The sequence below is a fragment of the Ambystoma mexicanum genome, chromosome 6p (genome assembly GCF_040938575.1).
Source record: "Ambystoma mexicanum isolate Mex_15411 chromosome 6p, UKY_AmexF1_1, whole genome shotgun sequence".
NCBI classification, from domain to species: domain Eukaryota; kingdom Metazoa; phylum Chordata; class Amphibia; order Caudata; family Ambystomatidae; genus Ambystoma; species Ambystoma mexicanum.
The window spans coordinates 102,602,218-102,746,396 of record NC_090935.1 but is presented as its reverse complement, the minus strand read 5'-3'; the positions used below and the strand labels follow the sequence as shown (position 1 = coordinate 102,746,396).

Sequence of the window (144,179 nt, the reverse complement as noted above, 5' to 3'; positions counted from 1 at the left end):
GCAGCAGCAGAGACAGGACAACACCCGACTGCTCGGAATCACTAGTGTACTTGCAAGGGGCCAGAGCGCCCCCCAGCCAAATGTAAGAGCAGAGCTCCTCCTCTCCGCTGTTATATGGGGAGTGGGCCTGGTGCAATCACCATCAGCTGCCGACAGATAAAAGGGGCCAACAGGACTCAGGGACCCGCTAAGTCATCAGCTAGGTGGGAAATCACGGCTGTGCCAAAACTGGCCAACAACCCCCCTCCCGGGCTTCACGTCCTCTCCACGCACATCATCGGGCACCAGGCAGCAGCGCCTCATGAGTCATCCCGCTGCAGATGGAATATTCAAATGCAAGTCCTCAGGCCAAGCTGCCCCGCGATAAGGGACACAACTTGCAAGCTACTCAATCCAGCCGGAAAGGTTTCCAAAAGGTGTCAAACTGCCGTCTGGTCTGGCAGCCTCCCACAGGCAATATAGCACGAGCTGCAAAGGTGGCAACAAAACCAATTATGTTGTGATATGGACAGTGATTCATGCCTCGGAATGGAGCTCTCGACTAGGCAGCCATTTTGCTTGGCTGCTCTCCAGCTGCCCCCTCAGTTTATTGTTGACATCCCTACACATTGTTTAGTGTTAGTTGTGAGGGCTAGTATAGGATTAGGACACAGACAGACTTTTAAGTTGGACTTTACTGACTTAGGGCCTCATCACGAGTTGGGCGGTAACCAGGCGCATATACCGTTGAGTGGTATATGTGTTAACGCCATGAGTTGTGGCATAAACAACGCCCCATCACGAGTCGGAGGGCATGCGCACACGGGCCAGGCATTAACACTAATACTGTTCGGCGGTAATAGTGGCTGGAAATCCAAAACCCAGCGAACATTGCATTACAATCGGCAGCAAACGCTAATAGCGCTGTGGTAAATGTGTCACCGTCCGGAACGGCAAACAAAGCGGTGGCCATTTTGGAAATCACAATCCACCTAAAATCGGAGACCCTGAAAGCAATCCACTCCAAAAAATTCCTGAAAATGTCCGAGGAGCGTGTGAGGGGCAAGTCTGCCCTGGATAGGCTTTGCAAGCCCAAGTTCTCTGACTGTGAACTGACAATACTAGTAGAGGAGGTGATTTCCCACTAGGATGAACTATATGGACCCCAACTGAAGAAAACAGGGCCACAGCGTCATAACCGGATCTGGGCAGACATCAGTGAGAAGATCACTGCGGCGGACACTGTCCTCAGGGATGGCGAGGACAACCGCAAGAGATTTAATGACCTGCGGTTCCATGTCCGGGGCCTCATGGCACAACACAGGAGTGAGAGCATGGCGACTGGGGGAGGTCTAGCACCATCAGAGCTGGCACCATGGGACGAGCTATGCACCATCATCATCAACATGGCCTCCATCGAGGGAGTGGGAGGAGCGGAGGCAGACACTGGCACCCAGGAGGCTGAAGGTAAGTCAATCCCCTTGCAAATTGCATAGTGAAGAGGCCACCACTCCATCCCAAGTGTGAATACCCAACAGCCAGGCACTGTGAGTGGGTGCAGTGCGTGTGAGCGACCACAGTCACCCACGACAGCACCCATGTGCCAGTACAACTAGGGGACCATTGTGAGCAAGATGTCGTGGGCAGGGCAGCCAATGGACCCATGCAAGCACCATGCTACACAAATCCATGGCGGGGGAACAGCATTGCCCCATTGCCAGTTGGGCGTGTGTAGTACCATCCCCCCTCACTGACTGCGGCATGCCAGCTGTGCATATGCATCATATGCATGAAATGGCTAGGCCAACAATTCCAAACTGTGTCCCCCCTCAAGTAGCAGGCTCCAGTAATACCACCCCATTGCAAAATCCGAACAGGCAAGGCCCAAGCATGAGTGAAACTGCCCTTGTACAACCCCACTCCTGTAAGTACTGAAATGCATGAAAAAATATTGAGGGGCTCCGTCCTTATGCCATACCTTATGTTCCCCACAGTCATGCAGGCATCATCACAGGCCAACATGGATGACGAGGAAGCAGACCCATCCCAATGTGTGCCCAGCAGTGCCTCCACCAGCAACACCACACTGCGAAGGGCCCATCAGTACACGCCACGGTGAAGGACCCACCCCACTGCAACAGTGTCACACCACCTCACCGCACCCAAGCCACCAGGGCCTCACCACCTCAGCGCACCCAAGCCACCATGGCCTCACCACCTCAGCGCTCCAAAGCCACCAGAGCATCACCACCTCAGCGCATCCAAGCCACTAGGTCTGCTTCACCAAGCCTGTCTCCAGCCACGGGGACTTACCAGGGTTTGGAAGTGGCCACGAGTGCAACCACCCCAGAGGAGGGTGCGTCATCCGGTGAACAGCAACAGGCTGGATCTGCCCTCACACCGATACACAGTCCTGTGCAGCAAATGGTCACTCCCGAAGGGACCCTGACCATGTGTAGATGCAAAGCCACAGTCCACAGGTCTGTGCACGCCGCTGCGCATGCACACAAGTGGCGGATGAGGACACACCATCATATGGGTGATCAGCTGGTAGCCCCTTCATCCACAGCAGCCCCACCAGGCATCCCAGCACCTCCAGCGACAGTAGCACAACAACACCGCGCAGCCATGCCTGGCACAGCAGCCCCACAACACCGCGCCTCACTTCCCAGCACAGCAGCCCCAAACGGGAAAAAGGAACAGGTCCCACCAGCACCATCATGGCACGCTTGGATGTGATAGATGCACGCCAGAGGAGGATCGAGGGCATGGCCAGAGCACACAACTGCCACATCAAGGCCATCAGCAGTGCTAGAGGGGCGTCCAAGTCCATGGTGTGTGACAATGCATGCACACTTAACGTCATGGAGGCACACACTGCAGCCCGCACGGGGCTTGGACAGCAAGTCTGGAAATTGTGCGAAGGGCGATCTGCACATGCAAAACAGATGCATGAGTCGGACAATCTTGTCCGCCAGCAGCTTCAATTGCTGCATCAGTGCCATCCACCTCCACCACCCACAGAGAGGGGTCCCTACATGGGTTACACAGGTGGATGTCACTCACCTGATGCCAGTGCACGTGGGAAGCATCCACGTCCCTGTTAGATGAACAATGCACTGTTGTCCTGAGGGCCGGGCACGAGCCCAGGCCCCAGCCACATGCTCATCATCACTCTCATCCACTGGGGGTTGCCCGTCTGCATCAGGGGGTAGTGGCACATTCCTTTGGCAGCAGATGTTGTGCAGCATAGCATAAGTGAGGACAATCTTGCCAACTTTTTCGGGTGCATACATTTGTGCCCCTCAAGTATGGTCCAGGTACCTGAATCATGCCTTCAATAGTCCAAATGTCTGTTCTATACAGATGCGTGTCCTAATGTGGGCATGGTTGTATGCTTGCTCTTCCAGTGTTTGGGGATTCTGCACAGGAGTCCTCACCAGGTGAGCTGCGGGTATCCTGAGTCACCTGAATGGGATGAAATTAGTACAGGAGGCCTACGTCCCCTCAATGGGTGTGCAAGGACAAAGCATCAATACACTATGCACTGTGGTCCTCCTTGTGTGCAACAGGGACATGCATCCATCATGTGTCAAGCCAGGCATCATCTGACCCGTACATGCACCCTGTGTGGTTGAGTGGGCTGCCCTGTGGTGGCTAACAGTAGGCTGCACATGGGATGACTGAAGTCGTGCTAGTGATGCTGCACTATGTGATTGGGTTTGTGTGTGCCTCTCCTGCTCATCAAGTACCATCATGGAACCACTTCTACTTGGAATAAGGTGTAGTCCTGTTCCATGGGTTTGCTCTGCAATGGGCGACCCTTGTAGCCCACTTTCCACCTGCACCGCTCCCTGGGTGTGATTGGTACATTCAGACTCTCAGGATGAGGCTATCATGACTGGCAGTTCAGGGTGAGCGGTCATTTGTATTTGGACGTGGCTGTCTCAGTGGATGGTGGAGACTTAGCAACATGGCCACAGTTTTCGTTTTGGTGCTCATGCATGTAAATGTGCAGTCATGGGTCACTCTCTCAGGGATGTTCATGTCTGGGTTTGTGCATGATCATCTACAGTAGTTAAGGGGGTGGGGAGTGGATTCTTCTCACTTTGCATTCATGTGTGGTGCCCTGGGCGGAGTAGCTCTTGGATGTCGGGGTGTAATGCTGCACAGACAAGGTGCATTGTGGTTGTTGTGGTTCCATGTGCTATGGTGATTTGAGCAGTGTGTGGCCATCACCTTGTGTGTGCCGCCCCTACATGATACTGGTGCTGTGATGGTGCTGCCCCTGGCTCATGTTGGCATGCAAGGCTTCCTGTGGCTTTGCCCCCCTTCATTTCTTGTGCTTTGGCATGCATTTCTGCCAGGGTTTGTACTCACCCACTATCCATGTGTGTTGTCCTCTGCCTCTCCATGTAGGCTGGCAGTGTGCTGCTGCGCAGCACCATGTGGTCATGGGTGGATCCAGGGTAGCATGCACAGCAGTGGCTGATGGTGAGGTCTGGGCTACAGGCCATCTGGACATTCAATGAATGGAAATGTTTCCTAATCCGGTATGCTTCCTCATGGTCCTGGGGTGCAACCAGTGCAACATGTGTGCAGTCTAGGGCTGCAATCCCAATGGGCACTTGTGCAATTGCACAGCATTGTGCCTGGGTGGTGAGCAATGCCATATGTTGGTTCATGTGGTGCAGCTGGGGCTGGTCTCCTCCTCCTCCTCCTCAGCCCCCCACCCCCTGTGCTCCCGGTGCCATGGGCTGGTTGTCCAGCCTCTTTAGCTCCAGGCGCAGCATGTAGAAATCCATGTCAAAGCTCTGTGCTCCAAATGGAATCATGGTGTTGGGAAGTGTGTTTGGGGTTTGGGTGGGTCTTTTGTAGCCCTTTACTGTGCATTGTTTGCACCTGTGGCTTTATTACTCTCACCTGGGTTCATTTACCTCCAGCAGGTGGCCGGGTGTATTTCCAGCACTATTAGTACCGTTTTCCCGGTGCTATTAGCGCTGGTACTGTATTTATTATAAGTATGTGATATCGCTGTGTGTTGTCTGCGATATTGCAGCCGGCGCTATTACAGCCGGCTGTAATAGCACTGGCTGGATTAAAGTCGTGATCCAGCGGAGCGGTATAGGCAGCGCTTATACCATTACCGCTGGATTTAAGGGCTACTGCCTAACTCTTGATGAAGCCCTCAGACCTTCCTTAGTTTCTTTAGTTAGGGAAATCCCACCTTAGCATGGGGAAAATTAGGCCTTCAGCCATCCTGACATTTAAGTTAATAAACCATTTTTGTTTGAACTTTGAATCTATTGTCTGTGTCTTGCTTCATGATGCCTTCACAGCAGACAGATCAGGGGGAGGTTTACTTAGAAAACTGTAGGCAGTGCAGAAGCGTGCATAGAACTCAGGCGTCTAATCACACACACGCAAAAAGACTGTGAGAAGCACTTCCCTAACAGACATACATATGTAAGTATTCACGATCATTGAGGTGCTCTAATCTGCTAAATCCTCATTATTGTTACAACATGTCTAAGATAAGAGCCCCTTGTACTTACAGGATCGTGGATCAGTCCAATAGTAACACTTGTAGAGAACGGAAACTGTGTGGCCAGACTCAAGGAGCTCGATATCACTCAGTTCTTGGATGGATGGCCTGAGCCTCATCCATTGCTTCAAAGGTTTTATAAACACCTGGGCCTGTTGTGAGAGGAGAAATTGCCCAAAGAAGGGGCAGGCTGTACTCAATCAGTCTGCCCACCCTCTCTTAGGAATTGATACCTCTATCCCCCGAGTTCTAGGGGTGTCACGGGTGACATCCATGCTCTCTTTGGAATTGAAATAGCAAACGTTATTGCATCTTTTAAGCATATCTACAAAATCGATGTGGAGATATCGAAAAGACCCCGCGGGCTATGGCAATGTTGCCGTGACCATTTTCAGCTTGTGACCTGCAGTATAACATTGGCATGTCACACAGTTAGTAATGCACCCTGCCAAGTATTCAGAACATTTGGAATGAACCATTATTAGTGGAGGTCTGCTGCAACATACTCTTTGGGCATCATAGGCTTCCCTGTAATGTTTTGTCTCCATTTTAATTCTGTGGGCGATAAGAAACACCCTCTCTTTGTCCATAGTTGCTGCTCTTGCTGTGAGGCATATCCCTGTAACTCTATGATTTGGGCAACGGGCAGGGCATTATAGGGTTCAGTGAGTTGTACTTGGTGTCATGGAATGTTTGTCAGCACGGAAATCTGTTCTGTAAGGTGTGGTAACTACGATGCTTCTTTTGGTGTTGCATCTGCTATATCATTTCCCTGAGATATTAAGTCTGTAGCGTTGGTGAGGGTTGCACACTTCATAACTTTTAGTGCCGAGGGAAGGGGCAACGCTTCAATTAATCTGGAATGTAAATCTGCATGTTGCACATGTGTGTCATGTGATTTCCGAAACCCTCACCTCTGCCATCTCGACAATCCTGAGTGCCCTGTGGATGTGACAAATGCTGAATTTGAATAAATGGTGACACAGCATCCATTTGACATTTATATTGCTGTTATTAATGCCACAACTTCTGCTGCTTGTGCAAAATAGTGCGGCAGAAGTTTGATTTTTGACATTAGCTGAAACTCCCCATCCTCACAGCATACTAATGCCACCTCTGTGTGTCGATAACCTGAGTTCTGATCCATCGTTGATGACCCTTCAATGGAAAATATCTCTCCTTCCTTAACATGGGTTAGATTTTCTAATGTGTCTGGATAGGTAGTACTATCGTGTACATAGTTTCCTTTGTGCACAGGTTCAGCGAATAATGTTGGTGGATTAACAATGTGCCACCTTAAAATGTTACAAAATAAGAATGACTCTGTAATTATTGCGCCAAAATTTTCACAGTTGATTTGGTTTTATTATGGAACAAATATTAATGTTTTTCAGTTTGATCCAACTTGGTTCGTTGTAATTATATTGCAAGCGCCAGTGAGACACGTGTTTCGGCTTAAAAAAGCCTTTTTTAAATCTGGGCTAATTCTGAAATACCATAAAGTGTCCACCAATACATGGTTCCCCCAAACACATTAATAAGTAGAACATTATACATCAATTAAGAAAATTCATAAAAATGCGTAATTGAGACAGAGAATAAGGATGGGTAAAAGGGAGGAAAACATGGGTGGTAGAACAAAACAAATTTAAATGCAATTATTCATGCACAAGTATGGACCGGAAGGTAGAAAAAGAAGAAAGAATGAACAACAATCCAAATCCAAAATACGTAGTGGACAAGAATACATTAGGCAAATCCAAAAACATAAAACAATGAAACAAAAATAAAACACAATAAAGTAGAGAAAGAGAAAAAACATTCTATTAGTAATGTATGCCAAATAATGCCTTCTTAAATTAAGGTTGAGTATTATTATAAGTAACGGGTGACTTACTCCGGTTGTATACGACGTATATATATTCTCTCAATGCGGTTGTTATGAATTCTCTATTGGGTTATATCCCAAACTTTCTTCCTGCCAAATTGTATTAAAAGAAATTGTCACTAACCCTTGGTCTAGGCCGAATATGATTATCAATTGCATATATTTATTAAATGATTAGCCCGCCGTGGATTCCATGGTCATTAGTTGTATTATCTTAAGTCTGCGATCTTGCGTTCGTGATCAATGTTTAACGGTTTAGGGCTTTTTTACTGTTGACCCCGTTGAATTGCGACAATTCTTATGGTAATGGTGATTTTGTAGTTGCTCAATGTAAGAGGACAATTAAGGAGTCGCCCATACCACTAGTTGGACTACAAAAAGCCATACCTTTAAGCTTAACCTTACAATGTTAATTGAATGATTTTACAGTATTACTGCATACCCCAATCTCGTTGGTTGGTAAACGGAGACTTGGTTTTGTGCAGGTTAGCAAATACTGCATGCTCCAGATAGAGCGTCACTGGTCAGTCCATAGTAACTGTGGATGATTTATGTACAGCAAATGCCTGCTGACATGGCAAATGTCCCTGCATTACTGTGTCTAAATGACAGCTATAATAAGCCAGTGGCCTGTGTCCTTGTGAAGTCTTCTGGGTGAGGACAGCCGTCATCACCCGACCATTTAGAATGTTGAAAAACCCACATTTTACTATAATTTGGGATTGTTAAAACAGGTGCACAATCTTAGATTAATAAAACAGTAGCATTCTTTAATTCTTCTAATGAGTCAATCATTTCCGGTGTCCAAATTATGGGGCCCCTTCACTTCCTGTGCTTCCTTGACCTTGTAATGTAATATTTGCAGTCTAATATTTACACTTCTATACAACTTGGTTTGATTTGTAGTTGGGATGAGTGTGAAAGTTTAAGCTTGCTTAGTTTTGAATCTGGCTCCAAAGGCACCAAGACGTAAAGGACATTCCAATAAAAAGCCCTTCCCTGCTCTGAGCACAAGCCCTGGGGCCCCAGGGGGTCAAGCTCAGGAGCTCAGCAGAAGCTGAGCTGAGGTGACTTTACCTTGGAAGCCCCCAGCTCTGGGTCCAGGTCCCAGTGGGGGGGAGGGGAGGCTGTCACGTCACAATGCTCTGCTTTGCTTGAAGGTGCAGTTGGCATTCCAATCGCAGCAGATGAGCCCTGGAGCAGGGGCATGGAAAGGTCAAGGCAGATAGAGTTGATAGCCCCTGGCACTAGGGAAGAGGAGGTGACTCGCTGGAGCCCTCCTGTTCACTCGATGCCACTCCTCACAGGCCCTCTGCTGCTGTTAGAAGCCCTGAGCCCTGCTATTGGTAGAGGAAGCATTCAGGCCTCAAAGTGCACTTGCCTTCTCTGAGACCTGTTACTGAGCTCAAAATCAGAACATGTAAAAGATAGAGTCTAGAAACTGCATTGAAAAAGGTTAAGGTGTGAAAACAAAAACACAAATAAGAAAGGAAACTGCATAGCTCTCAACACACCCTCCTTTGGACTTTTTCTCCAGTCCCTGTACCTTTATTTTCACTCTCCTAGTCAAGGCTAGGGGTGTGCAAAGTTACCATCACTGCTGGTGGAACCATATTGCCTACATTCTCACCAGCTCTGTATTGCCTTCAGATACTTAGATACTTTTTTTAGCTGTTTCGCCAATTTTCGATGCAAGTTCTGCTTCCTGAAATCTGTTTTTTCCCTGGAATATTATGTTTTTGGCCACTAAAACAAAATTTCATGGAGAATTTTTTTTTCTTCTGCCAAACCATCTGAGCTTGTGTTTTTTCCACAAAACATTTTTCAGTCTGAAACTTGTGCCCACCAAAAAACAACATTTCCATAAAAAACAGAATTTCAGGGATAAAAAGCTTTGAAAATGTCAATTTTGCTCCATGAGCGGAACAGGCGATGTAGCAGAATTTGCCTGGAATTGTGCATTTTTTCTGCTGAGAAAATGATCAGCCGTTTCGACCACCCCAAGGCAAGTCCATGGCATCTGTGGACTTCAAAGGGAAGACGCTTGCACTGCACATTCATCACCGTTCTGACACCTTCTCTATTTCCATTGACTTCATTGGGATCACCCACCTAAATACATAGCTCTTGCCGACTGGGAGACTCAACGGGATGAAATCTGTAAACAGAATGGAAGTGTAAAAAAAGGCCAATGAAGAACATCCTTCTCATGTAATGTAAAGAGGGAAAAAAGAAAGGTGAAGTAGTCCCTTCGTTTTGTATACAGTAGACAAATAGTTATATTGTGATACTAGTTTTTATACCATGCTATGCTAGCAAAACAAAAAGGTGATGGCTGGAAGGTTTTGAATTAATCATAACCACGGGCATAGCTCTGGCAACCCTCCAGACCATCATTTTTTCAGCATGCCAAGCCATTACATAAGGGGAAAAACCATATACAAATCAGGCTTGGTCCTACCCCAAAAGGGACAGCACAGCCCGAACTGCTAGCTCTGCTGCCATCATTTCCAGGGTCTCGACGCACTCTGCAAGTCCTGAAAGAGAGGAGGGTGGATGAGCTAAGTGGGGATAGTGGTGAACACGCAAGATAACTTTGCTGTTGTGTTCATGGGTGCAGGGGAGTGCTTGAGGGGATTCAACTTCACTTTTCTCTCATTATCTCTGTCAGAACCTGCGTCCCTCTCTCTCTCTCTCTCCCTCTCTCTCACTCTCTCACTCGCTCTCACTCTTGCTCTGGCTCCCTGTCTCTCACATAGATACATTTTACCCTGTCTGCACACAGAGATCTAGAAATTGGCAAATGTGCAAAGGGGGAAGTAGTGAGACTCCACTCATTGCCCTATGCTAGGTGCTAAGGATGATGGGAGGCAAGATGTTTTGGATAAAAGAAGCACATCTTTGAAACATGACAACCCCATGCCCCATTCAATTCCCATAGTACGTAGGTTGTCCACCGTCACTCTAATTTCCTCAGGTACTGTGCTCAGAGCCCAGCTGTGGCTTTTGCCTGCCATGCGTTTTTAAGGCACTCATAAGACGATCAGGGCAGGGGTCAGAATTTCTGTCTGTTTCGGCCAAAAATCTGTTTGTGTCTTCTGCAGTCCTCAAACCCTTCTGACACTGCGCACACAGACAGAGGCCAAACTGAAATGGAATGGAGTCCCCTTGCCGCCATTCCCCTGGTTTTGCAGCTGTTCCATAACTTCAGTTTCAAAATGATGTTGAAATGCTGCCAGTGGTTCCTCACGGTGAAATGAGGAGCAGGAAAGATAAAAGGTGGAGACTGGATACCTCAAAGTGCCCCATGAAGCTTGGTGTTCTATCCGTTAGGCCTAGAGAGGCGCTGTATCTGCAGGAAGGAAAGGAGAAGCATGCTGACAGTCAATGGGAGAGGTTTGGCGGTGAGGGATAGGAAGGGCGATCCAGTAAGAATACAGTCTCGAGTTTGTATTACATCTTGCTGCTTAGTAGGTACCACTCCCTTCAGAAAGCTGCTAGGAAAGCTTTGTGCCAGAACTAAGTAATGATACCAGGGGAAGCGCAGGTGCATACTCGTTATCTGTTTTTATGGGCTCGCCTTCCAGAGATATTTGGGGGATGTCAGGCATTAGCATATACACATGGGGAGATCAGTCCCTACAGAGGATCTCCTGGAGCCAGGGAAGCACCTCCTCGACCATCACCACAGCTATTTGCACTACTAGGAGAGATTAAGGGGGGGGGGATACTTTCTACAGCAAGGAGGCTTGACTGATTTGCAGTCTAATATTTACACTTCTTAAAACTTGGTTTGTTTTCTAGTTCGGGTGAGTGTGAAAGATTGAGCTTGCCTAGTTTTGAATCTAGCTCCAAAGGCTATGCAAAGACATATGCATGAGCTTCATTACGAGTCCGGCGGTAACCTGCCAGTTTTTCCGGCTCGGTTACCGCCAGACCCGTATTACCATTCCGCCTCCGTGATTCCCAGAATTACCGGGGCATTACAGCCCCGGTGACCCGGGAATTCCGGAGGCGGAATTCGGTAAATCCCCATTCCCATTGAGTACCATAGGACTCAATGGGAATGGGGAAGTGGAAACACCGGCACCATCTCGGGCGGTGTTAAACCCGCCATGTCAGACCTGGCGGGAACGCCACCTCCCGCCTGCAGGACTCGAGATCGGGTGGTCCGGAAATAACAGTGGCGGCGGGTTTATCGCCACTGTTATTTCCGGACTGCCCGACCCGTAATCAGGCCAATGGGCTCATTTTCGTGTCCTGGTCATTTTATGGTTTCCTCTGACACCGGGTCAAAACTTGGTATCACCTTGCCAGACTATTGCTGGTCCATCCCGTCTGCATATTTCCTGACTTCTCCTGACCCAGCATGCTCTCCAGCTTTACCCTCACCTGTACAGTACCCTTTCCCCCTTTAGTCTGTACATACTCTGCTGTTTAGTGACACACATTCCTTTTGTGGTCTCCATCTTTGCCCCCTGCTCGTCAGTACATCTTCCCCCTTTTGTCTGTACATGCTCTGCTATCTACATGTGCCCTTCATGACTTCCATCTTTGCCTAGGTCTTCACTGCCATTTCTCCTTTTTGTCTGTGCATGTTCTCCCTTCTTGTGGCAGTCGGGCCTGTCAGGGTCTCCAGTATGTGCGATGCAAAGGGATAGCTCTTCTATCCAAAGCCTAACCCTTTAAAGTGCAGTATGTGCCATTTAGGAGGATCGCTTTGCTGTCTAAAGCCAGACCATGTGTGAGTGAAGCTTTCACTGTTGTTGTGCCCATTCTCTGTGACAGGAGTTTTTCCTGCCATACCCGTTCAGTAGGTGGGAAGCCCATACTGTAACACTGTGTGAGTGAAGCTTCCCCTGCTGTTGCCCTGGATCTACCTGTCATGTAGTGTGACCCTCAGATGTCTGTTAAAGCTGTGACAGTGAAGCAGATTTGTCAGGGTCATGCACTTTACCTGGTTCATCCTTGATGGCTCGAAAATATGCTAAGGAGGGTTTTAGTGGAGCTAGACATGTGAACAGCATGTCCCAAATGGCATGACATGTTGCTTATGTACCTGTACAGAGATTAAAATGGTTGATAGGAGGCACCAAGAAGGAAAGGATATTCCAATAAAAAGCCCTTCCCTTCTCTGGGAGGCTGTCATATCACAATGCTCTTGCCTGAAGGTTCCTTTGGCATGAAAGCAGAGCCCACCCCCGCCCATATTCATGGCAAACCCTGGTGAACCACCAACAGCATAAGACCTGTGGATTGATGCCTTCAAGGTATATCTAAGAGCTGCTGGGGGCGCAAAGTACTCTGATGATGAGAAGGAAACAGCATTGCTGAACTGTTTGGGGACTGAGGGGCTGAGAGTGTTAAGACATCTTCTGAAGGGTAGATGGTGGCGAGTATGTATGAAAATGCGCTCTAGAAACTGCAAGGACGTTTTGTCAAGAGGCCCGACGTGGTGTTGGAGATATACCATTTCTTCTAGAGGGGGCAAGGTGCTGGTGAATCAATTGATGCCTACATCACTGCTCTGTGAACACTTATATCAACCTGCAAGTCTACTGGCGTACTGGACGAATACATAAGGGACCAAGTCATGATGAATACCAGTAATGCCAAGGTGAGAGAGAGACTATGGATCGATAGGGATCCTCCCCTGGAAAAGGAGATCGAGATCGCCAGAGCAATTGAAGAGTCGCGAGGGAATGTGCAAGTAGTGACTGAGATAAACGACAAGGAAAGCCAAGGTGTTCAAGAGTAACTAGTGCACCCCGTCATCTCCAAGAGAAATGGAGGGGAGGCGAGGGCAAGATTCAACCTAGGAGAGAACATTGTCAATTAGGAAAATAGAGAGCCCTCTACTGGCAGGATTTGCAGGAGGTGTGTTTGGACAGGTCACTCCCAGGGATGTCATTTCACCAAAATGCCAGGGGTAGCGGAAGTGACATCACACGGCCCTTGACCTCTGATGACATCACAGGACGTGATGTCATTTGACCCCACCCTTAAGTGACATCAAAGGAAGTGATGGAACATGACCTTTCACCCCTTGACAAAACAGAAAGTGGCATCACATAGCATTGTTCCTGAGTACACTACAAAAAATATGGTTAGGATATCACTGTAATGTGATATACTTTTCATACAAGAAAGGATCACCATATGTATCGTTAATATCAGTGTGTATAGGCCCATATTACCAAATTACTGTGAATGCAAGCAGACGTCCAAGGCCAAATGATGATGATGATGTGTTATTATATAGCACTTACGCTTAAGCGCTTTATATAGAACAAACATACATACAATATCACTCAAACTGTGTTGGTACTCATTTATCAACTTCAGAAGGATGAAAGGCTGACTTGGCCTTGTCGATAGTCAAACCTGCAACCTGCAGGTCACACACCTATTGCAGCAGCGAGCAATCAACCCACTGAGCTATCTTACTGGCTATAGCTATCTTACCGGTTATAGTAAAATGAGCAATTACATGTCTGAATTTTCTCAAAGTCAGAAAGCAAATGACACTCTGTAGCGGATACCATTAAACTGGTAACTGAGATTTAAAGGAATGATTCGGTCAGAAATGTTTATTGTCCCTACGGGTCGGCCATGTGTTTTTAAGCCTAAGTCGGTTGATATTAGAAAAATTTCCTATGGACCTTACCCGAGTTTTCGTCCATAAAACACACGCGAAAACAGGCAGTAGGGCGACGCCATTTTGTGATAATCTTATCACTTGCCGCATCGCCCTGTGTGAGCTGCTTTTGCGGCACTAAATCATATCCCCCGCCCCTGAGCTTGACATTTTCAAAACATTCATATTCCCCGCCTCTCTCCGTGACGTTACTGTGCTGCGTAGGCAAACGCGCCCAGTCGTCTTCTACGCGACTTCACACAGAACCTGGAAACTAACACAGATCAACTCACAACACAGCGCGCCACAATTTGGAATATGAAACTGTACTTTAAAATCAAACAGCAAGATTGTACTTTTGGTAAAGTACATTTATTTGACATTAAATGTTTAGAGAATATTCAGCAATTGGCATATTAAATCGGAATGGAATTTTTTTTCTTTGCTCTCGATCCGCAAATCCGCTAAAGTTGATCGTGAGTCACGCGCTGTTCCTTTATGGTACCGGGGTGTTGGTTTTCGTTAATAGAAGCACTTTGGTCGCACAGTGAATCGCAAGGCTGTTCCATCAACTAGGCATTAGGCCACCGTAAAGGTTGATATGTTGCTTCTAGCCGCTAGTACTGCGTAAGGGCATATGGGCCCTTGGCGATCGTCCCATAAAATAGTCAAGGTAGTGCAGTTGTTTACAAGAAGCTGCAGCTGGCGATTGAAGAATCCGTCGGCCGGGGTCTGGAATAGGTGGCAGTCGCAGTGCGGTAGGATGTACCTGATTTGAAAACATAAAAATTTAAATTAGTCTCGCCAGCCGATCTTTATTACTATTATTCATTTTGTTTATTAGGGCCAAGGTGAAACCTTTTGCTTGTGAGGATAGTGCAATGGAGTATGTTCTGCTCTAAAAGCAATGCGAAAACTGACAAAGGAAATCGAGGTTAACACACAATTTAATGATTTATTAACGTTGAACCACTGAGAAACGACTATTTGTCTACATGCGTGTCGAATGGGCAAATGCATGCCCATGTGCCCGGTAGAAAGACGATGCCACAAATGTTTCACTTGCTCTTCATTGTAATATGCCACACAGAACGAACAAGTACAACTTAGCCTGTCTTTAACTGAACGCTATTGTTATTATATTCCGGTATAAAATGGTCTAAAGAGTTACTTACATTATATTTGCCATTTCCATTGTCTCTGCGTAATGCAGTCCGTAAATCCCACTCTGTTTGTAGCAACGATTTTTCATATACTGAACTAACATGAAACTCGGTGTAGTTTCAGAATTTTCAGCCTTATCGACTCTAACGTTATTGCACCACTCCTTCAAATGAAGTACTATCGGCATGGTACTTGTCTCTCAAGGTCAAAAAACAATAGAATCTTATACTACCAGTGCGAGTCGTGGGACTCTCCAGCCCGCCAGCAAAAAATAAAGCTGCTGACCTTCACTCAGCATGAGCATACATTCTTACTTTGCAACATCCCATGTAAAGCCATCTGTGAGAACTTGAATTTTTGACTCCATCTTTGTACTAGGCCTCACTGTGCTAATGCGAACTGGCTTCTCTCCCATCTGCAACGCCTCGCTTGGCGCGTTCCAAGGCTCCCAAGTTTGTCCTTGTTGTCCGCAAGCTTTGCAGCCCTAGAGAACCATAACTATGGAGACATTGACTTTTTGGGGGAAGGTGAGGAAAAGTATAAAGTACCCGAGGAGTTGAGTTGAAAGTGAGATTTTTGTTTGTTTGTTTTATTATATGTAATGCGCAAGCCTCCCCTCAGGTAACAGTGCGCAGCATTTTCATGAGTTTTGCAAAGCTTAGTTACAACTACAAAAATATATACATACACATATTGACAAGGTCAGCGAAATGAGGTGAATAGAGAGATAAGTCAAAGATGACACCCAGGTTGTTCGCCACCCAGGATGGTGAAGGGAGGGGTTAGGGTTAGCATACTTTGTATGTACACTGTACAATAACATTTTTTTCAAAAAGACAATCAGATTATAATGATTTAAACCGGGATTTGTGCTTCTCAACAAGCTCTTCTTTGGGTGGGCATGGCACAGTGGCAATGTTTGGGGCAATGTATCTGTGCTCTGCACAGAATCACTCAAAATTCCATGTGTGTGCTTCTCTAGTACATTGACAATAAGGCCTTTAACAAAGTCGAACTCCATTTCCTCATATACTGGTTTGACCACCCATGTCTTTTTGCAAAGGCCGTAGTGTAGCGAAGCATCCCTACATTTCCCATAGTCGTAGATTGTTCACGGCACACATTCTCGTTATGAGCCAAGACCGCTAGTAGAGTCGAATGTTTCATGCCCTGTATGCCGAAATGCAATCCCTTTGGCTTGTACTTTAGGCACATATTGTGGAACACCTACAAATCTGCTGTGTGACAGAATTCTGTCAGGTCCCCTCAAATCTCTTGATAGAGTTTTATCAAAAACAATCTTCTCAATGGCTTTGTGTGTAGGTGAAGATGGAATCAACCACTTCTTCTTCCGTGCCTCCTCTGGGGACAAAGGGCCATGTTCACATTGGTGGAAATGTTGGTTTTCTGTCCAGCAGTGTACGTTGGTACAGTGGTGCATCAGTGACCGCCATTTTTCAAGTAGGATTTCCAGTGACCCTTCACAAGTTTTGGAGCTCCACCACAGATGGTTACTGATAGACTGGGAACACTGTGAAATACTTTCCAAACCTTTTTTTTCCCCTGCAGCCGAGATTTTCTTATTGATTGATTTAGCAAGATGCCATACGTCAAATTGATGTTTAATATGTGAGAACTGCTCTCTCATTGTCTTGGCTATTGAAACATGTCTGTCCGTGGCTATGAGGTTGATGTGCATTCCCCTCGATTGTAGATATTCCAATGATTTTAAAAATCCTAGTTTCTCCAAGGCCACTGAGGATTTACATTGGGACACTTGCACGACCACCAAACTCACAATTTTCTTGCTATCCATGTCCTGAAAGTGGTAGGTGCAGTACTTGGCAGAAAATCCAGGGCTGTCGCACTGTCCATTGCCGGCTAGCGTGAATCGTTTGCCTTCAACTGTACTTTCTAGAGACAATTGTGCAATTTTCCAAGCATCACTAATGGCCGGAAATAGATAACCATGTTGGAATTTGTAGTACTGCGTTTCAGAAATGAAATGGAGTCCCACAAACTGAAAGAAAGACTCTAACTTTTTAAAACTGGACCCACTAAAAAGTGAGGCAGCTGCACGCAGTAGATTGCCTGTTGGCAGTTTCCCCAGCATCGGTTGTGTAGACCATGAGAACGTATGATGTAATGTACAGGCGGCATGTATTTTGACGTTACTGCCTTGTGTTTTACGAGTCACATGAATCAATGTCTTCCCACATTCTTCCCCTCTAATTGAATGCCCACATTTCAGCATACTTATAATATCCATCAAACAACTGTCTAATACTATGTATTTGCCCTCTTTCATTAGACTGTCATCCGGCATCACAGTTGTTTCGGACTGTATCGTTGTGTACATATCACCAGAATTGAAACTAATATCGCTGATATCATGTTCTGATGCATCAGTGAATAGATCTGTTGGTTCATTCTCTGTCATTTCAACATCTGTTACTTGAACATTGATGGAAGAACACAACAATGTCGACAGCTTTTTGGGTGTCATTTTTTTTTGCTGGTGTAGATTGTGTGAATTGATTTGCGACTACTTCAGAGCTATCGTGAATACATCCAGTATCATCTTCTTGTGGTGGTGCAGTCACACTGTAGCAATGGTCCGATAAAACTTTCCTGGAGTCTCCGGACACATTCAATTCATGTTCTGGCCATTGGACAAATGCATCTCAAGTCTGAACACGCAGCACCTGAAGTAATAGTTCCTCCATAGTGTAAATGGTCTGGCAAGCAACATCTCTCATTTGCTTCACTGTCTGTGTATGTATAGTTCGTACACCCACGGGTAACTAGAGGACAGATTGGAAAAGGGATGTTCAGTTTAAACACAAGACAAAGTATAGTACAATTGACAGAAAAAAAAGATGATATAGTCCCCAGCACAAAACAATTTCTAAAAATATGAACTGTTTTTAACTAACCTTATTTTTGTTTCTTTTCTTTGCAACTTTCTTGACTCAAACTTCAACATCTGCACGCTGTTGCTCCGATTCGTTTCCGCATGTCTTCCCTTCCTCTTGCGCTGCAACGACTATATTTTCTGGATCCACATAGACAGCACAGAATGGCGCTCCATCGACTCCCTGAAACATAGTACTTTCATTACTATGTATCACAATATTGAAAACATAAAACACACGTGTGGACGACCACACAGGTACATCTCAATAGCTAAACACAAATTAAACATTGTGTAGAACAATCAAACGACAAGTATTCGAGCTCTGATGATCTAGTTCGATGGAACTGTCAGTATCCATACCTCTGGCTCCGCAAATACTGCCATGAATGATTTTATTGGAGAGGATGCCTCAGCAACTCCCTGAAACACAGTACTTGCATTAGTATGGTTTTCAATATTGTAAACATAGCACACACTTGGGGTCGACGGCACAGGTACATATAAAGAGATAACCACAAATGATGCATTGTCTAAAAGAATCAATGGATATCTAAATATGATCCGATTTAATCGACTTATTTCTCCAATTTATTTACATCTGCATCAACTACAAGGGATGTTGTGATTGAAGAGGAAGCTCCCTCGTCTCTCTGAAACACAGTACTTGCGTTAATAAGGAAGAAAGTATAGCAAATGGAATCACGTTATATGATCACGCTCGATGGAACTGTCAGTATCCATACCTCGTGCTGCCGAAGAATATCTATGGATGTTGTAAATGTAGTGCGTACTTCCAAAAGCTGTTGCACTGAATCGTATACACATGGTCCCGCTTCCACTTCCCTTGGTATTACTTGAATGTTAGGCTCCGCATCAAGTGCAGGGGTTGACGCTCCATCTACCGCCTGAAACATAGTACTTGCATTAGTAAGGATTACAATATTGAAAACATAACACACACTTGGGGTCGACCACACAGGTACATATCAATGGCTAACCACGAATGAAACATTGTGTAGAACAATCACGCTACAAGTATACAAGATCTGATGATCTCGTTCGATGGAACTGTCAGTATCCATACCTCGTGCTGCTGAAGAACATATAGGGATGTTGTCAATGTGGTGGACGCTTCAGCATCTCCCTGAAAGACAGTACTTGCATTAGTATGGATAACACTAATTATAACTGAACACAAACACATGGGGACGACAACTAAGGTGTATATCAAATGGAAAGCACTAACCAAACATTTGGTAAAATAATTACACGATACATAAGTCTGTAGCGTAATAGCTAAGTAAGATTACCTGATACGCGCTAGAAGTGGTTGATAACTGCGGGTTCGTCACGGATGTAGAATGTTCTTGCTTCAGATTCAGTGGATAGTCAAGCAGTTGTAAAAGTAAATTATTGTTTGATAATGAAATGCCAATATTAAAAATTGCCATGTAAGGCGACAGAATAATTGAGAATAATGCTATTGAAAATGCGCAATATAGCGCAGTTCCCTGTGCCCATAAATAGATTGCCTTTGAGGGTTATAAAATCGAAAAATAATTTATTGATAAAAGTAATTATTCAAAAAGCTGCTATACACTCATATCAATATTGAAAGTATTACAACGGACACAACACCTAAAATATCAATTAATCCATTCGGCTACCTACACACTACCGCAAGGCCTAAAGCTAAATCCAGACACTTGACTCACCAGTGACGGAATGTGGACGAATAGAGTGGGAATAGCGTTTGCGAGCAATTCTCGTGTCGTTCGCCGTTTATCCTTCTTTATTACCCAATATGTGGCGTACATGTTCGAGGGAAAATGCCGGCTGCAGAAGCGGTATCAATCACCCCCCAAAGACTTGTTGGACTCTACTTTCAAGCTCTTCCGGTAGATATCCGCAATGTCTGACCCATTCTCTTATTCGATCAACAGTTTTAGGGAATACATGCATTGTAGTGCCTTCAGATTTAGCATGGGTCTTAGCAACCGCTAATCGAACAGGCAGGCATTGTTGAAAATTCTGAAAAGTAAATATCAAGATTATTATAAAATCTTGATGTCATAAAAAAGTAAATGAACCATAATATGTTCAATGCAAGGTTTGTTTTGGTCACCGAAACTATACCAGTTCATCAAGTGCGGCTTAGTATTTGCATTATTTTCACAAATTAAAAAATGATGGAACTAAACTCTGAACATGTGACTCGTCCTGTGGATGTACTGTCTTGCACGAGAAGGAAACATGCTTAGATTATAGACAGGACCCGCGAAGGATGCAATTCGATGACAATGGACACAGATGAAAATAAATAGATCTATTGATAGCATAACAATTGAAACTCAAGTCAATAGCAATGACACCAATGAACATTGCACTATTGAGTTCTCTACTCGCAAATAGATAGAAATTTAAAAATGACCGAAATTTAACTGTGATACATGGCCTTACCTTGACCAACAAACAGTTAGATTCAGCAAGCCCAGTAGTTTGTGGCAGGAGAACAGGTAGATGGCCACAGCTAGCACACTGACGAGTTTGCTCGAAGCGGTCACAGAAGTTCACACACACTGGCGCGAACCGCCTTTGATAGATGGGGGTGGGATGGCTGGGCCTGGGGCGTGCAGATAAGGCACAGGAAGACTGCTGAATGGAGACACACTTATGTGGATTGCAGGCGGGGCGGCCTGCTTCAGGGGAGGCCTGCCTGGAGACACAGGGTCTGAGGAGGCCAGGTGAGCAATGGCCCCTGGGCGTGGGATACCTTTTGAAGTGTACATGCTGTTTGGCACCTTGGCCGTTTGCGCCCCTGACAGCCCCCCATGGCAGCGCGCATCCACTGGCGCAAACCGCCTTTGATAGAGGGTGGTAGGATGGATGGACCTGGGGCGTGCAGACAAGGCACAGGAAGACTCTTGAATGGAGACACACTTGATTCATTTAAAAAATCGAAACAACCGTTGTTAACATATATGTGGTGTTTTATTTTGTTTCTTATTTTGATGGCACAAAAATACAAAACATTACACATTGTACAGGTGAGGTTGCAGCACAGCGAGGGAAAATCCCCTGTACTGACCTCTGTCACTGGGGAAAGTTTGTCTTATGGCACGAACGGCAGAGGCGGGTATTACTCTTCTAACGCGGTGTCCAAGCCTCCCGTGAAGCCACCATGTAAAGGAACAATAGGCCACCAGCCTGTACCACCTGTGAAAAAGAATGATACAAACTGTTTTTAAATGACCAAGATAAGTTTATTAAACCTTTGTTGTCAATGACAATTCTTGTAACTAATGGCATTCTGCTCGGACAAATGCTATCTAGACACTACACACTACTGAACAACTTTCATGTGTTACAATGATATGTAGATGTAATTTTGAATATAGGAGACGACTATGAAATAGTAGCGGCATCACAAGCAGATTATACTTACTCGTTACTCGGATTACGAGGACAAACAGTTGCGCGAAATTCGTGCATAAGCACCATCATTATCCTCAACATGGACCGTGTGAGGCAGGCTGCCCTGAAGTCTGGCAGCTCGGTGATGCATTGTGGCCGTGGCTCGCCTTCTGAAATGTAGACCACACGTCCAGAGTTTTCACAGCAGCAGCAGTTCTCGTCCTCGGTTGGTATTAGCTTGCACCGATTGCATGTGCACCAGGTGGAAACACCGTCCATGCGATTAGGTTCAGTGTCTTCATCCGTTGATTCGTCCTGCCAACTGCCGTCCGAAGCCCTATCGTTTTCACATGTTTCCCTTTCCAGTAGTTCCTCCTCGGTTTACTCGGGCTCGTACATGTAGGGCATTATTGTAGCCATTGTGTGGTAAACAAACTAAAATAATTTATAGCGATGGTACTGGTATCTGTTCACATGGGCTACAAGCGGCGAAGGTAGCTGACCAGAGCACAGAAACGAGTCACAGAATACTCAAAGTAACACAGAGAGAGGAATGGAATCGAAAATCTGCTGCTGTGTGTTGTCAAACAGTCTGTTTATACTTATTGAGTAAAGAGGCGTCCTGCCATTTCCATGGCGACACGTCATTAGCTGAAGCGCAGCAAATGTTGACATGAGACGTGCTTTGGCGTTGTGAAATGGGCGGTACGCGTCTGCTGATGACAGGCCCAGGGGTGGGGGATATGATTTAGTGCCGCAAAAGCAGGTCACACAGGGCGATGCGGCAAGTGATAAGATTATCACAAAATGGCGGCGCTCTGTTTTCGCGTGTCTTTAATGGACGAAAACACGCATAAGGTCCATAGGAAATTTTTCTAATATCGACCGACTTAGGCTTAAAAACACCTGGCCGACCTGTAGGGACTATAAACATTTCTGACCGAACCATTCATTTCACAGCAGGCCAGTTCACCGGCAGGTTTGGTGCAAAGTTGGCCACATGTCAAACCTGCGTGGATCTACTTTTCAGGCATCAGAGGTTGGCAAAATACATACCATTGGGAGGGTTCATTGCTGTGTATTAAAGTTGGCAACTGTGCATTGCTCATTCCTGCTCCTATGTCTTTTTCGCAATTCTGTTAATGCATTACCACTCCTCTAGAAAACTACTCATCTCAGACGCTGCCCCCACCTCCACCTTCTAAAATCTCCTTAAAAGCTGAGCAGTTATGAGGCGGCATGCAAGCCGTACACTAATGAATGCAATAAGGCATAACTGTATGGCCTAATAACCAATTTGCAGGTATTGCTCAAATATGCTACCTGATGTGAGGTAACTTGAAGGTGTGTGCACGAGTTTGCGTGCAGTGTCTAGCACTTGCCAAACATAGCCAATGTATGCACTTTGATGTCATAAGATCCTTAACGCGGAATGGGTGGTGTCTGGTGGTACAGGTCAGTGGGGGGAAATTAGCAGGCAAACTATGTTACCAGAAGTGATTTAATCCCTTAGTTTACCCATCATAATGAACTGACAGGGAGGGTATGTCTCAAAAAGGTGTTTTAAATGCAAACTACCTGCCATCCACAGAACTATGGGACAACTGCATAACAATCAAACCAGCAATGACGATTATCTTTAAACAGTGGTGATAAACTAGGCTTCTTAAACTATCATTTATAAACAGCATGACTAGAAAAGTCCTGTTGTGTGCATTGCAACCCCGTGCAAAACATTTGCCATATGATTTTAGTGGGACAACGTTCATTAAAAAAAAGCACACTTGTGAAACTATAAGTTGTTTAGATGTTCTTTCTTCACCTACCTGTGAGTGGATCAAAGCAGCACAGGCACATGATCAGCAGCCAGAACCCCTCCATACAGGACAATGAGAATGAGCAGAGGGGAGAGGGTTGCACCTGCCGGCGGAAACATATCTGAAAAATTAGGAGAGGTCCGAGGCTCCACAGCAAACCCTGGGAATGAAGCAGGCACAGGGCAGAATGCCTTCCTGGAGGCCACGCTCTGAGCTGCTGAACCCCTTCCCCCAGGTGCTTTCAAGAGCTCTGTAACTTTTCATGGTTGCTATGCAACCACATAAGTTACATAACTCTTGAAATCAGATGCAATGGCACCTGCCGAAGCATCGCAGACCTGGCAGCAGCAAGCCCCTATATCGATAAAGAAACGGACACAAAAACGGAAGCTCTGAGCTTAAATGATGTCCCTGGTCGCCATACAGTGTCCATCCTGGAATGTTGATTGCAGGAGATGTAGGGCGAGGCAGAACTTTGCCTGAATGTGCAGAACTCTTGCTGAGGCAAGACAAACTGTGAGGATGTTGGATGCTGAGGGAAATGTGGACGGTGCAGTAGGCTATGTGAGTGAGGGTGCACGCGAGGGAGTGTTGTTGCGTGTGGGAGGAGCACCAAAGAAAGGACCATGGGGTATGGTCACCATTAATAGTGCACAGATTGAAATGCTAGTGGATTCAGGGTCACCATACACCATGACATCTCCCAAATTGTATACCAAGAGCTATGGAAAGGCATAATCCACACTCTTCTGCTATCAACCCATATGCGTATGGCTAAGTACCCATAAATGTCCTGGAGTATGAATGGGCAAAGATTGAATTTAAGGGACTACTGAAGGGAAGTTCTATGTTGCGCACAAGGGCGACAGTATTCTAGGGTGGGATGAGCAAGCTGCCTTGGAAATTGAGATACATTCAGGGAAAGTCATTCCTGTGCTGTGTGTGGAGGATGGTGGGCGAATGCAAACTGAGGGTGCTGTAACTGCTGAGTATTGGAAGGATACTTTTCCCACCGTTTTCTCAGGATGCAGGTATAATTGATGAAATTGAGTGTTCAGAATGGTTATCACCAGTGGCACTGGCATGAAAGGCAGATGGGAATATCAGGCTGTGTGTTGGCCTGAGAGAGCTGAACACCAACATATGGGTTGATCATCACCCTTTGCCTAACATTAATGAGCTCCCAGCAACTGCATGGCGAGCAACACGTTTTTCCACATTCGATCTATCTTCTGCCTACCACCAGATACTTTTGCATGAGGAGTCCCGACCTTTGACCTCTTTTGTCACGTCTTTTGGGGTGTACCAGTTTTGATGCATGCCTTTTGGTTCGGTATCAGCCTCCGCTGGGTTTCAACGGTTGATGCAGACACTGTTCGGGAAGGTGCAGGGGGCGGAATATTTCCAGGACGGCATTTTGGTTTGGGGCAAGGGCCGTAAGGAGCCTAACTCTCGATGTTTCAGGTAATGCAAGTCCTGAAGAGGAGTGGGATGACTGTTAAATTGTCAAAGTGCCATTTTGGTGTTCTGAATGTCACCTATTTGAGCCACACATTGGATGCTAAGGGGATAAGTCCCACAGAGGAGTTGGTGACAGTGATGAGGGAGGCACCGTCTCCTGTGAACAAGGAACAGCTCAGGTCTTTCCTGGGCATGACTGAATACTATGCCAAATTTATTCCATCTTATGCAGAGAAGACCGTGAACATACGTGCATTATTGAAAAAGAACACCAGGTTCGAACGGTCAGGGTATTGACAAAAGGAGTTTGCCGATTTGAAGAGCGATGTGGATCATGCTCCATCCCTTGGTTCATTCAACCAGAGGATTAAGACTGTACTTACTGTGGGCACTAGTGATGTTAGTATGGGTGTGGTGTTGGAGCAATGGCAGGACAGGCCCAATGCCTTTGCATCTAGGGTGTTGAGGGATGCAGAGAAGCGTTACACAATCATTGAGAGAGAAACGTGGGCAATGGTTTGGGCATCTAAGCATTATTTGACGTTTTTGTGGGGCACTCCCTATGTGGTCCGGACGGATCACAAAACCTTCACATTGGTATTGACAACTAAGGGGATAGGCTCTGTCTCACCCAGGAGAGCAAGATGGATGGCTGATCTACAAGAATTTGGGTGGAACACTTCTCTGGATTGAAGAACATTGTGGTGGTTTTTCTATCCCAATTGTCTGGCGGCTGCAATGAGCTGCAGGAGGAGGTTGAGGAAAACATGCAGATCGCATGTGTGGTTCCAGCGGTTGTTAAGGATGAGTGAAATAAGAAGTATGTGGAGGATCCAGAGCTGGGATGGATCCATGAGGGTTTGAGAAGTGATTGGACACAGCTGTACTGCAAAGGAGAAGTAAAGGGTTACGTGCATGTTTGGCACAAATTGTCTGATGGGCCGTGGGGTGTTTTGAGAGGGGACAGGTTGGTTGCTCCTCTCGGTTTGAAGTCCAGGTTTTTGAACTTAGCTCATGATGGGCATCTGGGCAGATCCCTGATGAATCATATTGTAGGAATCATATTGGTGGACAGGGATGGATGAAGATGTTGAACAAGTGGTGAAGGATTGTGTTGTGTGTTCTGTAAGTGAAAAGAGCAAGGTGGGGCAACCACAGCGGGTGTACCCTGTGGAGGTCCCCAAGGAAGTGTGGTCGAAACTGGCTTTGGACATCGTTGGGCCCATGGATTTGCTTGGGGGGCAGTTGAGGTTTGTCGTGGATGGTAGATTACTCTTCTCGTTGAGTGGAAGCTACAGCTCTGGAGATGGTCACGGGTGAGAAGATTGTGAATTTTCTAGGTAAGTTCTTTGACAGGGCAGGGGTTCCAGCTTGTACTGTCAAAGATAATGGGGTGCAGTTTGTGTTGAGGTGCATGCAAGATGTTCTGAGGAATTTGGGCATAAGGCATCACAGGACCACTTTGTACAATCCTTCGGCAAATGGGTTGGTGGAGAGGATGAACCAATTAATTAAGGATGCCATCCAATTGGCTGTTGCCAACAGGTTGGTTTGGACCAAAGTGTTGTCTGAAGCTTTGTCGGCGCATAGGTGTTCACCTTCGATGATCACCGGACATTCTACTTTTGAACTCATGAGAGGTAGGAAGGCTGGTTCGAAGTTGAGGTCCGTTGCCCTTGGTGGGGGCATCTGCACCGAGGTGGAAATGGCTAAGGTGTTGGCAGGGTGCACAACCTTACATGGCCCTTGGGTGGGTAAAACACCCTATTTTGTATTTGGCTGGTGAAAGCCCATTGATTCCTATGGGAATGTAGGGAGCTTGGCGGGTGAAAGAGCTGCCTAAGTGGCGGGTGACACCCGCCAAAAGCGTGTGAGTTGAGAGGTATGCAATTGGACAGGAAGCCTCTTGAGGTTTTTCTTGGTGATTGTGTTGTGTGAAAAATCCGCGGTTTGTGCCCAAGGGTTGCAGTGTGCACATGGCTCTGCGCACCATGGTAAAGGTGGGTGCAGGTTATGTTGTGTTCAACGACGGTTAGTGGTGGAGCAAGAAGAGGTTGGTAGTGCCAAGGTGATCAGTTGTGCCTTTCAGGCAAGTGTCTAGTGAGGGAGTATTGTGTGCGTGGGGGCCCAGTGAAGGTTCCGATTCTGTGACCATGGATGGGAGACGTTGTGTGAATGGGGAGGTGTTTGGCCGGAGTGGGGAAGCGACCAGCCCAGGTGTGGAAGGGTACGTGAGCCAGGTGGGTGTTTCTGTTCCTTGTGCGCCTGTGGAGGAGGAGAGGAGGCAAGAGCAGTTTCGTTCCGCTGAGGAGGAACAAGTGGGGTATGGACGCGCCTTAAGGATTAAGCTGCACACACAGTCCAAGAAGAATCCTAACCCACGACTACACACTCAACCTGAGAAGATGGAGTAATGCGGCTCAAGCCTCGGTATCCATAAATCACAGCTGATGGATAAAATCTATCAGCAAGAAGAAGACAGCCGTGCGGCAGTTGAATGCCTTACTCACTGACTCCTGTGTTCATGCATGGCCGTATGCAGGGAGGTTCCGGCCTTATCCGGTGCCCCATAACAAGTAACAGAGATAGATGTCTCAAGAGTCAGCAGGGTGATTGCTGACAGCAGGTGGCACATTGGTGCAGCCGAAGTAGCAGGAGAAGGGAGGGGATCATCGCCAGAGGACTGAAGGCGAACAGTGGGTGGTTGTGTAGGCGTTGTGCATGGAGGACACCAGCTGGGGGAGTTGGAGTCTTCACAGCTTCCACCCCAGATGCGATGATGTGTAAAGAAGGTGCCGCGGGAATGCTGCATACATGCCAACATTCTGAAGCACCTGGGAGATTTTCTCACTTAAAGCGGGAGAAAAACATTTTCCCATAGGCTTACTTTGGGGTTAGAATCATTTTAAGCTGGAGAACGGAAAAGTAGTAATATTAAAATTGAAAAATATGGAGACTGTTATGGGGGGCTTGTCATGGACATCGCACCAGCCCCCTGAGGTGCTATGGGACACCAGCATCTCAGAGGCCCAGTGCCTTGAGGGATTACCGGGGGCACCCGGTCTTGGAGGGGCAGGGCAAGCCTTACCCGCACATGTGGACCCTGACTGCCTTGCTAGCTTGGGGGCCCCATGGCAGCCTGGCCTGCAGGCCCTGCTTACACAGGGTGGGCCTGCAGGACGTAATGGGACACTGACTCAGGTCATTCCATTTCGGAGTCTGCAGCCATTCTCTTCCACATCCCCTTAAAGGGGCAACACCATGGGAAGGTTACTACACAACACTCCTTCTTTTTCATAACAAACAAATAACTACTACTACAACAGAAATGATATCCCCCCGTTACAGAACAACATTACTTGGGCTACTTCAGAATCATGGGATCAACAACCACTAGGATATGCCACTGCTACACACATGGGGCTCACATATTAAAACACATATCAACCCATCACTCTCAGGTGACAGTCACGGTGGGCGAACCGCCAGTGGATGGTTGGCAGTTAGACCACAAGTTACACAACCCTTTATTAACCTGGGGTATGGAATTGTATCCACTGCATGACGCCCATGGGTAGCCACTGGTCCCATATAAAGCACCCCTACAAACTGCGGGAGCACAGCTTCACTTCACTGTTCCTTTACTGAGACCACTTTAAGCATGGAGCTAATATGCAGGTTCACAGCATCAAAACGCATGTTTACTGAGTCATCTTTAAGGGTTGTAGGTCAAAGGATCGACAGTAAAAGGGTCGAGAGGTCAAAGGATCGAAATGTTTTTTTTTTTTTTTTTTGGGGGGGTTCCCCCCTAACCCTCTTTTTTTGCTAAAAAACACTTTTTTTCCCTAAACGAAAACCTAAAAAATATATATAATTTTAAAAACAAATTTGATTCTTTGACCCGTCGACCCTTTGGTGTCGATCCTTTGACCTGTCGACCCTTTGGATTCGATCCTTTGACTAGACACCATCTTTAAGCAATCGCAGGACTGCAGGAGACCAGTTCACTTTCCATCAGTGTCCGTTCAGGAGTCACTTCCGCGGGTCCAGGTCCATTAATGGCACAGTTCATAACCGGCAAAGCCGCACCTGTCGGGTACCAGGGGCCACATCGGCATAGTCCCTTGATATTGCTGGCAGGACAGCGAGACGCAGGGTGTTCACAGGCTGCTCAACGTAATGCTGACAGGGCACGGGGTGACAGGACATCACTCACCCCGTTTTTCGGCGATGTTCCCCCAGTCAGGAGTACTCTCTCCAGGGGTACACGAGTGCGCACACAAGCTCTCCTGGGGAGCTGCAACCCTTACCTCACCCAATGTACTGCTTCCTTGTGGCGGGTGTCAGGGCCACACGTGTTTCTTGGTCAGACACCAGTTGTTGGCTGAACTCAGGAGGCCGGCAGGTATCTCCCCCAATCCCATGTTGGCCTGGTCCTTCGATGGCATGGCATGCCGGGTGACATTAGTGGCAGGCAGTCAGGGTGTCGTTAGTGACAGGCAATCAGGGCCACTAGCTCCCTGGCCCTCAGACGGTACAGTAGGGGACATTAGTGGCATGGTGTTGAGGCCACTTGTAGGGCAGACAGGGTGACATCCGTGGCAGGGTTACTTCCGTGACAGGGTGTCCTGTTTTTCTGATGGCACTGTGCCAGGAGATGATTACTTTTATTCTAGTTGTGCCGTGCCTTTCGACTGTGGGTGCAGTGCACGGGTTCTTCTCCGGCTGGCAGTGCGGGAATTGCCTGGTGTTCCAGATGCGTAGTGGGATTCAGTTTCTCGGATCACCTGCCAGCGCAGAGCGCTTCTTATCCTGTGCTTAAGGGTGTTTCTCTTGTCCAGTCCTTTGCGTACAGCATCCGAGGCATGGCACTGTTAGTGAGGTGTGCAGTGCCCAGAGTGCAGGATGGTCAAATACCATGGCTTGGAGTCCTGAGGAGCATGAGGGTGGAAGTCCCACATTAGAGTCAGTGTGGCCATTGTTGGTGCCGGTGCAATAACTCTGCTTTGTGCCCTGTGCTGACATGGAACACTTTATTATTCACTTTTAATCTGCTCCCAAAGGAGCACATGCACCCACCACCGGTGGTGCCGAGGGATTAGCTGTTGGGGCGCTTTCCTAATTTCCTTGCTCTGACACAGAGCTGCAACCTCTATTACCACTGGACGGCCTGGGATCTCGCTGGGACCAGTGAGCACTTTCCTCATCTACTAGACCTGATGGCTCAGGATCATACGGTATTCCTCCATTGTTGGTGCCTGCGGAGAGAGCATACCTCTTTCCTTCTGCTCTGATGTGGAGCACTTGGCTCAGGATCATACGGTATGCCTTCATTGTTGGTGCCTGCGGAGCGAGCATACCTCTTTCCTTCTGCTCTGATGTGGAGCACTTTATTTTCTGCCTGGAAGGCTGCAGTTAGAGTGGCAGCAGCCGCTCCTTTTCCTTTGTCACACACTGGGAGTACAGGGGAAAACTGCATACCCCTGAGTAGATTCGGGGCCATCAGACAAACGAGCCACTTCTCACAGCAGGAGAGCACCTGAGCTTCGATATTGCAGCACTACCTCATTCACTGCTCCAGACCGGAGCGTGTCATTATGTACGGTTCCATGTGTTAAAATCGCGGCAGAAATGGCAGCTTACACAAAAAATCATGGCAAAAAGGCTGTGATGTTGCCGCTGGAATCTATGTAAATGCTGCATACCTTATGCACACCACCGGGCCCGGGATTGTTAATGGAGCCTTTCATTTTCTTTATTTTGTGCTCTGACCAGAGCACTGCAGCAATGCTGCCAACAAACACTTCTGTTTCACCGCCGCAGGCCCTAGGCTCATGCTGGGGGCTGCGGTGGCACCGCAACACAGGACAGTGTTGCCGGCTGCAGGCGGGGGACCCACCTCCTCTCATTCTCTCCTGACTAGAGTACTTAATTTCCTTCACCGCCGGGCCCGAGATCAATAGTGGGGGCCCCAGGGGTTTTTCCTTCTGTTGCGGCGATTGCCGCAGGGGGCCGCAGGGGGCTGCAGGCTGGATCCTCCCATGGCCGCATGAGCACCATCCTCACAGAGGGCCGCAATAAGGGACAATCCACGGCGAAGGGTGCCTCTTCTCTTTGCCTCTCGCCTGGGGGTGAGGCAGAACCATTCCCTCTCGCCTGGGGGTGAGGCAGCATCACTCTCTCCTCCGGCGGGAAGTTGTTTCATTGTCGTAGCTGCGGCTGCATCATTTTGCTCCCTCAGGGGTATTGCTGGCTGGCTCCCACCTCTGAAGCACAGAGGGGGCTGCCACCTACCGCAGCACAGTTCTCTCTCCAGGCGGGAGACGTTACTTTCTTTGTGGCAGCTCCATTCCTTCTCATGGGGGGGAGACACAGTCATGGCCCATCTTAAAAGCATAACTCTCAACTCACACGCTTTTGGCGGGTGTCACCCGCCTTGTAAAGGGCTGACTCACCTGCCAAGCCTCCTGCACGCCCATTCATTCCAATGGGTGTCTCACCCGCAAAAAACAAAATCAGCTGATTTCACCCGCCTTTGCAACACAAATGGTTGAGAGCTATGTAAAAGGGCAATACACGTGGTAGCGACACATCCCCTTAAAGGGGCATTACACATGGGAGGGTTACTACACAACAGAGACTAAGAATGCCCGCTTTATTTTAGTGATGATCTGCAGCACTTCCGGCCGGTCACTTTCCATATGTGTGTACTTTTTATGAGCGCCACCTGTTTCCTGATGCCAAAGCCCTCGATGGAGGAGCATTTTATTATTGCTGTCTCTTGTTAAGTGTGCTTTGCTGGTTGGTGTCTCTTCTCTGCGCATGCGTGTTTGATCGGAGCGTGCCTAGTTTTTTGTGTCTGTTCACTGAGCATCTCTATCATCTCCGCATGCGTTATTGATTCTATTTTGGGATCCTTTCTCTTGGAGGAACACCTTATTTGGCAGTGTCCTTTGTAGCTAGAGTGGGGCATGCGCTGTCGCAGTCCCCTATTGCGTATGCGCTCTGATATTAAGGGCCTTATTCACAGAACGTTTTTCTATGGGATTGCACCATTATAAAATGCTTCTGTGAAACAGGCCTTAAGTCTTGCACGTTTTGAGCCGGAGCAGGTGGAGTGCACGTGTTCATTCTCCTATCTCCTGGCCGCTTCCTGTGTCTCATTTGCGTGCAAACTTTAGAGGAATGCATGCAGCATCATTTCATATTGGTGAGTAACGGGGCCGCCCCACTCTCCTTTTGAAGTGAAGAAGTAATCTATTTTTAGGTCAACTGTTAAATTGTCTCTGCCTTATCTTTTCGAATGTCTTAGTGCTCTCCTGTATCTCAGTGGTGGGAATAGAAAACAATTGGTGGGGGATCCCACAAAGGCCGGTGTGGGGGCGGAGTTTAGGGGGTGAGGGGCAGTGCCCGAGTTGAGGAGGTGAGGAGGCAGGGTTAAGGGGGTGGCGCTGGCAGTTGACCTCTGATCAAAGGAAATGTCCAAAATAATAGTTTAAAATGGCACTATTTCTTTCATGCTGCTTCTTGTCCAAACTATATATCAATTCCACTTTAAACCACTTCCATGGCACTGGCGATGATTTACTTCAATGTGGATAATAGTTTTGACCAGTGTTGCTGAGTAAATATTCTTAAAAATGCACAATTTGCATTCCATTTTATAAAAAAAAGAAAACCTTGGGTACTATTCAAACAGGGTGATTTCTGTTCGTCATAAGCAATGTTTACTTTTACTTGAACCACACACAGCACAGCTCATGCAGCTCCCCTCTGAAAGCAGTTAGGTGGCTGGATCGTGGTGATGTTAATAGTTTAGTTTAGTTTATTATTTGTATAGCGCCGCCTGGCCCTGTGGCATCAATGCGCTTGGCATGGTTACAAAATTGCAAAAATTGTACAAACAGGATCAGTAAATAGGCATTACAGGTAGAAAAGACATTATGTAAACAATTACTAGTAGTATAGACATTATAAAGTATTTACATGGTTTGTAGTTGTACAGATTGTGCAGGCAGTATATGGGCATTAGCAAAGGTTGTTGAGAACATTGTTGTTGCGTTATGGTTCAGCAATATATAGAGGAGGTTGCACAGAATAAAATATATACATTTGTGTGGCTAAGTAGTTAGTAGTAAGTTGGCGTTTTAGGCTTCTTTGGCAAGTATGAAAACCAGAAAAGATTGTCCAGAGAACAAAATCATTTATAACAATGTATCAAAATGTATTTGAAGTGATACAAAAATTAGAAAATAGTAAATTAATTACAATTTATTAAACACTAATCAATTTAACATAGCAGCAGAGCAGCAAAAATTGCCTAAAACAGGCTAAAACCTCATTCACACTTGCCATTCATAGTGCAACATTCAATCACGACTCAACATACAGTGACAGACATCCAAAATGCTAAAAGACAAAAAGACTATACTAAAAACAGGTGAGGAGAGAAAATATATTACTACTCCCCACAACAGCATTCATTATTATTGTAATTGCCAAACACATAATAGAGCTTATTAGCACAACATCTATTATAAGGGCGGATCAGAAAAGAAAAATGCAAAGATCACATCCCTAAAAGTTTTTCTCGACCAGTTTCGACGTATGGTGTTGGTTGACACAACGTCTTCTTCAGGAGATGGAAGTACCCATACTGTAAAAAATACAGAAACATAGCTATAGACTAATACATAACAAACCCTTAAAAATGCTGGCAGATTGCCAGATAAAAACAATGCTGAAGAGTCTAGAAGCCCCAAATGTATTACTTACCTACACAGTTAGGGATCAAGTGTACCATCATGTGACTAAGTCCTCAAAGAACCCTGAACCCCAGGAGTGCACCCCCGAGCAAGGGTTTAGTGACACCCTAACAAGACCCGTGCTGAGTGGAAGAAAACTGACCAAGCCCCGGCGAACCCGTGCAAATGTCCACGAAAACCAATAGCCCAACCAGTGTGGTTTGTGGAATCACTAACCTGGTGAGCAACAAGCTGCTGTAAACAACAGAGGGGGGAGTAATTCAGTCGTCTGCCGAGGTTTGAGCGCTGTGTCCCAAAACAAGACAGAGTCAAATAGGGCCCAATTGTATAACGCAAGATCTGGTCTACAAGTAGCCCATGATGAAAGAAAAAAATATATATACAATTGAAAACAGAGTACATGAACTCTTACCTGGTTAGATCTATACCACGCTCCAGAATTTCCCAAGCGTCGTCTCCTAAATGTGGATCGGCAGAATGGAAGCCGCCGAAATAATCATAGCAGTACACTCCTATAGAAAAAGAGAGAGAGAAACGATCAGACGTTCCCGTTAATGCGGTACTCCTTAATGAAGAAGGAAAGGCTAAGTACTACAATCTGAAACGGTGCGCTGCAAGTGCACCGCCACGACCCTAGAACTAAACAATTAAATGGGGAATCCCCATTAACTTAAGAGGCAGATTCATTATGTGACTAAAACAGTAGACCCCAGGTCGGGAATGGACCGTAAGTGCGTCGCCTGAAACAACAGTGTACACGATGCTAAAGAGTGCAGGGCTCGGCGCTCCAGTAACAGAGCCAAACACAGTATCGACTCTGTGCATGAGCCTGCAAGGGCCAGAAAGCCTCTGCCCGCTAAACTGAGTTGCCCCATGCCAGCAATGGAGTCTTACCGTGTCAAGGAAAATGTAGATTCATAGAAGAGCGTATTCGCTCGCTCTTCGTCTTGCGGCGAAAAAGTCGTGAAGACGCCGCGCCTGCGTGAAGAGAACCTGCAGGGGAACTAGGGTGACCGCCTCCAGGTTTGTTGGGAGGGTTTAAAGAAGGCAGCATACCAAGGACCACGCATGCGGAGAGGGTTTGCATGCAAATAACTAGGGAGCCCCAGCTGCTGGACGTGCCTGACGGGGGTGTGTCCCAGAAGACCATGTGGGCCCTAGAAGAGGCACGTCCCCTGTCAATGAATGCAGCGGACCAATGCAGACGGGCACATGACTGCCCAATAAAAGTCCCGAGTCCTGCTACTATAGAGGGGCATCTTTCCCCATTCATTCCTTGCCCATCTGGTGGCGACCTGCCACTCATGCTCCTCTTTAGTTACAATAGTTGACTTTTGAGAGTACTAGTGCTCTGGCTAGAGTAGTGCAGTTAGAGGTCGAGAGGTAAGGTCTGCTGGTATTGAGGAGCTTACATGTGTAAGCGGTGGCGGAAGAGATGGTGTTGATTTGTCTGGTCAGTGTAAGGGAGGAGTCAAGGTAAATCCCAAGAGTTTTAACGCTGTTGGAGACAGAGATGTTGTTGCCATCAATGGTGAATGTCTGGTAAAGGTTTTCGAGGTTGTTGAGTCTGGATTGGGAACCTAGTAGAAGAAGCTTGGTCTTGTCGTCATTGAGGCAGAGTCCGTGTTTGGCTATCCATTCTTGGATAATGGAATAAATATTGTTGAGTACTGTGTTGTCGGTGGAGTAGTCGCCTGTTAGTGGGATGAGTATTTGAGTGTCATCTGCGTAATTCGTGTAGATGACAACCAAATGGTCCAGTATGTCGAAGAGAGGTTTCGTAAACACATTGTATAATGTGGGCGGAAACACAGGAGCCCTGGGGGACGCCACATGTAACGGGGGCTGGTTCGGCGGCGACCGTGGGAGCAAAGACCCTCATGGATCTATTATTCAGGAAGGACTAAATCCAAGCATTGGTCTTGTCAGAAAATTTAGCTGCTAAGGCTAGATGTTTGCAAAGAATATCGTGGTTTATCAAGTCAAAAGCGGCGAAAGGTCGAGGAGGAGAAGAAGGGCAAGTTTGCCATTGTCTTTAAAGTTGTCCATTTGTGTCTTGAGGTCGATCAAGGCCGTCTCTGTGCCGTGTATGGGGCAGAAGCCTGATTTTTTAGTCCTAACAAGTTATTTTTCTCTAGGTGGTTCTGAATCTGCAAGTAGGCAGCTATGTCGAGGATTTTTAGGGGGAAGGGCACAGTAGTAATGGGAATGTAATTGGTGGGGACGCTAGGGTCTAGAGTGGGTTTCTTGATGTTAGGAAAGATTTCATATTCTAATGTCATTTTCCCTCCATGTGCCAACCCCCAACCTTTTTGCTGCTGTTTTATACCCTAAACTAAACTTTGCCAGAGAAGCACAGCCCTCAGCTGCACTCCTCTGGGCTTTCGCTCACTTTTTATGGGGAAACTGACATGCCCTTAAGACAGTCAGTACTGGGAGACTTTGTTTCCTTAGTCCTTTCCTCATGTTGCAACTCTTGTGCAACATGTAACAGGTGTACAATGTAACTTACCTTACAGTACACTTGGGTCTCTAGTCTTTCCAAAGGCCCTAGAAACTCTCGCTGGTCTTTTTATGAACTGTGCAGCTGTGTCATGGACGGGACTGGTGGCAGCTTTCGTTTGCATATATTTTTAACCCTGTCTTGCCATGTTAACCGCGTTAACCGCGTTTGGCACGAATAGGTGGCCTGGCTCCAAAATGGCCATGCCACGAGGTTCTTTGTCCTGTCCTTTGGCCATCTTGCCCCTTCACCTTCCCCAGGTCGAGCTGACCCGGGTTAGTCCTTATTTGGTCATGCACTTTCCCGCGAAACCCAATGCTTTCGCGGGCTTCTGCATGCCTGGTGTGTGTGCCTCCAGGATGTGCGCTGGGATATCTGTTCCCAATACACATCCTGGTGCCAGAGAGTCTAGAGTGTCCTGAATGCCTGGGACCACTCTGGTCTGTTATTGGTCCACATACGGAGTGAGTGTTTGTGAGCAGATCTCCCATTGGGCCCTCCCCGTTTTGGCGCAAAGGGAACTTTGGATAAGAGGAGGCTGGAAACACCACTACCATGTCGATCTCCTGAGTTCACACGAAGGATAATGAGCCAAGTATCCTGCAACAAGAAGCCGAGTCGAGAAACCGCTGGTGACCCGCTGGAAGGTTTGGCACCCTGAGCTCGCTGTCGTCCTGTGGGACCCCTCTGCATCTGATCGTCCTAGAAGGTCTGCAAAGACACTTCGACCCCTTGGAATAGTGGGACCAACTATTCTCGGCACCTTCATCAAACCCTGCAAGTAAGCCTCTTCGAAAGTGTACCTGGGCTAACAAGTGGGCTGACCAGCTTACACGGGACGTTTGCTCTGTCACCGCTGCCGTTTTGAGGAGGCCCTCAAAACTTGGCATACTGCTAGCTCGGTCCACGGCACCCTCACACCGAATTTCGTACACTTGGCGTTCCCAGGTCTGAAGTGAGACGAGTGTACCCGGACCGGAGTAAACGCGGTTGTCGTGTTGCCCTGCTGTGGCAACGACCTGTGCATGTTCGCTGCATTTGTGACCCCCTTTCCCCTGAAGCCTGCTGCAGTGGAACTGGGCCAATTCCTCTACCCTGAGTGGAGAAATCGCCACTGTCCCGTTTGGGAATCCTCGCTGCATCTCAGGAACTACACTGTGTCAAGACGTCCAGATTGTCGCATTCGAACCTGCCAGCAAAGTGGACTGTACTGGCGAAGTCTGGGTCTGCCTGCATCAGGGACCGGTGGGTAATCCTTACCCCAACTGGTGGCCCCTAGCGCAGGAGCCAATTTTTACGCACAAAGTGGCCCCGAGGACCTCTTTCCTTTCCACAGCTATTGTGAAATAGCAACTCCATCCCGAACTCTCCAACTGCCTCTGTCCTCCAGTGGAGGTCCAGTTTGAATAGTGGGAACTTGTTCTTCATCACCTTACCCACCTTCCTGAGCTGCTAGAGACCCTTGAAGAGACCCTATTTTGTCCATTGGCACAAGCACGTGCATGTACTATTGAGCATAAGGCTCCTCTCTTCGTAGGGCTTGGACTGCCTCTTAAGTAGGTGTATTCTCGATGTGGAACTGGGTCTAAAGATTATCTGCACTGCCTGTTTTCCTCCCCATCTAGGTGGTCTACATATTTTGTGCTTTTAACCCCTTAGAACCCATTGGTCTTGTATATATATTGTGTTGATTATGATGTATTGGTTTATTCTAGTGTTACTGTGATTCTTTACTATGGTCTATGTTACAAAGGCCTTGTAATAAATGTGTCTATATTTTTAATATAACACCTGTCTGGAGTAATTCATAAGCATCCTTACTTTGTGTGCTCATTGAGGTCTTTCAGTCACCCTCACCCCTTTTGTGACTTAGTCTTGACCGCTGCCATAACTACCCTGATTGGTCTGGCTTGTCCAGAGGTTACCCTGTTCCAAGAAACTAGGCTGGCCTTCTGAGCCTCTGCCCCTCCAGGTCAGAGTTCAGAAATCCTTCTTAACAAATTCGTGGCAGCGGTGGGATAGGACTGAAGGTATCCAGTGTTGCACACTAGTGAAGGCATTTTTGAGTTATTTCTACCAGGACACATAGTGAATTGTTGTAGTATAACTTTTTAAAGGCCATAGTCCTATCTAGCAGTATGGAAACAAGTAACTTGTTAACTTTAAATGCTTCTAGATCCAACGCATTACGAAAGATGTGTGCTGGGAGAGGTGTCTCCTCTCAAGGCTCAAAAGTAGAAATGATCCAAAGAATCATGGACTGGCAAGAAGCTCAGCTTAGAGCTATAGCTTCTGAGGACAGTGCAGAAGGAGGTGGGGCTGCTCTCACTGGTAGAACTGATGCTTCTGCCGCTGCCCTGATTCACAGCAACCATGAGGGTCTAATGTTTCCTCTGCCAGTGCTGATGGGGAGGACATACTTGAATTCAAGAAGCAAGAACTGCTATCTAGGCAGAAGGAGCTTGAGTTCAATATGGCCAAACTAAAGATAGAGCAGGCAGAAAAACAGAAAGACAGGGATCATCAGTTGGAACTGGCCAAGCCTCAAGTTGCCAATGGATCTAAGGGTCCTGGACATGGGTCTGGGGCCTCCTCTCATCCAAGGTTTCCAAAAGATCTGCTCAGTGTGTATGAGGAAAAGAATGACATTATGGACTGGCTGAATACATTTGAGTATGCATGTGAAGTTCAACAAGTTGACAATGCTGATAAAATTGCCTGGTTACTTAGCAGACTGCCCCATTCTGGCTGCAGTGCCATTATGGAAATGTCAAAAGCTGAGAGAGCAGATTTTGAAATGTTGAAGCAGTCTCTCAATCTTAAAGTTTGGAAAGACTCCTGCCCAATATTTAAAAAGATTCAGAGAGTATAAGAAGAAAGAAGGTGGTACTTGGACATCTTATGTAACCGAATCCTTAAAAAACTTGACTGGCTGGGTTGAAGGTTATAAGGTTTCTACCTTTGAAGGCATGATAAGTCTTGTCATGCTGGAACATATTTTTTCATCTACTTCCCCTGAGCTTAAGCAGCATTTGGCAGATTCAAAGGAGATAGATCCTAAGAAACTAGCCATTGCAGCAGATTTGTGGGTGTCACATCGAGTGTCCCACAAGGACAAGACTCACCCTGGTAAGCAGGAGGAAGGGAAAAAGTCCAAAGATAAGGAGGGTGGGGAAACTGATAAATCATCCTCCCAAAAGGGCCACAAAAAGAAACATAAGGGTAAGACACAAGAGAACTCACAGGGTAGTGGAGGTCAGCCTCCAAAACAGAACTCTGGTTATAGTAAGCCTCCCTGTGTAAACAGACCCAATGGATCTTGTTTTGCTTGTGGAGCAACTGACCACGTGAAGGGGTATCCCAGATGTAAGGTCAAAACCTTGGGGGTCCACTCTGCTAATCTGGCCTTCTCCTCCTATGAGGAAGAAGAGATTACAGGAGCATCCTTCTCCTCAGACTCCTTCCCCAGTGGGATAGAAGCTGAGGTAGTTTTAGTTTCCCTGGGTTCCTGGGAGCCTAAAGTCTCAGAGGCCTATGCTAGGATTCCAGATAACATCAAGCACTATTTTAAAGACAGTGTGCTGATCAATGGAGTGGATACTCCAGCTCTTAGGGATAGTGGGTGCAGTCAAACTGTAGTGGATCCTACCTTGGTAGACCCAGAGGAAGTTGCCAGAGCTACTCTGATGCCCACTAAGTTGGCTGATGGCCCACCTCTCATGTTCCCAGTAATACCTGTAAATCTTACTATCAATGGTATAGCAGTCAGGATTCCAGTGAGCATCCAGAGGAGTGTCCCAGGAAAGGTCTTGTTGGGCAATGATCTCAGAGCTTTGGGGCTTGTGGGAGATACTGCTGACATACCCTGCACAAGGTCTCAAACAAGGGCAGTACTGGCCAACACTAATACACTGCCCCAGCCAAAGGGGAAACCCAAGGCTAAAGGAGTCAGAAAACCAAAAAGAGGGAAAGAGAATATTCCCCCTAACTCACCTACCACTGAGGAGGAGGTAGTTGGTCCATCACCAGGACCTGGCGAGGAGGTGGTGATACCTGAAGTGTTTGACCCCCATGACCATCCTGAACTAAATGATTTGTTAGTAGAAGGTGGTCCTGACAGGGAAGAATTCAGTAAAGGCCAACGTGAGTGCCCCTCTCTGGAAGGCCTAAGGAGACAGGCCTGCTCCCAGCTTGAGGGTGAACCTCCTGGGAAGCATCAGATTTATTGGGAAGGTGGGCTCCTGTATAGTGAGCCCACAGAGTCTACAGAAGGAGACCATAGGAGGTTGGTGGTTCCCCTTGCTGTAAGACCCTTCCTCCTGCCTTGGCGCATGAAGTGCCCCTTGCTGGTCACTTTGGAATTAAGAGGACCAAGCAAAGGTTGTCCATGCACTTCTACTGGCCCAAGTTGGGGGTGCAAGTAGAAAGTCACTGCAGGAGTTGTGCCTCCTGCCAGTTATCTGGTAAGAGTGCCTCAACAGTCCAAGCTCCATTTGTATCACTCCCAGTTGTGGGGGTACCATTTGAGAGGGTAGGGATCGACATTGTTGGTCCCCTTGACCCCCAAACATCCTCAGGCAATAGGTTTATCCTGGTGCTGGTCGACCATGCCACCAGGTATCCTGAGGCCATCCCATTGAAAACTGTGACTGCCAAGTCAGTTGCAAAAGCTTTACTTGGCATCTTTACTAGGGTTGGCTTCCCTAAAGAAGTTGTGTCTGACAGAGGCAGCACCTTTATGTCTAAGTATATGCAGGCTATGTGGAAGGAATGTGGGGTCACCTATAAGTTTTCTTCCGCATACCACCCCCAGACCAATGGTCTGGGTAAAAGGTTTAACAGGACCTTGAAAAGTATGATTGGGGCTCTGGAAGAACCTCAAAGAAGAAAATGGGATCTTCTTTTACCATGCTTACTGTTTGCCTACAGAGAGGTACCACAAGAGGGTGTTGGCTTCAGCCCCTTTGAACTTCTGTTTGGTGACCCTGTACGGGGACCCTCAGCCATAGTCAAGGAGGGATGGGAGATGCCCATTCCCCCCATTACTACCAACATAGTAGACTATGTGCTGGGGCTCAGAAAAAGGATGGTACTCCTGATGGGTCTGGCCAGTGACAAGTTGAAGGCAGGACAAGCTCTGGTGAAACATTGGTATGATCAGAAAGCTTTCCTCATCAACTTCACACCGGGCCAGAAAGTCCTGATCATGAATCCCATAAGGCCTCAAGCTTTACTGGACAAATGGTAAGGCCCTTACACAGTGGTGGAGTCACTGGGTGAGGTCAACTATTTAGTGGACCTTGGAAGGCCTGGACAGGCTCCAAAAGTGTTCCATGTAAATAGGCTGAAGACTTTCATCCCAAGAGTTGAAATCGCAGCACTGTAATTAGCTTCAGATGTTGAGGAAGAGGAATCTGAACCTCTTCCTGACCTATTCCAAAGCAGTCCTTCAGATAGCTCCATTCAGGATGTCCGAGTGGCCCCTCATCTGACTTCTGATCAACAGGTTGAGGTGAACATTTTGCTGAGGCAGCTTTCCCCCTTGTTTTCACAGTGTCTGGTTTGACACCTTGGTGCAAACATAACATAGACACAGGAGACAGTGTACCTACCAAAAGTAGGGGATACCGAATGTCAGACAAAGTAAGGTCTTACATTAAGACCAAGGTCAACAAATTGTTGGATCTTGGGGTCATTGAACCCTCCAGTAGTCCTTGGCCCAGTCCTGTGGTTTTGGTTCCAAAATCAGGTACTTCTGAATTGAGGTTCTGTGTGGATTACAGGGCTCTGAATGTTGTCACCAAGACAGATGCCCACCCCTTTCCTAGAACAGATGAGCTGGTGGATACCTTGGCTGCCTCCAAGTACCTGAGCACGTTTGACCTCAATGCAGGCTATTGGCAAATAGCCCTTGCAGAACATGCCATGGAGAAGACAGCTTTCTCAACTCCAGAGGGCCTTTACCAGTTCAGATTAATGCCTTTTGGGTTGAAGAATGCACCTGCCACTTTCCAGAGGCTTGTGAATCATGTGTTGAATGGGTTGGATGAATTCTGTCTTGCATATCTGGATGATATAGCAATTTTCAGTGCCACCTGGGAAGACCATGTGAAACACCTTAAGATTGTGTTACAGGCTCTTCAGAAGGCCCACTTGACCATAAAGGCCAGTCAGTGCCAGATTGGACAAGGATCAGTGGTCTACCTTGGACATGAAGTAGGTGGAGGGAGGTTACAGCCTCTACCCAGTAAAGTACAAGCAGTACAAAACTGGCCTACCGCCACTACACAGACCCAAGTGAGAGCCTTCTTAGGACTCACTGGCTACTACCAAAATGTAATGGCAGACTATGGTACCATAGCTGCCCCTCTGACTGCTCTCACCACTCCAAAGAAACCCAGGAAGGTAACTTGGAGCGACGAGTGTGAGAAGGCCTTCAACGGCTTAAAAGACTCCTTGTGCCAGGCCCCTGTTCTCAGGGCCCCTGATTACCAAAGACCTTTTAATGTGCAGGCAGATGCCTCTGACACTGGGATAGGAGCTGTACTATCGCAAGTAGATGAGAAGGGTAAGGAACACCCTATTGGTTTCATTAGTCGCCAGCTTAAGGACAGAGAGCTCAGATAGTTCACAGTAGAGAAAGAATGTTTCTCTGTTGTGTGGGCCCTACGGAAGCTGAGGCCCTACCTCTATGGGACCCACTTCACTGTGGAAACTGACATAAGCCCTTAAAGTGGCTAATGAACATGAATGGAGAGAATCCAAAGTTGCTTAGGTGGTCCATAAGTCTGCAAGGCTTTGACTTCACTATTGAGCATAGGCCAGGTGTCCAACATAGCAATGCTGATGGGTTGTCCAGAATGTTTAACCGACCTGAACAAGAAACTCATCCAGGGTTGATTAGTTCCCCTTGTCCTTAGTCTGGGAGGGGCGAGTGTTAGGAAAGATTTCATATTCAAATGTAATTTTCCCTCCACGTGTCAACCCCCAAACCTTTTGCTGCTGTTTTACACCCTGAACTAAACTTTGCCAGAGAAGCACAGCCCTCAGCTGCACTCCTCTGGGCTTTCACTCACTTTTTATGGGGAAACTGACATGCCCTTAAGACAGTCAGTACTGGGAGACTTTGTTTCCCTTAGTCCTTTCCTTATGTTGCAACTCTTGTGCAACATGTAACAGGTGTACAATGTAACTTACCTTACAGTACACTTGGGTCTCTAGTCTTTCCAAAGGCCCTAGAAACTCTCGCTGGACTTTTTATGAACTGTGCAGCTGTGTCATGGACGGGACTGGTGGCAGCTTTCGTTTACATATATTTTTATCCCTTTCTTGCCATGTTAACCGGGTTAACCGCATTTGGCACAAATAGGTGGCCTGGCTCCAAAATGGCCATGCCACGAGGTTCTTTGTCCTGTCCTTTGGCCATCTTGCCCCTTCACCTTCCCCAGGTCGAGCTGACCCGGGTTAGTCCTTATTTGGTCATGCACTTTCCCGCGAAACCCAATGTTTTCGCAGGCTTCTGCATGCCTGGTGTGTGTGCCTCCAGGATGTGGGCTGGGATGTCTGTTCCCAATAAACATCCTGGGTGCCAGAGAGTCTAGAGTGTCCTGAATGCCTGGGACTACTGTGGTCCGTGATTTGTCCACATATGGAGTGAGTGTTTGTGAGCAGATCTCCCATTGGGCCCTTTCCATTTTGGCGCGAAGGGAACTTTGGATAAGAGGAGGATGGAAACACCACTACCATGTCGATCTCCTAAGTTCACACAAACAAAGGATAAGGAGCCAAGTATCCTGCAACAAGAAGCCGAGTCGAGGAACCGCTGGTGACCCGCTGGAAGGTTTGGCACCCTGAGCCCGCTGTCGTCCTGTGGGACCCCTCTGCATCTGATCGTCCTAGAAGGTCTGCGAAGACGCTTTGACCCCTTGGAATAGTAGGACCAACTATTCTCTGCACCTTCATCAAACCCGGCAAGTAAGCCTCTTCGGAAGTGTCTCTGGGCCAGCCAGTGGGCTGACCAGCTTACACGGGACGTTTGCTTTGTCACCGCCGCTGTTTCGAGGAGGCCCTCCAAACTTGGCATACTGCTAGCTCTTTGTCCACGGCACCCTCACACTGAATTTCGTACACTTGGCTTTCCCAGGTCTGAAGTGAGACGAGTGTACCCGGACAGGAGTAATCGCGGTTGCTGTGTTGCCCTACTGTGGCAAAGATCTGTGCACGTTTGCTGCATTTGTGACCCCCTTCCCCCTGAAGCCTGCTGCAGTGGAACTGGGCCGATTCATCTACCCTGAGCGGAGAAATTGCCACTGTCCCGTTTGGGCATCCTCGCTGCATCTCGGGAACTACACAGTGTCGAGACATCCTGATTGTTGCATTCGAACCTGCCAACGAAGTGAACTGTACTGGCGAAGTCTGGGTCTGCCTGCATCGGGGACCGGTGAGTAATCCATACCCCAACCGGTAGCCCCTAGCGCAGGAGCCCATTTTTACACACAAAGTGGCCCCAAGAGCCCCTTTCCTTTCCACAGCTATTGTGAAATAGCGACTCCATCCCGAACTCTCCATCTGCCTCTGCCCTCAAGTCGAGGTCCTGCTTGAATAGTGGGAACTTGTTCTTCATAGCCAGCTGCTAGAGACCCTTGAAGAGACCCTATTTTGTCCATTTGCACAAGCGCGTGTATGTACTATTGAGCATAAGGCTCCTCTCTTCGTAGGGCTTGGACTGCCTCTTAAGTAGGTGTATTCCCGATGTGGAACTGGGTCTAAAGATTACCTGCACTGCCTGTTTTCCTCCCCATCTAGGTGGTCTACATATTGTGTGCTTTTATCTCCTTAGACCCCATCGGCCTTGTATATATATTGTATTGATTGTGATGTGTTGGTTTACTTTAGTGTTACTGTGATTCTTTGCTATGGTCTATGTTACAAAGGCCTTGTAATAAATGTGTCTATATTGTTAATATAACACCTGTCTGGAGTAATTCACAAGTGTCCTTACTTTGTGTGCTCATTGAGGTTTTTCAGTCACCCTCACCCCTCTTGAGACTTAGTCTTGACCGCCGCCATAGCTACCCTGATTGGTTTGGCTTGTCCAGAGGTTACCCTGTTCCAAGAAACTATGCTGGCCTTCTGAACCTCTGCCCCTCCAGGTCAGAGTTCAGAAATCCTTCTTAACACTTGAGTAGAGGTAAAACCCATGAATCCTTTAAGTTATTAGGTACTATACTGGATGTGAAGGATGAATTTATAAGAGAGGTGATGAAAGCGGCAAGATCTTTTGCCGCGTCTTTGATAACTGGAGCTGGGCAGATGTCACCTTGACATTTGGAGGTTTTAGGAGAGTTTATTATATCTTTAACCTCCTTGGTAGTGATGGTGGAGAATTTCGAATAGGTTGTTATTGTCCATTCGTATGGTGTGGGTGGGTGAGATGGGATTGTCTGCGAAGGTGAGGCTTTCTTTCTTTGACTCAATTTTGGATTGTAGCATAGCAATTTTGCCAAGGATGCTTCTTGTATGTTGGTGCACCAAGAGATGTCTTTGGTGCATGTGTCTGGGATGGGAGATGGGGACTCAAGGTCTCTCAGGATGTTGAAAAGCTCTTTGGTGTTGGATTTGGCTTTCCTAATTCTCTCGTTATACATGTTTTTTTTTGTTTGGATGATTGCTGACTTGTAGATGTTGGAAGCTGAGGAATAGGATGTTTTATTGTTAGTGGAGGTAGACTGTTTCCACGCTGATTCGGCTTGTCTTTTATTTTTACGGAGGGTTTTTAGTTCAGGTGTGAACCGAGAGTTGAGGTGCGCACATGATTTGGATTTCTGTAATTTGAGTGGTGCTACAGTATTAATGGCCTTAAGACTGGTTGTGTTATAAAGGTCTACTAATTACGTGGGGTTGGTACTGGTAGGTGTGAAGTCGATGATGGGTTGGAGTAAAGGGATGAGTTTCTTGACTGTGATGTTTTTGCTATTCCTTGTGAATGTGGGTGGAGCCTCAGGAAGGGATGCAGGTGTTTGTTATCTTTGTCGATGGTGAAGGTGATGAGGTGGTGGTCAGTCCAGGCACAAGATATGTTGGATAGGATGGTGGTGTTGCAGTTGAGGTCTGCTATCCAATCGAGGGTGCAGCCTTTGTTGTGTGTGGTTTGAGAGATGTGGTGGGTGAGTCCTAATTCTGAGATAGTATTTGCGACTGTGCTTGCTTTGTCGTCTTTCTCGTCATTGTAGCCCAGGTTGAAGTTGCCTAGAATAAGTATCTGTGAATTGGGTTTGGTGTTATTGGAGAGCAGGAGAGCTATGTCGTCGTTAAATGAGGATATGGGGCCCGGCGGTCTGTAGATAAGATGGATGGTGATTGTGCTTGTGTTAGTTGTGGATAGTCTGATGGTAAGTAATTCTGCAGATGGGAGAGTTTGGTTTAGTATGTGTCTTATGTTCAGGGAGCTTCTTGCTATAATGGCTCCTCCGCCACCTTTGGCTGTTTGTCTGTTCATGCGGTAGATGGTGTAGTCATTTGGGATGGCTAGCGCTAGGGTGGGATCTGATGCTGTGTGGAGCCAGGTCTCAGTAATAGTTATGAAGTCTAGATAATTGAGCGAGATGATGTTGGCTATGTCAAGGGCATGGGTGACTAATGATCTTGCGTTGATAAGTGCGCCTTTTATTGTTTCGTGGTAGATTGATGTGATTTTCTGTTGAGTGTACGGGGGAGGAGGCATTGGAGCGGGGATTAGGCTGGTCAGGAGATGCTGTTGTGTGTGTGATGTGAGTGGCTGGTTTGAATTTACTTTTACTTTTGCTTGGACCTGGGTTAGGAAGAGGTACAGTGGTGTATGTCCTGGATCTAAGGCGGTCGTGTCTCATTGTGCCTGTGCTAGGATAAGTGTTCCTGATGGGATTGTTATTCAGGATAGGAGTGCAAGGGATAGTGGCATACATTGCTTTTTGGATGCTTCAAGTATCTGCAATGGGTTGGGTTTCATTATGACATGGCTGGAATGGGTTGAGGTTAGGTAGGAATGGGGTGGGACATGGGATGGTGTCTAGGACATGCTGGCCTACTAAGACCGTTGGGGTGGGAAAGGAAATGCGATCCTGTGCAATGTAGGTCGAAAGGTACCAGACAAAAGGGAAACATGATGAATATAGTCCAGGCTGGCATAACTGTTTTTTGGTTTTGGATTGGCAGTCTGACAGCAACACCTATGCCGGTGCTAACGTTCTAAATCAGGACCGTGTGTTTTCTCAAAACATAGGTCGCCCTAGGTTTCTTTGTTGCAGTGTGAATGCTATTAGAGGACGTTCCTGAGTAGCCTATGTGGCTCACGGTAGGAATCCAACCTTTGAAACAGGGCAGTTAAGTAGCTGAGTATGCAGTGGCAGTCAATGCAGTAGCAATTGCAGCAGGAAAATTAGGCAACTAAATATACAATTAGTATAAATGTGAGGCGCCGTTGGATATACGATGGTGGTGCATAGGTGCTAAGTTACCCATACCTGGGGGCGATGGCGCAGTCGATAACACAGATCCAATGTATCAGTCTGAGGTGGGTGACTTACCGGGCAGGACACCAGATGAGTAGGCTGCCGGGCTCAGACGTGCATCAAGGTAACGTGATGCATGAGGAACATACTTTCATAGCAATTAAGTAGGGCATGACCAGGTCGTAGACGAGGCTAGCAAGGGGCAGTACTGTAACTAGTAGGGCCCCATAACCTCTTGAGGCAGAGAGTATTAGCGGCGTAAACAAAGCTTGTTAATAGAGTAAGCAGATATTTCACTAGGCGTAGCGGATAAGCGTCACAACGTGTGTGTGATATGGGTGAGCAGGGACTCATAGCACGTGAACAACAGTAAAACAGGGATGTTATACGGCTAAGGTGCAGTCGGGACAGTTACCTCAGCTAATTGGCCCTGAGAGGTGGTACGAATAGTGCAGATCAATGCATATACAGATAGGCAGGGGAATTGATGCATCCGGCAACAGAGAATCGATACATCTACAAGGCATTAAAAGGCACACAGTGAACACGGAACTAATCGAGCAGCGGAATTATAGCAGAGCAGGTCGGCGTATCGTAATACTTCAGCAGATGCTCCGTGATACAGTGTAATTTACAGGAGGTGGCTAGACAATCAATGGTTGAGCAACAAGAGGCTTACCAAACAGAGTTGGAACTGGCTGCAGTGGTCAAGAGGTCCAAGAGTCAAGGAATGAAATGCACATAGTTTCAGGCCCTGGCCTCTGGTCCGTCTCTGGACAGGCTCAGGACAGGAAGTGAGCCTTCGTTGGGCCGGCTTTCACCTGCTGGCTATGGATTGGTGCACTAGAAGCACCCTGCAGCCAATTGGATGCGGTCTGGCTGGGAGAAGGGGGTGGTGCTGCCAATTACAGCACGGCGGCCATCTTCGAATGGTATCGCCGCGTGTGACTCAATGGAGGCACACAATACTTTTTGCGGTGCCTACAGTGGCAAGGGTGATTTCACATGAAATCCGATCAATTCAAATGATATCGGGAACAAAGAATAACAGCACGTTCGGAAGCGCTGATGCTGCGGAACAATGGTGGTGGCAGCAAATCATCAGTAGAAGCCCCCAGGCTTACCTTGCAATGGCACGATGCAAAGGAGCCTTGGACTGGGCTGTAGCACTGCTCCAGCAGTGTTGGGGGCCCCTGCTCCGCTGAAGACGCTGGCACATAGATTAAAAGGGGTATTTATTCATGCAATGTGTGTCGGATACCTGTATATTTATTTATGCAATGTTTGTCGGATACAGGTATCCGACACACCTTGTATAAATAAACAAACAGGGTCCTGGCTGAGCTTTTTTTTTCCCTTCTCCCGGCTGACTCTAGCCAGATCGTGAGATCCGGCTACACATCTGGTGCTGGAGCTCGGATCCGGTGAGAGCCTGCCCAATGACCAGCCCTGCCTGTATGTGGTTGAGGTTGGCTGGGTGAGGGTGCAGGTGGAGGATACTCTCCCCTGGTTTATTTACATCATTGTTTTCCTGTGGATGTCTTGCAAATGCTCCGAGTATGTGTTGTGTATCACCGGTGAATTAATGATATGTGAATGGTTGGCTCCTCCAGGCCTGAATAGCTGTTGCTGTGTCGTGGTCAGGAAAATGTGAGACACACAGGATATAAAGGCAAGTGACTCCTGTGGTTTTCCAATACCCCTGTTCACATGCTGTTCTTTGATTCAGAGGTAGTTTGTTTCGTGTGATCCATGTCTCCCTGCCCTTTTTGTCAACCTCTTTCCTTCCTCCTTTCCTGCCTCTTCCCGGAGTTGTTAATCGGGGTCCCTTTGATCGATGATTCGGGGTCCAGATCTGTGGGTCAGTGGACGCTTGACATCTTGGTCACTGTTTCTAATCTCCTGTTGCCTCCCAGGCTCTTTGCAATGCCCTTGCCTCTCACTTCATTTAAAAAACCCAGGACATCCTGTCCACCCTCTCAACCCCCACCTCTCTTCTCCCCTCTCCATCTGTGCTTGCTGACCCTCCTTTAGCCACCCCCACCATCCTTCTCGTCCTTTCCTCTTTTCTCCCCCGACGAGGCCGCTAGACAAGTCCGATCTATGAAAGTCTCGTCAAAACAGGTTCATCCCTGTTCCTCTAAAACCATCCAGGACCGCATTGACACCCTTGCTCTGGCCCTTGCTGATTTTTGCAACCACTCCTTTGCCTCAGGATCCTTATCATCCCCTCTGAAGCACTCCCTTGTGCATCCTCTTCTCAAGAAAGCCATGGTTGATCCTTCTTGTCAAAGCGCTGGTAGGTTCAACGCCCTCGGGAACCGCAGTTCAGTCAGTAGAGAGAGAGAGTGTGGTATGGTGCGTGGGTGCACCGGATATGTGTGCAGCTGGTGTGGTTGTTGCATGATAGCTGCTTCTTAGCGGTAGGTGTGGTGCTGAGGAAATCAGTTGGATGTGTTCAGTCTGGAGGGTGGACACCCAGACTGAGTTCTGGCTGTGTTAGGCCCGAGGAGACACTTAAGCTAGCCGTAAAGTGCTCAGCTAGCTGTGTTTTATTATGTTATGTTATGTTATGTTATGTTACTGTGCATTTATATAGCGCCTTATGTACCATTGATATGGTCTCAAGGCGCTAGTAGGTTGAACGTCCTCGGGAACCGAAGTTCAAGTCAGTAGTGAGACAAGAGAGAGTCAAAAAGGTGCGTGTGAGCACTGGATATGTGTGCAGCTGGTGTGGCATTCGTGTGATAGCTGCTTCTTATCGGTAGGTGTGGTGGTTGAGAGATCAGGGGTATGTGTTTGTTCTGGCAGGTTGTAATCCAGACCGATTCTGGCTGCGTTAGGCCTGAGGAGAACGCCTAGGCTGGAGGCTGTGTAACCAGCAGTGTTTAGTTAGGGTGATGGGGAGTATGAGGCAGATGATGGTATGAGAACATCTATACCGAATGGTGTCATAGTATCGCTGTGTTCTATTTGAGTGGTGGTGTAGAGAAGAGAGTAAGCGTGGAGATGTGAATATGGTGGTTTACCTTCGGTGTATGAGATCGAGCCCATTCCAATAGTTCCATGTACTCCATCCGTTCCATTTGCTCCGACTGTTCTGTGCATTATGACCGTTTCAAGCACTCAGACCGTTCCTTTCAATGCTCTTTCAGACGTCCAATGCCCTCCAAACCATTCCATGTAGGTCACGCCATTCAATGCACTCCAATTTGTTCCATGCACACTCACAAATTCAACTTTGCACCGCAAAGATATTAGGCACAATTCTAAGTTCAAGCAAGGCACGCTATTAGGCAGACTTCTAAATTCAACTTTGCACAGGGAGGATATTAGGCAACCAAATTCAATTTTGCACAGAGAGGATATTAGGCACACTTCTAAATTCAGGCAAGGCACGCTAATAGGCACACTTCTAAGGTCAGCCAGGGAGGGCTATTAGGCACACCTCTAAATTCAACTTTGCACAGAGAGGATATTAGGCACACTTCTAAATTCAGGCAAGGCACGCTAATAGACACACTTCTAAGGTCAGCCAGGAAGGGCTATTAGGCACACCTCTAAATTCAACTTTGCACAGAGAGGATATTAGGCACACTTCTAAATTCAACTTTGCACAGAGAGGATATTAGGCACACTTCTAAATTCAGCGAAGGCACGCTCTTAGGCACACTTCTAAATTCAACTTTGCACAGAGAGGATATTAGGCACACTTCTAAATTCAACTTTGCACATGGAGGGTATTAGGCACACTTCTAAATTCAACTTTGCACAGAGAGGATATTAGGCACACTTCTAAATTCAACTATGCACAGGGAGGGTATTGGGCACACTTCTAAATTCAACTTTGCACAGAGAGGATATTCGGCACACTACTAAATTCAACTGTGCACAGGGAAGGTATTAGGCACACTTCTAAATTCAACTTTGCACAGAGAGGATATTGGCACACTTCTAAATTCAACTTGGCACAGAGGGGATATTAGGCACACTTCTAAATTCAACTTTGCACAGAGGGGATATTAGGCACACTTCTAAATTCAGCCAAGGCATGCTATTAGGTGCACTTCTAAATTCAACAGTGAATTCCTGCTTTCTAATTGCAACTATACCACATGCTGTAAAGGCGGACTTCTAAATGCAATGCTACCAGAGTACGAAGATTTTTGCAATAGTTTAGCTTCTAGGGTTGAGTGGTAGGGTAGTATGGCGTGAAGTAATTGCTTCGGTCCCTGCCCTTGCCACACTTATTTGTTGTCGGCTTCTTGCTTCTCCTGCTGATACCTGCAGATACGACCAGGAGCCGTCTTTGTAGGGGCCGTCCTTTGCCTCGGGTCCTTAGCCGCAGGGGCTGCACGGGCAGAGGGCTGCCCTGAGAGAGGCGCTAAAGGCTGTGTAACATGGGACAGTACACCAATCAGGGCACGGTGGGCGGGATGGGAGGCGGGAAAGGAGACACAACTAAGAAGAGGGATCGGGGCAGCGGGTGGACAAAGGGGGGCAGGGAACTCCGTTTTCTGCAAATTTGGATGGATGAGTAAGCCCAGAGGGCTCAAAAGGCTGTGTGCACTGACCTCTCCAGCTTCAGGTGTAGAAGCAGCACGGGGGGCTGTGCAGGCCGCTAGGCAAAGGCCACACGGGGAAAGCACCAATCGGGGCACGGTGGGCGGGATGGGGAAAGCAGACACAACCAGGAAGAGGGATTGCGGGCAGCGGGCGGCGGGCGGACAAAGGGGGGCCGGGGCCGGGGTCTCCAATTTCTGCAAAATATTAGGATGATGTGGACTTTGTGGGGTCATGTTATTATGAGAACAGCTAGACCGAATGTGTCATAGTACAGCTGTGTTCTAGTTGAATGATGGTGTATAAGGGAGAGTAAGCATAGTAGTGTGATATGCTGGTTATCAGTAAAGCGCCTGCGATCAAGCACAAGAGCAGGACAGGGGGCGTACATTAGGCACATTTTCTAAGTTCGACACTAAGTTTGAGACATGATATCATTCGCAAGTCTATCTAAGTGCGGGATATGCTATCATTCACAATTCCAACTAAGTGAGGGTTATGCTACAATCATATTCTATCTAGATGAGGCACAATGCTATCATTAACAATTTCATCTACAAGTGGCACATGCTATCATTTACAATTCCAACTAATTCCAACTAATTGTGGGATAATGTGTAACGCTCACCTGGTATCCACGGGGACGTCACTCAGCCTGTTCTGACCTCTTACGACCTTGAACCCTTCCCTGGAGGGTATTCGACTGGAGACTGGGCCTGAAACACAGGATTGGTAGAGTTTAACTCCCTATTGTCTCTGTGTGCTTGAACCCCTTCTTATCCGGGGTCCAACCCTTCCCTTTGATCCACAGCTCACCTTGTTTTCTTGGATAGTGTGCTCTCCGTCCTGCTTTCAGCGCAGGGGCGTGTTGATTGATGCGGGCTCGTTGATGCCTTGTTACTTCACTGGCAAGAGTCCGACAGGTAAGTATAATGAGTCTTTTGAACAGTTCTCTAACTTCGTTCCTTTTCTTCCTTAGATGATGGTCGGCGTCCGGGGATGGCAGCGTGCTGCTGAGATGAGTAGCGCTGAAGGTGAGTGAGAGTGCGATGCGCGATGCATCCCTTTCGTATTTGCATTGAACTGAGTTCTTTTTCTGTGCCTTTTAGGTGCCGCAATGTTTTCAGCGTGGATGCCGGTTATGAAGAACAAATGCGTTGGTAAGCGTGGTATGCAGCGCCTCTAGATGTTTCCACGCTAACCTGGAGTGTCTTTTCCCTCTTGCAGATGGATGAGAAGTTCCGGAGACAGAGTTCCCCCAGAGCGGCTGGGATTCAGGTAAGCGTTTGAAGCTTGTACAGTATTTAAAAATAAGCGAACATTTGCAGAATGCTTACTAATGCCTTTTTTCTGTTCTTTTCCCTTTTTCTTAGGAAGCGGCGTGCCTGGATGGGAATGACACCGCCGAAGATGCCCGCAGAACAGAAGGAGCGATGAATGATGGGCAGAAGCGCCGCAAGGTTAAGCTGTTCCTAACGGTGTTCTTGTTCTTGCAGGAGCTGAGCGCAGAAGAAAGATGCAGGCCTACTAGAGACCGATCCGAACATGGTGAGTGTCACACTGCAGGTGCAGAAAACGCAAAGCATGTTTCTCAGCCTGGGTGTGGCTTAAATAGTCTCTGGATATCCCAGGTGTCTCTGGGCTGAACCACAGCCAAAAGACTAGACCGCACATGCAGTTCTGGGAGCCGAAATATGTGGAGGCATCCATCTTGTCCCCATCAATGCACTACAAGTCCAATCCCCAATCTTATCCTATGGGAGTGAGTGAGTCTGGTGCCACAAGCACCAAGTCTGACTGCAAGTGGGTCTTTGGAGGGATGGAGAGGCCCTTGAGGGCCATGTAGGTGATCGTACCCGGCTCCAGCCTGACATCTTGGAGGGCTGGGGACATGAAGGGCAGGAATCATGACATAATGCTACCACTAATAATTCTATCTAGATGAGGCACATGCTATAATTTGCAATTTCATCTAAGTGTGGCACATGCTACCATTCGCAATTCCATCTAAGTGTGGCACATGCTATCATTTACAATTCCAACTAAGTTAGCTAAATGCTTTCAATCATAATTCTAACTAGATGAGGCACATGCTATCATTTGCAATTTCATCTAAGTGTGGCGCATGCTATCATTCACAATTCCTTTCAGGTGTGCCACATGCTATCATTCACAATTATATCTCAGTGAGGGATATGCTATCATTTACAATTCAATCGAAGTGTGGCACATGCTATCCTTCACAATTCTATCCAAGTGTGGCACATGCTATCGTTCGCAATTCTATCTATCATTTACAGTACCAACTAAGTGAGGGATATGCTACCAATGATAGTTCTGTCTGGATGAGGTACATGCTATCATTCGCAATTCCATCTAAATGTGGTTCATGCTATCATTCACAATTCCATCTAAGTGTGGCACATGCTGCCATTCGCAATTCTATCTAAGTGTGGCACATGCTATCATTTAGAATTTTATCCAAGTGCGGGAAATGCTACCAATCATAATTCTGTCGAGATGAGGTACATGCTATCATTTATAATTCTATCTAAGTGTGGCACATGCTATCATTTAGAATTGTATCCAAGTGCGGGATATGTTACCAATCATAATTCTGTCGAGATGAGGTACATGCTACCATTCGCAATTCTATCTAAGTGTGGCACATGCTATCATTTAGAATTTTATCCAAGTGCGGGATATGCTACCAATCATAATTATGTCGAGATGAGGTACATGGTATCATTCACAATTCCATCTAAGTGTGGCACATGCTGCCATTCGCATTTCTATCTAAGTGTGGCACATGCTATCATTTACAATTCCAACTAAGTGAGCTATATGATACCAGTCCTAATTCTGTCTAGATGAGGTACTGCTATCCTTTACAGTTCCATCTAAGTGTGGTACATGCTATTGGTGAAATCCTTCAAGAGTAGGACACTCTTTGAACTCTGCTGAAGTCTGCCCTACAGGGGCCACCTTATGCCAGTAAAGCCTGCAGCTCTGGATGGTCTTTAGGATCCATATCTCCAACAGGTGGAAAGTCTTCTTCCAGCTCTGAAACTTCAGCAGCTTATTCAACCTTTCCTAGTTGTTCCTCACACTCAGCCTCAGCTGGTGGAGTACTCACAGGTGTGACCTTGGACTGTCCTCTCAGGGATGTCCTAGTTAGATGCACAGGAGTGCTATTTTTCTCGTTTCCTGAGACCATGGGTTTCCCCTTTGTCTCTTTCTTCTTAGAAATAGAAGTTGGCTTCTCCTGTGGACTGGGTGTTATAGGTTCGTCTGTAACAACCCACTGAGAGTCATTTAAAGTGAGCTCTCTGGCCTACCTTGTCTGCCCCTGCCTCCTTTTACTGGGAGGCCTGAGGGTGCTTGATACAACTCCCAAGAGTTTTTAAGTCATTCCCCAACAGGACTCTCCCAGGCACTTCACTTTGTACACTAACAGGTATTCTGACACTCATGTTGTTGCACTGGATGAGAGCTGGTAGAATTGGAAGCATCTGGATAGGGCCTCCAGCGAGAGCTGGTAGTATTGGAACCATCTGGATAGGGCCTCCAGCGAGAGCTGGTAGTATTGGAACCATCTGGATAGGGCCTCCAGCAAGCTTAGTGGGACCTTTGGGTGCCTTAGCAACATCCTCAGGTTTGAAGCATGGCAGCTGCTACACTTGGAGCCGTAGGCCCAGCTGGCAAATAAATTACCACAACTGTTTTTGTTCCATTACATTCTGCAGCGTGGGCACTTGGTTATTTGGCAGTCGCATGAATTATGAAGTATTGCCCTTTGTAAAACTTTGCAAAGCCTCCCGATCCGTTAACATGACCAACATGACCTCTGTGTATGCTTTTTTTGTGATTCTATTTACATCAAACATAACAGTAAGATGAATGCCTGTGTCAGAGTCTATTAAGATAAAATGTTGCTTCATTCTAGGTGTGAAATGCCCAGCCAGCTCTGGCCTTCTGGCACCTAGCACTGTGGATTATGGTACTTGGAGTCCTTATTTTATAGTGGTGAAAATAAAACTATAAGACTACAGAATGACATAAACAAAAAAGGCAAGGCCTGCAGAATCTCAAACTTGGTAGGGGACAGACTGAGAACTGAGAGGGGTAGTCCTCAGTGCCATTTCCCTTACCTAGGTAGATGTTTGGAAGGGACAATTTAGAAACCAAAGAACATTTTCGTGTCATGGATGAAAAGCAACTACAGGGACGATGTGCCCTGTGGTAGTAAGTGCGATTGCAGGGCAGGAGAGTGACTGCTGTTCAATGGGGGAGACTGAATAACAAAAGACAGCTGGGAAAGATTGACTGCAAGGGAGTATGTAGGACTGTGGCAGAAGGGTTAAGCTGCCGGAGAATAAGACAGACTGCAGCCGCAACATACAAGTCAGAGACAATCTGGGGCACCATTGCACGAGAGTCCAAAACTGTCAGACTGCAGGTTAAGAGAGAGACTGATGCACAGGGCAACACTGCAAGAATGCTAGAGATGGCAGAAGCGATCGCACCAGGAGACAGTCTCTGAAGAGGTCGAAACAGTGCAAAGTTTCCTTCTGCAGCTACTCACACGCCTCATCCCCTGTGGAGCCGTAAAGCAATTTGACAGACACAGTAAAAGTCGCTGTAGGATCAAGCACCCAAATCTGTAGGTGGTAGAAGTGTTTAAAAAGCTGTAGCCTACCGCCTAAATCGGTCGGGTTGGCAAGTATGCTGCAGCAGAACGCCAACTGAAGCGATCACTTTCAGATGTTCCCAGGATTTAGGAAAGTCCTTGCTGATTCCGTTTTTCAGTTATAAAACTTGCAGTAGCTTTGTAAACCAGGTAGAATAGCCTAATCCAGAGGCACACAAGCACAAACAAACATATCAGCGGGTCAAACGCACCGCAAGGTAACATTTCTCACGGAATCAAGCAGGAAATAATGCCTGCTTTCCACCCAACAAGCTTTTGTTTTGTTATTTTTATGCCCGAAGCACTTTTTGTAACCCTATATTGGAGGGGGATTATTCTACTCCCCATCCCTCTTTCAACAGATAGTCAGTGGCTGATGCAGTGATCGAAGGCCTCCATGATCCTTTCCCCAACAGGGTTCAAACAGGGACAGTTTGGGTGAGAAATGGGACAGTGTTCAAAAATAGGGGCGCGTTCAAATTCCAATGTATATGGAAGTTACACAATTGTTTACCCACTGGTCGAAGTCCGAGATAAAAACAAAAGACAATGAGTGCCAAACCTATAAGGTTGCAAAACTAAGCATTTACAAGCAGAAACAATGAAATGGTACCAGTCTAACCTTTAACCTACAAAGCCATCATTTCACGGGTCATACAAAACGCACGGACATAGATCCGCAAAACAGATCCATCCTCCTTTGACAAATATATTAGAAGAACACACGACACACACTGCAAGCAGCGGCAGCGAGGGCAGAATGGTGGATATATCTCTCGAGTGCCTCTGTCGCAGCAGCAGCTTGGCAGGGCCAGGGCACCACACCATGGGCACAGAGACAGAGGGCCTAATTACAAGTCAGCCGGTCCGGAAAGAACGGTGGTGGTAAATCAGCCACCACCGTTCTTTCCGGACCGGCTGATTAATAGTCCTGCAGGCGGGAGGTGTCGCTCCTGCCATGACCTGGCGGGTTTAACACCACCCGCCTGCAGGCGGACATGGAAACACTGGCACCATTACAGCATGGTGCCGGTGTTTCCACTTCCCCAGTCCCATGGAGTCCTATGGGACTCCATGGGAATGGGGATTAACAGAATTCCGCCTCCGGAAATAACGGGTCACCGGGGTTGTAATGCCCCGGTGATTCCGGCAATCATGGAGACGGAATGGTAATACGAGTCCGGCGGTAACCTGCCGGAATTTCCGGCACGGTTACCGCCGGACTCGTAATGAGGCCCAGAGACTCACTCAGCAGGCATGGCGGATCCGCAGCAACACTGGGCATGCAGCGAAAGACCCACAGACTCCATGCTCTTCCCCGGATAAGAGTGTAAAAACCCAGAGTCTCTGGCCTAAACCCGCAGGTTAGGCAGCTATGGGGATGGTCCTGGGGCATTAAAAGGGCTCATTCATAGGTACAAGTCAGTTGTCCTTTCTATTCATGCAGTACTTCATTCTGTCCATGAGTGCATCTTATCATGTTTCTCGTGAGGGGCAGCCTGTGTGAGTCACATGTCTGTTGTCACAATTCATTACTGAGCCCAGGTGCACCTCATTTAATTTCTATGGTAGCATTTCACATCGCCTGCTATTTGGTTATCATCAAACATTGAACACACTGTTATGCTAATACCATCAGATGGCACTTCCCATGCAAACAAACATGGTTCAAATGTACACATTTCCTTCTGTGATGATCTGGCCCCCGGGCAGCTATAGAAGCCTCTGGCCGCTGTACATTTATTTCAGAAGATAAGTCATTGACACACATTTGTTGTCTGTCCATTACAAAGTAATTCCTTTTTGTTTTTGCTCAACTCAGTCAGGACCTGTTAATCTTTTCATTACCTGAAAGGATTCCTGTCCCCCGATTTCACTTAACCCCCAACCTATGGGAAGCCGCTTTAGCTCAAGCCCTTAGCAAACTGAAAACTTCAGACCCAGCCATTGATGTGATTCCGGGTGGACTCTGCAGTCTTGTGCTGAGTGCATATCCCTGTATGTATTGGATATCTGTAATGGCTCCCTACAAAGCTGTGATGCGCCCACCATTGTGTATAAAGTGGTGAGCTAGCATCTTCCCTTCATCCCAATGTTCATGGTAACTACCGCTCTCTTAGCTTTCTCCCCCGGAGGCTGTAGCCTTGCAGTGGGAAAGGGTAAGACTGCAAGGTCAACTTAAAGAACACCCCCTTCTCTGGCTTTCTCAGTCAGTTGTTGGGCTTCAATATGGTGCAGAACCTGCCCTGCCTGAGGCTTGGGTCCTAGCTATTGGTCGGGATTTCTCTGAGGTGGCATCTTTATTGGTGCTCTTGGTCCCTACTGTGACATGGTCCCTCCTGTGACATGATCCTTCCTGTGACATGGTCCCTCCTGTGACATTCTGTGCTGTTGAGCAACATCATATTGTCCTATTTCTTGGAGATCCATCGGTGCGGCCTCCAGTCATTGAGGTGGTTTTCTTCCTTCCTGGGAAAGAGGGCCTCGGCTCTGCTTCTTGGGAGGCATTTAACTTCTTAGTACATGCGCACGTGTGGTGTAACCCAGGGTTTCACTTTGTTGACCATCTTATTTATTTATTTATTTTTCCATTTGTAGAGAATGCACACAAACCCTTGGGCATCAGGGCGCTTTTATCAGATACATGGGGCCTGTGTGAGGGCAAATCATAGATTATTTCACAGATATAATTTCCAACACAGAAGTACTAGTATTAACATCATGAATTTATAGACCAAGTACACAGGATGCGAGCAAAGCCAGAGTGATTGTGGTGATGGGGTTGGACTAGGTGAACAGCCAGGTTTTTAAGGTTTTACAGAAGATTCAGTAAGATTCTTCGGCTCTGAGGGCATTCCAGTACTTAGTGGCCAGGACTGGGAAGCTAGATCCTCGTGCTTTAGCTCGTTTGCATCTGGTTTGGACCAGCCTGTGAGCATAGGGTGTTCTCGTAGGCCTGTTGATTTGCACTTTGATAATTTTCTGTGTGAGTTAGAGATGCATTTGTGGGTGAATGAGAGTGTCTTGAAAATGATTCTTTCATTAATGGTTAGCCAGTGGGCGGCTCGGTGGGCAGCGGTGATGTGATGTGTCTGTGGAATATTGAGGGCAGCGTGTAAGGCATTGTTTTGGATGGTTTGGGGTTTTTTTAGATTCTGATTTGAGGTGCCAGCAAAGAGGACGTTGCAATAGTCTAGCCTCGCGCAACCCCTGCAGGCACAACAATTAGGCAGTTGTCAGTTGATAGGAATGGTCTGACAGTGTTGAGTAATTATGTTGTATAGGCTGCAGCCGAGGAGATGGCACTTACTTGTGTTAGGGAGAAGGTGGCGTTGAAGTGGACACCCGGTGTTTTTGAGGAGAAGACGAGGATCACAGAGCTGTTGATGTTGGAATATAGTGAGTCAAGTGTTTTGAGATCAGCTGATGGACCTACAATGAGGAGTTCAGTTTTCTCATCATTGAAGCACAGTCCATGGATCGCCATCCAGGTTTGGATCGTAGCATATGTGGAGTTGAGATTGGCAGAGTCAATGTCGTAGGAGCCTGAGAGTGGGAGGAGTTTCTGTGTGTCATCGGCGTAGTTAGTGTAAGCTATGCTGAGTGAGTCCAGGACGTCGATGAGGGGCTTTGTGAAGATGTTATAAAGCGTGGGAGGGACACAAAAATCTTGTGGCACCCCACAGCTAATGGGGCAGGGGGATGCGCAAGCGCTGTCTGTGGAGACTTTCATCACTCTTCTTTCGAGGAAGGAGACTATCCAGGCGGCAGCTTCTTGTGAGAAGGCTGCAGCGGAAGTAAGGTGGTGGCATAGGATGTTGTGGTCGACTAAGTCGAAGGCTGCAGACAGATCAAGGAGAAGGAACATCGCCAACTTTCCTTCATCCCTGATAGAGTCCAGCTGGATTTTTATGTCAAGGAGTGCTGACTCCGTACCATGTCCAGGGCGGAAGCCCAATTGGCGTAAGCCTAAGATTTGGTTGGTTTCTAGATGGCATTGAATTTGTTGGTAGACGGCTCCGTCTAGGATTTTAAGGAGGAAGGATACAGTGGTGATGGGATGGTAGCAATTCGCTATGGTGGAGTCATGGGTAGGTTTCTTCAATAGCTGGAGGACCCATGCTTCCTTGATGCAAATGGGTACTACGCCCGAGTTGAAGGAGGCATTGATGTTCGACATGATAAAAGGGGCAATCTCAAGGGAGCAGCAATTAAGGTTACCGGGCATATATCCCCTTTGCATCTAGATGGCTTTAGACTCTGGAAGTTTCGGCAGTTTCTTGGGTGGTAACTTCCTTGAAGTTAAACAGTGGGGCATCGGGGCTGATTTTGATAGGCACGTGCCCAGCAAAAGATTGTTGCTGAATGCAGGCTTTTCCCCCCCGGATTTTGACTTGTACCTAATCGATTTTGTGCAGTAGGGTGGTCTGAATGGAGCTGCACCAGGTCGAGTCCTTGAGGAGTGTTATGGCATGGGGGATAGGGGTCTCTAGTTCCTTGAGAATAGCAAGTAGGTCTTTTGAGTCAGAATTGGCATTAGCAATTCTGTGGATGAGGGAGGCGGCCTTGGCGTGAATGATGACATTCTTGTATCACTTAGACTGAGTAGAAAAGGCTTGTTTCGAAGATGAGGGGTTGTTGCTTCATCTAGATTCTGCTAGTCTTTTTTTTCCACTCTGATTGTGGTGAGTTCACGGATGTGTGGATAGTTGGTTTTTCTCTTTTCGCAGTTTGGGGGGCAATTGTGTCAATGGCGTTGGTGAGGGTAGTAGTGTAGTGTAGTAGTAAGGCTTTTGGGTCGTTAGTCTCCAGTCGGTCAGGGTTGAGTGCATGGGGTAAGGTGAGTTTATGGGAGCTACGGGCAAGAATAGGGGGTGGAGGTTTATAGAGGTTTGGACACGTGGGCATACCGGTAGAGAGAAGGATATCACCTGGTGGTCTGACTATGGGCATGGGGAGTTCATTTTGAGAGAAATGTGCAGTTAGCATCAGCGATCCAGTCTAGCACTCGTCCTTATATATGCATGGAGCCACAGAAACGTTGATTGAAGCCAAGATCGGACAGGGCAGTGGCTAGCGATGTAGCTAGGAGCGCAAGAGGATCGTTGCACCCAGGTTGTTGTCCACCACAAGTATTACCTGTGATGTGGGCTTGAGGTTGTTCGTTGGCAAGAGAAGTAGGTCCTCTTCAAAGGTGAGGGTGGGCCCTGGCGGCGATAGATAAGGTGAATGGTGACCGTATTGGTGGGGGAGGTGGACCATTTGATCGAGAGGATGTCGCTGTCATTTTTCAGGATGGAGGGGACTTGTCTAATGGAGTGGTGGTCTTTGGCAATAAGCCACTCCCCTTCCTCTAGCATTGGGTCTGTTGCTTCTAAGGATTGTGTACTCTTGGGGGATAACGAGAGATAGTGAGGGGCTGGGAGCGGTGTGCAACCAGGTTCAGGTGTAAGGTAGGGCTTCTAGGTTGTTCACAGTGAGTAGATTGGGGATGTTAAGGGTATGTGCGGTAAGCGAACAGGCGTTGATAAGAGCAAGGTTGATGTTGTGGGAGACAGAATAAAAGGATCACTGCAGAGAGTTGGGGGAGATGTTGTAAGTAGGTAGGGCGGGCCAGCAGGGCTTCTCTGCTGCTGGGGGAGGGGAGGGATGAGGCACTCCTGTGCCCTCTGTATTACTTGCAATGGGCATGGCGGCATGGCTGTTGGATAATGCAGCAGAAATCACTTTAGGCTGAGTTGTGGGTCTGCCTTTGGATGTGGGGATGGGTACAATACTAGCATTTGACATAACAGTGATAGCATTTGACAGAGCAGTAGTATCCATTGGCATAGCAGTCGTATCAATTGGCAGAGCAGTAGTAGCATTTGGCCTAGCAGTGATAGCATTTGACAGCGCAGTAGTATCAATTGGCAGAGCAGTAGTATCAATTGGCAGAGCAGTAGTGGCATTTGACTGTACAACTGTGCAGGCAATGGGGGTAGAGATGAGTAAATTGCAAACATTGGACGTTGCATCCAGTTGGTATTAGAGGGTACTGTGTGCATACTGCGCGCCAGTATGAAAGCAATGTCTGGAAGCTGCCTGTTGGTAGGGCTATGCAGTTGAACAGTGGCATGCATAGCTTTAGGCAGGTGGGGGGGATCTGTAGGGTGACTGTATGTGAGTGACAGTGCGCTGCAGGGATCATTGACATGGGCATAGATGTGTGTGTCATAGGGATGCAACCCTTCCATTTTTTGATTGTGCCATGGGTGGGAAGGGCGCCAGTCATTTTCAGGCAGAGCTGTAGGGGCGGCCTTCTCTTGGTGCCGGTTCTAGAGGAAATGCAATAGTACCTTAGTGCTGTAAGGAGAGGTTTACTTTTGAGGGATGGAGGCAGCGCAATACGGCTTATGAGTCTTAGGTTTCGTACGCTAATGCTGAGGGGAAGCGCAGTCATGGGCACAGACGTGATTGAGGGAGTGGCTGCAGGTGCAGATCTTCACAGGCTTTGGAAAGTGTCGGGTAAAAACAGAGAGGGTGGGATGGAGTGCCAGCTTGGCAAAACGACTGAGGATGATAGTCTGCGTTGGAAACCAGTAACGGGCACATACTGTTGCTTCCCGTGATCTGGTGTTGTTCATTCGGGACACAGACAGGGCAAGACAGGAGTTGTCCTGGGCCTTAAGAGTGGGCCTTCGGAGGAGGACCGCCATGCATGCCGGCAAACAAAAAGCAGAGCAGGTTGAACACCAACTGGCCAATCAGCTCGTCGCGGGGACGGGCACACCCTCGAGGCAGCTTCTCCAGGTCCTCGGACAAAAACGAATGCTGCAGCCGCGGCCATCTTGGTCGTGTCAGTTCTATGTTGTAGTGGGGGCCAGCAGAGCTTCTATGCCCTCTGGATGGAAATATCAATATGCACCGTCCCTTACATCTCAGCAGCTCCTTCGTTTGGGCTGTCACTCATATGAGGAGGACCCCCAAATTTACCTGGCTATTGATGGTGGGCCAGATCGACTAGAACACCTATCAAACTGCCTTGCAGCTCTGAAGGAATTAAAGACATTCATTAGAGTTGAAGCAGAAAATAATCTGTAATATTCCTTTTTTTGGTCAACGTACAGATTTACAACAGAAACCTCCTCAGTCCATCCTTCCTGCTGTCTCCCCTGTTAATGTTCGGTTAAGAAAACAGTAATACATTTACTTGTTATATTAGATGTAGGGTTAGCTATGGTGGGAGAGGTTCCATTCTTTGTTAACACTGTATTCTGTTCCCACCATTAGCAGAACCATGTCCTCCATGTACTTTGGGTGGCTTACTGAGGTCTGAGGCATGGTTGAAGGCCATGCCCCTGGGAAAGTGGGTGGGGAGATGACAAGTGGAAGATAGACCGGGTTAAGGGTTGAAGTTGCCATTGCACCTGAATGTATGTTTGGATAGTAGCCAGTTGCCATCACTACAGGCCATGACCAGTGGCCCATGTCATAACAATGGGGGTATGGCCTGGACAAAGTGGGCACTAGACATGGATCCACAGTGGGGTTAAGGTGGCCCATTGCTCACTTTGGGTGGATTTGGACGGCCTAGAATAAGGCAGGACATTCCTTAAGCAACGTGCCCACTGGCAATGTTTGCAGGCCATGGCTATTGGCCTACAGACCTACAGTGGTGATACAGTGGCCAGTGGGCCTGGTCATAGGCCACAGTAATCAGGCAAAGTGTCCACTGGCTACAGATCTCGGCGAGTGGTCTACCTGCCTCATGGGACTAAAGAGGTCATTGGGCCTAGCCGCATACCTGGCTTACTGACCTCTTTGAGTATCTAGGCAGGCAGGTCTGGTACCCTACTGTACTACTGCCCCGGACAACCCACTGAGCTCTCTTTGAATACCAGAGTCTATGTGTCTGCAGGTAAGTGGGACACCCAGTCCATGCATACATGTCAGCATGTCCCATGTAATTTGGAAGATGCATGTTTTGTCGTTTTTTGGCCATCTGAGTCATGTACTACTACAGTCTCACACAACTACCCAACTTATCTCCCCCTCTGGCCGATCTCCAAGCATCCCATTGAGCTCTCCAGGTGTACCCAATCCTGCATAATGGTCCAGTAAACTAAACATTACCCGCAAGCATTGTTTTCTGTTAACTATTTCCTACATAGGTCTCATTATGTATGTATATGGTAAGGGCCAATCATTCATTTACAGTTTGTGATAAACAACTGTACTGACCTTGACATTCCTTAAGCTCTCCAATGACCACAACACTGGTCAACATAACCTAGTATCATCATATTAATCACTGGCACTCAGTCAATGATAAACCAGTTGTTAGTTTATAAAAAAATCCATATTGGACAGAAAGTAATTATTTTGAACACTTAGGGTCTTATCACAAGATGCGTGGTAGCCCTTAAATGCAGCGGTAACGGTATTACCACCTGGAATACCGCTCTGCCCGATCACAACTCTCCAGAATTAGCGCCAGACCCAAAAGGGACTGGCGTTCATACAGCCGGCGGTATCACAGCTGACGTTATCACAGCCGCCAATAAAGCACGTTATTACAGACCTATCCTCCCCCCATTTCCAGCTGTATTATTGCCAGAAAATCGGCAATAATGCAGCTCGAATTACCCCCATCCTCCAGATGGACGTCAATGAACCCAGGTGCCAGGAATAATGCTACAGGTGCATACTGTGCAGACCAGAGGGCTACAAAAGACCAACCCAGGCCCCAAGCACACCTTTCAACACCATGCTGCCATTCTCTGCTGGGAGCTTTGACATGCAGTTCCACATGCTGCGCATGGAGCGACAGATGCTGGACAACCAGAGCAGGGCACAGGGTGGTGGGTGCAATGAGTTTGAGGAGGAGGAGACCAGCCACCCATGCCAGCCACGCAAGGCGTGCACCCATCGCTTCCTGCAGTATTCCCCATCCCTGGGGACATGGCTGACTGCAGACACCTTCTTGCTGAAGGCACCCCAGATGTGGTTGCAGCGCTTTTAGCTTGTTATTTATTTTTTGTTGGGCCCCATACAGCTCCTCATAATGGCCTACCACCTCCTCCATAAGGACAATGAGCTCAGACTCCGTAAATTGTGGTTTACGGATCCGATCCTGGGCTGACTTGCTCCTTGCACGCTCCTGTGACTTTTGATTCAGTTGCCCTGGATGGCTACCAGGGGCTCTGACTTTTAATGGATTGTGATTTCCAAAATGGCTGCCGCAGTGATTCCCGTTCTGGCGGCAACGCATTTCCTGTGTGTGATTACCGCACGTTATTACAGCACAGTGCTAATGTGCGCTTCCGGCGGCGCTAGCGGTATTTAAGCTGGGATTTCGGCCATTAGCATTATTTGGGTCTAGCAGTATTAGCGTTAATGCCGGGCAGTTTGTGCGTGTCCGCTGACTCATGATATGGCAGTTTCTGCGCTACTAATCCAGACGTTAATGCTAATAGCGCTTGACAGTAATTACGCCCAGATCCATACAAGGCAGTGGGGTGATAACGATGGGGGAGGGCAGGCACTTTGACAGATAGGGATTTTCAATCAACCAAGGTATGAAACTGGGTGCAGATCGCCCAGTTTCGGCTAAAGTGGGAAAAATAGAAGGTGTGGAGCAAGGTGTTAAGGAGAAGTCATTCTTTGAAGAGGGAAGAGGAGGGTCCTGAGGTTTGTGCCTGAAATGTAGAAGCAAGGGGGTGAGTCTGGGGCTGACAAAGGAGGTTCCAATGTATGAGGATGCAGACAGAGAAGGCTTGACTGCTGGTTCGTTCCCGTCCAGATTGGCAGAGTTTAAGTCTGCCCATGGCCTTCCTTCTGGTGGATCATAGACCTCTTGAGTTCCTGACGTTCTCAGCAAGATACCTTGGGGACTTGAGGCTGATGGACTTGTAGAAGATGCAGCAAAATGTGAAGATGATACATGCTTGCAGGGGAATCCAGTGCAGTTCAATGAGGGTCTGGGCGATGTGCTCGAATTTGCGGAGTCATTTGAATCATGCTGCAGCACACAGGACATATCTCATTGGTATAAGGGGGGATGCCGGAAGGCCTTGCAAGAGGGCATTGCAAACATCCAGGTGGGAGGGGACGAGAACTAGGACAGCCAACCTGAAGTTGTTTACTGAGATGAAGGGCTTGAATTTCTGCAGGAGGGAAAGTTGGTACCACATCATTTGTTTCTTCCTTGCTATTTGATCCTTACTCCTTGAAGGAGTTGTCTGTCGACTTGGTCAGGTGTCATCTGGTGTGTGAAGCCCTGGAGGTTCACAGCAAAGAGCCAGGTCTGGATGCCAGTGTGTTCAATGTTGATCAGCAGTAGGAATTCAGTCTTGGAGGGGGGTTGAGCTTTTTTGGTAAGCAATTGACATCTAGGACTGGATCAATGTGAAGCCGGCCTTGAGCCTGTGTATGTCTTTGATGGAGGAGATCTTGAGGTAGAGCTGCGTGTCATCACTGTATTGGTCGATGTATGGAGCCAGGAAGTATCCGAGCAATTGGGTAAGAGAATGGATCGTTTTAGGACTCCCCAGGTGATGTGTAGAGTTGGTGATCTGAAGGAATCCATTTCAACAAATTGGTGGTAGTTAGTGAGGTAGGTTTTGAAACAGCTGAGGACTGTCTCCCTGATCCTAATGCAGCAATGTAGAATGTCAGCATATGTCTGGTTGTCTACTGTGTCAAACGTGGCTGAGAGGTCAAGGATGTTAAGGGCATCGTTGATCACTTTGATGGTAGCAGTTTTTTTGCTGCCCCTGGGTCTCAAGCCAGAATAGTAGGCCAGAATGAGGTTGTTGGGTACTGTTTTCTCCAGGGTCTTATCTAAGAAGGGAAGATGGGTAATGGGATGGAAGTTGATAAGGTTGCCTTGGTCCAGTTTTGGGTTCCTGAGAATCAGGAGGAGTGCTCCAGTCTTGAGGGTCGAGGGGAAGTTGCTTTGAGTGAGGGAGATGTTGATGGTTGCCTTGTAAGGGAGGAGTGCTGCAGTCGCAATGTTTCAAAGGTATGGAGGGTGTTATCCACTTAAGATGTGGCATTGAGGGTTGTTTACAGTGGCAGTCCGGTCTTCCATGGTGAAAGCCTTAAAAGAGTTCCAGGTAGCAGTGGTTTTGTGAATTGGGGTGTGTGGTGTGGTGTCAGTTGTGGTGCTGGTGTTTACGTGATGGCAGATCATGCTGATCTGCAGTGGCGACTGGGGAATTCTGAAAGTGGTGGGGCATAAATCTTAGCTTCAAAGCAATGCAAGCGAGTCTCACCACAATAAAGAGGATTTGGGGATATTCTGGTCCTTTTTGAAATGAGTGAAAATATTGTAGAACAATTTACAGGAAAAGTTGTAGAAATAGGTTTCCAAGGAGAACCCCAGAAATATTCTATTACCAGAGATGCCAGGTAACCGACGGTACACAGGACTATTTTGCAGCAGCTACTGCAATAGAAATATGCATTCATTATTTAGGCTCGGTACAGTGTGCCACTTCCACACCTGAAAGAAAGGTCACTTGTATCATATGCCATCAGGAATTACACGTGTGTTAGATATTGCGATAGACGATTTCATAATGCACATGACTCTTTATGGGTTAGGTATTTAAAAATACCTTCAGAATTTCAGGCTCATCAGGATACCACCACAAAATATATTCGTGTTATTCAAATACGATATGTATTTTGCCAATTGCCTGTGTTTGATGCTTAAATATACCTAAGTACTCCCACATGGGTCATGACTCCACTCTGTCCTCCAGTTCAGATGTACCTTACCTTGTTACATTTCGGAATCTGTTAAAGCTGTCCTAGTCCAGTTAACCATACATTGCTGATGCCATGCCATTTGAAACAGTGCTCCCATATTAGTGTTAGCATACTTGAGCATTGCCGTGCAATTTCACCAATCACATGCCTGCCAAAGTATCCCCCGGTAGCAAACTGTCATGCTGGTATCCACCATGTGCCCAGAAAACAGTGATGTTATGTCAGTTTCAACCCCTGTGGGCCTCATTATGAGGTTGCTGGTATCCCAGGGAAAATCCGCTGAGATACCACCAAAAGGATTTGCTGTTACTGCCACTTGGTCCAGCGGAATTAAAGCCATATTACAAGTGGTATGCCGGCGTTAGTCTCCATTTATGGATTTCGGTGGAATTGTCACTCGTGGTAATTCTGCTGAAATTGCAATTTTTTTTGTTTTTTGTTTTGTGGTGGAATTACCTCTAGTATATTGCTGGAGGATTTTCCTCTGCCCCTCCGCCAAAACCATAGTTTGGTGGTGCAGTAATGCGAATCTTGTTTTCTGTGTCTACACTCCAACATTGAAAACAGCAACAAAAGCCTAATGCAGTGCATCAATAACATGTAACGTTTCATTACCTGCTATTTAGTATTCTAGTACTTGTAACATTAAGCCAAACATTCTGAATAAACTCAATATTTCTTATCAGAATTGTTTACTTCAAAGTTTCAGTATGGTACTTAATGGGAACATAGATGCACAGAAGCAGACAAAACCTCAAAATAGCGTAATAAACTTTGCAGTTGTTCGGAACTGCACTTTCAGTTTGCAACCAATATCAAAGTACAAAACCTAACCGTAGATACCAATCGCAAATCAATACCCCACAATTTATTCTTAAACTTTCTGGTAGTTGCACAGTTTCGGTCTACAGACTCTGGGCCTGATTTACAAAGCATTTTTCAATGGGATCGTGCCATCGAAAAATACTTTTGTACGTCAGGCGTTATGTGATCAAAAATTCGATCATATATGCACACCAACAATCAAAAAACTAAACATAGCCTACTATACTTTTCAATTGTTCAAAAGTGCAGTTTCAGTTAACAAACATTATCAGACACAAAATCTGACCGTAGACGCAAACCGCGAATCAGTACAAAAATAGACAATTTGTTCTTAAAATTCTTAGTTGTTTCAAAGTGCAAAGTTTCAGTTTAAAAACATTACTAAACCAAAACTAGGCCACAGATAAAAGCAAACCAACAGTAAAAAAATCACGTATTATAAAAAATGTAAGTTATTCAAAATGGTGCAAATGTTTTCATGTATTGTAGATATTTTAATACAAATGTCCTCATCCATGCATATGCACACCAGAGGTAAAAGGGGAGAACTCTTAATGGCCACTGGCCATAAATAAAGGCAGGTCTATATATGTGTTGAAACATGTGGTTCCTCAAGTGCTTCTTAGTAGCAAAACACTTCAACCAAATCCAGCACGTCATATGCACCATCAAGTGACTGACAAGTAGTTTATCACTTATATAGAATTTCTAGTTTATTGGGATATATAGTTTACATAAAACCTTTCACAATTTCTTTCACGTACGACATATAAAATCACATCCAAGGTCAAAATTCCAATACAATTAAACAATTAATAATCTTCCATATTTTTTTCACCCAAACCTGAAACCATAAGCTTATTCACAATTAATATGCATATCTTTAACAAATGCTAATTCAGAAAGTTATAACAATAACTGCTGGCCTGCAAAAATTCTACATCAAAATTGGTTGGTCTGCAGTCTGGATTCCCTATATACAAATGTTCTCAGCCAGCAATTTCTAATAGGCAACAGAGTGTCAGAGTCAACCACCAAATGTTTAAGAGACTCTATCATACCTTTACAGAACCAACATAACCTATTATCATGCGCAACGCTTTTCCTAGCACCCAACACTTCCTTCGTTAAAAACATATTGAACTTCAATCTCATTAAATTGTTTCTAAATTCATAAGAATGGTATCAAATAATATGCTATACCATTAAAAGATTTAACTTTCAAGAGTGCATTGTAACACAGCCGATATTTCATAAAATGCTCTCTATTTAAAATCCAATCCATACGACACTCTTTTCGTTTGCTTTTGTGGGGTCTATTCTTTAAGCGTGGACTGAGCAGACTGCAGTACATTACAACAACACATTGACCATTGATTAGAATCCTCACATGACTTAATGGACCGTACATTTTATAGATCTTGGAAAAGAGTATTTATAGCTGGAGTCAGAATTTTGCAAAAAAAACTGCAGCTTTTTCCTATCAATTAGACATTGGATTGATAAAAGACTACACTCATGTTTAATTGCGCTTATCGGTACACCATTCGGTTGGCGCAAAAGTCTACACCATATTAGTGCCTCAATTCTCTCCCAGTCTACACTTCCAGAGAGCGTTTCAGCGCCGTAAATCAATTCCGGCAATATCTTTAGCTTTTTAAATTACAAAACAGGTAGAATGGAAAAACCTCTATCCAACATTTTCATCTGGACCGCCGCTGCTTTCGCAGACATACGCTGTAATTTAGTCCTTTCTAGCTTGCCATGCTATTTATCTCTCAAATGGACCCCGATATATTTAAATTGTTCCACCACTTCAATCCTATTTAGGCCAAGAAACCAATAACAATTTTACAATCTCTCAAGGTTGTCTTGGTTTCCTGATCATTATTTTCATTTTTGCGACATTAAACTCTAGATCTAATTTGCCTAGATATTCCACAATCGCATTTAATGACCTTTGCAGGCCAATGTGGATCTCGTCAAGCATGACCAAATCATCTACGTATACCATATACATCACTTTTAATGGACCCAGTTGAGGAGGACAAGCCTTATATGTTATCAAATCACAATTTAAGTCACTGATATAAAAAATTAAATAAAAAGAGTGCTAGAACCCAACCCTGGCGTAATCCAGGATGTGTAGCTATTGACCGAGAATAGTTACTCTTCTGGTTTAATCATACATTAACACTTGTAAAGCCATCAATATATTGAGTAAATGTATTTGACAACCAGCATAGTATAATTTACTCCAAAGTTTTAACCTGTTTACGTGATCCAGTGCCTATGTCAGGTCACAAAATTGGACTTCTATCTGTTGGTTAGACAGAATTGCTTGCAATGAAAAAAGATGCAGTATCAAACAATTCAAGGACATCCCCAACATCTTTCTAAAACCTGATTTACATCTATCTATAACACCCGAGGCCATTGGCAGGTTCTACAGTTCTTTTATCAGTAATACTGAGATGACCTTACTCAAGCCATCCAGAAGGGAGATTGGTCTTTAATTAACAGGATCCATCCGATCCCCCTTCTTAAATGCCAGAATAATATTAGCATATTTCCAAGACTCAGGTATACGCTCTTCCTAGATAATATTCTGAAACAGACCAAAGTACAGTCGCCCATAGTTCATGGCAATGCTAAAAAGTAGCATTTGCGAGGCCGGTCAGTCCCCGGGGCCTTAGAAGGTTTGCACTTAAATATTTTCGCTAAAATGTCCTTCAACGCACACAGCAAGCTCCAAGCAGTTCTATCTAACTGCCAACATTTCTGTGCTAAGCACATAGTTTTCTCACATAATTTTCAAAAGTGTTCTACGATGCACTTGCAAAACATTTTGCCCAGTCATTGGAGGTTTAATCAAGAACCAAAATATTACAGTACCTTTCTTACAAAGTGCACTTATGCTTTCAGCGTCGCTCTGCCACATTAAAAATGTATGTGCCTACCGCCAATTTTCAAAACCATGCTTCAGATATATTATCTTTAGTTTCTTCTGTGGCCCGTCAGTATTTTACTTACAAATCATACGTCTTAATGTCCTTTTCCTCTCTTGAACAGCTTCATCAACACCATGTAGATGTCGACTCCTCCTCCTTTTTCTGTGTTGCCCTGCCTATCTATGAATACACTGCTCAACATATTTGGACAATTGATAGCAGAACTATCATGATGAAGATTCATTCTTTGCATTTCATGCAATTAGTGGCTATTAAGCAGCTAATATTATTCAAACGTTTTGCCAGACCAGGGTGCCATAATACTGAGAAATTACTTGCTCTGATCTCATTTTTGGATTACTGTCCCTGGACTGCATTGACAATGTCAATATCGCTGTTTCCATCCGCAACAGACAATGATCTTCCTTATAATCAGTTTACTATACTCAGACGCCAAATCCCTGAACACAAAGATGTACTCCAAGGTTTAGTGTACATTGGTAGATTGCCTTGTGCAATGAGGGGGAATAGCATCCTTAACACACCCATTCAACGGGAACAAACCCCACTCCTCCAATACCCTACAAATCTATTTGCCTCAAGCTCTAGATTTTACAAAAGCATCTGTGCGTGGATGAGCACCACAATAAGACGCATCCAAATATTCACTGTTAAAATCCCTCCTCACCACCATAGAACCTGAATAAAGTGCATACCATTTCTCAAAGAAAGAAGAGTGTGTACAAAGAAAAGTGCAGGTAACATTATAAAAGACGTAAACTAAAGGGCTCCTGGCAATTCCCTGATCTGTCCAGCTAGAAGGGTAGGTACTAAACACAGATAGATGAGGGTGTGCCCGAATACATAAAGGGCCTCATTACGACTCTGATGGTAGGGGGTTTACGGGGCCGGTAGAGCTGCCGGCTCCGTTAACCCCCTTCTGCCTCATTACAATGTCTGCTTGCGGTACCCTCTAAGGACGCCTGGTAAAACCAGGCGTCCTTAGCGGGTCCCGCGAGCAGACCAGGATGCTAGCAATGGACCCGTCATTAACGTGCCCGTTGTTAGCATCATCCCCATTCCCATTGAGCCCTATGGGGGCTGAAATGGGAATGTACCGGGTCCTGGTTCCTTGAATGGGGAAATACTGAGCCCTCCAAGGCCGGAATGGCCCGGTATTTCCCCATTCCGGGTATCCGGAATGGGGGCAACCATGCTGCAAAAAGCGGCATTGGTTACCTCCAGGGTCGTAATGAGGCCCAAAGACTCCAAAGTACAGAGAAGTTTGATTGAATTTACTGATGAATAAAATGAATTTCTAGATATCACATTTCAAAAAGTCATCATGGTGCTGGACATGTATGAACAATGGTGTAAACATAATGTCTTCACAAGGCAAGAACAATTAATATTACAGACAAAAATGCAAATCAACACGTAAAGACAAAATCTTTTACATAGATTGTTGCAAACAATCTGAGTGTCCCCTTTCATCTATCGGGAGTCACAAATCATTCCATTGGCTGAACAAAACAGCTAAGTGAACAGTATGAACACTCAATACTGTGTGAGAAAGTCGACACGGTTGTGTTTGAAAAATGCTATTAGTAGGGTAGCCTTCATCAGGACGAGTGAAAATGCATGGATGCTCATTAAATGGTGATTCCTGTGTGTATCTGTCAAATGATCAGAAATTAATTCTGTGAGTTCAAAAATGGATTCTGTAGTCAGGTGTATTGTACATTGCTTTTTAGAAAGCTTTGACTGCTTAAGATAATTCTAAACAGGACCCAGTGAAGGGCTTACCGTGCAAGGGTGACTGGGCACAGTTGTCAGAGAGCCCACTACTGCTTGTTTGTAGGGGACCGAAAAGAGTGGTATGGATGTTCAAAAAACTGCCTGGAACATGTTAATCTACCAAAAAGGAAGGTGTTAGGGAGCTGATATAAGGTCTAGCTCACAAGTTAAGTGTGGTGCACTGGTGCAGTCCTGGGGGACCTGTGACCCCTTACGGCAAGTCTTCGATAAGTGAGGGATGGTGTAACTAAGTCATGCGTGCTGTGGTGGGCCAGTATGAGCGCAGGTGCTCTGATGCCCCGCAGGGTGTCTTAGTACGATGGAGGCTTAACAAGTGTACTCAAGCTAAATCGTAATCAAAATGGATTGGTTCTTTAGCGCAATAACAGACTCTCAAGTGACTAATGAGCTGTAACCTCTAAACCTATTACATCAAAAGAACCACTTCTTTTTATCCCTAAAATCAAATGCCCTCCTCAATACCAAAGGCGCACTACTAGAAATAATGGAAACGTTGCCTTATCTACATCTTCTTCCTCTAATAAGGTAAAAACCTACAATCCCTCTTTTGGAAATACTAAGGGAATTAAATCTAACCTTAATTCTATAAAATAAGTGGAAAAACATAACAACAAGTGAACTACATGTCCCATAATGCCACAGACACTTGCCTGAAGAAAAGGGCTCTTGACTCATGTAGAAGTGAAGGACAGGCAAGTAGGCCTAACAGCCTTTGTGAAGGTCAGGCAATGAACACGAAGTGCCTGCACCTGGACTTAATTGCCCCACCTGTGAGGCATAAAAGGCTGCAGCAGGACAGAGAAGGAGAATGGAGCAGGAGCACGAACCAGAAGGTTGGCAGTAGTAGCAAAAGGAGAGGAGCATGAGGGTGGCAGTCCACGAGGAAGTGTGTTCATTTAAGGAACGCCGAGGCAAGAGGAAAGCAGCTGTCACACCGCGGAGACCGTGGAAGATATGGGCAAGATGGAGGCGCTATTAGGTCCATATGGTCGGTCGGTGAGCGGTCTAGTCTTTTTGTTGCTCCCGTATTTAAGGATGCCACGCCCCCTCTGCGAGTTGCGTTGCAACTCGCTATGCTACTTTTCAAGTGTTCATACTGAAGCTCTGTCCTTCCGAACTCCTCTTTTGTTTTCTTGGATACTCTCAGCGGCCCTTCGCCCTCTCGTCAGGCGACGGCCGTTCTCTCTTGCATTGGATACTCTCAGCGGCCCTTCGCCCTCTCGTCAGGCGACGGCCGTTCTCTCTTGCATTGGATACTCTCAGCGGCCCTTCGCCCTCTCGTCAGGCGACGGCCGTTCTCTCTTGCATTGGATACTCTCAGCGGCCCTTCGCCCTCTCGTCAGGCGACGGCCGTTCTCTCTTGCATTGGATACTCTCAGCGGCCCGTCGCCCTCTCGCCAGGCGACGGCCAGTCTCTCTAGCATTCCCCTTTTCATTCGATCTTTCCATCCTTCACTTTCACCCCTTATATCTTTCGCGTACTCTCTCGCATTCACCTTACCTCGCATTCGCGCACTCTCATAGTCACTTACTCTTTCAGCCATACTCTCTCGCATTCACCTTACCTCGCATTCGCGCACTCTCATAGTCACTTACTCTTTCAGTCATACTCTCTCGCATTCTCTCTCTCCCTCGTACTCTGTGTCACTCTCCATTCCTCAGGTGTACTCTCTCACTCTTTCTCTCTTCCTTACCTATTTAGCCAGCAGCCTGCAGAGCCTCTGTTGGATGCTTCAGTATTCCTTCGTGGTTCTTCACTCCACCACCTCATTCCCACCAAGGATTCAAGGATCTGTTTCCGGTCATATCTGGAGTCATCCATTGGACATTTGTCTCAAGACTCGTATAACATCTGGATCCGCTAGTCATTCTACCTGTCCCCGCCAGCAGCCTCACAGGGTTTTTTCTGCCTTATTTGCTTTTTCCCTGGATTGGAAGGGGCGGACTCCCCAGGGTTCACCTGACGGTTTATTCTACTAACGGTCAAGGTGGCCTCCGGAGGAGACCGTCCCTATCTCTTCGAACGCAAGAAGGGTAAAGGACTCCTTAAGAAGGACACGGAAGAGGAAAAGACCCAGAAAGAACGGAGGAGAAGACAGAAAGCCGCCAGTCAGAGTGAAGACCGAGGTGAGGAGACACCAGGTAAAGAAACTGTGGGAAGTGGTTGTGACAGATTGCAACGCCTAACAAGTACGATGGCCTCGTTGGAACAATACCAGGAGATGGTGACAGCGATTCAGGGTCTCCAGGCGGAGGTTCAGAACCTTCGAACAGAGAACATCAACTTACGGCAGCAGGTAACAACTCGAGAGGATTTTCGAGGCGACCTGCCTCCCCTGACATTTTCCTTCGGGAAGTATGATGGCAGTCCACAACTCCTGAAAGAATTTTTGGATGCCTGTATGATTTATTTTACCTTTCGACCTAAGGCCTATGAACTTGACAGGGCCAAGGTCGGGTTTTTGGTCTCCAACCTAGTGGGCAATGCTCTGGCGTGGGCTACTCCTTTGATAGCGCAAGCTAGTCCTGCGGTTAATGATTACGCACAGTTCCTTCAATTGATGCGGAACAGATTTGAACGACCAGAGGTTCAATATTCCTCATATGAAGCCCTTCTGGATCTCCGTCAGGGGAATCAAGGTATACAGACATACGCCTCGGCATTTATGAAGTTGGCAACTGAGGCAGGGTGGCCAGATTCTGCCCAGCAGACCCTCTTCCGACGAGGATTACATGATGAAATTAAAGACGAACTAGCCCGGATGGCACGTCCTGCCTCTTTCCCGGAGTTGGTCACACTGTCCCTGCAATTGGAATACAGATTACAAGAGCGAAGATTAGAAAGGAGGAGGTTCAGACCACATCAAACCATCGGAGTGCCCGCCTCGAACCCTTCTACTCGCTCGCAGCCAGAGGAACCTATGCAAATAGGATCAACTAGGGGTCCGTTGACTCCTGAGGAACGAAAGAGACGCAGAGAACAGGGTCTCTGCATGTACTGCGGATCTTCTAAACATCTGCTTCGGAGTTGTCCCGAAGTTCCCCCGAGACGGTCGGGAAACGCTTCTCCCCGGTCTTAAGCAGGGAAAGGTACCGGGTGGAATCGATTAATCCCTGCAATTCCAGGCAGCTGGATAAACCGAAGGAGGACCATAGACTCATGGTGTTTACTGTCCATCTTACTTTTGGATCTCTTGCGCCATTTGAAACCTTGGCTATGCTGGATTGCGGTGCAGCTGGAAATTTCATAGATATTCAGTGGGTCCAAGAACAAGCCATTCCCCTGATTCAGAAGGATTGTCCTTTACCGGTAGAGGGTGTAGACGGTGTTCCTCTCTCTTCAGGACCCATCGTTCAAGAGACTTGTCCAGCCACTATGTCTTTGTTCCAACACCAGGAACAAATCACCTTTGATGTTATCAGAGCTGCTCATTTTCCCGTCATCCTGGGTATACCCTGGTTGCGCAAGCATAATCCCAGGATAGACTGGGCTACTAATACCATAGGTTTTCAGTCTTCATATTGTTCCACTTCATGTCTTCCCCAGACGTCTCCTTGCAAAGGGAAGGGAGCTGCTATTCCAACGTCCTCGACTGTGGTTCAAACAATCCCTCCTTACTATCAGCAGTATGCCGAGATTTTTGAGGACAAACTACCTCGTACTCTACCCCCTCATCGTGCAGAGGATTGTGCTATCAATTTGAAACCTGAAGCTTCTGTACCCTTTGGACGCATGTATCCGATGTCCCTACCAGAAAGAAGGGCATTGAAGGAGTATCTGGATGCAAATCTGCAGAACGGCCTGATCCAGGAATCTCACTCTCCCGCTGGTGCGTCGATGTTCTTCATCCCAAAGAAGGGTTCTATCGAGCTTAGGCCGTGCATCGACTACCGGGGCTTGAACAGCTTGACGATTCGGGACAGGTACCCTATGCCTCTCATAAAGGAGGTACTCGAAGCGGTAGAAGGAGCCTCCATATTCACCAAATTAGACCTTCGGGGAGCCTACCATCTGCTGAGAATAAAGAAAGGGGATGAGTGGAAGACGGCCTTTCGAACTCCTTTGGGACACTTTGAATACAGAGTCATGCCCTTTGGTCTGGTCAACGCCCCGGCAGTCTTCCAGCGCTTCGTTGATAAGATCTTCTCTGACTTGCTGTATGCCTCAGTAGTAGTCTATTTAGATGATATTCTGGTCTTCTCCTCCTCCCTATCGGAACACCGAAGACATGTCTCCTTAGTCCTCCAAAGATTAAGGGATAATCAGCTTCTGGTCAAGCCAGAAAAGTGCATTTTCGAGGCTGCCTCAGTGTCATACTTGGGTTTTATCGTCTCCAAGGAAGGGGTACAGATGGATCCTGAGAAGGTAAGGGCAGTCCTTAGGTGGTCTGTTCCGAAAGGTCCTAAGGACATACAGAGATTTTTGGGTCTTTCTAACTTCTACAGGAGATTCATCCCAAACTTCTCTGACATAGTCCTACCCATCACTCGTCTTCTAAAAAAGGGCCAAAGATTTGAGTGGGATAAGGATGCCGACCAAGCCTTCCGGGTACTCAAGAAAGCCTTTACTACGGCCCCCATTCTGGTACAGCCTAACCAGTCTCTTCCCTTTGTGGTTGAAACAGATGCCTCTGGAGGGGCTATTGGAGCTGCCCTTCTACAAACCGGCAAAGATGGAGTGGAACATCCGGTGGCCTATTATTCTAGAACCCTTACACCTAGTGAAAGGAATTACTCGGTGTTGGAACGAGAGTTATTGGCTATCCGACAGGCTTGTATCGAATGGAGACATTTGTTACAGGGAGCTGCCCATCCCTTTCTGGTTCGTACTGACCATAGGAATCTGAAGATATTGCAGCAAATGGAGTGTCGCAATTCCAGACACGCTCGATGGGCTTATTTCTTTTCCCAATATGACTTTGAGATCACATATCTTCCTGGAAAGGAGAACGCCTTAGCGGACGCTCTTTCTCGGAGCCTGGAATACCAAGAAGAAGAGAAACAGGGCCAGGATGGGATACTTGCTGGCAAGAGAATCCTGGGATTGGTCAACTCTTTCCTACAAGAAGTAGAACTTGCCACTAACCATACCGAGGTATCTCCAGAGGATCAACCGCTTTTGGTGAGGAAGGGCGGTTTATACTTTCATCAAGGCGCTCTATTTCTGCCGTCTAAGAAGTTCCAAACGCAAGCCCTATATTGGTGTCATGACCTTCCGTCTGCAGGTCACAAGGGACAGAGGGCAACCCTAGGTTTGGCTTCTAGATATTTCTGGTGGCCGACTATGGTAAAAGACACTAAGACATATGTGACGAGTTGTCCAGTATGTGCTGCCAACAAGAATACCACTCATAGTCCTTTGGGTCTACTCCAACAAGAGCCTTTACCATCCCAGCCTTGGATACATGTTTCTACCGATTTCATAGTAGATCTTCCCCCCTCAGGGAATTACACAGCAATTATGGTGACGATAGATTCCCTGAGTAAGATGGCACATTTCTCTCCCTTACATGGCTTGCCTTCCGCCCCGGAGACGGCCGAGGTGTTCCTGAGAGACGTTGTGAGACTACATGGCTTGCCTCGGACCATAGTGTCTGATAGGGGTACCCAATTTACCTCCCGTTTTTGGTCAGCTTTATGCAACTCTCTGGGGATTCAGAGGGCATTGTCGTCGGGTTACCACCCCCAGAGCAACGGCCAGACCGAACGCCTCAATGCCACCATTGAACAGTATCTACGCTGTTTCTGCAATCAAGAGCAGAATAAGTGGCAGTCCTATCTAGCACTGGCAGAGTTTACGTATAATAACACCCAACATTCTGCTACAGGTATCAGTCCCTTCTTTTTCACCTACGGGTATCACCCGAGACATATACCTCTTTTCGAGAGTCCCTCTACTACCGTGCCCTCGGTGGATCGTCATCTTCATGATCTCCGTACCATCCAAAAGGAGGCTGTACAGAAGTTGGAGGCTAGCCGGGTACGTTACAAGAAGTATGCGGATAAGAAGCGCTCCCCTAACCCCAACTGGGGCGTAGGAACCAAGGTGTGGTTATCAACCAAATTTCTCCCACGATGGGTTCACCCAGGGAAATTCTCGGCCCGCTTCATAGGTCCATTCCCCATTTTGTCCCAAGTAAATCCTGTGGCCTTTCGATTACAATTACCACCTAAGATGAAGAGGATTCATCCTGTATTCCATACGTCTCTCCTAAAGGCTTATGTTCCCGATCCTACGAGTCATCGTAAACCCTCCTCTTTAAGGATCGAAGACCCGGACCCTGACGAGTATGAGGTGGAGCGACTGGTGGATTCCCGTTACAGACATGGCACTGTACAATACCTGATCCATTGGAAAGGTTACTCCACAGCAGAACGCTCTTGGGAACCCAGACATAACATCCATGCTCCACGCCTTCTCAGATTGTTCCATCGCCTCCACCCAGGGAAGCCTGGGGGAGAAGGGATAAGGAGAGGGCATACTGTCACACCGCGGAGACCGTGGAAGATATGGGCAAGATGGAGGCGCTATTAGGTCCATATGGTCGGTCGGTGAGCGGTCTAGTCTTTTTGTTGCTCCCGTATTTAAGGATGCCACGCCCCCTCTGCGAGTTGCGTTGCAACTCGCTATGCTACTTTTCAAGTGTTCATACTGAAGCTCTGTCCTTCCGAACTCCTCTTTTGTTTTCTTGGATACTCTCAGCGGCCCTTCGCCCTCTCGTCAGGCGACGGCCGTTCTCTCTTGCATTGGATACTCTCAGCGGCCCTTCGCCCTCTCGTCAGGCGACGGCCGTTCTCTCTTGCATTGGATACTCTCAGCGGCCCTTCGCCCTCTCGTCAGGCGACGGCCGTTCTCTCTTGCATTGGATACTCTCAGCGGCCCTTCGCCCTCTCGTCAGGCGACGGCCGTTCTCTCTTGCATTGGATACTCTCAGCGGCCCGTCGCCCTCTCGCCAGGCGACGGCCAGTCTCTCTAGCATTCCCCTTTTCATTCGATCTTTCCATCCTTCACTTTCACCCCTTATATCTTTCGCGTACTCTCTCGCATTCACCTTACCTCGCATTCGCGCACTCTCATAGTCACTTACTCTTTCAGCCATACTCTCTCGCATTCACCTTACCTCGCATTCGCGCACTCTCATAGTCACTTACTCTTTCAGTCATACTCTCTCGCATTCTCTCTCTCCCTCGTACTCTGTGTCACTCTCCATTCCTCAGGTGTACTCTCTCACTCTTTCTCTCTTCCTTACCTATTTAGCCAGCAGCCTGCAGAGCCTCTGTTGGATGCTTCAGTATTCCTTCGTGGTTCTTCACTCCACCACCTCATTCCCACCAAGGATTCAAGGATCTGTTTCCGGTCATATCTGGAGTCATCCATTGGACATTTGTCTCAAGACTCGTATAACATCTGGATCCGCTAGTCATTCTACCTGTCCCCGCCAGCAGCCTCACAGGGTTTTTTCTGCCTTATTGGCTTTTTCCCTGGATTGGAAGGGGCGGACTCCCCAGGGTTCACCTGACGGTTTATTCTACTAACGGTCAAGGTGGCCTCCGGAGGAGACCGTCCCTATCTCTTCGAACGCAAGAAGGGTAAAGGACTCCTTAAGAAGGACACGGAAGAGGAAAAGACCCAGAAAGAACGGAGGAGAAGACAGAAAGCCGCCAGTCAGAGTGAAGACCGAGGTGAGGAGACACCAGGTAAAGAAACTGTGGGAAGTGGTTGTGACAGCAGCTTTCACCTTCAAGTCCTGAGAGATTTCCTGTGTTCATAAACCCTGCTTTGTCATGGCTACTGTAAGGAACTCATGGCGGCAACAGTAAAGACAGACACACCTGATCACGATTCAAAGGTGTTTATTCAAACAGTATGCAGGGTGGAAAACGCCTAATCTAAACCTAAATCTAAGGTCGGAGCAACCTTTGCACATGAAATAAAAAATAAGTCAGTCCTTGTGGCGTCTTGTCAAAATAAAAGGCCTATACTAAAACACCTATTGCCAGTATTTACAACTAAATATAGAAAGAGTGTGGGATAAGGGTTTCAATAAAGAAAGAATTGTTTACAAATAATAAGTCATGATGTGATTGCCAGGGGTCTCCCTTCCTCAAGTTTTGAGCAAGGGACAAAGTGGGTCTCCTAAGCCCAGCGTTCACTCGAGCTCTCATAAAAGTCTCTTGCCTTTGAAGACCTCATGCTTTCCATTAACAAATAAAAGTTTGTTTCGTTATATCACTTATGGTGGTGATTTCTCACCCCTGGTTCCCACTCTTCTGGGCGCTGAACCCTCTCGCATCTCAGCCTCCATCTGCCTGGTTCGCTATGGCTTTCCTAGCATTCACAAATCTTAATTTCTTTTTAAACAATTCTCCATGGACTTCCCTTTGCCGGGTTCACTTCTGTCAACACACTGTTTCTTGGGACTTTAAACTTCACCACTCTTTATTGGCAACCCTCCGCTGGGTTCACTCTTGCCACTTTACAATTCCTTTTCCTTTATCTTGTTATGGGATTTATCTACCTTGGTCACTTTTATCATATGCCATCAGGAATTACACGGGTGTTAGATATTGCGATAGACGATTTCATAATGCACATGTCTCTTTATGGGTTAGGTATTTAAAAATACGTTCAGAATTTGAGGCTCATCAGGATACCACCACAAAATATATTCGTGTTATTCAAATACGATATGTATTTTGCCAATTGCCTGTGTTTGATGCTTAAATATACCTAAGTACTCCCACATGGGTCATGACTCCACTCTGTCCTCCAGTTCAGATGTACCTTGTTACATTTCGGAATCTGTTAAAGCTGTCCTAGCCCAGTTAACCATACATTGCTGATGCCATGCCATTTGAAACAGTGCTCCCATATTAGTGTTAGCATACTTGAGCATTGCCGTGCAATTTCACCAATCACATGCCTGCCAAAGTATCCCCCGGTAGCAAACTGTCATGCTGGTATCCACCATGTGCCCAGAAAACAGTGATGTTATGTCAGTTTCAACCCCTGTGGGCCTCATTATGAGGTTGCTGGTATCCCAGGGAAAATCCGCTGAGATACCACCAAAAGGATTTGCTGTTACTGCCACTTGGTCCAGTGGAATTAAAGCCATATTACAAGTGGTATGCCGGCGTTAGTCTCCATTTATGGATTTCGGTGGAATTGTCACTCGTGGTAATTCTGCTGAAATTGCAATTTTTTTTGTTTTTTGTTTTGTGGTGGAATTACCTCTAGTATGGAGGATTTTCCTCTGCCCCTTCGCCAAAACCATAGTTTGGTGGTGCAGTAATGCGAATCTTGTTTTCTGTGTCTATACTCCAACATTGAAAACAGCAACAAAAGCCTAATGCAGTGCATCAATAACATGTAACGTTTCATTACCTGCTATTTAGTATTCTAGTACTTGTAACATTAAGCCAAACATTCTGAATAAACTCAATATTTCTTATCAGAATTGTTTACTTCAAAGTTTCAGTATGTTACTTAATGGGAACATAGATGCACAGAAGCAAACAAAACCTCAAAATAGCGTAATAAACTTTGCAGTTGTTCGGAACTGCACTTTCAGTTTGCAACCAATATCAAAGTACAAAACCTAACCGTAGATACCAATCGCAAATCAATACCCCACAATTTATTCTTAAACTTTCTGGTAGTTGCACAGTTTCGGTCTACAGACTCTGGGCCTGATTTACAAAGCATTTTTCAATGGGATCGTGCCATCGAAAAATACTTTTGTACATCAGGCGTTATGTGATCAAAAATTCGATCATATATGCACACCAACAATCAAAAAACTAAACATAGATTACTATACTTTTCAATTGTTCAAAAGTGCAGTTTCAGTTAACAAACATTATCAGACACAAAATCTGACCGTAGACGCAAACCGCGAATCAGTACAAAAATAGACAATTTGTTCTTAAAATTCTTAGTTGTTTCAAAGTGCAAAGTTTCAGTTTAAAAACATTACTAAACCAAAACTAGGCCACAGATAAAAGCAAACCAACAGTAAAAAAATCACGTATTATAAAAAATGTAAGTTATTCAAAATGGTGCAAATGTTTTCATGTATTGTAGATATTTTAATACAAATGTGCTCATACATGCATATGCACACCAGAGGTAAAAGGGGAGAACTCTTAATGGCCACTGGCCATAAATAAAGGCAGGTCTATATATGTGTTGAAACATGTGGTTCCTCAAGTGCTTCTTAGTAGCAAAACACTTCAACCCAATCCAGCACGTCATATGCACCATCAAGTGACTGACAAGTAGTTTATCACTTATATAGAATTTCTAGTTTATTGGGATATATAGTTTACATAAAACCTTTCACAATTTCTTTCACGTACGACATATAAAATCACATCCAAGGTCAAAATTCCAATACAATTAAACAATTAATAATCTTCCATATTTTTTTCACCCAAACCTGAAACCATAAGCTTATTCACAATGAATATGCATATCTTTAACAAATGCTAATTCAGAAAGTTATAACAATAACTGCTGGCCTGCAAAAATTCTACACCAAAATTGGTTTGTCTGCAGTCTGGATTCCCTATATACAAATGTTCTCAGCCAGCAATTTCTAATAGGCAACGGAGTGTCAGAGTCAACCACCAAATGTTTAAGAGACTCTATCATACCTTTACAGAACCAACATAACCTATTATCATGCGCAACGCTTTTCCTAGCACCCAACACTTCCTTTGTTAAAAACATATTGAACTTCAATCTCATTAAATTGTTTCTAAATTCATAAGAATGGTATCAAATAATATGCTATACCATTAAAAGATTTAACTTTCAAGAGTGCATTGTAACACAGCCGATATTTCATAAAATGCTCTCTATTTAAAATCCAATCCATACGACACTCTTTTTGTTTGCTTTTGTGGGGTCTATTCTTTAAGCGTGGACTGAGCAGACTGCAGTACATTACAACAACACATTGACCATTGATTAGAATCCTCACATGACTTAATGGACCGTACATTTTATAGATCTTGGAAAAGAGTATTTATAGCTGGAGTCAGAATTTTGCAAAAAAAACTGCAGCTCTTTCCTATCAATTAGACATTGGATTGATAATACACTCATGTTTAATTGCGCTTATCGGTACACCATTCGGTTGGCACAAAAGTCTACACCATATTAGTGCCTCAATTCTCTCCCAGTCTACACTTCCAGAGAGTGTTTCAGCGCCGTAAATCAATTCCGGCAATATCTTTAGCTTTTAAAATTACAAAACAGGCAGAATGGAAAAACCTCTATCCAACATTTTCATCTGGACCGCCGCTGCTTTCGCAGACATACGCTGTAATTTAGTCCTTTCTAGCTTGCCATGATATTTATCTCTCAAATGGACCCCGATATATTTAAATTGTTCCACCACTTCAATCCTATTTAGGCCAAGAAACCAATAACAATTTTGCAATCTCTCAAGGTTGTCTTGGTTTCCTGATCATTATTTTCATTTTTGCGACATTAAACTCTAGATCTAATTTGCCTAGATATTCCACAATCGCATTTAATGACCTTTGCAGGCCAATGTGGATCTCGTCAAGCATGACCAAATCATCTACGTATACCATATACATCACTTTTAATGGGCCCAGTTGAGGAGGACAAGCCTTATATGTTATCAAATCACAATTTAAGTCACTGATATAAAAAATTAAATAAAAAGAGTGCTAGAACCCAACCCTGGCGTAATCCAGGATGTGTAGCTATTGACCGAGAATAGTTACTCTTCTGGTCTAATCATACATTAACACTTGTAAAGCCATCAATATATTGAGTAAATGTATTTGACAACCAGCATAGTATAATTTACTCCAAAGTTTGAACCTGTTTACGTGATCCAGTGCCTATGTCAGGTCACAAAATTGGACTTCTATCTGTTGGTTAGACAGAATTGCTTGCAATGAAAAAAGATGCAGTATCAAACAATTCAAGGACATCCCCAACATCTTTCTAAAACCTGATTTACATCTATCTATAACACCCGAGGCCATTGGCAGGTTCTACAGTTCTTTTATCAGTAATAATGAGATGACCTTACTCAAGCCATCCAGAAGGGAGATTGGTCTTTAATTAACAGGATCCATCCGATCCCCCGTCTTAAATGCCAGAATAATATTAGCATATTTCCAAGACTCAGGTATACGTTCTTCCTAGATAATATTCTGAAACAGACCAAAGTACAGTCGCCCATAGTTCATGGCAATGCTAAAAAGTAGCATTTGCGAGGCCGGTCAGGCCCCGGGGCCTTAGAAGGTTTGCACTTAAATATTTTCGCTAAAATGTCCATCGACGCACACAGCAAGCTCCAAGCAGTTCTATCTAACTGCCAACATTTCTGTGCTAAGCACATAGTTTTCTCACATAATTTTCAAAAGTGTTCTACGATGCACTTGCAAAACATTTTGGAGGTTTAATCAAGAACCAAAAGATTACAGTACCTTTCTTACAAAGTGCACTTATGCTTTCAGCGTCGCTCTGCCACATTAAAAATGTATGTGCCTACCGCCAATTTTCAAAACCATGCTTCAGATATATTATCTTTAGTTTCTTCTGTGGCCCGTCAGTATTTTACTTACAAATCATACGTCTTAATGTCCTTTTCCTCTCTTGAACAGCTTCATCAACACCATGTAGATGTCGACTCTTCCTCCTTTTTCTTGGTTGCCCTGCCTATCTATGAATACATTGCTCAACATATTTGGACAATTGATAGCAGAACTATCATGATGAAGATTCATTCTTTACATTTCATGCAATTAGTGACTATTAAGCAGCTAATATTATTCAAACGTTTTGCCAGACCAGGGTGCCATAATACTGAGAAATTACTTGCTCTGATCTCATTTTTGGATTACTGTCCCTGGACTGCATTGACAATGTCAATATCGCTGTTTCCATCCGCAACAGACAATGATATTGCTTATAATCAGTTTACTATACTCAGACGCCAAATCCCTGAACACAAAGATGTAATCCAAGGTTTAGTGTAAATTGGTAGATTGCCTTGTGCAATGAGGGGGAATAGCATCCTTAACACACCCATTCAACGGGAACAAACCCCACTCCTCCAATACCCTACAAATCTATTTGCCTCAAGCTCTAGATTTTACAAAAGCATCTGTACGTGGATGAGCACCACAATAAGACGCATCCAAATATTCACTGTTAAAATCCCTCCTCACCACCATAGAACCTGAATAAAGTGCATACCATTTCTCAAAGAAAGAAGAGTGTGTACAAAGAAAAGTGCAGGTAACATTATAAAAGACGTAAACTAAAGGGCTCCTGGCAATTCCCTGATCTGTCCAGCTAGAAGGGTAGGTACTAAACACAGATAGATGAGGGTGTGCCCGAATACATAAAGGGCCTCATTACGACTCTGACGGTAGGGGGTTTACGGGGCCGGTAGAGCTGCCGGCTCCGTTAACCCCCTTCTGCCTCATTACAATGTCTGCTTGCGGTACCCTCTAAGGACGCCTGGTAAAACCAGGCGTCCTTAGCTGGCCCCGCGAGCAGACCAGGATGCTAGCAATGGACCCGTCATTAACGTGCCCGTTGTTAGCATCATCCCCATTCCCATTGAGCCCTATGGGGGCTGAAATGGGAATGTACCGGGTCCTGGTTCCTTGAATGGGGAAATACTGAGCCCTCCAAGGCCGGAATGGCCCGGTATTTCCCCATTCCGGGTATCCGGAATGGGGGCAACCATGCTGCAAAAAGCGGCATTGGTTACCTCCAGGGTCGTAATGAGGCCCAAAGACTCCAAAGTACAGAGAAGTTTGATTGAATTTACTGATGAATAAAATTAATTTCTAGATATCACATTTCAAAAAGTCATCATGGTGCTGGACATGTATGAACAATGGTGTAAACATAATGTCTTCACAAGGCAAGAACAATTAATATTACAGACAAAAATGCAAATCAACACGTAAAGACAAAATCTTTTACATAGATTGTTGCAAACAATCTGAGTGTCCCCTTTCATCTATCGGGAGTCACAAATCATTCCATTGGCTGAACAAAACAGCTAAGTGAACAGTATGAACACTCAATACTGTGTGAGAAAGTCGACACGGTTGTGTTTGAAAAATGCTGTTAGTAGGGTAGCCTTCATCAGGACGAGTGAAAATGTATAGATGCTCATTAAATGGTGATTCCTGTGTGTATCTGTCAAATGATCAGAAATTAATTCTGTGAGTTCAAAAATGGATTCTGTAGTCAGGTGTATTGTACATTGCTTTTTAGAAAGCTTTGACTGCTTAAGATAATTCTAAACAGGACCCAGTGAAGGGCTTACCGTGCAAGGGTGACTGGGCACAGTTGTCAGAGAGCCCACTACTGCTTGTTTGTAGGGGACCGAAAAGAGTGGTATGGATGTTCAAAAAACTGCCTGGAACATGTTAATCTACCAAAAAGGAAGGTGTTAGGGAGCTGATATAAGGTCTAGCTCACAAGTTAAGTGTGGTGCACTGGTGCAGTCCTGGGGGACCTGTGACCCCTTACGGCAAGTCTTCGATAAGTGAGGGATGGTGTAACTAAGTCATGCGTGCTGTGGTGGGCCAGTATGAGCGCAGGTGCTCTGATGCCCTGCAGGGTGTCTTAGTACGATGGAGGCTTAACAAGTGTACTCAAGCTAAATCGTAATCAAAATGGATTGGTTCTTTAGCGCAATAACAGACTCTCAAGTGACTAATGAGCTGTAACCTCTAAACCTATTACATCAAAAGAACCACTTCTTTTTATCCCTAAAATCAAATGCCCTCCTCAATACCAAAGGCGCACTACTAGAAATAATGGAAACGTTGCCTTATCTACATCTTCTTCCTCTAATAAGGTAAAAACCTACAATCCCTCTTTTGGAAATACTAAGGGAATTAAATCTAACCTTAATTCTATAAAATAAGTGGAAAAACATAACAACAAGTGAACTACATGTCCCATAATGCCACAGACACTTGCCTGAAGAAAAGGGCTCTTGACTCATGTAGAAGTGAAGGACAGGCAAGTAGGCCTAACAGCCTTTGTGAAGGTCAGGCAATGAACACGAAGTGCCTGCACCTGGACTTAATTGCCCCACCTGTGAGGCATAAAAGGCTGCAGCAGGACAGAGAAGGAGAATGGAGCAGGAGCACGAACCAGAAGGTTGGCAGTAGTAGCAAAAGGAGAGGAGCATGAGGGTGGCAGTCCACGAGGAAGTGTGTTCATTTAAGGAACGCCGAGGCAAGAGGAAAGCAGCTTTCACCTTCAAGTCCTGAGAGATTTCCTGTGTTCATAAACCCTGCTTTTTCATGGCTACTGTAAGGAACTCATGGCGGCAACAGTAAAGACAGACACACCTGATCACGATTCAAAGGTGTTTATTCAAACAGTATGCAGGGTGGAAAACGCCTAATCTAAACCTAAATCTAAGGTCGGAGCAACCTTTGCACATGAAATAAAAAATAAGTCAGTCCTTGTGGCGTCTTGTCAAAATAAAAGGCCTATACTAAAACACCTATTGCCAGTATTTACAACTAAATATAGAAAGAGTGTGGGATAAGGGTTTCAATAAAGAAAGAATTGTTTACAAATAATAAGTCATGATGTGATTGCCAGGGGTCTCCCTTCCTCAAGTTTTGAGCAAGGGACAAAGTGGGTCTCCTAAGCCCAGCGTTCACTCGAGCTCTCATAAAAGTCTCTTGCCTTTGAAGACCTGATGCTTTCCATTAACAAATAAAAGTTTGTTTCGTTATATCACTTATGGTGGTGATTTCTCACCCCTGGTTCCCACTCTTCTGGGCGCTGAACCCTCTCGCATCTTAGCCTCCATCTGCCTGGTTCGCTATGGCTTTCCTAGCATTCACAAATCTTAATTTCTTTTTAAACAATTCTCCATGGACTTCCCTTTGCCGGGTTCACTTCTGTCAACACACTGTTTCTTGGGACTTTAAACTTCACCACTCTTTATTGGCAACCCTCCGCTGGGTTCACTCTTGCCACTTTACAATTCCTTTTCCTTTATCTTGTTATGGGATTTATCTACCTTGGTCACTTTTATCATATGCCATCAGGAATTACACGGGTGTTAGATATTGCGATAGACGATTTCATAATGCACATGTCTCTTTATGGGTTAGGTATTTAAAAATACGTTCAGAATTTGAGGCTCATCAGGATACCACCACAAAATATATTCGTGTTATTCAAATACGATATGTATTTTGCCAATTGCCTGTGTTTGATGCTTAAATATACCTAAGTACTCCCACATGGGTCATGACTCCACTCTGTCCTCCAGTTCAGATGTACCTTGTTACATTTCGGAATCTGTTAAAGCTGTCCTAGCCCAGTTAACCATACATTGCTGATGCCATGCCATTTGAAACAGTGCTCCCATATTAGTGTTAGCATACTTGAGCATTGCCGTGCAATTTCACCAATCACATGCCTGCCAAAGTATCCCCCGGTAGCAAACTGTCATGCTGGTATCCACCATGTGCCCAGAAAACAGTGATGTTATGTCAGTTTCAACCCGTGTGGGCCTCATTATGAGGTTGCTGGTATCCCAGGGAAAATCCGCTGAGATACCACCAAAAGGATTTGCTGTTACTGCCACTTGGTCCAGTGGAATTAAAGCCATATTACAAGTGGTATGCCGGCGTTAGTCTCCATTTATGGATTTCGGTGGAATTGTCACTCGTGGTAATTCTGCTGAAATTGCAATTTTTTTTGTTTTTTGTTTTGTGGTGGAATTACCTCTAGTATGGAGGATTTTCCTCTGCCCCTTCGCCAAAACCATAGTTTGGTGGTGCAGTAATGTGAATCTTGTTTTCTGTGTCTATACTCCAACATTGAAAACAGCAACAAAAGCCTAATGCAGTGCATCAATAACATGTAACGTTTCATTACCTGCTATTTAGTATTCTAGTACTTGTAACATTAAGCCAAACATTCTGAATAAACTCAATATTTCTTATCAGAATTGTTTACTTCAAAGTTTCAGTATGTTACTTAATGGGAACATAGATGCACAGAAGCAAACAAAACCTCAAAATAGCGTAATAAACTTTGCAGTTGTTCGGAACTGCACTTTCAGTTTGCAACCAATATCAAAGTACAAAACCTAACCGTAGATACCAATCGCAAATCAATACCCCACAATTTATTCTTAAACTTTCTGGTAGTTGCACAGTTTCGGTCTACAGACTCTGGGCCTGATTTACAAAGCATTTTTCAATGGGATCGTGCCATCGAAAAATACTTTTGTACATCAGGCGTTATGTGATCAAAAATTCGATCATATATGCACACCAACAATCAAAAAACTAAACATAGATTACTATACTTTTCAATTGTTCAAAAGTGCAGTTTCAGTTAACAAACATTATCAGACACAAAATCTGACCGTAGACGCAAACCGCGAATCAGTACAAAAATAGACAATTTGTTCTTAAAATTCTTAGTTGTTTCAAAGTGCAAAGTTTCAGTTTAAAAACATTACTAAACCAAAACTAGGCCACAGATAAAAGCAAACCAACAGTAAAAAAATCACGTATTATAAAAAATGTAAGTTATTCAAAATGGTGCAAATGTTTTCATGTATTGTAGATATTTTAATACAAATGTGCTCATACATGCATATGCACACCAGAGGTAAAAGGGGAGAACTCTTAATGGCCACTGGCCATAAATAAAGGCAGGTCTATATATGTGTTGAAACATGTGGTTCCTCAAGTGCTTCTTAGTAGCAAAACACTTCAACCCAATCCAGCACGTCATATGCACCATCAAGTGACTGACAAGTAGTTTATCACTTATATAGAATTTCTAGTTTATTGGGATATATAGTTTACATAAAACCTTTCACAATTTCTTTCACGTACGACATATAAAATCACATCCAAGGTCAAAATTCCAATACAATTAAACAATTAATAATCTTCCATATTTTTTTCACCCAAACCTGAAACCATAAGCTTATTCACAATGAATATGCATATCTTTAACAAATGCTAATTCAGAAAGTTATAACAATAACTGCTGGCCTGCAAAAATTCTACACCAAAATTGGTTTGTCTGCAGTCTGGATTCCCTATATACAAATGTTCTCAGCCAGCAATTTCTAATAGGCAACGGAGTGTCAGAGTCAACCACCAAATGTTTAAGAGACTCTATCATACCTTTACAGAACCAACATAACCTATTATCATGCGCAACGCTTTTCCTAGCACCCAACACTTCCTTTGTTAAAAACATATTGAACTTCAATCTCATTAAATTGTTTCTAAATTCATAAGAATGGTATCAAATAATATGCTATACCATTAAAAGATTTAACTTTCAAGAGTGCATTGTAACACAGCCGATATTTCATAAAATGCTCTCTATTTAAAATCCAATCCATACGACACTCTTTTTGTTTGCTTTTGTGGGGTCTATTCTTTAAGCGTGGACTGAGCAGACTGCAGTACATTACAACAACACATTGACCATTGATTAGAATCCTCACATGACTTAATGGACCGTACATTTTATAGATCTTGGAAAAGAGTATTTATAGCTGGAGTCAGAATTTTGCAAAAAAAACTGCAGCTTTTTCCTATCAATTAGACATTGGATTGATAATACACTCATGTTTAATTGCGCTTATCGGTACACCATTCGGTTGGCACAAAAGTCTACACCATATTAGTGCCTCAATTCTCTCCCAGTCTACACTTCCAGAGAGTGTTTCAGCGCCGTAAATCAATTCCGGCAATATCTTTAGCTTTTAAAATTACAAAACAGGCAGAATGGAAAAACCTCTATCCAACATTTTCATCTGGACCGCCGCTGCTTTCGCAGACATACGCTGTAATTTAGTCCTTTCTAGCTTGCCATGATATTTATCTCTCAAATGGACCCCGATATATTTAAATTGTTCCACCACTTCAATCCTATTTAGGCCAAGAAACCAATAACAATTTTGCAATCTCTCAAGGTTGTCTTGGTTTCCTGATCATTATTTTCATTTTTGCGACATTAAACTCTAGATCTAATTTGCCTAGATATTCCACAATCGCATTTAATGACCTTTGCAGGCCAATGTGGATCTCGTCAAGCATGACCAAATCATCTACGTATACCATATACATCACTTTTAATGGGCCCAGTTGAGGAGGACAAGCCTTATATGTTATCAAATCACAATTTAAGTCACTGATATAAAAAATTAAATAAAAAGAGTGCTAGAACCCAACCCTGGCGTAATCCAGGATGTGTAGCTATTGACCGAGAATAGTTACTCTTCTGGTCTAATCATACATTAACACTTGTAAAGCCATCAATATATTGAGTAAATGTATTTGACAACCAGCATAGTATAATTTACTCCAAAGTTTTAACCTGTTTACGTGATCCAGTGCCTATGTCAGGTCACAAAATTGGACTTCTATCTGTTGGTTAGACAGAATTGCTTGCAATGAAAAAAGATGCAGTATCAAACAATTCAAGGACATCCCCAACATCTTTCTAAAACCTGATTTACATCTATCTACAACACCCGAGGCCATTGCCAGGTTCTACAGTTCTTTTATCAGTAATACTGAGATGACCTTACTCAAGCCATCCAGAAGGGAGATTGGTCTTTAATTAACAGGATCCATCCGATCCCACTTCTTAAATGCCAGAATAATATTAGCATATTTCCAAGACTCAGGTATACGCTCTTCCTAGATAATATTCTGAAACAGACCAAAGTACAGTCGCCCATAGTTCATGGCAATGCTAAAAAGTAGCATTTGCGAGGCCGGTCAGGCCCCAGGGCCTTAGAAGGTTTGCACTTAAATATTTTCGCTAAAATGTCCTTCGACGCACACAGCAAGATCCAAGCAGTTCTATCTAACTACCAACATTTCTGTGCTAAGCACATAGTTTTCTCACATAATTTTCAAAAGTGTTCTACGATGCACTTGCAAAACATTTTGGAGGTTTAATCAAGAACCAAAAGATTACAGTACCTTTCTTACAAAGTGCACTTATGCTTTCAGCGTCGCTCTGCCACATTAAAAATGTATGTGCCTACCGCCAATTTTCAAAACCATGCTTCAGATATATTATCTTTAGTTTCTTCTGTGGCCTGTCAGTATTTTACTTACGAATCATCCGTCTTAATGTCCTTTTCCTCTCCTGAACAGCTTCATCAACACCATGTAGATGTTGACTCCTCCTCCTTTTTCTTGGTTGCCCTGCCTATCTATGAATACATTGCTCAACATATTTGGACAATTGATAGCAGAACTATCATGATGAAGATTCATTCTTTACATTTCATGCAATTAGTGGCTATTAAGCAGCTAATATTATTCAAACGTTTTGCCAGACCAGGGTGCCATAATACTGAGAAATTACTTGCTCTAATCTCATTTTTGGATTACTGTCCCTGGACTGCATTGACAATGTCAATATCGCTGTTTCCATCCGCAACAGACAATGATCTTCCTTATAATCAGTTTACTATACTCAGACGCCAAATCCCTGAACACAAAGATGTAATCCAAGGTTTAGTGTACATTGGTAGATTGCCTTGTGCAATGAGGGGGAATAGCACCCTTAACCCACCCATTGAACGGGAACAAACCCCACTCCTCCAATACTCTACAAATTTATTTGCCTCAAGCTTTAGATTTTACAAAAGCATCTGTGCGTGGATGAGGACCACAATAAGACGCATCCAAATATTCACTGTTAAAATCCCTCCTCACCACCATAGAACCTGAATAAAGTAAAACCAGGCGTCCTTAGCGGGTCCCGCAAGCAGACCTGGATGATAGCAATGGACCCGTCATTAACGGGCCCGTTGTTAGCATCATCCCCATTCCCACTGTGCCCTATGGGGGCTGAAATGGGAATGTACCGGGTCCTGGTTCCTTGAATGGGGAAATACTGAGCCCTCCAAGGCCGGAATGGCCCGGTATTTCCCCATTCCGGGTATCCGGAATGGGGGCAACCATGCTGCAAAAAGCGGCATGGTTACCTCCAGGGTCGTAATGAGGCACAAAGACTCCAAAGAACAGAGAAGTTTGATTGAATTTACTGATGAATAAAATTAATTTCTAGATATCACATTTCAAAAAGTCATCATGGTGCTGGACATGTATGAACAATGGTGTAAACATAATGTCTTCACAAGACAAGAACAATTAATATTACAGACAAAAATGCAAATCAACACGTAAAGACAAAACCTTTTACATAGATTGTTGCAAAAAATCTGAGTGTCCCCTTTCATCTATCAGGAGTCACAAATCATTCCATTGGCTGAACAAAACAGCTAATTGAACAGTATGAACACTCAATACTGTGTGAGAAAGTCGACGCGGTTGTGTTTCGGCTACATAGCAGTTGAAAAATGCTGTTATTAGGGTAGCCTTCATCAGGACGAGTGAAAATGTATGGATGCTCATTAAATGGTGATTCCTGTGTGTATCTGTCAAATGATCAGAAATTAATTCTGTGAGTTCAAAAATGAATTCTGTAGTCAGGTGTATTGTACATTGCTTTTTAGAAAGCTTTGACTGCTTAAGATAATTCTAAACAGGACCCAGTGAAGGGCTTACCGTGCAAGGGTGACTGGGCACAGTTGTCAGAGAGCCCACTACTGCTTGTTTGTAGGGGACCCGAAAAGAGTGGTATGGATGTTCAAAAAACTGCCTGGAACATGTTAATCTACCAAAAAGGAAGGTGTTAGGGAGCTGATCAAAGGTCTAGCTCACAAGTTAAGTGTGGTGCACTGGTGCAGTCCTGGGGGACCTGTGACCCCTTACGGCAATTCTTCGATAAGTGAGGGATGGTGTAACTAAGTCATGCGTGCTGTGGTGGGCCAATATGAGCGCAGGTGCTCTGATGCCCTGCAGGGTGTCTTAGTACGATGGAGGCGTAACAAGTGTACTCAAGCTAAATCGTAATCAAAATGGATTGGTTCATTAGCGCAATAACAGACTCTCAAGTGACTAATGAGCTGTAACCTCTAAACCTATTACATCAAAAGAACCACTTCTTTTTATCCCTAAAATCAAATGCCCTCCTCAATACCAAAGGCGCACTACTAGAAATAATGGAAACGTTTCCTTATCTACATCTTCTTCCTCTAATAAGGTAAAAACCTACAATCCCTCTTTTGGAAATACTAAGGGAATTAAATCTAACCTTAATTCTATAAAATAAGTGGAAAAACATAACAACAAGTGAACTACATGTCCCATAATGCCACAGAGACTTGCCTGAAGAAAAGGGCTCTTGACTCATGTAGAAGTGAAGGATAGGCAAGTAGGCCTAACAGCCTTTGTGAAGGTCAGGCAATTAACACGAAGTGCCTGCACCTGAACTTAATTGCCCCACCTGTGAGGCATAAAGGGCTGCAGCAGGACAGAGAAGGAGAATGGAGCAGGAGCACGAACCAGAAGGTTAGCAGTAGTAGCAAAAGGAGAGGAGCATGAGGGTGGCAGTCCATGAGGAAGTGTGTTCATTTAAGGAACGTCGGGGCAAGAGGAAAGCAGCTTTCACCTGCAAGTCCTGAGAGATGTCCTGTGTTCACAATCCCTGCTTTGTCATGGCTACTGTAAGGAACTCATGGCGGAAACAGTAAAGACAGACACACCTGATCACGATTCAAAGGTGTTTATTTAAACAGTATGCAGGGTGGAAAACGCCTAATCTAAACCTAAATCTAAGGTCGGAGCAACCTTTGCACATGAAATAAAAAATAAGTCAGTCCTTGTGGCGTCTTGTCAAAATAAAAGGCCTATACTAAAACACCTATTGCCAGTACTTACAACTAAATATAGAAAGAGTGTGGGATGAGGGTTTCAATAAAGAAAGAACTGTTTACAAATAATAAGTCAGGATGTGATTGCCAGGGGTCTCCCTTCCCCACGTTTTGAGCAAGGGACAAGGTGGGTCTCCTGAGCACAGCGTCCACTCGAGCTCTACCAGCATGAGCCGACAGTTTTGTATCAGCTATCAGGTTCTTCGATGGTTATGTCTCTTTTCAATAAAAGTCTCTTGCCTTTGAAGACCTGATGCTTTCCATTAAAAAATAAAAGTTTGTTTCGTTATATCACTTATGGTGATGATTTCTCACCCCTGGTTCCCACTCTTCTGGGCGCCGATCCCTCTTGCATCTCAGCCTCCCTCTGCCTGGTTCGCTATGGCTTTCCTAGCATTCACAAATCTTAATGTCTTTTTAAACAATTCTCCATGGACTTCCCTTTGCTGGGTTCACTTCTGTCAACACACTGTTTCTTGGGACTTTAAACTTCACCACTCTTTATTGGAAACCCTCCGCTGGGTTCACTCTTGCCACTTTACAATTCCTTTTCCTTTATCTTGTTTTGGGATTCATCTAACTTGCGTTTCAATGGTGTGTCGGTCAAAGACCTTTGACTGTACATGGATTTGGTTCGACCCCTGTATGATCACTTTGACCTGTCTTGGCGGCTCTCCTATGGGCTTCTGGTATTTGCAGTTTCAATCAACACATGATCAACCAGAGTCTCTTGAGCTAGCACCCATGTGGTGCCTTCCCCACTGCAGCTGGCCTTCCCTCAACAATTCACAGTTGTTTGAACTTTGCCACTTTCATCCAACACAGTTCGGTTTCTTTATTGGTTCTCCCCCCGACTCACCGGCTGTGATGAACTGCTTGGCCTTCTTCGTATCTGGAGTCAAGGCCGGTAACACGGTAGCAGGAGTCTCCCTCTGTCCTGCTTATCAGCGTAGGCACACTCCGTATAACGTTGAGTTTACTTCTGCTGCAACACACTTGAGCTATTGTTTGTGGTCTTACGAATCAGTCTACCGAGGTCTCACAGGCCTTGCTTTGAAAGGGCAAGGTCACTTCTCTCCTTGTCACCCTCTTGGTTTGCGCCATCTTTCTCCTCCTCTTGGACTACCGGGCCTCGAAAGCTGTCTTGTCTTGTGGTCTGCCTTGCTTGTCCTGTGCTCTTGTGCTCCACCTTTTATCTCTGCGGGGAAGAGAAAGGACCGCCAGGTGTGTGTGGTTCTGTCAGGCTGAGTTCAGAACGGATGTCCGTGGAAGCTACTGGACCCCAACAGTCCCCCTAGAGTGTAGCACACTGAACCAATTAGATATAGCTGAGCATGGTACACCCCCAGGGGTAAGGGAAAGTGTAGAAAATAAGAAAACACCAGATTCCGTTAGTTGCTTTCACTCACCTACAGGTGGAATAAAGACATGATAATCTTAATTAATAAATACTCCTAAATTACCTTCACTGCACTCCCACATCCAAAATAACTAGACATAAACCATACCTGGTACTCCTCTTCTGATTGCCCAGAGGAGGAAGTTACTTGTTAGACCCCTGGCCTAACTGTGAGAACCTTCACTTTGATAACTTAGCCTTCTTCAAAGTTGCAAATAAGCTGAGCCGTGAAGAGCCTTTTTTAAATCAACCTTATTGTTCTCTTATAGTTGCCAGACAAGACTGTCTCTCTCTCTCTCTCTCTACAACGATAACTCTTTTCTCAAATGAGTCTTTGGCATAATAAATTTCCTTGTAGACCTGTAAATTCTTTCTCCTAAATTTCTAACACTAGGATCAGATCCTAGAATAGACTTCTTCTTTATTTCTTGCTCCCAACAAAGTCTCAGATTAGTTTTCAATGTTCAGCCTTTTAAGGAAACTGTTCCGGTGTCAAAATATCATGGAAACGTATCATTGAAGACCGCACATGTGCGCAATTGTCTACAGGTTAGTCAAACAGTAACTGTTAACGTGCGCCTAAAGCTAAATGCTGTCTTGTCTCCGCGCACGCGCATACTGACGCTTTGTTAGAGATGATTGCCACACACACGCAGTGTCATTTCAGCCCGTAGCTAACTGCGCTCTCAGATGGGGGCTCCATTTCCAGAGGAGCACGGTGAGCAGCAAGGTCCTTCCAGGAGTGCCTTATTTATTTTTAATCTTGCAGGCCCCAAGGCCTTTTCTGATCCCCCAGCAGCCCGCTCCCACCCCGCAACCCTCTTCCTGCTTTCCCTTCCCTCCCGCCTCCCGACCCACCCAGGCCCGTTCTCATTGGTCCTTTGGACCATGTTGCTGTAAACCCAGCAACGTGCTGAATTCACCGGCTCCATTTCCAGAGGAGCACGGTGAGCAGCAAGGCCCTTTCAGGAGCGCCTTATTTTTTTAAAATCTTGCAGGACCCAAGGCCTTTTCTGATCCCCCAGCAGCCCGCTTCCACCCCGCAACCCTCTTCCTGCTTTCCCTTCCCTCCCGCCTCCCGACCCACCCAGGCCCGTTCTCATTGGTCCTTTGGACCATGTTGCTGTAAACCCAGCAACGTGCTGAATTCACCGGCTCCATTTCCAGAGGAGCACTGTGAGCAGCAAGGCCCTGCCAGGAGCACCTTATTTTTTTTAAAATCTTGAAGGCCCTGAAGCCTTTTTTGATCCCCCAGCAGCCTGCTCCCACCCCGCACCCTCTTCCTGCTTTCCCTTACCTCCCGCCTCCCGACCTGCCTAGGCCCGTTCTCATTGGTCCTCTCACCTTTCATCACTGGTCCTCCCAGGGCAGCCCTCTGCCCGGCAGCCCCCTGCGGCTAGGGGCCCCAAGGCCAAGGGCGGCTCCAACAGAGGCGGCTCCAGGAAGTGTCAGCAGGTGTCCACAGGGGAAGCCAGTGGCCAGCCGTCAAAACTACAAGGACCAGTAAGGTAGGAGTGGCCCAGGGCCGGGAGAGGAACAGCCGCTCTGCACTGGAGTCCCAGCCACTTGGGGAGACCACGTTGCACAGGGTCACTGCACCGCACAACATCTCTCACCCTCTTCCTCAAAATTAGTCACAATCCAAACTTAGCCTCCAGGCTGCATTGCATGATATTTAGATTGCACTGCTAGGCCTCTCTCCCACTACACAGGTGTCTCGAATTTAGCTGGGGCTCTGTCCCCAATTGCACTGTGTTAGACTGCATTGATAGGCCTCCAAACTGCATTGTATGATACTTGGACTGCATTGCTAGGCCTCTCTCCCACTATACTGGTCTCTCAAATGTAGTTGGGGCTCTGTGCCAAAATTGCATAGTATGATATTTAGATTGCATTGATAGGCCTCTCTCCCACTATTCAGGTGTCTCTAATTTAGCTGTGGCTCTGTCCCCAATTGCACTGTGTTAGACTGCATTGATAGGCCTCCACACTGCATTGTATGATACTTAGACTGCAGTGCTAGGCCTCTCTCCCACTATACAGGTCTCCCAAATTTAGCAGGGCCTCTGTGCCCAAATTGCATAGTATGATATTTAGATTGCATTGATAGGCCTCTCTCCCACTATACTGGCATCTCTATTTTAGCTGGGGTTCTGTCCCCAATTGCATAGTATGATATTTAGATTGCACTGATAGGCCTCTCTCGCACTATACAGGTGTCTCTAAATTAGCTGGGGTTCAGTCCCCAATTGCATTGTATGATATTTAGACTGCACTGCTAGGCCTCTCTACCACTATACAGGTCTCTCAAATTTAGCAGGGCCTCTGTGACCAAATTTCTTTGTGTGTCATTTACATTGCATTGCCAGGCCTCTCTCCCACTATACAGGTTTCTCAATTTTAGCAGGGCCCCTGTTCCCAAACCTCTTTCTGTGTCATTTAGATTGCATTGATAGGGCTTTCTCCCACTATACAGGTGTCTCAAATGTAGCTGACCAATTCACTCTCAAGTAAAACAGAACCCACCAGTCAATTACTGTGGAGTGTCACTCTGATTAGGGGCAAATGCATCACAAGGCACAAGTCCGAGCTGCGCCCCTCCAAGCCACTCTTCAACTAGCAGATTCCCTCCCCAAACCCCATAGCTAGCTCACCGCAGTGAACCGCGCTCAGGGAGACGGACACTAAAGAGAGCCACCGATAGCACCCAATTAAACAACCCTTAACCACCTCCTCATCCCCTCTAAGGACAAAGACATATCGACTCGCCAACTTCAGCCGGAACACCACTGACAGACAGAGCCCAAACTAGTAGCGGACAACTTTCACACCCACTACTACACCACAAGAGAACCAGACCAAAGCAGAACCAACTGGACATCACCAAACAAAAGACTAAACAACTCTCAAGCCTACAATGCCGTGCAAAAGACCCATTCCAAGGAAAAGACTAAAAGAAGAAAGAACAAACACTCCAGAACAGCAACTTAGAACGACAGCGATAGATTGCACCCCCACAGAAAGGAACACAAATCGAACCAACACTGAGAGAAGAGACAAATCCCTCTACCTAACTCCATACCTCGCTGACAACTTGCAACCACAGCAATCAAACCCAACGTTAGAAGCAGCAACTTCAAACAACCTAACACAAGCAAACAGAAGAAGGATGAACAACACAAAAAACAACAAGCACACAACCTATGCGATATCACCCTACATCACCAAAGCAAAAGGAACTTCCAATCAACAACCACAACTTCTGGAAGATGAACACGATGAAAACAAAAATAACCCAAGACAGAACCTAGAAGAACTCTTTGAAGACGCTGACACCCCGAAACCCACAGCTAAACAAGAGATCGACCAGGAAGGAAACCTCAACACCGATCAGAAGACGACCTCAACAAGAAAGTCCAAACCATACAACACCTCCAAACTTCACTGCAATCTAATAAACGCAAGATCCATGTCAAAACACTCAACAGAGATCTTCAACCTATTCGACGACAACGGCATTGACATCCTGTTGAAGTGGGAGAATGGAACAACAGACTCCCGCCAATCCCCTCTCGCGCTTGGCCTAGAGGATCACGGCCTAGGCACCCGCCACGAGATGAGTTTGCCCATCTACCAGACGACCAAATACCTTGGTACAGGAACCTACGGATGTGCCCACCTACCTGCCCTACCTGCCCAGCAGCTCGCCCTACCCAGGCCGACACCTGCAACATGGATCAACTCGACTAAACCAACACCTCCTCGACTAAACCAACACATCGTTAGAGATGCCATGACGACCTAGCCAACGGTCACACCTGTACGATCATGCACACTGGACACTCCTACACCAATCTACACGAAGAATATACTCAGCGCTATGACATAGGTGACGGACACATCCACGGACGTGCATCTTTATTATTTTTCACATAGGCTTTTAAGATGCAGAACCGCAAGACGCACAATGAACTTATCTAAATGGCTTGCTTACGCTTCGTATAAACCCTATAACCTAAAGCACCTGTGCACTCAACGGCTCCATTTATGCACCCGATTCAAGTAGGCCGCAAGCAAAAGCTTCCATGAACATTAAAATGAACAAAAGTCCGGTTGCTGATCCTGCAGAATGAGCTTGGCGAACGGCAGACAGCCATGCCACAATGCTGCAAATTAAACAAGGCGCACAGTGGGAAAAACAATATTAATTGTGCAGAATTCGGCCTCAAACACGGTCCCGCCTCACGTGACCAAGCCAAACCTGAACGGATGCCAAGGCTAGAAGAATGGACGCGCCTGGATCTCTCATCACGAGACACAAGCAGATACAAATAAAAGACTCAATGGATATCTGCGACAGTAGGAGTAGTCGGCCTTCAAGTCCATGAATAAGTCTTCGCATTGTCTGCACGTACCCATAGTGAAACATTGTTGCAAATGACAGGTGCACCGCGAGCTGGGAACGGCGATGGTCCCAGGCTGGGAGGCTCGCGGGCGCACCAATTAAAACATGGGGCTCTTATCACTGACGCCATTAACATTGACCAATCCTCAGGGGTCTTCATGTAACAATTCTCATGTATCTAATTGCAGGGACAACCCAGGTATACCACCTGACTGACCCTCAGCCACTAATATCCTTCTCTATATGTATGCTATACTAACCCTACCACTCAAGTAACCAATCCAGAGTGGAGATAGGTTTTTGATAACTTTTCGAGGTGACGCAAGTAGCGCGTCATATCAAGGTAAAAAGGGCCTGCGAGCCCCACGATTGTGTGTGTGTCAGGACGGACGCGTACGCTCCTTGACCCATCCCTGCCGTTTGTATAATAAACAGCAGAACCACCTTGCTTCTTGTGTGCGCCTCATACTAATTTTTGTGATACGCGGGAGGAGTTGGGGCCTCCCTGCCCGGAGGTCCGCGGACGGCTCCACCGACCCCGGCAGAATTTCCCCCCGACAAGTTGGAGGCACTGCTGAGATCTGTTTAAGGTCTGCTTTTATTTTATTTTTCCGAGTGCTCCTGCTGCGAGGAGGCCCGGTGGCGCGGCCCCCTCTGCCGCTGCCCCCTTCTGAGGACTACAGGACCATCGCGGAACTGCGAGAAGACCGGACAGCGCAATCCGGATAGAGGCCTTCGGGAGCCGATTGAGAAGTATCCCGCCCGCGGTTGGCGAGTGTCCAGACGTGGTCCAGACGAGGGGAGGTGGCGAGTCGCTTGGAGGGGTGCACGCAGTCGAGCGGCCCCGCATCGAGAGAACTTGGTGAGTATGTCACACCCAACAAGCAATGTGAAATTGTGAGGGTGGGGGGAGGAATTAAATAAGGGAGGAGGGAGGTGTTGCACAGGTGTGCGGCGAAGGTTTGACCATTTAGTGTTGGCTATGAAATGAATGGTAGCCGAACGAGTGCGAGAGCAATCGGCTACGCTACGCGAGAGAGGGGGGCGGAGCACGAAAACACCACGTGCGGCCGCTCGTAGACACTAATTGGCCTAGGTCGCGACTACGTGTATGGGTGTGTGTGCGCGGTTTCCTACGATTTGGTAAATCATTGATCAATGAGTAGATGAGGATCCCTATTAATCGAGCAAGAAACTCGATAGGTAGATGACGTTTCCCTGTAGGCGGTAGCTAGTTGGTTGCCCAATACGGAAGATAATTGGCTGGTTAAGCCCTCCTGTCGAGGGGCGTATCACACGCGAGGCGACGCAGTGTGCGCAGTCCGGTTATATATTGTTGATTACCTTGTTCCAGGCGTGACAGGAAGACAGCTGTGTGGTTAATGGGGTTTGAGTGCCAGGGTATTAAGAACTGACTAATAGTTTGAAGAAAATAGGTGACGTCACCAGTAGGGCTTTAATAGGATATCCCGAGCACAAGAGATTTTTATCTTTTCGGAGGGTGGTGGGGAAGAGAATTGTGGTAAGGGAGTGGAAACGGAGATAAACGGAAACAAGGCGATCGGGGAAAAGGCGAAACGGGGGACGTGGCTGCGCACGGAGAACGCCGGCCACGGCCAGTGTAGACGAGGGAGGAGGAGCAAATGAAAATAGGACGATTGTATAAGAACGTCACAAAGGGTACGCAGCCGCAGGGGGCTATGTGCGCCTCGGCCGCAGGGGGCCGTAAGGGTGTTGTGTAAAGGAAGACAAGGAAGAAAAGAATATGCAAATGTAAATACTATATTTTAACAATTTTCCTTAGCGGACTATCGCAAGTCCCCAAACTCACGGGGCCAGGTAAAGGTAAAAGGTTGTGTATTATAGGTGTTATTTAAATAACAGCTACCAAACGGGGGAAGGATAGCAAGTGGAGCGCTGCTATGTCCCACGGAGCAGGATTGGGAGGGTGGGGGGAACACCCTCACTACACCACTACAGCACATATGCAAAACACTGTTGCCCCATCGGGAGAAATTGATCAAGTATAGCATTGAATGGACACAGGGGACGGACAACAAAATGACAACCGTATGGCCACCTAATGGTAGCTTCGATCCATATACCCAACATTCACTGTTAAACCATCTGCATAATACATACAAGGGGAAGAAATTGACTAACCATGTGGAAATGTTTAACTTATGGCGGATGTTCCAGGGGTCCCGACCAGGACCAAATGGAATGTTCACTGTGGGGGAAACGCCGGAAGAAAAAGAGATTAAGGAGGAAGGAGAGAGTGGAGAGAAGGAGAGTGAAGGGCCAAAGAAAACGGGGAACGGACAAGAGGGAGGAGAAAAGAATAACAACCCAAAAGAAAATGAACTAAAAAAGGAACAGGGCGACGATATAACCCTAGCAAGGGTAGTGAAAACAGAGGGAGGGGGGTTGTACCCTTTAAGGGAACTAGGAGAAATAGGAAGAGAACAACTAAGGGCGGCTGAAGGGGTACTCGAACCCAACATACAGCCCACCACCATATGCGGTGACGGGTGTACGGGTGTAAACAAGGAAGGGGAACGGACTAGTACGACGGGATCAGCATATAGGAAGATGACAGAGGGGGAGGGGAGGACTGGAGAAGAGCAAAGTGAGGAAATAGGAAATGACGAGTGGGTAGCTGCACAGATACTATTAAAGTTACGAGGTACATTAACCGGAGAAGAGAGGGAGGTAGTGAGGAAGATGGACGAGGGTACTACCAGGGAGAGCGAAATAAGGGGAGAAGAGCTGATAAGACGAAAGGAAGAGGTTTTGGAGGAACGGCTAGCAGATCTAAGGGATGAGCAGAATGAACTAATTAAACAGCTCGAGAGGGAGGAAAGAGAGAGAGCAAAGGAAAGGAAAGAAGGAAGGAACGAGTTGGAAAGAATAAGGGAACGAAATGAGGAACAAAGGAGAGAAGCAGAAAGGGTGAAAGCAGCAGCGGAAAGGGTATCAAGAGCAGTACTACGAGAGAGGAAAAAGGAAGATGAAGAGAAAGAAAAGGAAATGTCAATGTGGAAGAAGAGATTACTATCAGAAACGACAAGGAAATATGAAGAGGGGAGGGTGATAGAGAGTATATTAGAAAGGGAGAGGATGAGAAAGGAAAGGAAGGAAGAGGATGAAAGGGTATTGGGAAAGATGAGTAGAGAAGTAATGGAGGAATTAAAAAGGAAAAGGGAGGAGATTGGAAGAGAGATGGAGGAGAGAAATGAAGGGGAAAGAGAAGATAGGAGAGGAGAGATTGAAGAAAGAAGGTATGTATATAAAGATAGAGAAATAGCAACAACATCAGCACAAAGGGGAGCAGGCGGTAAAGAAGAAAGAGGAGACGCAGACCTAATAGACTTAAAAACAGTAACGATCAAGGGGAGAAAGACAGAGTGGGGGCAGCTACATTCAGATGACTTTTGTAGTGAGGAAGAAGAAGGAAGGGAGAAGGAAGGAAGAAACTGTGACAGGGAAAGCCTAGATAAACTATACACCACTCGGACCAATACAGACTCACCCTGGATATGTATGAGAAAGGATGAACTGGAGAAAAGTGAGGAGGAAGAGCGAGGGATAGCGAAAGGGCAGATACATGAAACCACACCCATTCCCGCCACTGTCACACCCTCACCATCCTACCATCAGTCAACCACCCCACGCTCACTACGTGCATTTAAATTAGCGCCTTTCACAAACGAAATGACACCTTATGTAGGTAGGCTTAGAGACCTCCCTAGACGTAGGCAGGAAGGACAAATACGCACGCCCACATTAGATACAAGAGATGATGAAAAAAGGGGAAAAGATGGAGAAGAAAGAGTTACGAGCAGGGGAATTACGGACAGAGTAGACGATATAAGAGAGAGGGAAGAAGAGGAGGGGTGTGGGGACTCAATTTTATGGAACCCAAGGGATATGACGGGACACAACTTAATGCCACTTCTGGAGAGGGGAGGGGTAAGACCACAATACGTCCATTGGAAGCATGTAGACAAAGAAAATATAAAGTGCAGGCTCCCATCATTAAGTGGAGGTGCAGGTAAATGGATATATGAAATGGAAAAACACACCACAGGACAGAAACTGGCAGTGGGGGATGTAAAGGGCCTTCTAATATCAATATTAGGGGATGCAGCGGATGACATTTGGAAAAGAGCGGGATTTACTGGGGTGACAATAACCAACACATCACACGATGGGGCACCATTCGCAAACTGCAGACATGCATTATGGCAGGCCCTAAGGGTACAGTACCCAGACACATCAGACATAGGAGCAATTACCTCACGCAAGATGCGTGAAAACGAAGATCCTGTTGATTATATCCAGGAAATTCAAGAGAAGTGGCGCATGGAAACTAGAGAACAATGGGACAAAACACCAGCAATATTTTATCATATACTAGTACAAGGGCTCCCAGAAGGAGTTCAGAAACAACTAAAGAAAGTGGTGGGAATGGAAGCAAAAGCATGGCCAGAAATACAACTGACAATAGTACACCATTGTAGGACATGGCAAGGTAAAATGAAACAAAAGGAAGAGGACAGGAAAACGGAAGAGGCTAAACTTGTACAGAAAAAACTTACTAAATACACAATGGAAGGGGCACTAATAACTACACCTGCAACAATGACCCAAAACCCCACACAAGTAGTGGCTGCACAAGACCCCTCCTAAATACAACCCTCCCAGACTATAGCACAACAGATGTCGCCACTCCAACCATACACGTCCAACTTGGGAGGAGGATACTCAACGCAAGGAACTGGGTATTATAACTACAACAGGGGAAGAGGAGGAATAATGAGAGGGAGAGGATACGGATATAACACACAACAACAGGTGGGAGGACTTAGAAATTACTACCCCACCAGCCAACCAGTATACCAGGACAACTCAGGTAGCTTCCCATGGCAGAGTAGGGAACCACCAGTGTGTTGGATTTGTGGCATGATAGGACACATGTCACGTACGTGTAGAATAAGACCAGGGACACCATTATGGAACGAGCAGGGACAACTAAGGCCCACACAGGAACAGCAGGGGACACAGCAACAGCAGACGTTGCAACAGGGAAATGACCAGCAACAACCAGCAACACAACAACAGCCACAGGCATTTTCACTGCCACAACAACAGGTGATGGCAACACCACAACCTCAAGCACAACAAACACAACTGGGTAGGGTGACAGTACTAGGACACAACCCTTACACGGGAAACGGGCAATCATTGTACCCTCAATAGGACAGCCCACAGACGGCCTTGGTGTCTCCCATCCTGTCAGTAACCCCTAATAGTGCGGAGGAACCACGCATAGAGGTGACGATAGGTGACAAAAAGTTATCATTTCTTGTTGATACCGGGGCGACCCGGTCTTGCATAAGGGAAGGTAAGTTTAAGATGTCAGGAGAAGCCATGAACACCCAAGGATTTTCTGGGGCTAAGGGGTTGGTTCCCTTTACTGATAACGTTCCCTTATCAATAGGGGATTATGACATGTCAGTGCCACTTTTATATTTTAGGGCCTCACCAGTAAATATACTGGGGAGAGACATCATGAACAGGTTGAATATGACGATTTCCTTTACGGAAAACGGCATAATTTGCTCTACCCCCGGGATCAACATGCTCACAGCACGACAAATCATGCAAGCATACTGCGGACAGACCGCGATTAGGGCTGAGCCAATTGATGGTGAACTGTTCCAATACGGGACAGACATGGCATTGGCTTGGATGCCAGGGATAGAAGGAAAGATCTGGAGGAGGCCAGCAGCCTATTTGTTCAGACCAGAAACACCAGCCAATGAATCAGAAGGAAAGGTGATTTCAGTAAACATAGAGAGCATTATAGCAACAGCTGATTACATTGCAGTGCATGCCCAAGACAGCGAAGGAAGAGCATGGAGAGCAGTAATAGCACTAGCAGAAGGATGTAGACTCACCCAGGTGTCAGACGAGGAGCTCTTCTCAGAAGAAAAGGAGGAAGGTGAAATGGTGTTTATGATGAGTGTGGAGATATGGCTAAGAGTGACGTATGAACAAGTGGCACAAAAGATTGCAATGGCACTTGAGGCACCCGCATCCACCCCAGTTCCCTTCTTACAGGAGGATATGGCAAGGGTACCCACGTCACTATGGACTACTAGCCCCTATGCCGTGGGATGCATAAAAAGTATCGGAGGGGTAAGGATAAAATTGAAAAAAGGTGCAATACTCCCCAGAGTAAAACAGTACCCATTATCAAAAGAGGCAGATGAAGGCATATATGAAACTATAACGGCCCTCATAAATAATGGCATACTAGTACCATCAGAATCACCATGCAACACAGCTGTATACCCAGTGCGCAAGGCTAAAGGGGGGTCTTGGCGCTTCATACAGGACCTCAGGCCTTTGAACAACATAGTGGAAGCAGAGTACCCCATAGCAGCAAACCCGGCCACAATATTGTGTGGCATTCCAGCAGAGGCATCACGATTTACAGTGATTGACCTTAAAAATGCTTTTTTCTCAATACCATTGCACCCCGACTCACAAGATTTGACAAGCTTCACATACAGAAACACAAAGTGGAAACACACTAGATTGCCACAAGGATACTGCGAGTCACCCTCAATATTCAACAGAGTAATACAGATGGATTTGGGTAACATTGAAGTAGGAAGCACAGTGTTGCAGTATGTAGACGACATAATAATTTGCAGCACAAATGAAAAAAGATGCAGAGAGGACTCATTAAAGATGCTGACAATATTGGCTGAAAAAGGTTACAAGGTAGACATGGAAAAGTTACAGTACTGTCAGGAACAGGTACTTTACATTGGTCAGCTCATATCTCAACATGGAAGAAAGATTGCACCACAAAGAGCACAGGCCATCTCAAAAACGCCATTGCCACAAACAGTGAGGGAACTACAGCAGTTTCTAGGTCTGTGCAACTACTGCAGAGCATGGGTATTTGATTACAGCTCATACATAGGACCCCTGCTTGAAGGGTTAAAAGAAGCCAACAAAGGGGAGAAAAAGTTGGGGTGGACGATGGAAATGAGAGAGGCTTTTGATGAATTGAAAGGTGCGATATCAACTACTCCAGTACTGGCCACCCCAGATTATGAGCAATAATTTTTCATATTTTCACATTGCGACTCAGCAGTAATGAAAGCAGTGTTGGCTCAAAAAACAAGCATGGGCTACAAACCAGTAGCGTTTTACAGCGGCCATTTAGACCCTGTAATGTTGGGTCATTTCCCTTGCGAACAAGGCCTCGCCGCAGCTGCTTTTGCGGTAGAGAAGGCATCAGGAATTACCATGGGGTGCCCAACCACACTATTTGTGGAACATGCGCTATTTGCAATATTGAACAAACCTAAGTCCACCCTAACCACGCAGAGGGCATCAGGTTATGAGATCATATTATCTAGAGCTGAACTATCCATAGTTAGATGTAGCACGGTCAACCCCGCAAGGTTCTTAGCAGAAGTAATTGAGGAAGGAGATTATGCACACGATTGTACGCAAACCACTGAAATATACTCATGTGCTAGAAAAGTTGAAGAAAACGCACTAGAGGGAGGTGAGCTCCTGTTCATTGATGGGTCATCAACAATTGACCAAAAAGACGGGATAAGGAGAACTGGGGCAGCAGTGGTGAAAATGATGGAGGTACCGGTGTGTGTGGCAATGAAATGTGTACAACTACCACAGCATTACTCTGCTCAATCTGCAGAGCTAATTGCCTTGATCTTGGCGTTGAGGGAAAGCTTTGATAAACGAGTGACCATATATTCGGACAGCACATATGTTACGTCCACTGTCCACTCAGGGCTGTCAAAATGGAGAAGAAGAGGGTTTAGAAGAGCTGACGGCACTCCAGTGCAACATGCTCTCTTACTGGCTGAAACTAATTGAAGTAATAAACAACCCCCAGGAATTAGCATTGGTCAAATGTACCGCACATACTAATGGAGAAGATTATGTCTCAAGAGGGAATGCAGCGGCAGACGCACATGCGAAGTATGCTGCATACTTTGGTGAGATATGGAACCCCCCAGAGTCAGAGAGAGGGAGAGGGAGGGGAATGGCTAAGGAGATGTTGATAAGAGAAGGATATACCCATCTCCCCGCCACACAGATAATGGAGCTACAAGCAGCTGCACCAATGGCAGAAAAAGAAATATGGGTAAAAAGAGGATGCACAATGTCACCAACTGACGCATTATGGTGCCAGGGTAACACTGGGAAAATTGTAATACCACTGGAACTATTGAATACCGCCCTGAGCCAACTACACCACCCAGCCCATACAGGCAAGGAAGTAATTGCAGCACGAATTAGGGAAGACTGGTTTTGCCCCGAGTTAAATTCCCATGTGTCAAATTTCATAAGTAACTGTCTCACATGCCAACAGTTTACGGCCGGTCACACTTTGAAGGTGATAAAAGGTACTATACCCCGACCAGAGGGACCCTTCCGACACCTCCATATTGACTATGTTGATATGATCAACGTATGTCAAGGAAACAGATATATGATTGTAGTAGTATGCCCATTTTCGAGATGGATTGAAGCAGGGCCATGCTCTCACCCAGATGCATTCAGAGCAGCTAAATTTCTAGTGAGGGAGGTCTTCCCCAGGTGGGGGGTGTGCGAGGTACTGCGGTCTGACAATGGCCCGCATTTCGCAAACGAAATGTTCCAGCACATCACGTCCTTATTGAGCATCAAGCATAAATTTGCATGTGCATACCACCCACAGGCCAACGGTATATGTGAACGCCTGAATGGCCTACTAAAGGAGGCAATTGCAAAAATACAGCAAACAACAAAAAAGAGTTGGTTGTATTGCCTTCCGTTAGCCCTATTCGAACTAAGAAATAGGCCGGGCTCCGACCACCACCTCACCCCGCACGAGGTGGTTACCGGACGCCAAATGCGCCTTCCTCTGACCCCAACATCAAGAGCATTCTCAGATCAAGATAGCACTGCCACTGTTTTAGGTGATGAAATGTATCAATATGTGTCTTCTTTGATTACTAGTGTAGTGTTTGTGTCTCAACAGCTCGAGCGCACACGGGGCGGGTCTAACAGCGACCAACAAGAGAACGTGGATAAAGAACAGGAAAAGGAAAGACTGTGCAAAATTGCTAAAGGTGACCACGTGTTACTCCGCAATTTCAACAGGAAGTGGAACGATCCGCGTTTCACTGGCCCCCATCTGGTAGAAGAGACATCAAAGAGAGCAGTAAAGCTACAGGACAAACGTGCCTGGAACCACCTACATGACGTAAAGATCTATAAACTCCAGACCCGCCCCAGCGCCACCGACAGGGCCATCGGAAGAACAACAACAACGTCACCAACGGAGGAAGAAACTTCTACCATTACTGACGGCTTAAGCGTCCCCATACCCTGTCGACCCCCAGATCACCCAGAGACAACTATTGGACCCACCCACCCCATGGTCACCCGATCAAAGAGTAAAGAGACTTCCGCCAGCTAAGCCCCAAACCTTCTGCCCATTGACCCCCTACCCACTGTAGTAACAACCGAACTGAAGGACATTGTTTTGCACCTATACACACGTAAACACTTGAATGTTCTCTTTTTCTTTCTCTCGCACATGCAGGTACTGCGTATTATTGTACTGTTAAGAAAGTAGTTAACTAACAAATTCACTGCCTAGGAGTAGATGGTACCTTCAGATGATAACTACCCAGAAGAATTGTCACACAAATTTGTATATGAAGTAAGAAGGCCAACGTACCTGAACAAAAGGAGGGTACGTGTATACTACACAGCGTTCCTCTTGGCCATAGAATATTCAATGCCCCACCTCCACCCATACTTGCCTGTACTGAGAGATAGATCACTTAGAGTGGCATGGGAACAGCTCTTTGCCTGGGCACTGAATGACTATCTGATAGGGAGGGCTTAAAAAACAACTACTAACCCTAATAACCAGCATATTTAGAATTTTCAGGCGGGCAACTTTAACGTCGCAAGAATACGCTGCCGGACTGCAGCAAGGTAAGAGCAAAATGCCGGTGAAAGTAGCTTTTGTAATAAAGTTGATAGGGATCTTGATGATCACCGGGTTCTTGGCTGCCTCTGTATGGCAGTACAGCTATGCTACGAATATTGTTGCTGTACCCAAACCTAATATACCCCTATCCCCAGCTGCAACAGGTGTTACGTCAGGTGGTATTAGTATAATCCCACACAAAGATAATAGGGTTAAGCGCAGCACATACTCAGATAATAAAGGTATTGACAACTACATACAAGATTCAGCGCACATCTCAAACAACATGTGGTATCAACACATGACCCACATAGGTAAGCAGACAACAGAAGACAGCTGCTACGTTTGCTCATTAATTCCATATGCCATGAGCGCTTCTCGAACATTTGTTGCCACAGAAATAGATGAAAAAACAGCACGATGCATAATATACCTGGCACTTTTCCAAACGAAAGGAAGGTTTCAAGGGACAGTGGTGCAACTGGTGTGGAAAACACGTGACTCATATCCATATGAAAACAACTTTCTCAAGAGTTATTTAAGTTACCACAAGAAAAGTTTACACACTGAAGCCTTCAGATACATGACGAGAGGTCCCGAAAAAGGAGAAACAAAGAAGGTAACACTACAGTACCTACCATGTGATTGGTATGCCACTGAAGTTGCTGGTAAAACAGGATGTTGGGAGAGGGCACTGGTGACAATAACAGGGAAGGTGTACTTGGACAACAAATGGGAAATAGGAGTGGTTGGCAGCAACATGATAACAAAAGAAACTATTTCAACTATCGATGGACACAACCACAGATGCTGGACGACTTGGATCAAGTACGTACCCATGCTCACGTGGATAGAGAAGGATGAAGACCCGATAATAATACTGCCACTAACTGCGCCTAAGGTATGCTACCAACATAAAGGAGAGGTGGATGTAGGATATAACACCAACTGTGTAAGTGTGATGGAGTTACCTGAGGGGGGAGCGGGAACAGCAGTGATAATGGACCACTACTGGGCCTGCGGAGACAAAGCATACCACACACTGCCCCCTCTATGGAATGGTATATGCACAATAGTGCACGTCAATGTACCATCACTAGTGGTATCCCAGAAACACGTGAACATGGCCAACTTCCCCAAAATGGATGAAGGGAACGAGAGGAAGAAGAGGTCTGTAAAACCTCAGAAGGGGTCGGAGAACGAAACCAACAGCAATAATACTGTCCTGAATAGAAAGAAAAGACAAGGAGAACCTCTGACGGGAAACTACCTATGGGGAAGATCAGAAACAGCACTAACCTCAATTCCGCCAGAACACAGACTGTTCAGCAGGGCAGCAATGTTCTTCTCCTCGATAATACACCCGGGGTTACAGGCTTACGCAAATGCAAAATGGCTCCAGATAACTAGATGGGAACTAATGATAACCATCAACTCTACAGTGAATGGATTTAACGCCATAAAAGAGGAACTGCATGCAGTAAGAATGGTGGCACTTCAGAACAGATATGTACTGGACCTCCTCACAGCAATGGAAGGAGGGGTTTGCGCAAAGATAGGACAATCATGCTGTACATTCATCCCTGCCAACGATGCTGACAACGGTACATTGACAGAAGCAGTTTCACAATTGGCCCAGATGCACTCCAAAATGATGGATGAAAATAAAGGTGTAACAAAGGATGGAAGTTGGTTTTCAATATTATGGTCATGGATGCCATCTTGGCTGTCAGATGGACTGAAAATTATAGTTGGATGTACAATTTTGGCTGGAGCTACATTGATCATAATAAAATTTTGGAAAGCCCGGAAGGCACGCACCACAGATGAAATGATTGAAATGGCCGGTATGCACCCCTTGATGCCAGCAGATGACGGCCAACACACAGGCACGATAATACAAGAGAGAGAGAGGCTGCGTAACCAAATCACCACCAACCACCTGGACCCACCATCTGTGAAGCTCGAAAACCCAAGAAACCCAAGGAGCTACATAGGGAAATGGGTGTACTGCACTCCTGGGGGAACCTGTGCATACATGTATCGGTCATTTGAAGACCATGACAACCACTATGGACATTTGGGAGGAATAACTAAAATATGGAGAGTAAGAGGTGATAGAGAAAAGGATATGTTTGTGGTCGACAAGTCGACCAGAGGGGGGACTGAAGTGGGAGAATGGAACAACAGACTCCCGCCAATCCCCTCTCGCGCTTGTCCTAGAGGATCACGGCCTAGGCACCCGCCACGAGATGAGTTTGCCCATCTACCAGACGACCAAATACCTTGGTACAGGAAACTACGGATGTGCCCACCTACCTGCCCTACCTGCCCAGCAGCTCGCCCTACCCAGGCCGACACCTGCAACATGGATCAACTCGACTAAACCAACACCTCCTCGACTAAACCAACACATTGTTAGAGATGCCATGACGACCTAGCCAACGGTCACACCTGTACGATCATGCACACTGGACACTCCTACACCAATCTACACAAAGAATATACTCAGCGCTACGACATAGGTGACGGACACATCCACGGACGTGCATCTTTATTATTTTTCACATAGGCTTTTAAGATGCAGAACCGCAAGACGCACAATGAACTTATCTAAATGGCTTGCTTACGCTTCGTATAAACCCTATAACCTAAAGCACCTGTGCACTCAACGGCTCCATTTATGCACCCGATTCAAGTAGGCCGCAAGCAAAAGCTTCCATGAACATTAAAATGAACAAAAGTCCGGTTGCTGATCCTGCAGAATGAGCTCGGCGAACGGCAGACAGCCATGCCACAATGTTGCAATCTTGCACGCCGCGCACCAACGTCAAGGTCACACCTGCAAATTAAACAAGGCGCACAGTGGGAAAAACAATATTAATTGTGCAGAATTCGGCCTCAAACACGGTCCCGCCTCACGTGACCAAGCCAAACCTGAACGGATGCCAAGGCTAGAAGAATGGAGGCGCCTGGATCTCTCATCACGAGACACAAGCATATACAAATAAAAGACTCAATGGATATCTGCGACAGTAGGAGTAGTCGGCCTTCAAGTCCATGAATAAGTCTTCGCATTGTCTGCACGTACCCATAGTGAAACATTGTTGCAAATGACAGGTGCACCGCGAGCTGGGAACGGCGATGGTCCCAGGCTGGGAGGCTCGCGGGCGCACCAATTAAAACATGGGGCTCTTATCACTGACGCCATTAACATTGACCAATCCTCAGGGGTCTTCATGTAACAATTCTCATGTATCTAATTGCAGGGACAACCCAGGTATACCACCTGACTGACCCTCAGCCACTAATATCTTTCTCTGTATGTATGCTATACTAACCCTACCACTCAAGTAACCAATCCAGAGTGGAGATAGGTTTTTGATAACTTTTCGAGGTGACGCAAGTAGCGCGTCATATCAAGGTAAAAAGGGCCTGCGAGCCCCACGATTGTGTGTGTGTCAGGACGGACGCGTACGCTCCTTGACCCATCCCTGCCGTTTGTATAATAAACAGCAGAACCACCTTGCTTCTTGTGTCCGCCTCATACTCATTTTTGTGATACGCGGGAGGAGTTGGGGCCTCCCTGCCCGGAGGTGCGCGGACGGCTCCGCCGACCCCGGCAGAATTTCCCCCCGACACTGTTCATCAGAGAAACATGGCTGGACGACAGCTACAAAATCACACTCAAAAGCTGCCTTCCAACCAACTTCAAATGCCTGCAAATAAAGAGGAAAAACAAAAAAGGAGGAAGCAGATGACGGCCAACACACAGGCACGATAATACAAGAGAGAGAGAGGCTGCGTAACCAAATCACCACCAACCACCTGGACCCACCATCTGTGAAGCTCGAAAACCCAAGAAACCCAAGGAGCTACATAGGGAAATGGGTGTACTGCACTCCTGGGGGAACCTGTGCATACATGTATTGGTCATTTGAAGACCATGACAACCACTATGGACATTTGGGAGGAATAACTAAAATATGGAGAGTAAGAGGTGATAGAGAAAAGGATATGTTTGTGGTCGACAAGTCGACCAGAGGGGGGACTGAAGTGGGAGAATGGAACAACAGACTCCCGCCAATCCCCTCTCGCGTTTGTCCTAGAGGATCACGGCCTAGGCACCCGCCACGAGATGAGTTTGCCCATCTACCAGACGACCAAATACCTTGGTACAGGAACCTACGGATGTGCCCACCTACCTGCCCTACCTGCCCAGCAGCTCGCCCTACCCAGGCCGACACCTGCAACATGGATCAACTCGACTAAACCAACACCTCCTCGACTAAACCAACACATTGTTAGAGATGCCATGACGACCTAGCCAACGGTCACACCTGTACGATCATGCACACTGGACACTCCTACACCAATCTACACAAAGAATATACTCAGCGCTACGACATAGGTGACGGACACATCCACGGACGTGCATCTTTATTATTTTTCACATAGGCTTTTAAGATGCAGAACCGCAAGACGCACAATGAACTTATCTAAATGGCTTGCTTACGCTTCGTATAAACCCTATAACCTAAAGCACCTGTGCACTCAACGGCTCCATTTATGCACCCGATTCAAGTAGGCCGCAAGCAAAAGCTTCCATGAACATTAAAATGAACAAAAGTCTGGTTGCTGATCCTGCAGAATGAGCTCGGCGAACGGCAGACAGCCATGCCACAATGTTGCAATCTTGCACGCCGCGCACCAACGTCAAGGTCACACCTGCAAATTAAACAAGGCGCACAGTGGGAAAAACAATATTAATTGTGCAGAATTCGGCCTCAAACACGGTCCCGCCTCACGTGACCAAGCCAAACCTGAACGGATGCCAAGGCTAGAAGAATGGAGGCGCCTGGATCTCTCATCACGAGACACAAGCATATACAAATAAAAGACTCAATGGATATCTGCGACAGTAGGAGTAGTCGGCCTTCAAGTCCATGAATAAGTCTTCGCATTGTCTGCACGTACCCATAGTGAAACATTGTTGCAAATGACAGGTGCACCGCGAGCTGGGAACGGCGATGGTCCCAGGCTGGGAGGCTCGCGGGCGCACCAATTAAAACATGGGGCTCTTATCACTGACGCCATTAACATTGACCAATCCTCAGGGGTCTTCATGTAACAATTCTCATGTATCTAATTGTAGGGACAACCCAGGTATACCACCTGACTGACCCTCAGCCACTAATATCTTTCTCTATATGTATGCTATACTAACCCTACCACTCAAGTAACCAATCCAGAGTGGAGATAGGTTTTTGATAACTTTTCGAGGTGACGCAAGTAGCGCGTCATATCAAGGTAAAAAGGGCCTGCGAGCCCCACGATTGTGTGTGTGTCAGGACGGACGCGTACGCTCCTTGACCCATCCCTGCCGTTTGTATAATAAACAGCAGAACCACCTTGCTTCTTGTGTGCGCCTCATACTCATTTTTGTGATACGCGGGAGGAGTTGGGGCCTCCCTGCCCGGAGGTCCGCGGACGGCTCCGCCGACCCCGACAGAATTTCCCCCCGACACTGTTCATCAGAGAAACATGGCTGGACGACAGCTACAAAATCACACTCAAAAGCTGCCTTCCAACCAACTTCAAATGCCTGCAAATAAAGAGGAAAAACAAAAAAGGAGGAAGCAGATGACGGCCAACACACAGGCACGATAATACAAGAGAGAGAGAGGCTGCGTAACCAAATCACCACCAACCACCTGGACCCACCATCTGTGAAGCTCGAAAACCCAAGAAACCCAAGGAGCTACATAGGGAAATGGGTGTACTGCACTCCTGGGGGAACCTGTGCATACATGTATTGGTCATTTGAAGACCATGACAACCACTATGGACATTTGGGAGGAATAACTAAAATATGGAGAGTAAGAGGTGATAGAGAAAAGGATATGTTTGTGGTCGACAAGTCGACCAGAGGGGGGACTGAAGTGGGAGAATGGAACAACAGACTCCCGCCAATCCCCTCTCGCGTTTGTCCTAGAGGATCACGGCCTAGGCACCCGCCACGAGATGAGTTTGCCCATCTACCAGACGACCAAATACCTTGGTACAGAAACCTACGGATGTGCCCACCTACCTGCCCTACCTGCCCAGCAGCTCGCCCTACCCAGGCCGACACCTGCAACATGGATCAACTCGACTAAACCAACACCTCCTCGACTAAACCAACACATTGTTAGAGATGCCATGACGACCTAGCCAACGGTCACACCTGTATGATCATGCACACTGGACACTCCTACACCAATCTACACAAAGAATATACTCAGCGCTACGACATAGGTGACGGACACATCCACGGACGTGCATCTTTATTATTTTTCACATAGGCTTTTAAGATGCAGAACCGCAAGACGCACAATGAACTTATCTAAATGGCTTGCTTACGCTTCGTATAAACCCTATAACCTAAAGCACCTGTGCACTCAACGGCTCCATTTATGCACCCGATTCAAGTAGGCCGCAAGCAAAAGCTTCCATGAACATTAAAATGAACAAAAGTCCGGTTGCTGATCCTGCAGAATGAGCTCGGCGAACGGCAGACAGCCATGCCACAATGTTGCAATCTTGCACGCCGCGCACCAACGTCAAGGTCACACCTGCAAATTAAACAAGGCGCACAGTGGGAAAAACAATATTAATTGTGCAGAATTCGGCCTCAAACACGGTCCCGCCTCACGTGACCAAGCCAAACCTGAACGGATGCCAAGGCTAGAAGAATGGAGGCGCCTGGATCTCTCATCACGAGACACAAGCATATACAAATAAAAGACTCAATGGATATCTGCGACAGTAGGAGTAGTCGGCCTTCAAGTCCATGAATAAGTCTTCGCATTGTCTGCACGTACCCATAGTGAAACATTGTTGCAAATGACAGGTGCACCGCGAGCTGGGAACGGCGATGGTCCCAGGCTGGGAGGCTCGCGGGCGCACCAATTAAAACATGGGGCTCTTATCACTGACGCCATTAACATTGACCAATCCTCAGGGGTCTTCATGTAACAATTCTCATGTATCTAATTGCAGGGACAACCCAGGTATACCACCTGACTGACCCTCAGCCACTAATATCTTTCTCTATATGTATGCTATACTAACCCTACCACTCAAGTAACCAAGATAACTTTTCGAGGTGACGCAAGTAGCGCGTCATATCAAGGTAAAAAGGGCCTGCGAGCCCCACGATTGTGTGTGTGTCAGGACGGACGCGTACGCTCCTTGACCCATCCCTGCCGTTTGTATAATAAACAGCAGAACCACCTTGCTTCTTGTGTGCGCCTCATACTCATTTTTGTGATACGCGGGAGGAGTTGGGGCCTCCCTGCCCGGAGGTCCGCGGACGGCTCCGCCGACCCCGGCAGAATTTCCCCCCGACACTGTTCATCAGAGAAACATGGCTGGACGACAGCTACAAAATCACACTCAAAAGCTGCCTTCCAACCAACTTCAAATGCCTGCAAATAAAGAGGAAAAACAAAAAAGGAGGAAGCATCGCAATAGCATTCAACGAACACCTGAAAATTAAAACTGACAAACCACTCAACATCCTCAACTGCGAAACCATGGTAATACACCTAATAGCGTACCCAAAAACCAACATCATATTCATCCTGGTGTACAGACCCTCGACATATGATGCAACATTCGTCGACAACTTCATAGAAGCCATCACCAATTTAGCCATCAACCACGAACACCTATTCATCCAGGTGGACTTCAGCATCTGGTTTAAGACAATCACGCCAACTCCCAAAACTCACTGATTGAACAACTCACCACCATGAAATTACGACAACTAGTCAAAGGGGCAACACCCTCGGCAGGACACACCCTCGACGCAATTTTCACCAACGCAAAACTCATCACCACGGCACCACCAATACAAATACTGTGGAGCGACCATCTCATCATCCCATTCGTGATCACTCTGCCTACTCAAGTCTATATCCAACCACCAAAACTCACAACCACCACAAAGAGAAACTGGAAACACGTCAAACATAGCAACCTATTCAAACAACTGGAATTACCCAAACCCTCAACTACAGAACTAGAGCTAGCTGACCTAGACGGGAAATCATGGATACTACACAAATGGATTGCAGATACAATAGACAAGATCGCCCGAGAAAAACCGTTCACCCCTTCAAAAAAAAGAGCAATAGCAAAATGGTTCACCCAAATACTAAGCGCCATGAAAAGGAAAACAAAAAGATGGAACTGGAATGAAGGAAAGAATACAACCAACAAAAAAAAAAAAACACTGTTCCAGAAACAAATCCGCGCATACAAGAAGGAAATTCAAAAGGCGAAGAGAAGACATTATGATGACAGAATCACCAATGCCGCCCACACACAAAAAAAAAATGTTTAGCATCATTAAAGAAATGAGAAACCCACCAGGCTGCGATAACACCCCAACCCCCTCAGAAAAACTATGCAACAACCTGGCAGACCATTTAAAAAAAAAAATCAATGACATCCGACAAACCATACAAAAGAGACCAACCAACCACAACATGCAACCTAACGAACCTAACACGGAACCACAGCACAAACTCCAAAGCTTTCCTGAAATATCAGCAGAGGCATTCGTAATGCTGGTTAAATGAAGCAAGAAAGCTGGATCACCCATGGACTCATGTCCCCAAGACATCTACAAATCAATACTTGCGCAAGGAATGCCAGCAGAACACTACAGAAACCTTCTAAATCTATCACTAGCAACAGGGACTGTACCGAGGATCTTCAAATCAGCATATATCAAGCCACTCCTGAAAAACACAAGTGGCGACGTGGAAGACCTCTCCAACTACAGGCCGATCTCTAACATCCGGCAAAACTTCTAGAAACCTACGTATATAAACTAACCCAAGAACACGTAGGAAAACACCACCTGCTAGACCAAGCTCAAGTCGGTTTCAGACCAGCAAGAGGAAAGGAAACAGCACTACTATCCATCTGGGATGACCTCAAAACTAACACAGACTCAAACACTACCTCAGCCCTTATTCTGCTCGACCTCTCCGCAGCCTTTGACACAGTGAGCCACAACACCCTGACCATAAGACTAGAAGACATAGGCATAACAGACACAGCACTACTCTGGACCAAATCATTCCTAGCAGAAAGAACAGAAACCATATGGATGAAAACATTCAAATCCACCCCACGAGATAACGACTGTGGAGTGCCACAAGGATCATCACTATCTCCACTATATTTCAACATCTATCAGACTCTGGTCATCAGAATCTTCAAAAAATACAACATTACATGCTACAACTACGCAGATGATACTCAAATCATCTACAAAATCAAAGACACCGATGCTGATCATTCAACCCTAATCGACTGCCCAAACAAAGTCTTCATTTGGATGAATGCCAACAACCTGAAAATCAACCCAGGAAAGACAGAAATCATGATCGTATCCAAAAACCAAGAGAACAAAACCAACATCCCGTGGCCTACGGAAATGGGAAACGCACCAACACCATCGAAGGTAGTAAAAAATCTCGGAGTCTTAATGGACAACACCCTAACCTTGGAACCACAATTAAATGAAGAAATGTTTTTTCCTCCTCCACACGGCAAGAAGAATTCTACCTTTCCTCTCCTTCACACACAAAACACTCACTATCGTCTCACTCATCATGTCAATAATCGACTATGCAAACAGCCTCCACCTCGGAATACCAGAACACCTCCTGAAGAAACTGCAACAGATCCAAAATGCAGCAGCAAGACTAGTCCTCAAACTATCCAGAAGAGACCACATCACCCAAGCCCTAAAAACACTACACTGGCTCCCAGATAAACATTGCATCACCTTCAAAACAATGTGCATAACGCACAGGGAAATCATTGGACAAGGAGCAGAATTCCTACAAAAGAAAATAACAATCTACAAACCAACAAGACCCCTCCGATCAAGCAAAGAAGTCAGCCTGGAAATCAAACCATACCTTAAGAAAAAACTTGGAGGCACCTCCTTCTACCACTTAGCCGTAAAAACTTGGAACAACATCCCAAAAGAAATAAGAAACACCGAAGATCACCTAAAATTCAGGAAATCACTAAAAACCTGGCTCTTCAACACCACTGATTCAAACTGAAAACCGAAACAGAGAAAAGGACGACTAAACTGGAAAGGACACGGACAGCCCCAGAAATGACGGGGAAGCTCCCACAGCACCTGGACGGGTGACACTGGATAGACTGGAACTCAGACGACACGCACAGAGACTGAGTCAACTACCCCACCCGCCCCTTAGTTACCACCTGGTACCACAGTGCTGTGGAATTGCCGAGATATTGGCAATTAGCACACAATCTGACTCATTGACATTGGCAGGTGCACTGGCCATAGGAGTATGAAGGGAGGACAGGTGGGCTATGAGAGAGCCTGATAGAGGCAGGGACCAGAGGAGTAAGGAACCTTGAATGTCAGAGGGACCCAGATCAGGACAGGCGCATCAGGGGAGACTACACAAGCCCAGCGCCTCAACTCAGGATAGAGATGCCAACTAACCAACTCCCCTAACAATTTCCTCCTCTGCATACACCTCTCACATTCCAAACCAACACAACCAAAACCTACAGCACAACAAACCGCACAAACTTCACTACACTGCAACAACAAAACAAAAAAGACACATAGACTCGCACAACAGCACACGAAGACTACCGGCCGCAAACACCCCAGGCCCAGTCAACGGTCCCACCGGGCTGAGGCCGCCAACAGCACATCACTGCTCTCTGGCACTTTTCCTGCTCCCTCCCACGAACTCAACCTCCCCTCCTTTTTCAGAGCTGCCGGAGCACCAGGGGACCACTCCGGTGGTGATAGTGCGCGGTACAAATGTCCTTTAACATTAACATAACATTAACATGGAAAGGAAAACACTTGCGAAACAAGTTTGCACTGAAAAAACGCTAGTCTGCGTTTTTCCAAAAAACAAACATTAACTTATTAGTAAACAGATCAGAATATTCTTTCGCCGCCTGCCGCACTACGAAACAGAGCAGAGCCTCTCCTGTTTCTGAGTAAGGCTCTCTATATAAAAGGAAACTCACCGGCAGACGCGGACAACAAGTGCAGAGATTTACCGCTGTGCGAGCACGTAACCAAGCAACAGTACTTCCCAGAGAAGTGCTCACTGAGCCAGACGTTCTCTCTGCAGATCAATTAACTTATAAGCAGTAACAAACTAAATTACAAATTAACACTCCCTCACACAAATAAAGGAAGATGTTTAAAGTTGCTTCTTCTATCTCATCTCCTGAACCACTCCTGTGCCTCCTGAAGCCTGTCTTTTCTAATTGATTACCCTGAAGAGGCCTACTTAGGCCTTAGCAACTGGCCCTCTTAGGAACATGTCCTCTCAGCTGGGCTGCTGATGATGAAAGGCAGTTTAGAATGCCCATTTGTCTGCCCTTCCATTGCATTTAGCCAACCAGGATGCTTGCTGAGAACCTCCATCTTGACTTGGGAAGTTCTCCACACTCTGCATAAGGAAAGTTAAGGCCAAACCAACCACATAAGAAGAAACTACTAACACTTCCTAAGCGCACATTGCCTGACTTTTCCTGACCCCTGTATTGGCGCATGTCAGGTAAACAGCTCTGTTATTAGTCCTTTGTCTTTCTTTTTGTGCGTGTGCGAAGTTGTTAGTATAGAAAAAGGGAGGGGGGCAGTAGTTTTGAATGTCCTACGTGGGAAAAAGTTATGAAAAAAGGGGGATAATACGCCTCACCTGTTGGTGTCCCACTGCCACTGCCCGAGGACCCCCCTCCACCCCCCAATCCAGGTGATCCTCCCCCACTGGTCCACCTCCAGGAACTGGATCCAATAGCGATGTGTGCGCTGAATGGATGATTAGAAATGAAAACAAAAACCATCTCTGCTTATCATGGCCCCCAAATCAAACCCGTGCCAGGCCTCATCTGTAAACAGTCTTTCATTAGAGGGACAGCCAACATCGTATATTATTTTGTTTGGTCTGCAAATGTGGTATATGCAGATTATGCCGAAACAGAAACAGTCTATTTTCGAGGCCAGTGGAACCCCAAAAGGAAATTGGACAGGGAAGGAGGTCTTCTGGTACAGCATGCATAAGGTGGTAGCTGGGTCAGTTGCAAACGTAAAAATGGGCCCTCACCCTGACACATTTTTGGTATCCCGCATTGGAACTGTCATCCGTCCCATGCAAGGTGCACATCCTGTCTCTCTCAGGCTGTTACTGCCTATTCTTTGCCCTTACATGTTCTGCTCCATCAAACCGCCATGACTTCCACTGATCTGCCAACACCCACGTTGACTTTGGTTTGATATCTCTTGACGTTTCTGTTGTAATATATTCTTGTTGTATGGAGTGTTATATGTGGAGTGTTCATTGTTGCACTCTCCATGTGGAATATGTTTATTCTACTGTGTTCAGAGTTCCTGGCACAGCGGTTGGAGAAGGAGCTGGGAGGCAGAGACTCTGCTGGTGGTCTCTGATGATAATACTCTTATGTTAATAAAACCTCATGTTAAGAGCAAACGCGTGTGCTGCCTCATCTTAACAATGGCGACGAGGATCTACAAACATTGAAGAGGAATGCAGACCCCCGGCAGCGTGTTCAGCCTTAGCCCTGCGTGAACTTGATCATATCCCCCGATCAAGCAACTCCGCTCTGCCTGTGGGTGTTGATGTTGACAACTTATCCAGTGCTTGCTGAACTCTGGTGGTATAGACCAATCGCCAGCAACACAAGTAAGGGAAATTGTGCATCGGAGTACCGAAATTGCTACACGATTGCAACAATATTAGAAGCGTCAGAGTGTTAGGCCATGTACTGGGTCAACAGTTTCTCGGCTGTGCCTGACATGCCTGTCAGAGGCTTGCCGCACCTGCACGAGCAGCGCTACGTTCAGTAAGTCAACGGAACAGAAATAGGCAGCAAAAGAGCATACCACTGATGGTAATCAGTGCTGACAAGGCATTGGTGATTTTCAGCTAAAAAGAGTGGCAGAAGCGAGGCAAAAGGATTGAATGAATGCTGACAAGGCATTTATGTGATTTTCTGCAAAAAAAGAGTTGCAGATGCGTGGCAAAAGGATTTTGTATTTAAAAGGGAAAGCTCGCCTACAATAAAATAAAGCAGGTGTTAAAAACAAAGGGCCTCATTACAACCCAGGCGGTAAGTTCCCTACTTTACCACCATGGTGTAATGGCGGATTTACCGCCCCATTCCAAGGTGAGTGGTGCGGTAAATCCCCATTCCCCATTTACCCTTCCCCATTCCCATTTTTGCCCCATAGGGCATAATGGGAGTGGGGAAGGCGCTAATTACGGCACCGTAAATTACGGTGCCGTAATTAGCACCAAGGCGGGTTAGCGCCTTGCATTTTAACGCCTGCTAAAAGCAGGCGTTAAAATGGTAATCAGGCGTTAAGGGTTGATGGCGCCGACGGCGCCGTTAAACCCTTAACGCCTGGGTTGTAATGAGGCCGAAAGTGTGAAAACTAAGATGGCAATGCCAGGTGTACCAGGTCCTCCAGTTTTTATGGCTTCTCCGGCCCTGTAAAAGTAAAATGGGCCCAGTGGTAGAAAGGATTCATCCATTACATTAAAACAGCGTGTGTAACTTCATATTCAATTGATAGGAAGTTATCCCTTCGAATGCGCTTTCTTGGTTATGAAGGAGAGCGCATACAAGATACGCTACCCCCACTTGTTGCTGACGGTGGGAGAGACAATACAAGTGAACATGATTTAGCACTACTCAAACAGGAATTACACTTCATTCCCAAGATGAGTACAATCCTAGAGGGATACAATTTTGGAGTGCGTATTCAAGAACAAGGGGAGAGCGTAGAGGAATATGTCACTGACCTCCGCCATTTGGCTTTGTTACGCAAATTTAAGAGAGTCCTTTGATGAGCATGTTCGGGAACAGTTTATGATCCACTGCAATAGCAACAAAATGAGAGAAGAGTTATGGCTAGCGGACGAGCCTTCTTTGGACGAAGTGTTCGACATTGCTAAACGTGTATAACACTCGATGGCGTGTGTTCCCAAATTATCTGAAAAGGAGAATGGGGAAATGAAAGTGGACATGTTAAATGTAGCAGGGGAATGACAAAGGAAGACGGGGAAGGAGAAGCTTACCAAAGGAACTGGCGACAATAAAAGTAATGGCATTAAAGGAGAAAAGAAGGAAGAGCGGCTATGCTTCAGGTGTGCCAGTAATTCGCATTTTGCTGGGTCAATGGCATGACCTGGCCATCGAGTCACTTGGCCAAGTGCAAGAGAAGAAGATATTTTGCGAATTGCTGCAAGGATTTTCAATTTAATCAAAATAAAGTGTTATACGTGACTGAAGAGGAAGGCCAGGGAGGATCCTCAGAGGAGGAGGATAATTGTCATGTTGAGAATATTACTGTAAATATTATCCAAGGTGTGGATGAAGAAGAATGTGAGCGCCCGTGGTATGTGTAAATGGGAAGGAGATATCTATGATGGCAGATTCCGGTTTGGAAATTTCACTTATGCCGAGATGTGTATTCAAACAAGAAATTGGGGGAGATGTGAGTTATCTGGCAGAACCAGATATCAAACCTGGATTATTTATTTATTATGAAGAAAGGGAGCATGCCAGTGTCTGCCAAGTTACATCCTGTTCCGATGGTGTTGAGGCACAGTGTAAAAAGTGAAATTGAAAAACTGCTCAGAATGGGTATTATTGAAAGGGCCGGAGGAGTTCAATGGATTTCACCGGTAGTAGATGTAAAGAAGGCATCAGTTGATTTGAGACAATGTGTGGATCTTCGTGAGCTGAATAAATGTGGGGTGGTGGATAGGCATCCATTGCAGAATATGGGTGAGATGTTGGCCATGATTGGTCATCGGAGAGTCTTTTTCTAAATTGAGTTGGAGGAGGGATGTAAGAAACGAACCGTGTTTATAACGCATGAAGGGATTTTCCTATTTTGAAGAATGCCATTTGGTTTAGCATCAGCATCTCCAGTTTTCTAGAAGGTTACGGGTAAATTATTCAGAGGAATGAGAGGTGTGTTTTGCTTCCACAGTGATGAGTTGGTATGTGGAGTCAGAAAGTGACCATGATAAGATTTTGGAACAGGTATTGAACATTTTGGAATTGAGTGACATTGATGGAGGAAAATTGCATTTTTAAAGAAAGTAAGTTAGAGTACCTCGCACATGAAGTGTCTAAGGACGGGGTGAGGCCAAAAAGGAACATGGTCACTTCAAGAAGTGTGAAGAGGCTGTAATCAAAAGGAGAACCATGCTCATTTTTAGGTATGATTGGGTTTTACCAAATGTTTGTGAAGAATTTGCTGATAAGGTATGTGAGTTGTGGAAATTGTTGAGGAAAGGGGAAGAATATACCTGGCGTGAGAAGTGTGAAAGAGAGTTTTACATGATAAAAGAGGAAATGGATTTAGCGCAACCTTTGAGGAGTTTTAATACGCATAGAGGGAGTATACTTCCTGTGGATGTAAGTGATCGTGATATAGGAGCTCTATTATAGCAAGTAAAGAATGTTGGAGTTGAAGAGGTTATTGCTCATGTTTCAAGAGCATTAAGGCGAGTGGAGAAGAATTACTCTGTTTTGGAAAAGGTGGTGTTAGCGTGCCATTTGTAGTGTGCAGAAATTTCAGAACTTTGTATGGGGGACGGAATTTGTCATAAGGACGGACCACAAACCTTTAAAATGCATTTTTGAGAGTAAGGGTTTAGCTATCTAGACGTGTGGCAAGTTGAGTAACTAGGATGCAAGGACATAAATTTGAAATTCAAGTTATTCCTGGTAAGGAGAATGTAATGGCAGATTGTCTATCAAGGATTGGCAGTCATATGTAGGATGGAAGTGCGATTGATGTGTCAGATTGTTTTTGTAAATCATAAGGGCACTGTGACCAAGGGGGAGGGCTGGAGGCTATGAATAATTATGAGGTGTTACCGTGGATCAAAGGATATGTGGAGTCAGTTTGGTTTAGGAAGAGTGAATTGCGAAATATGTGTTTAGTTGACTGTGGTTGGTGATGTTTTATTTTGGTCAGAATGAGCTATAGTTCCAGTGTTAATTAGAGACAAAATTGTGGACTTAGAACATATTGATCCTGTGGGAGTGTCACGGACAAAAGGAATTCTGAGGAGTGAATATTGGTGGAGTGAATATTGGTGGCTGGGTTTTGACACAGATTAAGAAAGAAGGTTGGCTAATTATATAGATTGTGCCAAAGTCAGTAAGGGTGAAGTTGCCAAAGAACAACTAGTAGTGGAGGTTGGCATTCTGAGTAAAGTTTGGGATGACCTCGCAATTGACATTCTCAGTCCGGTAAATTTGGGAGGTGGACATGGTAATTATGTGATAGTAATTTAATTAAATTAAATGTGATACAGTTTTGAAAAAAAACTTTACACATGATAATATCATGAAGTAAATGAAGTATTATAAACAAAGAATAACACATATAATAATATATATATATATATATATATATTGAATGCAAATATATCTTAGTCTCAAAATTCAAGCCTCAAATGTCATAGAATTGTAAATATAAATATCTCAGACTAGTGAATAACATAAATAAATAAGTAAGCCCAAGGGCCATACAATTCCCTTGAGTATAGATCAACTCAAATTCTACTTCAGAGTGTATGTAGTGTAATTCGACAGGCATCCCGCATTAGTTCATCATAACATATTAAACACCATTCTGGCACTTTTCCACTATATTCCAAATCCTATAGAGGGACATAAGTAAGCTAGCATCGCCTCCAAAATTCTGATTCCTTGATTGTCTCTAGTTGATGAACAAATTTGCTTAAGTGGTTTACATAACTTGCTCCCATACTGGGGGATTTCCGTCAGAATGTACTTTGCTTTTTTGCTCTGTTCTCTATCAAGACATAAACGGCAGGCACGTCATTCTCCGGGACCCTACTTTCTACACCAACTAAAGACAAGAGTGGTAGATGATTAATTCTCAATAAGAGAATGACTCTTCTTAAACCCGGGGATGGACTTAAATGTAGGTAACCTTGCGGTCTCTTGTACAAATACAACACATCGAGACAAATGCATAGCTTCTCAATATCAGTGGGGTGAGTATTGTAGAGTTTATTAAAGATGTGTTTGCAAGATAAGGTGTTCCAGAAAGCATTCTTACGGGTAATAGTACCCAGTTTACCAGTGTTTCCTTTGTGGAGTATGTAAAAATGTGTGGGATAAAACACAAAAGATCTGCTTTGTATCACTCGGAAGGAAATGGCATGGTTGAGAGGGTATATAGGTGTGTCATGGATTCGATTCGTATGGCAGCTGCATGCGGAGAGGGGAGGAAAGTGGCTATTCAGGAGAGGTTGTATGCATTGTAAATGTCGTTGCATGCTGTGACAGGGGTTAGTCTGTTTTGAATTAATGAGAGGTTGGAAGGCGAACACACAAGTGAGTCCCCCATGGCTTAGGAGAGCGAGAGAATCGGATTGTGTAGTGGATCAGTTGAGAAGGAGATTGAAAAGGGATAAGGCGGTATGGGTTATGTGGAGTGCTCATTGTTGCACACTCCATGTGGAATGTATTTATTCCATTGTGTTCGGAGTTCCTGGCACACCGGTTGGAGAAGGAGCTGGGAGGCAGAGGCTGTCCGGAGGGTCTCTGGTAATAATACTTAATAAACCCTTATGTTAAGAGCCAACGCGTGTGCTGCCTCGTCATCTTCTTCCCCATTCAAACCCTTTCTCTCTCACACTGCTACCTCCTGATTCCTTGCCCTTACATGTTCTGCTCCATCAAACCACCATGCCTCCTACTGATCTGCCAACACACACGTTGACTTTGGTTAGATATCTCTTGACGTTTTACTGTCACATACTGTGGCCTTCAGATGTTGAAGCCTATCTGAGGTTTAGCAATCCGCAGAAATGCATCTGGGCTTCTCCTGATGGAACAGTTGCCAACGCTCACATTTCCTTTATTTCATCTAGCAATCAAACTGTGTTAGATCATTATACATATACCTACTGCCCTGTCATGCAGAGCCCCCGCCGGCAACCATTTACCCTAAGAATGCTAGACGTGTTATCAATTGAGCAAGCATGCCATGCACTCATTTGCAGAAGCAGTATGTAAATGCTGAACATTCTCAACTGAATGCACTTCCCTGTGCAGCCAAATCACTGATATAGCAAAACACACATCATGGATTGAATTGTTGGCTTTCAGGACATACAAGTAATTGTAATTATATTTGGTTATTTATAATGCGCTTAATACCCAGAGGTTTCTAAGCGCAGACCCAGGGATGGAACCTGTGTTGCTCCACATCGTCAAACCACAACAAAACATGAGGCCTCATTATAAGGTTGGCGGTGCAGGAAAATCAGAAGGAATGCAGCAGTAATTCTGTTACTGCTGCATTCCCTCCACATTCCCGCACAGCTGAACTATGAGGCTGGCAGTAGGGGGTCATATTTACCTCCAGGAAAAAGCTGAAGGTAAAACTGACCCCCTTACTTCCAATTTCTGGTGGAATTACTGCACTAGTTCCACCAAAAAACCTATGTTTCTCTCCTATGTCTGTTTACTGTGGTTTCTTCATATTTTAAATACCAGATGAGGCAAGGCTGTATTACTGTCCTATTGGAGCCATCACTTGGTGAAGGGTGAAAATACACTTAAGAGCATGTGTGCATGTCGAATATGTGGTGTGGGCAGAATGCCACTTGCAAGGGTAGGCAATTTCAAGCTTTTTTCATATATATCACACAAAATGAGGATGGTAATTCTAGCTTTGAAGGCTGATTCTGCCAGTCAGGTCTCATTTTGTTAAATGTTCCATGCTGAAAGTCATAGTGCAAATAGGTTCTCTTTGCTGAACTCTGTCTGATGGCATCCCAATGGCCGTCATATAGTTTAGCAAAATTGGCTGGCACACAGAGTCAATTGTGCATTACTGAACAGCAGCCTGCTGGAATCCAAATGAATTCCAGCCATGTGCAGGCCTTGACAGTTGGCATCCGTGATCCAAATTATATACAGAACTGTGCATCTCCTAGACCCGGTAGCAGGTTGGTTAAATATAAATATATATATGCAAAGCTATATCTGTTTTGATATAGTAGCTATGACGAGATTTGGTTATAAATTGCTAAAACCCATCTTATTATTTTATTTAACAGTTTTTTCCGGTGACCCTTGCATCTGTCAGAGCTTTGTGTATTGCTGTCTGGGGCTGGAGTTCCCCAACCACAGGAAGGTCTGGTCCAGTCCTGGAGGAAGACCTTTTTCTTCTCCTGTGGAGGATTTTCAACATTCCGGGAGGAACAGACGTGCCCCATGGTGCTAGGGCTGGGGCTGAAGTTGCTACTTCAAAGGAATATATGCCAGCACAGTATGGAAGTCAAACCAGGGGCATTATGACTGGAGTCCCTTTGATGTAAGGTGGACAGGGACGTGTGAAGTTTAGAGTTACACTGGAGAGGTGATGCATCCAGCAGGTGGGTTCCGCCATCATGGAAGTTCCTGGGCCACCCCTACATCATGTGGCCCCTCCCCACATCCTGAAGACAAGGCATTCTGGGTTTGACAATAAAAGGCAGAGACCCTTGGCACAGCAGCCTGGATTGGCCCTCTATAGAAAGCGGTACAGTCTGCCCAAATACCTCAGCCACTAAGGTGAAGCTAAAGATTTCTGAGAGTTGAGTTAGACGCTCCACTCAACCACTTCAGAAGGAACATCGGAAGTCACCTGCTGCTGGATGAGGCCTGCTTGCTGCTGAGACATTAGTACCTAGGACTCTGCAAATACTCTCTGGCAACCTTCCTGGCCAGGATTTGTTAAAGAATGACATACATTATTTTATGAGACCCTGCACAGGGCCCCAGGTGCCCAGGATTTAAGATACATCAGTGGGCTCTGACCAGTTTTCCAGTGGACTCGACCACTTTTGAATCTTTTTGATCTGCTTTAGGACAACAGAATATCTACAAAAAAAAGTAGACCAGGTCCTATATTCCCATGATGCAGTCTTGCACATAACGTAACATCATTAGTTGTAGGCATCAATTTTTTTTAAAACAAAATAGATAAGTTAATCAAATATACAATTTATTTGAAAACAGTTATTTTAATAAAAAAACAAATAAACTGTAGACAAAAACAAATAAACTGTAGACAAAGCATAAAATGCTGAAAACAAACAAATAATGTATACTGTGAATATTTTCAAAAAAGAGAAATCACGACTGGATGTATAGATGGAGGAAAGAAGACTAATTCCACTGTGTTTTCACAAGGAATAAGACCATCACTGTGTGCACAAAAGAGAAAATGGTGAGTGAATAGATAGAGATCATGCACCAAAAGAAACAGAATGGATGCATTTCATGCACTCCTAATAGAGTTTAAACCTAGTGTCACACTGATGTGTTCACCCTCGAAGACACAAGTCTTATTAACGTTAATTATGATCATTGGGATAAAGGGCCCAAATCTGGCCTTAATCTCCTCTGGAATTAAGCATGGAGTGGTATCGAAAGATCAGTTGACATAATGCCTTAAATGGAAAAGTATTCCAACTCGAGTTTCAACTTGTAAATGCCTTGTTCATCCATAAATCCCAGCCTTCTTCAGGGCCACAAAAACGTGTCTCGATGAAAGAAGACAAGTGGAGGTTTTCAAGAGGTTCCTGTAAACAAATGACCAAAACACAAAGATCTGTTTAGTGCCATACTATGCGGCTTTCATGTGTAGACTAATCTGCTTATATCCAAGAACACAACTGTTTAGCTGAACAGAGAGTAAGAACTCAAGGATTTACCTTGTAGAATATACTTTTGGAATTCAAACAAATATCTCTCATATTCAGAGAACCAAACAAAAACACCCATCTTGGGTCTACTGCTCACAGGATGCCACAGCCGAGTCTTGAAAAAAAGACCTGCAGGTCAATTTATAAGGGACTGAACAACCCAGTTGACTAGGAAATATGAAAAATCAAGTCATAGCTACGTACATTGCACATTACACCCAGTGACAATGCACAACCAGACCAGATTGCAGCGCAGTATGGCACTCTGTTCTCCGAGTGCCATACTGAAAACAACAACATGTCTTGAGCCATGGCAAAAGGCAATGTAAGCGCGCACTGACCTGCTAGTACACGCACCTACTGCGTGTGTAGCGAATCAAATCTATGTAGAAATCTGCACAGTAAAACGGTGAGAGTCTGACTGTATGTGGAAGGCATACACAACATATTGTGGCAGGGTATTAAATAAATTAACTCCTCCCTATTGGAATTGACATTAGAACAACACAGTGTTCCTCTTCCTCTATGTCTTTTGAATATCTTTGTGCCATTTTCAAGTCACCTGAACACAGCTTGACCCATTTTAAGCAATTACCTTGAACCATTTTGATGACGACTGGACCCATTTGGCAGCGCCGTCTCTATATGGACTCCACCATTGGTAAACCCCTGACACTTCGTGCTTGACACTGATCCGACCCAGTCAAAAGCAACTAAAAGCTTTGCCCGATGCTGTCAAGCCCCTTCCCCCATGCCTCCCCTCCACCGAACAAGACCAACATATACTTTTAATAGTACTGTCCCTTTGGCATGGTTTCAAGGGTCCTGCAGTCATTTACGACCCCACTCCTTACCTCTTTACGATATAGGCTTTGAAATGAAATATTGCTGCATAGAAAATTGCCCAAACACCACTGTTTTCATATCTAAATTGCCCCTTCTGTCTGCATGTTCTGTGTATTCCTGTTAAAGTTGTAGGCTGTTCGTGTTTGAAGTTTTATAGATTATATTTTTCAATTGATTATAGACCACTCTTTGTTTTATAAAACCTTTCTCACACCGCTTTTGACAAGTTTACCCTGTCTGTAGCCCATGCTACTGTGAAGGAGGTGTATCGTTCATCTTGTGCCCAGTTAAGAATGAGATCACTGCTGGTTTAGTAGTAATGTGGAGCTGAGTTAGTGTTTAGGAATCAATACTCAGCCCTGCTCTCATGCAGATCAGGAGTCATTTTGTCACAGTGCTTACATGTCGAATCATTGGGGCTATTTAAATACATTGGGCCTCATTACAAGTGTGGTGGTCCAGAAATAAGGGTGCCGGAAGCAATGTACTAGCACACTTGCCGGACTGCTACACTACAAGTCTGCCTGCAGGGGCCATTGCGCCCGGCAGGTTGGTCTGTCAGGCGCAACGGTCCCGGTAGGCAGACTTGTCATGGAAGCACTGGCACCGTTTAGCAGCGATGCTGGTGCTTCCATGTCCCCATTCCCATGGACTCCATGGGAATGGGGACTTACACTTTCCCCCGCCTGATATCATGGGCCGCCGGGACCCAGTGTAATGTCCTGGTGGCACCGGGATAGCAAGCAGCGGACACAGTGTTACGAGTTTGGCGGCAACCCGCTGGTAGCACCGGCGGATTACCACCGTACTTGTAATGAGGCCCATTGTATTACTATTGTATTATCAGGCCTCTTTAATTCTTTCCCATTATTTTAAATGTAGGCATTGGTAGTTCAAGATTGCCCGTACAGTGCTCACTGAAAGGGAGATGAATGGCTTTCACTTTAAACTTCAATTCAGTCTTTCAATAAGGATGCCAGTGCTGTTCTGAGCAATGTACATTTGTCATAGGTAGGTAATCACTTAGCCACTGACATGATGGGACGTTCAAAGTATGTGTAGTGACTGTAATGTACTTCTCACCAAGTGCAAAGCATCTGTTCTTTTTCTTCTATATTATTACCACTGAAACGTTTCATGTGATTGTCCGTGCATTTTAGAATAAATACAATTGTAGATTTTAAATGCTGAGAATGCTGTTTTTGTTCTTTCAGCCTGTATTGGAATTAATTCTTCTTTTGCCCTTCATCATGATTGCTTGTAGTAAAAGTAGGATGTAAATAAAAATGAAATTCGTATTATCTGCTCCCTATCACTTTTAAATTACATTTCCCAGTTGGGGCAGAACTACTCTACTAACCTTTTAAGTCCAATCCACTTATTCAAAGGCCCCAGACAGCGTCCAATTCATATGTTTACATGTGCCAACTAATAATGTGAATCTTCTTGTCTTTCAATAGGTGGCTGATGCCCTGGAAAGCAACAACAGTGATTTAACATTGATTCTGTGAAAATGTGTTAAGCACTACAACAGTGCAAAGATTCATTGGTGGATAAAGTGATTTCTTCAGATCTCAGGCTGCTGTTCAAGAAGCCATTTTCCACTGCAGAGTACTTAGGAACTTGGATTGAAGCCATCTACTGAACATGAGGCCTACAGCTCAGAGATACAATAACTATATAGAGTCATGGATTAATCAGATGAACATAAAGATGTATGTCAAACTGACAGTGAAGGAAACTACTGTCATTATATAAGTACTGTAAGCAAAGCCAATTATTTAACATGCTATTCACGATGGAACACATTCAGTGATATTAAGTGATCATATATACATATATTGATTGTAATGCAAATGTTTGGAAAGGGTTTTATAAAATTCCTGTGACTTCAAATGGGTAAAATGCAGTTTCTTTGCACTGAAGGTGCTAAATATTTCAGTAAGAATGAAAGTATTTACCACGACAGGGCACATACACATGAGAAACCTTATCAGTGTAATGAATGTGGAAAATCCTATTATCAAAATAGACACCTTATTCTTCACCAGACAGCACACACAGGTGGGAATCCTCATCCATGCACTGAATGTGGTAAAAGCTTCATAACAAATCAATCTCTTACTCATCACCAGAGAGTACATACAGGAGAGAGACCTCATCAGTGCACTGAATGTGGAAAAAGCTTCAGCAAGAAGACAACTCTTATTATTCACCAGAGAATACATACAGGGAGGAAACCTCATCAGTGCACTGAATGTTGTAAAAGCTTCAGCAAGAAGACAACTCTTATTATTCACCAGAGAATACATACAGGAGAGAATCCTCATCAATGCACTGAATGTGGGAAAAGCTTCCTTGAGAAGAAATCTCATATTCATCACCAGAGAATACATACTGGAGGGAGACCTCATCAGTGCACTGAATGTGGCAAAGGTTTCCTAGAGACGAAATCTCTTTTTCACCACCAGAGAATACATAGTGGTGAAATACCACATCAGTGCACTGAATGTAGGAAATGCGTCAGTCTGAAAATACATCTTATACTTCACCAGAGAATACACCCAGGTGTGAAACCGCACCCTTGCACTGAATGTGGTAAAAGCTTCCTAGGGAAGCAAACTCTTATTCGTCACCAGAGAATACATACTGGAGGGAAACTGTATCAGTGCACTGAATGTGGGAAAAGCTTCAGTGTGAAAGGACATTTAATTTGCCACCAGAGAACACATACAGGTGCAAGCCTTACAAATGTACAGAATGCGGGAAATGCTTTAGTTACCAAGACCTATCGCAAATCCACATCAGTTAATGCAGTACTACATGCGAGCAGCTGCCACAAGAAATCGGTTTGAGAAAATATCCCTAAAGGGGAATTTGTACGTGCCAGACGCAACTGCTCTCTAAACAAGGATTTTAACACAGAATGTGCGTTAATTCGCAACCAGTTTTTTGCTAGAGGCTACAGCAGCAGCCTCTTAGACAAAGCACAACGTGAGGTCAAATCTATGAAGAGAGAGGATTTGCTTACTCCTAAAGAACGCTCTCAAAGTACGCATAGCAACAAACTGAAATGTATTACAAGATACAATGCAGATAGTTCCAGTCTGTACAAAATTGTCAATAAACATTGGCCTATTCTTCAGCTTGACAGAGACATTGGCTCCTGGGTAGATGACTCGCCCAACTTCATCTACACTAAGGCCACTAATCTCAAGGGCACCCTCTCACCCTCCTTTATGTCAAACCCACAACATACCACTACTTGGTTACACCAACCAATTAAAGGTTTTCGCAAGTGTGGGGGATGCTCTATGTGTGCTTATGCACACGAAACTAGCACAATTGAATTTGGTCAACTGGGCACTCATAGAATCCAATCTTTCATTAATTGCAACACAACATTTTGTGTATATTGTATTATTTGTGTTTGTGGACAATGCTATATTGGCAGCACCATCCGACCATTAAAAATCAGGATAAGGGAACATCTCACATCCATCTCCCAGGTTGACTCAAAGTATCCATTGTCGGTACACTGGCAACAAGCCCATCAAATGGACAATAAGGCACAAATTAAATTTACTGGGATGGCGAAAGTGACCTTGCCACAACAGGGGGGCCACCTTGTCCTCAAATTGAGACAATTAGCGGCTCACCTTATTTGTCAATATCGCACTGTCACACAAGGTCCCAATACAGACCACGAATTATCTGTATTTTTATGAGCAATTGCTTTCTCAATGTAACATTGTAACCTTGTTGCTAGATGGACAACTTTTACTCATCAGTGGCCATCCATTTAGTATTTATTCCATATATACTAATCCATTGCTGTCACCAGCCCAACCGAGGCGGGAACTCCAGAGGCAGACGCATGGGGCATAATTTGGCCCCCCCAACGCTATAGGTGATTTTTGAATCTAATCCTCTACATTGGCTATCTTTCACACCATCATCTAATTCCTTATTTTCCCCAGGTTCTGTGTCATGTGTAGAAACCTGATCATTCCACTCCTACTTATAGTTGCTCTTCTTCCTTAATTTCCGTCCTCTTTCATAATTCAATTTTACCAATTGTAACTTTATTAAATCAGCATACGGAATTATTAGAGTTCGCCACCTTCAGTGTAATTTAGCTGATTTCTACACTTGGGCCTCTGACCCTTGTATCGCCACTGCTTTACTGCTCAGTAACCAGTCCTCACTGAAGATTGCGTCCTTGTCTCACCACCCTTGCCGCTTTTCAGCAGTCGAACTACGTGCTTAATTACTCTGCAGGAGCCGCGAACGCCTGGCTCCTGTTCACTGTTACAGCCGAGACGCTGGTAAGACCAGCTACTTCACGTAGACCCCTAACCTGACGGAGGGGCTTCGGACACATCCACTCTGTGCCCAGACGCGCACCTTTGCTCAATTACTAATCATGCTGTTCTGTCTGCTTTCTCTCCCCCGTCTGCGACCTGTTCCGTGTGTACCTCCACTCACCGCCGTATTTGCAGTTTCATGCGATTACGCTTTCAATTGTCCTTGCAAATGAATATCAAGGTATGAAGGCTTGTGCCTTTTCAATTTTGTTCTGTGTAATTATTCAATTCACCATTAACATGGTGTATGTTATGACTATTTTTACAGTGGAGCCCACGATTCTTCTATCTTTTGTTGCTTACCACATCTATTGGTAAATTCAATTTTTCTTGGTTTCTCAAATTACCATGCCCTCAACCGAGCCATTAGTTTTCACACACTATTTCTTCCCCACAATTTTTCTGTCTTTTAGTGATATTATTAAAGACTTCCCACTACTCAGGTAAATTATTTTTACCTTTTGGAAATACATCAACTAACTGGATGGCCAACCTAGATGAAACATGCTAACATTTGTGTTATTCTTGTTTTTTTCTCCTCATTCTTTCTTCTGTGTGCCATTGTAATTGCCATTTTCTGAATAATTTTGTGTTCTTCTTTTCCTACATGCACTGGCATACTCTATTTGGTAATCGAATTATCTTCTCATGTCCTTGATTACTTCTTTGTGTTTAATATGATTTCTTTTGATCTCATATGCCTGATGTGCAATTGTATGGTGAACTTGCCACTCTCTTTTTGCTTTGTTGCTTGGGTTGTTTCCATGTATAATACATTACTCTGTAATTCTATGTACTGGGCTATTCTGCATGTACATTAACCTGTAGCCTCAGTAGAAGAGCAAGTGCTTGAAACACGTGTCAGGCTTCCTTCTTGGGAAATAAACATACACCAACTGCAATTTATATTGTGTGTCCGTGCAGTGTGTCTGTAAAAACGAATTGGTTCTGTCATATTGGAGAGAAACCCTATCAGTGCACTGAATGTGGTAAAAGCTTCCTAGCGAAGCAAACTCTTATTCGTCACCAGAGAATACATACTGGAGAGAAACCCTAACAGTGCACTGAATGTGGGAAAAGCTTCAGTGTGAAAGGACATTTAATTTGCCACCAGAGAACACATACAGGTTAGAAGCCTTACCAATGTACAGAATGCGGCAAATGCTTTAGTCAGATAGGTCATCTTACTTTTCATCAGAAAACATACACATGGGAAAAACCACATCAGTGCATTGAATGTGGGAAAAGCTTCAGTCTGAAAATACATCTTATACTTCACCAGAGAGTACACACAGGTGAGAAACCACACCCGTGCATTGAATGTGGTAAAAGCTTCCTAGCAAAGCAAACTCTTATTCGTCACCAGAGAATACATATTGGAGAGAAACCCTATCAGTGCACTGAATGTGGGAAAAGCTTCAGTCTGAAAGGACATTTAATTTGCCACCAGAGAACACAAACAGAACAGAATGCGGCAAATGCTTTAGTCAGATAGGTAATCTTACTCTTCATCAGAAAACACACACATGTGAAAAACCACATCAGTGCACTGAATGTGGGAAAAGCTTCCAAACACGCAAACTCCTATTCATCACCAGAGAGTACATACTGGAGGTAAACCCTATCAGTGCACTGAATGTGGGAAAAGCTTCCTAGAGATGAAAACTCTTATTCATCACCAGAGAATACATACTGTTGAGAAACTTTATCAGTGCACAGAATGTAGGAAAAGCTTTAGACTGAAGGTAACTTTTATTTACCATCAGATAACACATACCGTTGTGAAACCTCTCCATTGCACTGAATGTGAGAAAGGCTCAGTCAAAAAGGTAATCTTATTCTTCACCAGAGAACACATACCACTGAGAAACCTCATCAGTGAACTGAATGTGAGAAAAACCTTAGTTGCAAGTAAACATTAGTTTGCCACCAGAGAGCACACACAGGTGCACAACCGCATCAGTGCACTAAATGCAGTAAAAGCTTCCTAGAGAAGACAACGCTTTTTCAAACAAGAGAGCACATACTGGAGGGAAACCTCATACATTCACAGAAAGTGGGAGAGACTTCAGTGATCTTGTATTTAACATCAGAGAAAAGGCAGGTGGAAAACCTTCTGTACGCTGAATGCAGGGAAAGCTTCAACCAGACCGGAACTCGTATTTATCTCCAGAGGGCATGTACAGATGAGACTCCAAATCTGTGCTCCATGTTGAAAACTCTTTTGACAAAATGGTGATCATGTTCTTCACCAGAGAACACATACAAGTGGGAAACAACAGCAGCCCACTACATTTGGGAAAAGATGGAGACTTTTATTCATCACCATAGCACAAGTACTGATGAGAAACCTCACCATTGAACTGAATTTTGGAAATGTGTCAGTCAGAAAGGACTTATCCTTTAAACACATAGTTATGAATCCTCACTGATAAACTGAAAGCAATAAATAGTTCAGTGAGGAGTGGTTATTTATTATCACCAGAATACATATGTGGAAATCCACTCCTGCACTGAGAATAGAAAAAGCTTTAGTGAGGAGGTAACTCTTATTTCTAATAAGATTGATATTGGCACAGCTGTTGTGCAGAACACCCCATGAAGACCTTCTCTCCACAACATTCCATACTTTCCATTGGCAACATGTGGAGAATGGTTCAATTGCTTTTTAAACAAATCAATGCTGATTGAATTCAGTGAAAATGCTGCTGGTTAAAATGCATCCTTTCTGGAAAATTAAAATTGTGACTCCTATGGCACTGTTATGATACCATACTAAAAAATAAAGCTCAATGCATGTCCACTGGAAAATTTGAGAAGGTCTGAAGATTATGGAATCTGTTGGCTACCAGGAGAGAGAGAGAGAGAGAGAGAGAGAGAGAGAGAGACAGAGAGAGAGAGAGAGAGAGAGAGAGAGAAAGAGAGAGAGAGAACTAACGGGAGGGGGAGAAAGAGAACAAGAGAGAGAACAAACACTTACTAGAGACTGACTATGAGTGGTAGAGCTTTTCAGTGTACTGATTGTGGAAAACACTTTAGTAAGAAGGAAACACAAAACTGTAACATTATTGGCCACCTTTATTGTAGCACTTGATAGTTCAGCCATTTAGGATAGACTTAAGTGGTAGGTGTAACAGAGCAATAGCTAGACCCAGCGTAAATGCACTGTCAAGTGGGATTGAGCGTCGTGCCTGGAAATGCAAAGATAGCGAGGTGTGTGATGATGCTCTGATGGTCACCCACTCAAGAATTCAATGCAATGTCTCTCTTCATCCATTATGTAAGCGTGTCTTATGATGTCTAATTGATGAATTACCTTCTTTACCGTTCTTCTCCCTTTAAATATTTTACATGATCATTATGCCTTAGATATGTGCCTGTGGTTCTCATTTAGAAGAAAGGACGTTATCTATCTATCTATCTATCTATCTATCTATCTATCTATCTATCTATCTATCTATCTATCTATCTATCTATCTATCTATCTATCTATCTATGTATCTGTCTGTCTGTCTGTCTGTCTGTCTGTCTGTCTATCTATCTATCTATATTATCTTTTATATACCTGAAGGCGCTCAGTTATTGGTACACTTGCATGTAAAGCAGTGCTCTGTGTGTGATAAACATGCCTTTGTATTAAAGAAGGGGCTGTGTGTCAGCGTTCCCAGTGCTAGTGTTAACAATTCCTTCATATGTATGAAAATGTGAATGCTCCTCTCTCCTTGGGGGAGGAGTCCATTGGTATCACAGATTCCTTTGAAGCCAACATTGGTGCTAATGGGGTGAGTGATGTATGTAACACCTGCTTTCTATGCAGTTATAACTATACAGCCTTTATTTTATGCTACGTCCTCCTTAATTGTAAACATCTAATTGTGAGGATGTTTGTGTAATGAATAACGCCAACATTAAGAACAGTAATTTTATGAAATGTCATCTAAAATGGTTTAGTATGTCTTGAAGCGATGAAAGGCAATTCTGAAGTGTAATAAATATATTTATTGTATTAAATGTTATAATATTTGCTGGTAACGTCCACATTGAGAAATCCTAAACATTAATAAAGCAGCTTGACATGCTACGCATGTCAGTTTAGAGAAATGTTCTTGTTTTTAGAGAAATGTTCTTGTTTGTGAACATTGTGATATGTGTTATCATCGGTGAAGCAGTTATATTTTAAAACATTTTCATCATCGAACAAGAGAATAGATTGGAATAAAATAAGGAGTGGTACACTAAACGGAAACAGGGGTTGTGGGGAGTTCATGGGAGTTTGACCCCACCCCTGCCCCAAGCCCCCTGTTTTGGACGCTTCACAAAAAGTAATACGTGTGTGTGTGTGTGTGTGTGTCTATGCATCTTAGCTTGATATGATATGATATGGCATTTGTAACGCGCCTATACACAAGTGTTTCAAGGCACGACGAGGCAGGGGGGAAACAAGGGGAGACAGACAACGATCCTACTAGGCCATGTGTCATTCAGATCGCGCAAGTGCAAGGGTAGAGGGGAAGGGAAAGTGCAAAAGGGAGGTGGAGAGGGGAGAGTGCAATACAGGGTTAAGAGCATACAGGATAAATAACAAGGGCCAGCTAGTGGCAAGTGCGAGATAAGTGCAGAAAAGTGCTGGGAAGGGGGGCTGTAGGGATACAGACACAGTCCCGCTGTGCAGGGGGTTGCCAGGGAGGCAGTGCATGGGAGAGTGGCTGGGCCAAGGACCGAGAGCGGTGAGTGGCCCAGTTGCAGATTCAGTGCAGTTTCAGTAAGTTTAGCAGGGGAGAGGGGAGAGAAGGCAGAGGCAAAGAGGAAGGGTTTGAGGTGCTTCTGGAACTGGAGGTGGTTCTCCTGGAGTTTCAGGGAGGCAGGAAGGCTGTTCCAGAGGGAGGCCCCTGCAGCGGAGAGAGATCTGCCCCCAACACGTTGTTTGGAGAAGCGGCTGACCCTGAGGGAGTTGGAGGCGGATGAGCGAAGAGCTCGAGAAGGAAGTTATTTAGGAAGAGAGAGTTGAAGGTATTTTGGCCCAAGGCCCCAGAAGGCCTTGTGGACAATTCAGAGGGTTTTGAACTTGATCCTCGCAGTCACTGGGAGCCAGTGTAGTGATTTCAGTCCTAGAGAGATACGGTCCCTGGGCTTGAGGCCAAGGACAAGTCTCGCAGTCCTGTTCTGGATGTGTTGCAAAGGGCGGAGAGTAGAGGCAGGCAGATTTAGATAGAGGCTGTTACAGTAGTCCAGCTTTGAGAGAACCAGGGCTCTAGAGACAGTGAG

General features: G+C 45.6%; 1 pseudogene; it reads left to right on the top strand.

The window, feature by feature from the left end:
- The first annotated feature begins 31,901 nt into the window (after positions 1–31,901).
- On the top strand, positions 31,902–141,086 carry LOC138511241 (zinc finger protein 84-like; annotated as a pseudogene).
- Positions 141,087–144,179: the final 3,093 nt, after the last annotated feature.